This window comes from Coregonus lavaretus (assembly GCF_964263955.1).
Source record: "Coregonus lavaretus genome assembly, contig: HAP1_SCAFFOLD_1167, whole genome shotgun sequence".
Lineage (NCBI taxonomy): Eukaryota > Metazoa > Chordata > Actinopteri > Salmoniformes > Salmonidae > Coregonus > Coregonus lavaretus.
The window spans coordinates 5,175-149,353 of record NW_028162794.1 but is presented as its reverse complement, the minus strand read 5'-3'; the positions used below and the strand labels follow the sequence as shown (position 1 = coordinate 149,353).

General features: G+C 46.6%; 2 protein-coding genes across 3 annotated transcripts; both read right to left on the bottom strand.

Moving 5' to 3' along the window:
• Nucleotides 1-63,745: 63,745 nt before the first annotated feature.
• LOC311118835 (phosphatidylinositol-3,5-bisphosphate 3-phosphatase MTMR3-like) lies at nucleotides 63,746-93,338 on the bottom strand. Of its 2 annotated transcripts, XM_084193613.1 has the most exons (20): nucleotides 93,195-93,338; nucleotides 81,516-81,595; nucleotides 80,920-80,991; nucleotides 79,446-79,535; nucleotides 79,147-79,263; nucleotides 76,802-76,884; nucleotides 76,517-76,683; nucleotides 76,315-76,411; nucleotides 75,906-76,019; nucleotides 75,387-75,598; nucleotides 75,015-75,146; nucleotides 74,699-74,810; nucleotides 73,907-74,102; nucleotides 73,534-73,719; nucleotides 73,079-73,249; nucleotides 72,606-72,751; nucleotides 70,446-71,982; nucleotides 70,081-70,191; nucleotides 69,831-69,919; nucleotides 63,746-67,735 (listed from the first exon to the last, which is right to left on the bottom strand). In XM_084193613.1, the coding sequence occupies exons 3-20, from the start codon at nucleotides 80,920-80,922 to the stop codon at nucleotides 67,558-67,560; spliced, it is 3,741 nt and encodes a 1,246-aa protein (XP_084049739.1). In that variant the 5' UTR covers nucleotides 80,923-80,991; nucleotides 81,516-81,595; nucleotides 93,195-93,338; the 3' UTR covers nucleotides 63,746-67,557. The 2 variants fall into 2 exon arrangements, with proteins under 2 accessions (XP_084049739.1, XP_084049740.1); XM_084193614.1 differs by lacking the exon at nucleotides 69,831-69,919 and having other exon boundaries at nucleotides 67,576-67,735.
• Nucleotides 93,339-97,995: 4,657 nt separating this feature from the next.
• LOC311118836 (homeobox protein cut-like 2) lies at nucleotides 97,996-137,783 on the bottom strand (the record flags this gene model as incomplete). Its single annotated transcript, XM_084193615.1, has 19 exons — nucleotides 97,996-98,809; nucleotides 98,967-99,243; nucleotides 99,443-99,631; nucleotides 99,871-100,167; nucleotides 100,332-100,497; nucleotides 100,913-101,760; nucleotides 101,957-102,073; nucleotides 102,645-103,286; nucleotides 103,629-103,728; nucleotides 103,975-104,023; nucleotides 104,125-104,183; nucleotides 104,275-104,466; nucleotides 104,716-104,820; nucleotides 106,141-106,189; nucleotides 108,197-108,263; nucleotides 108,348-108,424; nucleotides 108,700-108,847; nucleotides 111,186-111,326; nucleotides 137,705-137,783. Coding segments are annotated over 19 exons (4,416 nt in total), but the record flags the coding sequence as incomplete, so codon positions are not given.
• Between the last annotated feature and the right edge of the window lie 6,396 nt (nucleotides 137,784-144,179).

Genomic DNA, 144,179 nt, shown 5'->3' with positions numbered 1-144,179 from the left:
TATCTCTACCCCTGTTACTCTGCCAGAATACATAGTCTCTCTACCCCTGTTCAATCTGCCAGAATACACCGTCTCTACCCCCATTCACTCTGCCAGAATACACAGTCTCTCTACCCCCTGTTCACTCTGCCAGAATACACCATCTCTACCCCCTGTTCACTCTGCCAGAATACACCGTCTCTACCCCCTGTTCACTCTGCCAGAATACACCGTCTCTCTACCCCCTGTTCACTCTTCCAGAATACACAGTCTCTAACCCCTGTTCACTCTGCCAGAATACACAGTCTCTACCCCCTGTTCACTCTGCCAGAATACACTGTCTCTACCCCATGTTCACTCTGCCAGAATACACCGTCTCTACCCCTGTTCACTCTGCCAGAATACACTGTCTCTCTACCCCATGTTCACTCTGCCAGAATACACTGTCTCTCTACCTCCTGTTCACTCTGCCAGAATACACTGTCTCTCTACCCCTTGTTCACTCTGCCAGAATACACCGTCTCTCTACCCCATGTTCACTCTGCCAGAATACACTGTCTCTACCCCTGTTCACTCTGCCAGAATACACTGTCTCTCTACCCCATGTTCACTCTGCCAGAATACACTGTCTCTCTATCTCCTGTTCACTCTGCCAGAATACACAGTCTCTCTACCCCTGTTCACTCTGCCAGAATACACTGTCTCTACCCCCTGTTCACTCTTCCAGAATACACTGTCTCTACCCCTGTTCACTCTGCCAGAATACACCGTCTACCCCCTGTTCATTCTGCCAGAATACACAGTCTCTACCCCATGTTCATTCTGTCAGAATACACCGTCTCTACCCCTGTTAATTCTGCCAGAATACACTGTCTCTACCCCCTGTTAACTCTGCCAGAATATACCATCTCTACCCCTGTTCACTCGGCTAGAATACACCGTCTCTACCCCTGTTCACTCTGCCAGAATACACCGGCTCTACCCCTGTTCACTCTGCCAGAATACACAGTCTCTACCCCTGTTCACTCTGCCAGAATACACCGTCTCTTTACCCCATGTTCACTCTGCCAGAATACATCGTCTCTAACCCTGTTCACTCTGCCAGAATACACAGTCTCTACCCCTGTTCACTCTGCCAGAATACACTGTCTCTACCCCTGTTCACTCTGCATGAATACACCGTCTCTAACCCTGTTCACTCTGCCAGAATACACTGTCTCTACCCCTGTTCACTCTGCCAGAATACACCGTCTCTCTACCCCATGTTCACTCTGCTAGAATACACTGTCTCTATCCCCTGTTCACTCTGCCAGAATACACCATCTCTACCCCCTTTTCACTCTGCCAGAATACACCGTCTCTCTACCCCTGTTCTCTCTGCCAGAATACACTGTCTCTACCCCCTGTTCACTCTGCCAGAATACACAGTCTCTAACCCCTGTTCACTCTGCCAGAATACACCGTCTCTACCCCCTGTTCACTCTGCCAGAATACACCGTCTACCCCCTGTTCATTCTGCCAGAATACACCGTCTCTACCCCTGTTCACTCTGCCAGAATACACCGTCCCTACCCCTGTTCACTCTGCCAGAATACACCGTCTCTCTACCCCTGTTCACTCTGCCAGAATACACAGTCTCTACCCCCTGTTCACTCTGCCAGAATACACCGTCTCTCTACCTCCTGTTCACTCTGCCAGAATACACCGTCTCTACCCCCTCTTCACTCTGCCAGAATACACCGTCTCTACCCCTGTTCATTCTGCCAGAATACACAGTATCTCTACCCCTGTTCTCTCTGCCAGAATACACTGTCTCTACCCCCTGTTCACTCTGCCAGAATCCACAGTCTCTACCCCCTGTTCACTCTGCCAGAATACACCGTCTCTACCCCCTGTTCACTCTGCCAGAATACACTGTCTACCCCCCGTTCACTCTGCCAGAATACACTGTCTCTACCCCCTGTTCACTCTGCCAGAATACACTGTCTCTACCCCTGTTCACTCTGCCAGAATACACTGTCTCTACCCCCTGTTCACTCTGCCAGAATACACCGTCTCTACCCCTGTTCACTCTGCCAGAATACACTGTCTCTACCCCCTGTTCACTCTGCCAGAATACACCGTCTCTACCCCTGTTCACTCTGCCAGAATACACCGTCTCAACTCCTGTTCACTCTGCCAGAATACACCGTCTCTACCCCGTTCACTCTGCCAGAATACACCGTCTCTACCCCTGTTCACTCTGCCAGAATACACCGTCTCTAACCCTGTTCACTCTGCCAGAATACACAGTCTCTACCCCTGCTCACTCTGCCAGAATACACCGTCTCTACCCCTGTTCACTCTGCCAGAATACACTATCTCTACCCCTGTTACTCTGCCAGAATACATAGTCTCTCTACCCCTGTTCACTCTGCCAGAATACACCGTCTCTACCCCCATTCACTCTGCCAGAATACACAGTCTCTCTACCCCCTGTTCACTCTGCCAGAATACACCATCTCTACCCCCTGTTCACTCTGCCAGAATACACCGTCTCTACCCCCTGTTCACTCTGCCAGAATACACCGTCTCTCTACCCCCTGTTCACTCTTCCAGAATACACAGTCTCTAACCCCTGTTCACTCTGCCAGAATACACAGTCTCTACCCCCTGTTCACTCTGCCAGAATACACTGTCTCTATCCCATGTTCACTCTGCCAGAATACACCGTCTCTACCCCTGTTCACTCTGCCAGAATACACTGTCTCTCTACCCCATGCTCACTCTGCCAGAATACACTGTCTCTCTACCTCCTGTTCACTCTGCCAGAATACACTGTCTCTCTACCCCTTGTTCACTCTGCCAGAATACACCGTCTCTCTACCCCATGTTCACTCTGCCAGAATACACTGTCTCTACCCCTGTTCACTCTGCCAGAATACACTGTCTCTCTACCCCATGTTCACTCTGCCAGAATACACTGTCTCTCTATCTCCTGTTCACTCTGCCAGAATACACAGTCTCTCTACCCCTGTTCACTCTGCCAGAATACACTGTCTCTACCCCCTGTTCACTCTTCCAGAATACACTGTCTCTACCCCTGTTCACTCTGCCAGAATACACCGTCTACCCCCTGTTCATTCTGCCAGAATACACAGTCTCTACCCCATGTTCATTCTGTCAGAATACACCGTCTCTACCCCTGTTAATTCTGCCAGAATACACTGTCTCTACCCCCTGTTAACTCTGCCAGAATATACCATCTCTACCCCTGTTCACTCGGCTAGAATACACCGTCTCTACCCCTGTTCACTCTGCCAGAATACACCGGCTCTACCCCTGTTCACTCTTCCAGAATACACAGTCTCTACCCCTGTTCACTCTGCCAGAATACACCGTCTCTTTACCCCATGTTCACTCTGCCAGAATACATCGTCTCTAACCCTGTTCACTCTGCCAGAATACACAGTCTCTACCCCTGTTCACTCTGCCAGAATACACTGTCTCTACCCCTGTTCACTCTGCATGAATACACCGTCTCTAACCCTGTTCACTCTGCCAGAATACACTGTCTCTACCCCTGTTCACTCTGCCAGAATACACCGTCTCTCTACCCCATGTTCACTCTGCTAGAATACACTGTCTCTATCCCCTGTTCACTCTGCCAGAATACACCATCTCTACCCCCTTTTCACTCTGCCAGAATACACCGTCTCTCTACCCCATGTTCACTCTGCTAGAATACACTGTCTCTACCCCCTGTTCACTCTGCCAGAATACACCATCTCTACCCCCTTTTCACTCTGCCAGAATACACCGTCTCTCTGCCCCATGTTCAGTCTGCCAGAATACACCGTCTCTACCCCTGTTCACTCTGCCAGAATACACAGTCTCTCTACCCCCTGTTCATTCTGCCAGAATACACCGTCTCTACCCCTGTTCACTCTGCCAGAATACACTGTCTCTACCCCCTGTTCACTCTGCCAGAATACACAGTCTTTCTACCCCTGTTCACTCTGCCAGAATACACCGTCGCTAACCCTGTTCACTCTGCCTGAATACACCGTCTCTACCCCTGTTCACTCTGCCAGAATACACCGTCTCTATCCATGTTCACTCTGCCAGTATACACCGTCTCTACCCCTGTTCACTCTGCCAGAATAAACCGTCTCTTTACCCCATGTTCACTCTGCCAGAATACACAGTCTCTCTACCCCCTGTTCACTCTGCCAGAATACACCGTCTCTACCCCTGTTCACTCTGCCAGAATACATCGTCTCTAACCCTGTTCACTCTGCCAGAATACACAGTCTCTACCCCTGTTCACTCTGCCAGAATACACTGTCTCTACCCCTGTTCACTCTGCATGAATACACCGTCTCTAACCCTGTTCACTCTGCCAGAATACACTGTCTCTACCCCTGTTCACTCTGCCAGAATACACTGTCTCTACCCCTGTTCACTCTGCCAGAATACACCGTCTCTACCCCTGTTCACTCTGCCAGAATACACTGTCTCTCTACCCGATGTTCACTCTGCTAGAATATACCGTCTCTACCCCCGTTCACTCTGCCAGAATACACAGTCTCTCTACCACCTGTTCACTCTGCCAGAATACACCGTCTCTATCCCTGTTCACTCTGCCAGAATACACTGTCTCTACCCCCTGTTCACTCTGCCAGAATACACCGTCTCTATCCCTGTTCACTCTGCCAGAATACATAGTCTCTCTACCCATGTTCACTCTGCCAGAATACACCGTCACTACCCCATTCACTCTGCCAGAATACACAGTCTCTCTACCCCCTGTTCACTCTGCCAGAATACACCATCTCTACCCCCTGTTCACTCTTCCAGAATACACTGTCTCTACCCCTGTTCACTCTGCCAGAATACACCGTCTACCCCCTGTTCATTCTGCCAGAATACACAGTCTCTACCCCATGTTCATTCTGTCAGAATACACCGTCTCTACCCCTGTTAATTCTGCCAGAATACACTGTCTCTACCCCCTGTTAACTCTGCCAGAATATACCATCTCTACCCCTGTTCACTCGGCTAGAATACACCGTCTCTACCCCTGTTCACTCTGCCAGAATACACCGGCTCTACCCCTGTTCACTCTGCCAGAATACACAGTCTCTACCCCTGTTCACTCTGCCAGAATACACCGTCTCTTTACCCCATGTTCACTCTGCCAGAATACATCGTCTCTAACCCTGTTCACTCTGCCAGAATACACAGTCTCTACCCCTGTTCACTCTGCCAGAATACACTGTCTCTACCCCTGTTCACTCTGCATGAATACACCGTCTCTAACCCTGTTCACTCTGCCAGAATACACTGTCTCTACCCCTGTTCACTCTGCCAGAATACACCGTCTCTCTACCCCATGTTCACTCTGCTAGAATACACTGTCTCTATCCCCTGTTCACTCTGCCAGAATACACCATCTCTACCCCCTTTTCACTCTGCCAGAATACACCGTCTCTCTACCCCATGTTCACTCTGCTAGAATACACTGTCTCTACCCCCTGTTCACTCTGCCAGAATACACCATCTCTACCCCCTTTTCACTCTGCCAGAATACACCGTCTCTCTACCCCATGTTCAGTCTGCCAGAATACACCGTCTCTACCCCTGTTCACTCTGCCAGAATACACAGTCTCTCTACCCCCTGTTCATTCTGCCAGAATACACCGTCTCTACCCCTGTTCACTCTGCCAGAATACACTGTCTCTACCCCCTGTTCACTCTGCCAGAATACACAGTCTTTCTACCCCTGTTCACTCTGCCAGAATACACAGTCTCTCTACCCCCTGTTCATTCTGCCAGAATACACCGTCGCTAACCCTGTTCACTCTGCCTAAATACACCGTCTCTACCCCTGTTCACTCTGCCAGAATACACCGTCTCTATCCATGTTCACTCTGCCAGTATACACCGTCTCTACCCCTGTTCACTCTGCCAGAATAAACCGTCTCTTTACCCCATGTTCACTCTGCCAGAATACACAGTCTCTCTACCCCCTGTTCACTCTGCCAGAATACACCGTCTCTACCCCTGTTCACTCTGCCAGAATACATCGTCTCTAACCCTGTTCACTCTGCCAGAATACACAGTCTCTACCCCTGTTCACTCTGCCAGAATACACTGTCTCTACCCCTGTTCACTCTGCATGAATACACCGTCTCTAACCCTGTTCACTCTGCCAGAATACACTGTCTCTACCCCTGTTCACTCTGCCAGAATACACTGTCTCTACCCCTGTTCACTCTGCCAGAATACACCGTCTCTACCCCTGTTCACTCTGCCAGAATACACTGTCTCTCTACCCGATGTTCACTCTGCTAGAATATACCGTCTCTACCCCCGTTCACTCTGCCAGAATACACAGTCTCTCTACCACCTGTTCACTCTGCCAGAATACACCGTCTCTATCCCTGTTCACTCTGCCAGAATACACTGTCTCTACCCCCTGTTCACTCTGCCAGAATACACCGTCTGTATCCCTGTTCACTCTGCCAGAATTCATAGTCTCTCTACCCATGTTCACTCTGCCAGAATACACCGTCTCTCTACCCCATGTTCACTCTGCTAGAATACACTGTCTCTACCCCCTGTTCACTCTGCCAGAATACACAGTCTCTACCCCCTTTTCACTCTGCCAGAATACACCGTCTCTCTACCCCATGTTCACTCTGCCAGAATACACCGTCTCTACCCCTGTTCACTCTGACAGAAAACACAGTCTCTCTACCCCCTGTTCATTCTGCCAGAATACACCGTCTCTACCCCTGTTCACTCTGCCAGAATACAGTGTCTCTACCCCCTGTTCACTCTGCCAGAATACAGAGTCTTTCTACCCCTGTTCACTCTGCCAGAATACACCGTCGCTAACCCTGTTCACTCTGCCAGAATACACCGTCTCTACCCCTGTTCACTCTGCCAGAATACACTATCTCTACCCCTGTTACTCTGCCAGAATACATAGTCTCTCTACCCCTGTTCACTCTGCCAGAATACACCGTCTCTACCCCATTCACTCTGCCAGAATACACAGTCTCTCTACCCCCTGTTCACTCTGCCAGAATACACCATCTCTACCCCCTGTTCACTCTGCCAGAATACACCGTCTCTACCCCCTGTTCACTCTGCCAGAATACACCGTCTCTCTACCCCCTGTTCACTCTGCCAGAATACACAGTCTCTACCCCCTGTTCACTCTGCCAGAATACACTGTCTCTCTACCCCATGTTCACTCTGCCAGAATACACCGTCTCTCTACCTCCTGTTCACTCTGCCAGAATACACCGTCTCTCTACCCCTTGTTCACTCTGCCAGAATACACCGTCTCTCTACCCCATGTTCACTCTGCCAGAATACACCGTCTCTACCCCTGTTCACTCTTCCAGAATACACTGTCTCTCTACCCCATGTTCACTCTGCCAGAATACACTGTGTCTCTATCTCCTGTTCACTCTGCCAGAATACACAGACTCTCTACCCCTGTTCACTCTGCCAGAATACACTGTCTCTACCCCCTGTTCACTCTTCCAGAATACACTGTCTCTCTACCCCATGTTCACTCTGCCAGAATACACTGTCTCTCTATCTCCTGTTCACTCTGCCAGAATACACAGTCTCTCTACCCCTGTTCACTCTGCCAGAATACACTGTCTCTACCCCCTGTTCACTCTTCCAGAATACACTGTCTCTACCCCTGTTCACTCTGCCAGAATACACCGTCTACCCCCTGTTCATTCTGCCAGAATACACAGTCTCTACCCCATGTTCATTCTGTCAGAATACACCGTCTCTACCCCTGTTAATTCTGCCAGAATACACTGTCTCTACCCCCTGTTAACTCTGCCAGAATATACCATCTCTACCCCTGTTCACTCGGCTAGAATACACAGTCTCTACCCCTGTTCACTCTGCCAGAATACACCGTCTCTTTACCCCATGTTCACTCTGCCAGAATACATCGTCTCTAACCCTGTTCACTCTGCCAGAATACACAGTCTCTACCCCTGTTCACTCTATCAGAATACACTGTCTCTACCCCTGTTCACTCTGCATGAATACACCGTCTCTAACCCTGTTCACTCTGCCAGAATACACTGTCTCTACCCCTGTTCACTCTGCCAGAATACACCGTCTCTCTACCCCATGTTCACTCTGCTAGAATACACTGTCTCTATCCCCTGTTCACTCTGCCAGAATACACCATCTCTACCCCCTTTTCACTCTGCCAGAATACACCGTCTCTCTACCCCATGTTCACTCTGCTAGAATACACTGTCTCTACCCCCTGTTCACTCTGCCAGAATACACCATCTCTACCCCCTTTTCACTCTGCCAGAATACACCGTCTCTCTACCCCATGTTCAGTCTGCCAGAATACACCGTCTCTACCCCTGTTCACTCTGCCAGAATACACAGTCTCTCTACCCCCTGTTCATTCTGCCAGAATACACCGTCTCTACCCCTGTTCACTCTGCCAGAATACACTGTCTCTACCCCCTGTTCACTCTGCCAGAATACACAGTCTTTCTACCCCTGTTCACTCTGCCAGAATACACCGTCGCTAACCCTGTTCACTCTGCCAGTATACACAGTCTCTACCCCTGTTCACTCTGCCAGAATAAACCGTCTCTTTACCCCATGTTCACTCTGCCAGAATACACAGTCTCTCTACCCCCTGTTCACTCTGCCAGAATACACCGTCTCTACCCCTGTTCACTCTGCCAGAATACATCGTCTCTAACCCTGTTCACTCTGCCAGAATACACAGTCTCTACCCCTGTTCACTCTGCCAGAATACACTGTCTCTACCCCTGTTCACTCTGCATGAATACACCGTCTCTAACCCTGTTCACTCTGCCAGAATACACTGTCTCTACCCCTGTTCACTCTGCCAGAATACACTGTCTCTACCCCTGTTCACTCTGCCAGAATACACCGTCTCTACCCCTGTTCACTCTGCCAGAATACACTGTCTCTCTACCCGATGTTCACTCTGCTAGAATATACCGTCTCTACCCCCGTTCACTCTGCCAGAATACACAGTCTCTCTACCACCTGTTCACTCTGCCAGAATACACCGTCTCTATCCCTGTTCACTCTGCCAGAATACACTGTCTCTACCCCCTGTTCACTCTGCCAGAATACACCGTCTCTATCCCTGTTCACTCTACCAGAATACATAGTCTCTCTACCCATGTTCACTCTGCCAGAATACACCGTCTCTCTACCCCATGTTCACTCTGCTAGAATACACTGTCTCTACCCCCTGTTCACTCTGCCAGAATACACAGTCTCTACCCCCTTTTCACTCTGCCAGAATACACCGTCTCTCTACCCCATGTTCACTCTGCCAGAATACACCGTCTCTACCCCTGTTCACTCTGACAGAAAACACAGTCTCTCTACCCCCTGTTCATTCTGCCAGAATACACCGTCTCTACCCCTGTTCACTCTGCCAGAATACAGTGTCTCTACCCCCTGTTCACTCTGCCAGAATACAGAGTCTTTCTACCCCTGTTCACTCTGCCAGAATACACCGTCGCTAACCCTGTTCACTCTGCCAGAATACACCGTCTCTACCCCTGTTCACTCTGCCAGAATACACTATCTCTACCCCTGTTACTCTGCCAGAATACATAGTCTCTCTACCCCTGTTCACTCTGCCAGAATACACTGTCTCTACCCCCTGTTCACTCTGCCAGAATACACAGTCTCTACCCCCTTTTCACTCTGCCAGAATACACCGTCTCTCTACCCCATGTTCACTCTGCCAGAATACACCGTCTCTACCCCTGTTCACTCTGACAGAAAACACAATCTCTCTACCCCCTGTTCATTCTGCCAGAATACACCGTCTCTACCCCTGTTCACTCTGCCAGAATACAGTGTCTCTACCCCCTGTTCACTCTGCCAGAATACAGAGTCTTTCTACCCCTGTTCACTCTGCCAGAATACACCGTCGCTAACCCTGTTCACTCTGCCAGAATACACCGTCTCTACCCCTGTTCACTCTGCCAGAATACATAGTCTCTCTACCCCTGTTCACTCTGCCAGAATACACCGTCTCTACCCCATTCACTCTGCCAGAATACACAGTCTCTCTACCCCCTGTTCACTCTGCCAGAATACACCATCTCTACCCCCTGTTCACTCTGCCAGAATACACCGTCTCTACCCCCTGTTCACTCTGCCAGAATACACCGTCTCTCTACCCCCTGTTCACTCTGCCAGAATACACAGTCTCTACCCCCTGTTCACTCTGCCAGAATACACTGTCTCTCTACCCCATGTTCACTCTGCCAGAATACACCGTCTCTCTACCTCCTGTTCACTCTGCCAGAATACACTGTCTCTCTACCCCTTGTTCATTCTGCCAGAATACACCGTCTCTCTACCCCATGTTCACTCTGCCAGAATACACTGTGTCTCTATCTCCTGTTCACTCTGCCAGAATACACAGACTCTCTACCCCTGTTCACTCTGCCAGAATACACTGTCTCTACCCCCTGTTCACTCTTCCAGAATACACTGTCTCTACCCCTGTTCACTCTGCCAGAATACACTGTCTACCCCCTGTTCATTCTGCCAGAATACACAGTCTCTACCCCATGTTCATTCTGCCAGAATACACCGTCTCTACCCCTGTTAATTCTGCCAGAATACACTGTCTCTACCCCCTGTTAGCTCTGCCAGAATATACCATCTCTACCCCCTTTTCACTCTGCCAGAATACACCGTCTCTCTACCCCATGTTCACTCTGCTAGAATACACTGTCTCTACCCCCTGTTCACTCTGCCAGAATACACCATCTCTACCCCCTTTTCACTCTGCCAGAATACACCGTCTCTCTACCCCATGTTCACTCTGCTAGAATACACTGTCTCTACCCCCTGTTCACTCTGCCAGAATACACCATCTCTACCCCCTTTTCACTCTGCCAGAATACACCGTCTCTCTACCCCATGTTCAGTCTGCCAGAATACACCGTCTCTACCCCTGTTCACTCTGCCAGAATACACAGTCTCTCTACCCCCTGTTCATTCTGCCAGAATACACCGTCTCTACCCCTGTTCACTCTGCCAGAATACACTGTCTCTACCCCCTGTTCACTCTGCCAGAATACACAGTCTTTCTACCCCTGTTCACTCTGCCAGAATACACCGTCGCTAACCCTGTTCACTCTGCCAGTATACACCGTCTCTACCCCTGTTCACTCTGCCAGAATAAACCGTCTCTTTACCCCATGTTCACTCTGCCAGAATACACAGTCTCTCTACCCCCTGTTCACTCTGCCAGAATACACCGTCTCTACCCCTGTTCACTCTGCCAGAATACATCGTCTCTAACCCTGTTCACTCTGCCAGAATACACAGTCTCTACCCCTGTTCACTCTGCCAGAATACACTGTCTCTACCCCTGTTCACTCTGCATGAATACACCGTCTCTAACCCTGTTCACTCTGCCAGAATACACTGTCTCTACCCCTGTTCACTCTGCCAGAATACACTGTCTCTACCCCTGTTCACTCTGCCAGAATACACCGTCTCTACCCCTGTTCACTCTGCCAGAATACACTGTCTCTCTACCCGATGTTCACTCTGCTAGAATATACCGTCTCTACCCCCGTTCACTCTGCCAGAATACACAGTCTCTCTACCACCTGTTCACTCTGCCAGAATACACCGTCTCTATCCCTGTTCACTCTGCCAGAATACACTGTCTCTACCCCCTGTTCACTCTGCCAGAATACACCGTCTCTATCCCTGTTCACTCTACCAGAATACATAGTCTCTCTACCCATGTTCACTCTGCCAGAATACAACGTCTCTCTACCCCATGTTCACTCTGCTAGAATACACTGTCTCTACCCCCTGTTCACTCTGCCAGAATACACAGTCTCTACCCCCTTTTCACTCTGCCAGAATACACCGTCTCTCTACCCCATGTTCACTCTGCCAGAATAAACCGTCTCTACCCCTGTTCACTCTGACAGAAAACACAGTCTCTCTACCCCCTGTTCATTCTGCCAGAATACACCGTCTCTACCCCTGTTCACTCTGCCAGAATACAGTGTCTCTACCCCCTGTTCACTCTGCCAGAATACAGAGTCTTTCTACCCCTGTTCACTCTGCCAGAATACACCGTCGCTAACCCTGTTCACTCTGCCAGAATACACCGTCTCTACCCCTGTTCACTCTGCCAGAATACACTATGTGGTCCACACGTGGTCCTCTGTAGCTCAGCTGGTAGAGCACGGCGCTTGTAACGCCAAGGTAGTGGGTTCGATCCCCGGGACCACCCATACACAAAAATGTATGCACGCATGACTGTAAGTCGCTTTGGATAAAAGCGTCTGCTAAATGGCATATTATTATTATTATTACTATCTCTACCCCTGTTACTCTGCCAGAATACATAGTCTCTCTACCCCTGTTCACTCTGCCAGAATACACTGTCTCTACCCCCTGTTCACTCTGCCAGAATACACAGTCTCTACCCCCTTTTCACTCTGCCAGAATACACCGTCTCTCTACCCCATGTTCACTCTGCCAGAATACACCGTCTCTACCCCTGTTCACTCTGACAGAAAACACAGTCTCTCTACCCCCTGTTCATTCTGCCAGAATACACCGTCTCTACCCCTGTTCACTCTGCCAGAATACAGTGTCTCTACCCCCTGTTCACTCTGCCAGAATACAGAGTCTTTCTACCCCTGTTCACTCTGCCAGAATACACCGTCGCTAACCCTGTTCACTCTGCCAGAATACACCGTCTCTACCCCTGTTCACTCTGCCAGAATACACTATCTCTACCCCTGTTACTCTGCCAGAATACATAGTCTCTCTACCCCTGTTCACTCTGCCAGAATACACCGTCTCTACCCCATTCACTCTGCCAGAATACACAGTCTCTCTACCCCCTGTTCACTCTGCCAGAATACACCATCTCTACCCCCTGTTCACTCTGCCAGAATACACCGTCTCTACCCCCTGTTCACTCTGCCAGAATACACCGTCTCTCTACCCCCTGTTCACTCTGCCAGAATACACAGTCTCTACCCCCTGTTCACTCTGCCAGAATACACTGTCTCTCTACCCCATGTTCACTCTGCCAGAATACACCGTCTCTCTACCTCCTGTTCACTCTGCCAGAATACACTGTCTCTCTACCCCTTGTTCACTCTGCCAGAATACACCGTCTCTCTACCCCATGTTCACTCTGCCAGAATACACCGTCTCTACCCCTGTTCACTCTTCCAGAATACACTGTCTCTCTACCCCATGTTCACTCTGCCAGAATACACTGTGTCTCTATCTCCTGTTCACTCTGCCAGAATACACAGACTCTCTACCCCTGTTCACTCTGCCAGAATACACTGTCTCTACCCCCTGTTCACTCTTCCAGAATACACTGTCTCTACCCCTGTTCACTCTGCCAGAATACACCGTCTACCCCCTGTTCATTCTGCCAGAATACACAGTCTCTACCCCATGTTCATTCTGCCAGAATACACCGTCTCTACCCCTGTTAATTCTGCCAGAATACAATGTCTCTACCCCCTGTTAGCTCTGCCAGAATATACCATCTCTACCCCTGTTCACTCGGCTAGAATACACCGTCTCTACCCCTGTTCACTCTGCCAGAATACACCGGCTCTACCCCTGTTCACTCTGCCAGAATACACAGTCTCTACCCCTGTTCACTCTGCCAGAATACACCGTCTCTCTACCCCATGTTCACTCTGCTAGAATACACTGTCTCTACCCCCTGTTCACTCTGCCAGAATACACCATCTCTACCCCCTTTTCACTCTGCCAGAATACACCGTCTCTCTACCCCATGTTCAGTCTGCCAGAATACACCGTCTCTACCCCTGTTCACTCTGCCAGAATACACAGTCTCTCTACCCCCTGTTCATTCTGCCAGAATACACCGTCTCTACCCCTGTTCACTCTGCCAGAATACACTGTCTCTACCCCCTGTTCACTCTGCCAGAATACACAGTCTTTCTACCCCTGTTCACTCTGCCAGAATACACCGTCGCTAACCCTGTTCACTCTGCATGAATACACCGTCTCTACCCCTGTTCACTCTGCCAGAATACACCGTCTCTATCCATGTTCACTCTGCCAGTATACACCGTCTCTACCCCTGTTCACTCTGCCAGAATAAACCGTCTCTCTACCCCATGTTCACTCTGCCAGAATACATAGTCTCTCTACCCCCTGTTCACTCTGACAGAATACACTGTCTCTACCCCTGTTCACTCTGCCAGAATACATCGTCTCTAACCCTGTTCACTCTGCCAGATTACACAGTCTATACCCCTGTTCACTCTGCCAGAATACACTGTCTCTACCCCTGTTCACTCTGCATGAATACACCGTCTCTAACCCTGTTCACTCTGCCAGAATACACAGTCTCTACCCCTGTTCACTCTGCCAGAATACACTGTCTCTACCCCTGTTCACTCTTCCAGAATACACCGTCTCTACCCCTGTTCACTCTGCCAGAATACACTGTCTCTCTACCCCATGTTCACTCTGCTAGAATATACCGTCTCTACCCCCGTTCACTCTGCCAGAATACACAGTCTCTCTACCCCCTGTTCACTCTGCCAGAATACACTGTCTCTACCCCCTGTTCACTCTGCCAGAATACACAGTCTCTACCCCCTTTTCACTCTGCCAGAATACACCGTCTCTCTACCCCATGTTCACTCTGCCAGAATACACCGTCTCTACCCCTGTTCACTCTGACAGAAAACACAGTCTCTCTACCCCCTGTTCATTCTGCCAGAATACACCGTCTCTACCCCTGTTCACTCTGCCAGAATACAGTGTCTCTACCCCCTGTTCACTCTGCCAGAATACAGAGTCTTTCTACCCCTGTTCACTCTGCCAGAATACACCGTCGCTAACCCTGTTCACTCTGCCAGAATACACCGTCTCTACCCCTGTTCACTCTGCCAGAATACACTATCTCTACCCCTGTTACTCTGCCAGAATACATAGTCTCTCTACCCCTGTTCACTCTGCCAGAATACACCGTCTCTACCCCATTCACTCTGCCAGAATACACAGTCTCTCTACCCCCTGTTCACTCTGCCAGAATACACCATCTCTACCCCCTGTTCACTCTGCCAGAATACACCGTCTCTACCCCCTGTTCACTCTGCCAGAATACACCGTCTCTCTACCCCCTGTTCACTCTGCCAGAATACACAGTCTCTACCCCCTGTTCACTCTGCCAGAATACACTGTCTCTCTACCCCATGTTCACTCTGCCAGAATACACCGTCTCTCTACCTCCTGTTCACTCTGCCAGAATACACTGTCTCTCTACCCCTTGTTCACTCTGCCAGAATACACCGTCTCTCTACCCCATGTTCACTCTGCCAGAATACACCGTCTCTACCCCTGTTCACTCTTCCAGAATACACTGTCTCTCTACCCCATGTTCACTCTGCCAGAATACACTGTGTCTCTATCTCCTGTTCACTCTGCCAGAATACACAGACTCTCTACCCCTGTTCACTCTGCCAGAATACACTGTCTCTACCCCCTGTTCACTCTTCCAGAATACACTGTCTCTACCCCTGTTCACTCTGCCAGAATACACCGTCTAACCCCTGTTCATTCTGCCAGAATACACAGTCTCTACCCCATGTTCATTCTGCCAGAATACACCGTCTCTACCCCTGTTAATTCTGCCAGAATACACTGTCTCTACCCCCTGTTAGCTCTGCCAGAATATACCATCTCTACCCCTGTTCACTCGGCTAGAATACACCGTCTCTACCCCTGTTCACTCTGCCAGAATACACCGGCTCTACCCCTGTTCACTCTGCCAGAATACACAGTCTCTACCCCTGTTCACTCTGCCAGAATACACCGTCTCTCTACCCCATGTTCACTCTGCTAGAATACACTGTCTCTACCCCCTGTTCACTCTGCCAGAATACACCATCTCTACCCCCTTTTCACTCTGCCAGAATACACCGTCTCTCTACCCCATGTTCAGTCTGCCAGAATACACCGTCTCTACCCCTGTTCACTCTGCCAGAATACACAGTCTCTCTACCCCCTGTTCATTCTGCCAGAATACACCGTCTCTACCCCTGTTCACTCTGCCAGAATACACTGTCTCTACCCCCTGTTCACTCTGCCAGAATACACAGTCTTTCTACCCCTGTTCACTCTGCCAGAATACACCGTCGCTAACCCTGTTCACTCTGCATGAATACACCGTCTCTACCCCTGTTCACTCTGCCAGAATACACCGTCTCTATCCATGTTCACTCTGCCAGTATACACCGTCTCTACCCCTGTTCACTCTGCCAGAATAAACCGTCTCTCTACCCCATGTTCACTCTGCCAGAATACATAGTCTCTCTACCCCCTGTTCACTCTGACAGAATACACTGTCTCTACCCCTGTTCACTCTGCCAGAATACATCGTCTCTAACCCTGTTCACTCTGCCAGATTACACAGTCTATACCCCTGTTCACTCTGCCAGAATACACTGTCTCTACCCCTGTTCACTCTGCATGAATACACCGTCTCTAACCCTGTTCACTCTGCCAGAATACACAGTCTCTACCCCTGTTCACTCTGCCAGAATACACTGTCTCTACCCCTGTTCACTCTGCCAGAATACACCGTCTCTACCCCTGTTCACTCTGCCAGAATACACTGTCTCTCTACCCCATGTTCACTCTGCTAGAATATACCGTCTCTACCCCCGTTCACTCTGCCAGAATACACAGTCTCTCTACCCCCTGTTCACTCTGCCAAATACACCGTCTCTATCCCTGTTCACTCTGCCAGAATACACTGTCTCTACCCCCTGTTCACTCTGCCAGAATACACCGTCTCTATCCCTGTTCACTCTGCCAGAATACATAGTCTCTCTACCCATGTTCACTCTGCCAGAATACACCGTCTCTCTACCCCATGTTCACTCTGCTAGAATACACTGTCTCTACCCCCTGTTCACTCTGCCAGAATACACAGTCTCTACCCCCTTTTCACTCTGCCAGAATACACCGTCTCTCTACCCCATGTTCACTCTGCCAGAATACACCGTCTCTACCCCTGTTCACTCTGACAGAAAACACAGTCTCTCTACCCCCTGTTCATTCTGCCAGAATACACCGTCTCTACCCCTGTTCACTCTGCCAGAATACACTGTCTCTACCCCCTGTTCACTCTGCCAGAATACAGAGTCTTTCTACCCCTGTTCACTCTGCCAGAATACATCGTCGCTAACCCTGTTCACTCTGCCAGAATACACCGTCTCTACCCCTGTTCACTCTGCCAGAATACACTGTCTCTATCCATGTTCACTCTGCCAGAATACACCGTCTCTACCCCTGTTCACTCTGCCAGAATAAACCGTCTCTCTACCCCATGTTCACTCTGCCAGAATACACCGTCTCTACCCCTGTTCACTCTGCCAGAATACTTCGTCTCTAACCCTGTTCACTCTGCCAGAATACACTGTCTCTATCCCTGTTCACTCTTCCAGAATACAAAGTCTCTCTACCCCCTGTTCACTCTGCCAGAATACACCGTCTCTACCCCGGTTCACTCTGCCAGAATATACCAATTCTACCCCCTGTTCACTCTGCCAGAGTACACCGTCTCTACCCCCTGTTCACTCTGCCAGAATACACCGTCTCTATCCCTGTTCACTCTGCCAGAATACATAGTCTCTCTACCCATGTTCACTCTGCCAGAATACACTGTCTCTACCCCTGTTCACTCTGCCAGAATACACAGTCTCTCTACTCCTGTTAACTCTGCCAGAATACACCGTCTCTACCCCATTCACTCTGACAGAATACACTGTCTCTACCCCCTGTTCGCTCTTCCAGAATACACAGTCTCTACCCCCTGTTCACTCTGCCAGAATACACAGTCTCTACCCCCTGTTCACTCTGCCAGAAAACACTGTCTCTACCCCATGTTCACTCTGCCAGAATACACCGTCTCTACCCCTGTTCACTCTGCCAGAATACACTGTCTCTCTACCCCATGTTCACTCTGCCAGAATACACCGTCTCTCTACCTCCTGTTCACTCTGCCAGAATACGCTGTCTCTCTACCCCTTGTTCACTCTGCCAGAATACACCGTCTCTCTACCCCATGTTCACTCTGCCAGAATACACAGTCTCTACCCCTGTTCACTCTGCCAGAATACACTGTCTCTCTACCCCATGTTCACTCTGCCAGAATACACTGTCTCTCTATCTCCTGTTCACTCTGCCAAAATACACAGTCTCTCTACCCCTGTTCACTCTGCCAGAATACACTGTCTCTACCCCCTATTCACTCTTCCAGAATACACTGTCTCTACCCCTGTTCACTCTGCCAGAATACACCGTCTACCCCCTGTTCATTCTGCCAGAATACACAGTCTCTACCCCCTGTTCATTCTGCCAGAATACACCGTCTCTACCCCTGTTCACTCTGCCAGAATACACTGTCTCTACCCCCTGTTCACTCTAACAGAATACACAGTCTTTCTACCCCTGTTCACTCTGCCAGAATACACCGTCGCTAACCCTGTTCACTCTGCCAGAATACACCGTCTCTACCCCTGTTCACTCTGCCAGAATACACCGTCTCTATCCATGTTCACTCTGCCAGAATACACCGTCTCTACCCCTGTTCACTCTGCCAGAATAAACCGTCTCTCTACCCCATGTTCACTCTGCCAGAATACACAATCTCTCTACCCCCTGTTCACTCTGCCAGAATACACCGTCTCTACCCCTGTTCACTCTGCCAAAATACACAGTCTCTACCCCTGTTCACTCTGCCAGAATACACTGTCTCTACCCCTGTTCACTCTGCCAGAATACACCGTCTCTACCCCTGTTCACTCTGCCAGAATACACTGTCTCTCTACCCCATGTTCACTCTGCTAGAATATACCGTCTCTACCCCCGTTCACTCTGCCAGAATACACAGTCTCTCTACCCCCTGTTCACTCTGCCAAATACACCGTCTCTATCCCTGTTCACTCTGCCAGAATACACTGTCTCTACCCCCTGTTCACTCTGCCAGAATACACCGTCTCTATCCCTGTTCACTCTGCCAGAATACATAGTCTCTCTACCCATGTTCACTCTGCCAGAATACACCGTCTCTCTACCCCATGTTCACTCTGCTAGAATACACTGTCTCTACCCCCTGTTCACTCTGCCAGAATACACAGTCTCTACCCCCTTTTCACTCTGCCAGAATACACCGTCTCTCTACCCCATGTTCACTCTGCCAGAATACACCGTCTCTACCCCTGTTCACTCTGACAGAAAACACAGTCTCTCTACCCCCTGTTCATTCTGCCAGAATACACCGTCTCTACCCCTGTTCACTCTGCCAGAATACACTGTCTCTACCCCCTGTTCACTCTGCCAGAATACAGAGTCTTTCTACCCCTGTTCACTCTGCCAGAATACATCGTCGCTAACCCTGTTCACTCTGCCAGAATACACCGTCTCTACCCCTGTTCACTCTGCCAGAATACACTGTCTCTATCCATGTTCACTCTGCCAGAATACACCGTCTCTACCCCTGTTCACTCTGCCAGAATAAACCGTCTCTCTACCCCATGTTCACTCTGCCAGAATACACCGTCTCTACCCCTGTTCACTCTGCCAGAATACTTCGTCTCTAACCCTGTTCACTCTGCCAGAATACACTGTCTCTATCCCTGTTCACTCTTCCAGAATACAAAGTCTCTCTACCCCCTGTTCACTCTGCCAGAATACACCGTCTCTACCCCGGTTCACTCTGCCAGAATATACCAATTCTACCCCCTGTTCACTCTGCCAGAGTACACCGTCTCTACCCCCTGTTCACTCTGCCAGAATACACCGTCTCTATCCCTGTTCACTCTGCCAGAATACATAGTCTCTCTACCCATGTTCACTCTGCCAGAATACACTGTCTCTACCCCTGTTCACTCTGCCAGAATACACAGTCTCTCTACTCCTGTTAACTCTGCCAGAATACACCGTCTCTACCCCATTCACTCTGACAGAATACACTGTCTCTACCCCCTGTTCGCTCTTCCAGAATACACAGTCTCTACCCCCTGTTCACTCTGCCAGAATACACAGTCTCTACCCCCTGTTCACTCTGCCAGAAAACACTGTCTCTACCCCATGTTCACTCTGCCAGAATACACCGTCTCTACCCCTGTTCACTCTGCCAGAATACACTGTCTCTCTACCCCATGTTCACTCTGCCAGAATACACCGTCTCTCTACCTCCTGTTCACTCTGCCAGAATACGCTGTCTCTCTACCCCTTGTTCACTCTGCCAGAATACACCGTCTCTCTACCCCATGTTCACTCTGCCAGAATACACAGTCTCTACCCCTGTTCACTCTGCCAGAATACACTGTCTCTCTACCCCATGTTCACTCTGCCAGAATACACTGTCTCTCTATCTCCTGTTCACTCTGCCAAAATACACAGTCTCTCTACCCCTGTTCACTCTGCCAGAATACACTGTCTCTACCCCCTATTCACTCTTCCAGAATACACTGTCTCTACCCCTGTTCACTCTGCCAGAATACACCGTCTACCCCCTGTTCATTCTGCCAGAATACACAGTCTCTACCCCCTGTTCATTCTGCCAGAATACACCGTCTCTACCCCTGTTCACTCTGCCAGAATACACTGTCTCTACCCCCTGTTCACTCTAACAGAATACACAGTCTTTCTACCCCTGTTCACTCTGCCAGAATACACCGTCGCTAACCCTGTTCACTCTGCCAGAATACACCGTCTCTACCCCTGTTCACTCTGCCAGAATACACCGTCTCCATCCATGTTCACTCTGCCAGAATACACCGTCTCTACCCCTGTTCACTCTGCCAGAATAAACCGTCTCTCTACCCCATGTTCACTCTGCCAGAATACACAATCTCTCTACCCCCTGTTCACTCTGCCAGAATACACCGTCTCTACCCCTGTTCACTCTGCCAAAATACATCGTCTCTAACCCTGTTCACTCTGCCAGAATACACCGTCTCTACCCCTGTTTACTCTGCATGAATACACCGTCTCTAACCCTGTTCACTCTGCCAGAATACACCGTCTCTACCCCTGTTCACTCTGCCAGAATACACTGTCTCTACCCCTGTTCACTCTGCCAGAATACACCGTCTCTACCCCTGTTCACTCTGCCAGAATATACTGTCTCTCTACCCCATGTTCACTCTACTAGAATATACCGTCTCTACCCCCGTTCACTCTGCCAGAATACACAGTCTCTCTACCCCCTGTTCACTCTGCCAGAATACACTGTCTCTACCCCCTGTTCACTCTGCCAGAATACACCGTCTCTATCCCTGTTCACTCTGCCAGAATACATAGTCTCTCTACCCATGTTCACTCTGCCAGAATACACTGTCTCTACCCCTGTTCACTCTGCCAGAATACAAAGTCTCTCTACCCCCTGTTCACTCTGCCAGAATACACCGTCTCTACCCCGGTTCACTCTGCCAGAATATACCAACTCTACCCCCTGTTCACTCTGCCAGAATACACCGTCTCTACCCCCTGTTCACTCTGCCAGAATACACCGTCTCTATCCCTGTTCACTCTGCCAGAATACATAGTCTCTCTACCCATGTTCACTCTGCCAGAATACACTGTCTCTACCCCTGTTCACTCTGCCAGAATACACAGTCTCTCTACCCCCTGTTCACTCTGCCAGAATACACCGTCTCTACGCCTGTTCACTCTGCCAGAATACACCATCTCTACCCCGTTCACTCTGACAGAATACACTGTCTCTACCCCCTGTTCACTCTGCCAGAATACACCGTCTCTACCGCGGTTCACTCTGTCAGAATACACCGTCTCTCTACCCCCTGTTCACTCTTCCAGAATACACAGTCTCTACCCCCTGTTCACTCTGCCAGAATACACAGTCTCTACCCCCTGTTCACTCTGCCAGAATACACTGTCTCTACCCCATGTTCACTCTGCCAGGATACACTGTCTCTACCCCTGTTCACTCTGCCAGTATACACTGTCTCTCTACCCCATGTTCACTCTGCCAGAATACACCGTCTCTCTACCTCCTGGTCACTCTGCCAGAATACACTGTCTCTCTACCCCTTGTTCACTCTGCCAGAATACACCGTCTCTCTACCCCATGTTCACTCTGCCAGAATACACCGTCTCTACCCCTGTTCACTCTACCAGAATACACTGTCTCTCTACCCCATGTTCACTCTGCCAGAATACACCGTCTCTCTATCTCCTGTTCACTCTGCCAGAATACCAAGTCTCTCTACCCCGTTTCACTCTGCCAGAATACACTATCTCTACCCCTGTTCACTCTGCCAGAATACACCGTCTACCCCCTGTTCATTCTGCCAGAATACACAGTCTCTACCCCATGTTCATTCTGTCAGAATACACCGTCTCTACCCCTGTTAATTCTGCCAGAATACACTGTCTCTACCCCCTGTTCACTCTGCCAGAATACACCGTCTCTACCCCCTGTTCATTCTGCCAGAATACACCGTCTCTACCCCTGTTCACTCTGCCAGAATACATAGTCTCTCTACCCCTGTTCACTCTGCCAGAATACACTGTCTCTACCCCCTGTTCACTCTGCCAGAATACACAGTCTCTCTACCCCTGTTCACTCTGCCAGAATACACCGTCCCTACCCCTGTTCACTCTGCCAGAATACACCATCTCTACCCCGTTCACTCTGACAGAATACACTGTCTCTACCCCCTGTTCACTCTGCCAGAATACACCGTCTCTACCGCGGTTCACTCTGTCAGAATACACCGTCTCTCTACCCCCTGTTCACTCTTCCAGAATACACAGTCTCTACCCCCTGTTCACTCTGCCAGAATACACAGTCTCTACCCCCTGTTCACTCTGCCAGAATACACTGTCTCTACCCCATGTTCACGCTGCCAGAATACACCGTCTCTACCCCTGTTAATTCTGCCAGAATACACTGTCTCTACCCCCTGTTCACTCTGCCAGAATACACTGTCTCTACCCCATGTTCACTCTGCCAGAATACACTGTCTCTACCCCTGTTCACTCTGCCAGTATACACTGTCTCTTTACCCCATGTTCACTCTGCCAGAATACACCGTCTCTCTACCTCCTGTTCACTCTGCCAGAATACACTGTCTCTCTACCCCTTGTTCACTCTGCCAGAATACACCGTCTCTCTACCCCATGTTCACTCTGCCAGAATACACCGTCTCTACCCCTGTTCACTCTACCAGAATACACTGTCTCTCTACCCCATGTTCACTCTGCCAGAATACACCGTCTCTCTATCTCCTGTTCACTCTGCCAGAATACCAAGTCTCTACCCCGTTTCACTCTGCCAGAATACACTGTCTCTACCCCCTGTTCACTCTTCCAGAATACACTATCTCTACCCCTGTTCACTCTGCCAGAATACACCGTCTACCCCCTGTTCATTCTGCCAGAATACACAGTCTCTACCCCATGTTCATTCTGCCAGAATACACCGTCTCTACCCCTGTTAATTCTGCCAGAATACACTGTCTCTACCCCCTGTTAACTCTGCCAGAATACACAGTCTCTACCCCCTGTTCACTCTGCCAGAATACACAGTCTCTAACCCCTGTTCATTCTGCCAGAATACACCGTCTCTACCTCTGTTCACTCTGCCAGAATACATAGTCTCTCTACCCTTGTTCACTCTGCCAGAATACACTGTCTCTACCCCCTGTTCACTCTGCCAGAATACACAGTCTCTCTACCCCCTGTTCACTCTGCCAGAATACACCGTCTCTACCCCTGTTCACTCTGCCAGAATACACCGTCTCTACCCCGTTCACTCTGACAGAATACACTGTCTCTACCCCCTGTTCACTCTGCCAGAATACACCGTCTCTACCGCAGTTCACTCTTTCAGAATAGACTGTCTCTCTACCCCCTGTTCACTCTTCCAGAATACACAGTCTCTACCCCCTGTTCACTCTGCCAGAATACACAGTCTCTACCCCCTGTTCACTCTGCCAGAATACACTGTCTCTACCCCATGTTCACTCTGCCAGAATACACCGTCTCTACCCCTGTTCACTCTGCCAGAATACACTGTCTCTCTACCCCTTGTTCACTCTGCCAGAATACACCGTCTCTCTACCCCATGTTCACTCTGCCAGAATACACCGTCTCTACCCCTGTTCACTCTGCCAGAATACACCGTCTCTCTATCTCCTGTTCACTCTGCCAGAATACCAAGTCTCTCTACCCCGTTTCACTCTGCGAGAATACACTGTCTCTACCCCCTGTTCACTCTTCCAGAATACACTATCTCTACCCCTGTTCACTCTGCCAGAATACACCGTCTACCCCCTGTTCATTCTGCCAGAATACACAGTCTCTACCCCATGTTCATTCTGCCAGAATACACCGTCTCTACCCCTGTTAATTCTTCCAGAATACACTGTCTCTACCCCCTGTTAACTCTGCCAGAATACACAGTCTCTACCCCCTGTTCACTCTGCCAGAATACACAGTCTCTACCCCCTGTTCACTCTGCCAGAATACACCGTCTCTACCCCCTGTTCACTCTGCCAGAATACACAGTCTCTACCCCCTGTTAACTCTGCCAGAATACACAGTCTCTACCCCCTATTCACTCTGCCAGAATACACAGTCTCTACCCCCTGTTCACTCTGCCAGAATACACCGTCTCTACCCCGTTCACTCTGCCAGAATACACCGTCTCTACCCCCTGTTCACTCTGCCAGAATACACAGTCTCTCTACCCCTGTTCACTCTGCCAGAATACACCGTCTCTACCCCTGTTCACTCTACCAGAATACACAGTCTCTACCCCCTGTTCACTCTGCCAGAATACACAGTCTCTACCCCCTGTTCACTCTGCCAGAATACACCGTCTCTCTACCTCCTGTTCACTCTGCCAGAATACACTGTCTCTCTATCCCTTGTTCACTCTGCCAGAATACACCGTCTCTACCCCGTTCACTCTGCCAGAATACACTGTCTCTACCCCATGTTCACTCTGCCAGAATACACCGTCTCTACCCCTGTTCTGTCTGCCAGAATACACTGTCTCTCTACCCCATGTTCACTCTGCCAGAATACACTGTCTCTCTACCCCTTGTTCACTCTGCCAGAATACACTGTCTCTCTATCTCCTGTACACTCTGCCAGAATACACTGTCTCTCTACCCCTTGTTCACTCTGCCAGAATACACCATCTCTCTACCCCATGTTCACTCTGCCAGAATACACTGTCTCTACCCCTGTTCACTCTGCCAGTATACACTGTCTCTACCCCTGTTCACTCTGCCAGTATACACTGTCTCTCTACCCCATGTTCACTCTGCCAGAATACACCGTCTCTCTACCTCCTGTTCACTCTGCCAGAATACACTGTCTCTCTACCCCATGTTCACTCTGCCAGAATACAACGTCTCTACCCCCTGTTCACTCTGCCAGAATACACCGTCTACACCCTGTTCATTCTGCCAGAATACACCGTCTCTACCCCTGTTCACTCTGCCAGAATACATAGTCTCTCTACCCCTGTTCACTCTGCCAGAATACACTGTCTCTACCCCCTGTTCACTCTGCCAGAATACACAGTCTCTCTACCCCCTGTTCACTCTGCCAGAATACACCGTCTCTACCCCTGTTCACTCTGCCAGAATACACCATCTCTACCCCGTTCACTCTGACAGAATACACTGTCTCTACCCCATGTTCATTCTGCCAGAATACACCGTCTCTCTACCTCCTGTTCACTCTGCCAGAATACACTGTCTCTCTACCCCTTGTTCACTCTGCCAGAATACACCGTCTCTCTACCTCCTGTTGACTCTGCCAGAATACACTGTCTCTCTATCCCTTGTTCACTCTGCCAGAATACACCGTCTCTACCCCGTTCACTCTGACAGAATACACTGTCTCTACCCCCTGTTCACTCTGCCAGAATACACCGTCTCTACCGCAGTTCACTCTGTCAGAATACACTGTCTCTCTACCCCCTGTTCACTCTTCCAGAATACACAGTCTCTACCCCCTGTTCACTCTGCCAGAATACACAGTCTCTACCCCCTGTTCACTCTGCCAGAATACACTGTCTCTACCCCATGTTCACTCTGCCAGAATACACCGTCTCTACCCCTGTTCTGTCTGCCAGAATACACTGTCTCTCTACCCCATGTTCACTCTGCCAGAATACACCGTCTCTCTACCTCCTGTTCACTCTGCCAGAATACACTGTCTCTCTACCCCATGTTCACTCTGCCAGAATACACCGTCTCTCTACCTCCTGGTCACTCTGCCAGAATACACTGTCTCTCTACCCCTTGTTCACTCTGCCAGAATACACCGTCTCTCTACCCCATGTTCACTCTGCCAGAATACACCGTCTCTACCCCTGTTCACTCTACCAGAATACACTGTCTCTCTACCCCATGTTCACTCTGCCAGAATACACCGTCTCTCTATCTCCTGTTCACTCTGCCAGAATACCAAGTCTCTCTACCCCGTTTCACTCTGCCAGAATACACTGTCTCTACCCCCTGTTCACTCTTCCAGAATACACTATCTCTACCCCTGTTCACTCTGCCAGAATACACCGTCTACCCCCTGTTCATTCTGCCAGAATACACAGTCTCTACCCCATGTTCATTCTGCCAGAATACACCGTCTCTACCCCTGTTAATTCTGCCAGAATACACTGTCTCTACCCCCTGTTAACTCTGCCAGAATACACAGTCTCTACCCCCTGTTCACTCTGCCAGAATACACAGTCTCTACCCCCTGTTCATTCTGCCAGAATACACCGTCTCTACCCCTGTTCACTCTGCCAGAATACATAGTCTCTCTACCCCTGTTCACTCTGCCAGAATACACTGTCTCTACCCCCTGTTCACTCTGCCAGAATACACAGTCTCTCTACCCCCTGTTCACTCTGCCAGAATACACCGTCCCTACCCCTGTTCACTCTGCCAGAATACACCATCTCTACCCCGTTCACTCTGACAGAATACACTGTCTCTACCCCCTGTTCACTCTGCCAGAATACACCGTCTCTACCGCGGTTCACTCTGTCAGAATACACCGTCTCTCTACCCCCTGTTCACTCTTCCAGAATACACAGTCTCTACCCCCTGTTCACTCTGCCAGAATACACAGTCTCTACCCCCTGTTCACTCTGCCAGAATACACTGTCTCTACCCCATGTTCACTCTGCCAGAATACACTGTCTCTACCCCTGTTCACTCTGCCAGTATACACTGTCTCTCTACCCCATGTTCACTCTGCCAGAATACACCGTCTCTCTACCTCCTGTTCACTCTGCCAGAATACACTGTCTCTCTACCCCTTGTTCACTCTGCCAGAATACACCGTCTCTCTACCCCATGTTCACTCTGCCAGAATACACCGTCTCTACCCCTGTTCACTCTACCAGAATACACTGTCTCTCTACCCCATGTTCACTCTGCCAGAATACACCGTCTCTCCATCTCCTGTTCACTCTGCCAGAATACCAAGTCTCTCTACCCCGTTTCACTCTGCCAGAATACACTGTCTCTACCCCCTGTTCACTCTTCCAGAATACACTATCTCTACCCCTGTTCACTCTGCCAGAATACACCGTCTACCCCCTGTTCATTCTGCCAGAATACACAGTCTCTACCCCATGTTCATTCTGCCAGAATACACCGTCTCTACCCCTGTTAATTCTGCCAGAATACACTGTCTCTACCCCCTGTTAACTCTGCCAGAATACACAGTCTCTACCCCCTGTTCACTCTGCCAGAATACACAGTCTCTAACCCCTGTTCATTCTGCCAGAATACACCGTCTCTACCTCTGTTCACTCTGCCAGAATACATAGTCTCTCTACCCTTGTTCACTCTGCCAGAATACACTGTCTCTACCCCCTGTTCACTCTGCCAGAATACACAGTCTCTCTACCCCCTGTTCACTCTGCCAGAATACACCGTCTCTACCCCTGTTCACTCTGCTAGAATACACCGTTTCTACCCCGTTCACTCTGACAGAATACACTGTCTCTACCCCCTGTTCACTCTGCCAGAATACACCGTCTCTACCGCAATTCACTCTTTCAGAATACACTGTCTCTCTACCCCCTGTTCACTCTTCCAGAATACACAGTCTCTACCCCCTGTTCACTCTGCCAGAATACACAGTCTCTACCCCCTGTTCACTCTGCCAGAATACACTGTCTCTACCCCATGTTCACTCTGCCAGAATACACTGTCTCTACCCCTGTTCACTCTGCCAGTATACACTGTCTCTCTACCCCATGTTCACTCTGCCAGAATACACCGTCTCTCTACCTCCTGTTCACTCTGCCAGAATACACTGTCTCTCTACCCCTTGTTCACTCTGCCAGAATACACTGTCTCTCTACCCCATGTTCACTCTGCCAGAATACACCGTCTCTACCCCTGTTCACTCTACCAGAATACACTGTCTCTCTACCCCATGTTCACTCTGCCAGAATACACCGTCTCTCTATCTCCTGTTCACTCTGCCAGAATACCAAGTCTCTCTACCCCGTTTCACTCTGCCAGAATACACTGTCTCTACCCCCTGTTCACTCTTCTAGAATACACTATCTCTACCCCTGTTCACTCTGCCAGAATACACCGTCTACCCCCTGTTCATTCTGCCAGAATACACAGTCTCTACCCCATGTTCATTCTGCCAGAATACACCGTCTCTACCCCTGTTAATTCTGCCAGAATACACTGTCTCTACCCCCTGTTAACTCTGCCAGAATACACAGTCTCTACCCCCTGTTCACTCTGCCAGAATACACAGTCTCTAACCCCTGTTCATTCTGCCAGAATACACCGTCTCTACCTCTGTTCACTCTGCCAGAATACATAGTCTCTCTACCCTTGTTCACTCTGCCAGAATACACTGTCTCTACCCCCTGTTCACTCTGCCAGAATACACAGTCTCTCTACCCCCTGTTCACTCTGCCAGAATACACCGTCTCTACCCCTGTTCACTCTGCCAGAATACACCGTCTCTACCCCGTTTACTCTGACAGAATACACTGTCTCTACCCCCTGTTCACTCTGCCAGAATACACCGTCTCTACCGCAGTTCACTCTTTCAGAATACACTGTCTCTCTACCCCCTGTTCACTCTTCCAGAATACACAGTCTCTACCCCCTGTTCACTCTGCCAGAATACACAGTCTCTACCCCCTGTTCACTCCGCCAGAATACACTGTCTCTACCCCATGTTCACTCTGCCAGAATACACCGTCTCTACCCCTGTTCACTCTGCCAGAATACACTGTCTCTCTACCCCTTGTTCACTCTGCCAGAATACACCGTCTCTCTACCCCATGTTCACTCTGCCAGAATACACCGTCTCTACCCCTGTTCACTCTGCCAGAATACACCGTCTCTCTATCTCCTGTTCACTCTGCCAGAATACCAAGTCTCTCTACCCCGTTTCACTCTGCCAGAATACACTGTCTCTACCCCCTGTTCACTCTTCCAGAATACACTATCTCTACCCCTGTTCACTCTGCCAGAATACACCGTCTACCCCCTGTTCATTCTGCCAGAATACACAGTCTCTACCCCATGTTCATTCTGCCAGAATACACCGTCTCTACCCCTGTTAATTCTTCCAGAATACACTGTCTCTACCCCCTGTTAACTCTGCCAGAATACACAGTCTCTACCCCCTGTTCACTCTGCCAGAATACACAGTCTCTACCCCCTGTTCACTCTGCCAGAATACACCGTCTCTACCCCCTGTTCACCCTGCCAGAATACACAGTCTCTACCCCCTGTTAACTCTGCCAGAATACACAGTCTCTACCCCCTATTCACTCTGCCAGAATACACAGTCTCTACCCCCTGTTCACTCTGCCAGAATACACCGTCTCTACCCCGTTCACTCTGCCAGAATACACCGTCTCTACCCCCTGTTCACTCTGTCAGAATACACAGTCTCTCTACCCCTGTTCACTCTGCCAGAATACACCGTCTCTACCCCTGTTCACTCTACCAGAATACACCGTCTCTACCCCCTGTTCACTCTGCCAGAATACACAGTCTCTACCCCCTGTTCACTCTGCCAGAATACACCGTCTCTCTACCTCCTGTTCACTCTGCCAGAATACACTGTCTCTCTATCCCTTGTTCACTCTGCCAGAATACACCGTCTCTACCCCGTTCACTCTGCCAGAATACACTGTCTCTACCCCATGTTCACTCTGCCAGAATACACCGTCTCTACCCCTGTTCTGTCTGCCAGAATACACTGTCTCTCTACCCCATGTTCACTCTGCCAGAATACACCGTCTCTCTACCTCCTGTTCACTCTGCCAGAATACAATGTCTATCTACCCCTTGTTCACTCTGCCAGAATACACTGTCTCTCTATTTCCTGTTCACTCTGCCAGAATACACTGTCTCTCTACCCCTTGTTCACTCTGCCAGAATACACCATCTCTCTACCCCATGTTCACTCTGCCAGAATACACTGTCTCTACCCCTGTTCACTCTGCCAGTATACACTGTCTCTACCCCTGTTCACTCTGCCAGTATACACTGTCTCTCTACCCCATGTTCACTCTGCCAGAATACACCGTCTCTCTACCTCCTGTTCACTCTGCCAGAATACACTGTCTCTCTACCCCATGTTCACTCTGCCAGAATACAACGTCTCTACCCCCTGTTCACTCTGCCAGAATACACCGTCTACACCCTGTTCATTCTGCCAGAATACACCGTCTCTACCCCTGTTCACTCTGCCAGAATACACAGTCTCTCTACCCCCTGTTCACTCTGCCAGAATACACCGTCTCTACCCCTGTTCACTCTGCCAGAATTCACCGTCTCTACCCCGTTCACTCTGACAGAATACACTGTCTCTACCCCCTGTTCACTCTGCCAGAATACACCGTCTCTACCGCAGTTCACTCTGTCAGAATACACTGTCTCTCTACCCCCTGTTCACTCTTCCAGAATACACAGTCTCTACCCCCTGTTCACTCTGCCAGAATACACAGTCTCTACCCCCTGTTCACTCTGCATGAATACACTGTCTCTACCCCATGTTCACTCTGCCAGAATACACCGTCTCTCTACCTCCTGTTCACTCTGCCAGAATACACTGTCTCTCTACCCCTTGTTCACTCTGCCAGAATACACCGTCTCTCTACCTCCTGTTCACTCTGCCAGAATACACTGTCTCTCTATCCCTTGTTCACTCTGCCAGAATACACCGTCTCTACCCCGTTCACTCTGACAGAATACACTGTCTCTACCCCCTGTTCACTCTGCCAGAATACACCGTCTCTACCGCAGTTCACTCTGTCAGAATACACTGTCTCTCTACCCCCTGTTCACTCTTCCAGAATACACAGTCTCTACCCCCTGTTCACTCTGCCAGAATACACAGTCTCTACCCCCTGTTCACTCTGCCAGAATACACTGTCTCTACCCCATGTTCACTCTGCCAGAATACACCGTCTCTACCCCTGTTCTGTCTGCCAGAATACACTGTCTCTCTACCCCATGTTCACTCTGCCAGAATACACCGTCTCTCTACCTCCTGTTCACTCTGCCAGAATACACTGTCTCTCTACCCCTTGTTCACTCTGCCAGAATACACCGTCTCTCTACCTCCTGTTCACTCTGCCAGAATACACTGTCTCTCTACCCCTTGTTCAGTCTGCCAGAATACACCGTCTCTCTACCCCATGTTCACTCTGCCAGAATACACTGTCTCTACCCCTGTTCACTCTGCCAGTATACACTGTCTCTACCCCTGTTCACTCTGCCAGTATACACTGTCTCTCTACCCCATGTTCACTCTGCCAGAATACACCGCCTCTCTACCTCCTGTTAACTCTGCCAGAATACACTGTCTCTCTACCCCATGTTCACTCTGCCAGAATACACCGTCTCTACCCCTGTTCACTCTGCCAGCATACACTGTCTCTCTACCCCATGTTCACTCTGCCAGAATACACCGTCTCTCTATCTCCTGTTCACTCTGCCAGAATACCAAGTCTCTCTACCCCGTTTCACTCTGCCAGAATACACTGTCTCTACCCCCTGTTCACTCTTCCAGAATACACTATCTCTACCCCTGTTCACTCTGCCAGAATACACCGTCTACCCCCTGTTCATTCTGCCAGAATACACAGTCTCTACCCCATGTTCATTCTGCCAGAATACACCGTCTCTACCCCTGTTAATTCTGCCAGAATACACTGTCTCTACCCCCTGTTAACTCTGCCAGAATACACAGTCTCTACCCCCTGTTCACTCTGCCAGAATACACAGTCTCTACCCCCTGTTCACTCTGCCAGAATACACCGTCTCTACCCCCTGTTCACTCTGCCAGAATACACAGTCTCTACCCCCTGTTAACTCTGCCAGAATACACAGTCTCTACCCCCTGTTCACTCTGCCAGAATACACAGTCTCTACCCCCTGTTCACTCTGCCAGAATACACTGTCTCTACCCCCTGTTCACTCTGCCAGAATACACAGTCTCTCTACCCCTGTTCACTCTGCCAGAATACACCGTCTCTACCCCTGTTCACTCTGCCAGAATACACCGTCTCTACCCCCTGTTCACTCTGCCAGAATACACCGTCTACACACTGTTCATTCTGCCAGAATACACCGTCTCTACCCCTGTTCACTCTGCCAGAATACATAGTCTCTCTACCCCTGTTCACTCTGCCAGAATACACTGTCTCTACCCCCTGTTCACTCTGCCAGAATACACAGTCTCTCTACCCCCTGTTCACTCTGCCAGAATACACCGTCTCTACCCCTGTTCACTCTGACAGAATACACCGTCTCTACCCCGTTCACTCTGACAGAATACACTGTCTCTACCCCCTGTTCACTCTGCCAGAATACACCGTCTCTACCGCAGTTCACTCTGTCAGAATAGACTGTCTCTCTACCCCCTGTTCACTCTTCCAGAATACACAGTCTCTACCCCCTGTTCACTCTGCCAGAATACACAGTCTCTACCCCCTGTTCACTCTGCCAGAATACACTGTCTCTACCCCATGTTCACTCTGCCAGAATACACTGTCTCTACCCCTGTTCACTCTGCCAGAATACACTGTCTCTCTACCCCATGTTCACTCTGCCAGAATACACCGTCTCTCTACCTCCTGTTCACTCTGCCAGAATACACTGTCTCTCTACCCCTTGTTCACTCTGCCAGAATACACCGTCTCTCTACCCCATGTTCACTCTGCCAGAATACACCGTCTCTACCCCTGTTCACTCTACCAGAATACACTGTCTCTCTACCCCATGTTCACTCTGCCAGAATACACCGTCTCTCTATCTCCTGTTCACTCTGCCAGAATACCAAGTCTCTCTACCCCGTTTCACTCTGCCAGAATACACTGTCTCTACCCCCTGTTCACTCTTCCAGAATACACTATCTCTACCCCTGTTCACTCTGCCAGAATACACCGTCTACCCCCTGTTCACTCTGCCAGAATACACCGTCTCTACCCCTGTTCACTCTGCCAGAATACACCGTCTCTACCCCGTTCACTCTGACAGAATACACTGTCTCTACCCCATGTTCATTCTGCCAGAATACACCCTCTCTACCTCCTGTTCACTCTGCCAGAATACACTGTCTCTCTACTCCTTGTTCACTCTGCCAGAATACACCGTCTCTCTACCTCCTGTTCACTCTGCCAGAATACACTGTCTCTCTATCCCTTGTTCACTCTGCCAGAATACACCGTCTCTACCCCGTTCACTCTGACAGAATACACTGTCTCTACCCCCTGTTCACTCTGCCAGAATACACCGTCTCTACCGCAGTTCACTCTGTCAGAATACACTGTCTCTCTACCCCCTGTTCACTCTTCCAGAATACACAGTCTCTACCCCCTGTTCACTCTGCCAGAATACACAGTCTCTACCCCCTGTTCACTCTGCCAGAATACACTGTCTCTACCCCATGTTCACTCTGCCAGAATACACCGTCTCTACCCCTGTTCTGTCTGCCAGAATACACTGTCTCTCTACCCCATGTTCACTCTGCCAGAATACACCGTCTCTCTACCTCCTGTTCACTCTGCCAGAATACACTGTCTCTCTACCCCATGTTCACTCTGCCAGAATACACCGTCTCTCTACCTCCTGGTCACTCTGCCAGAATACACTGTCTCTCTACCCCTTGTTCACTCTGCCAGAATACACCGTCTCTCTACCCCATGTTCACTCTGCCAGAATACACCGTCTCTACCCCTGTTCACTCTACCAGAATACACTGTCTCTCTACCCCATGTTCACTCTGCCAGAATACACCGTCTCTCTATCTCCTGTTCACTCTGCCAGAATACCAAGTCTCTCTACCCCGTTTCACTCTGCCAGAATACACTGTCTCTACCCCCTGTTCACTCTTCCAGAATACACTATCTCTACCCCTGTTCACTCTGCCAGAATACACCGTCTACCCCCTGTTCATTCTGCCAGAATACACAGTCTCTACCCCATGTTCATTCTGCCAGAATACACCGTCTCTACCCCTGTTAATTCTGCCAGAATACACTGTCTCTACCCCCTGTTAACTCTGCCAGAATACACAGTCTCTACCCCCTGTTCACTCTGCCAGAATACACAGTCTCTACCCCCTGTTCATTCTGCCAGAATACACCGTCTCTACCCCTGTTCACTCTGCCAGAATACATAGTCTCTCTACCCCTGTTCACTCTGCCAGAATACACTGTCTCTACCCCCTGTTCACTCTGCCAGAATACACAGTCTCTCTACCCCCTGTTCACTCTGCCAGAATACACCGTCCCTACCCCTGTTCACTCTGCCAGAATACACCATCTCTACCCCGTTCACTCTGACAGAATACACTGTCTCTACCCCCTGTTCACTCTGCCAGAATACACCGTCTCTACCGCGGTTCACTCTGTCAGAATACACCGTCTCTCTACCCCCTGTTCACTCTTCCAGAATACACAGTCTCTACCCCCTGTTCACTCTGCCAGAATACACAGTCTCTACCCCCTGTTCACTCTGCCAGAATACACTGTCTCTACCCCATGTTCACTCTGCCAGAATACACTGTCTCTACCCCTGTTCACTCTGCCAGTATACACTGTCTCTCTACCCCATGTTCACTCTGCCAGAATACACCGTCTCTCTACCTCCTGTTCACTATGCCAGAATACACTGTCTCTCTACCCCTTGTTCACTCTGCCAGAATACACCGTCTCTCTACCCCATGTTCACTCTGCCAGAATACACCGTCTCTACCCCTGTTCACTCTACCAGAATACACTGTCTCTCTACCCCATGTTCACTCTGCCAGAATACACCGTCTCTCTATCTCCTGTTCACTCTGCCAGAATACCAAGTCTCTCTACCCCGTTTCACTCTGCCAGAATACACTGTCTCTACCCCCTGTTCACTCTTCCAGAATACACTATCTCTACCCCTGTTCACTCTGCCAGAATACACCGTCTACCCCCTGTTCATTATGCCAGAATACACAGTCTCTACCCCATGTTCATTCTGCCAGAATACACCGTCTCTACCACTGTTAATTCTGCCAGAATACACTGTCTCTACCCCCTGTTAACTCTGCCAGAATACACAGTCTCTACCCCCTGTTCACTCTGCCAGAATACACAGTCTCTAACCCCTGTTCATTCTGCCAGAATACACCGTCTCTACCTCTGTTCACTCTGCCAGAATACATAGTCTCTCTACCCTTGTTCACTCTGCCAGAATACACTGTCTCTACCCCCTGTTCACTCTGCCAGAATACACAGTCTCTCTACCCCCTGTTCACTCTGCCAGAATACACCGTCTCTACCCCTGTTCACTCTGCCAGAATACACCGTCTCTACCCCGTTCACTCTGACAGAATACACTGTCTCTACCCCCTGTTCACTCTGCCAGAATACACCGTCTCTACCGCAGTTCACTCTTTCAGAATACACTGTCTCTCTACCCCCTGTTCACTCTTCCAGAATACACAGTCTCTACCCCCTGTTCACTCTGCCAGAATACACAGTCTCTACCCCCTGTTCACTCTGCCAGAATACACTGTCTCTACCCCATGTTCACTCTGCCAGAATACACCGTCTCTACCCCTGTTCACTCTGCCAGAATACACTGTCTCTCTACCCCTTGTTCACTCTGCCAGAATACACCGTCTCTCTACCCCATGTTCACTCTGCCAGAATACACCGTCTCTACCCCTGTTCACTCTGCCAGAATACACCGTCTCTCTATCTCCTGTTCACTCTGCCAGAATACCAAGTCTCTCTACCCCGTTTCACTCTGCCAGAATACACTGTCTCTACCCCCTGTTCACTCTTCCAGAATACACTATCTCTACCCCTGTTCACTCTGCCAGAATACACCGTCTACCCCCTGTTCATTCTGCCAGAATACACAGTCTCTACCCCATGTTCATTCTGCCAGAATACACCGTCTCTACCCCTGTTAATTCTTCCAGAATACACTGTCTCTACCCCCTGTTAACTCTGCCAGAATACACAGTCTCTACCCCCTGTTCACTCTGCCAGAATACACCGTCTCTACCCCCTGTTCACTCTGCCAGAATACACCGTCTCTACCCCCTGTTCACCCTGCCAGAATACACAGTCTCTACCCCCTGTTAACTCTGCCAGAATACACAGTCTCTACCCCCTATTCACTCTGCCAGAATACACAGTCTCTACCCCCTGTTCACTCTGCCAGAATACACCGTCTCTACCCCGTTCACTCTGCCAGAATACACCGTCTCTACCCCCTGTTCACTCTGCCAGAATACACAGTCTCTCTACCCCTGTTCACTCTGCCAGAATACACCGTCTCTACCCCTGTTCACTCTACCAGAATACACCGTCTCTACCCCCTGTTCACTCTGCCAGAATACACAGTCTCTACCCCCTGTTCACTCTGCCAGAATACACCGTCTCTCTACCTCCTGTTCACTCTGCCAGAATACACTGTCTCTCTATCCCTTGTTCACTCTGCCAGAATACACCGTCTCTACCCCGTTCACTCTGCCAGAATACACTGTCTCTACCCCATGTTCACTCTGCCAGAATACACCGTCTCTACCCCTGTTCTGTCTGCCAGAATACACTGTCTCTCTACCCCATGTTCACTCTGCCAGAATACACCGTCTCTCTACCTCCTGTTCACTCTGCCAGAATACACTGTCTCTCTACCCCTTGTTCACTCTGCCAGAATACACTGTCTCTCTATTTCCTGTTCACTCTGCCAGAATACACTGTCTCTCTACCCCTTGTTCACTCTGCCAGAATACACCATCTCTCTACCCCATGTTCACTCTGCCAGAATACACTGTCTCTACCCCTGTTCACTCTGCCAGTATACACTGTCTCTACCCCTGTTCACTCTGCCAGTATACACTGTCTCTCTACCCCATGTTCACTCTGCCAGAATACACCGTCTCTCTACCTCCTGTTCACTCTGCCAGAATACACTGTCTCTCTACCCCATGTTCACTCTGCCAGAATACAACGTCTCTACCCCCTGTTCACTCTGCCAGAATACACCGTCTACACCCTGTTCATTCTGCCAGAATACACCGTCTCTACCCCTGTTCACTCTGCCAGAATACATAGTCTCTCTACCCCTGTTCACTCTGCCAGAATACACTGTCTCTACCCCCTGTTCAGTCTGCCAGAATACACTATCTCTACCCCTGTTCACTCTGCCAGAATACACCGTCTACCCCCTGTTCATTCTGCCAGAATACACAGTCTCTACCCCATGTTCATTCTGCCAGAATACACCGTCTCTACCCCTGTTAATTCTGCCAGAATACACTGTCTCTACCCCCTGTTAACTCTGCCAGAATACACAGTCTCTACCCCCTGTTCACTCTGCCAGAATACACAGTCTCTACCCCCTGTTCACTCTGCCAGAATACACCGTCTCTACCCCCTGTTCACTCTGCCAGAATACACAGTCTCTACCCCCTGTTAACTCTGCCAGAATACACAGTCTCTACCCCCTGTTCACTCTGCCAGAATACACAGTCTCTACCCCCTGTTCACTCTGCCAGAATACACCGTCTCTACCCCGTTCACTCTGCCAGAATACACTGTCTCTACCCCCTGTTCACTCTGCCAGAATACACAGTCTCTCTACCCCTGTTCACTCTGCCAGAATACACCGTCTCTACCCCTGTTCACTCTGCCAGAATACACCGTCTCTACCCCCTGTTCACTCTGCCAGAATACACCGTCTACACACTGTTCATTCTGCCAGAATACACCGTCTCTACCCCTGTTCACTCTGCCAGAATACATAGTCTCTCTACCCCTGTTCACTCTGCCAGAATACACTGTCTCTACCCCCTGTTCACTCTGCCAGAATACACAGTCTCTCTACCCCCTGTTCACTCTGCCAGAATACACCGTCTCTACCCCTGTTCACTCTGACAGAATACACCGTCTCTACCCCGTTCACTCTGACAGAATACACTGTCTCTACCCCCTGTTCACTCTGCCAGAATACACCGTCTCTACCGCAGTTCACTCTGTCAGAATAGACTGTCTCTCTACCCCCTGTTCACTCTTCCAGAATACACAGTCTCTACCCCCTGTTCACTCTGCCAGAATACACAGTCTCTACCCCCTGTTCACTCTGCCAGAATACACTGTCTCTACCCCATGTTCACTCTGCCAGAATACACTGTCTCTACCCCTGTTCACTCTGCCAGAATACACTGTCTCTCTACCCCATGTTCACTCTGCCAGAATACACCGTCTCTCTACCTCCTGTTCACTCTGCCAGAATACACTGTCTCTCTACCCCTTGTTCACTCTGCCAGAATACACCGTCTCTCTACCCCATGTTCACTCTGCCAGAATACACCGTCTCTACCCCTGTTCACTCTACCAGAATACACTGTCTCTCTACCCCATGTTCACTCTGCCAGAATACACCGTCTCTCTATCTCCTGTTCACTCTGCCAGAATACCAAGTCTCTCTACCCCGTTTCACTCTGCCAGAATACACTGTCTCTACCCCCTGTTCACTCTTCCAGAATACACTATCTCTACCCCTGTTCACTCTGCCAGAATACACCGTCTACCCCCTGTTCACTCTGCCAGAATACACCGTCTCTACCCCTGTTCACTCTGCCAGAATACACCGTCTCTACCCCGTTCACTCTGACAGAATACACTGTCTCTACCCCATGTTCATTCTGCCAGAATACACCGTCTCTCTACCTCCTGTTCACTCTGCCAGAATACACTGTCTCTCTACTCCTTGTTCACTCTGCCAGAATACACCGTCTCTCTACCTCCTGTTCACTCTGCCAGAATACACTGTCTCTCTATCCCTTGTTCACTCTGCCAGAATACACCGTCTCTACCCCGTTCACTCTGACAGAATACACTGTCTCTACCCCCTGTTCACTCTGCCAGAATACACCGTCTCTACCGCAGTTCACTCTGTCAGAATACACTGTCTCTCTACCCCCTGTTCACTCTTCCAGAATACACAGTCTCTACCCCCTGTTCACTCTGCCAGAATACACAGTCTCTACCCCCTGTTCACTCTGCCAGAATACACTGTCTCTACCCCATGTTCACTCTGCCAGAATACACCGTCTCTACCCCTGTTCTGTCTGCCAGAATACACTGTCTCTCTACCCCATGTTCACTCTGCCAGAATACACCGTCTCTCTACCTCCTGTTCACTCTGCCAGAATACACTGTCTCTCTACCCCATGTTCACTCTGCCAGAATACACCGTCTCTCTACCTCCTGGTCACTCTGCCAGAATACACTGTCTCTCTACCCCTTGTTCACTCTGCCAGAATACACCGTCTCTCTACCCCATGTTCACTCTGCCAGAATACACCGTCTCTACCCCTGTTCACTCTACCAGAATACACTGTCTCTCTACCCCATGTTCACTCTGCCAGAATACACCGTCTCTCTATCTCCTGTTCACTCTGCCAGAATACCAAGTCTCTCTACCCCGTTTCACTCTGCCAGAATACACTGTCTCTACCCCCTGTTCACTCTTCCAGAATACACTATCTCTACCCCTGTTCACTCTGCCAGAATACACCGTCTACCCCCTGTTCATTCTGCCAGAATACACAGTCTCTACCCCATGTTCATTCTGCCAGAATACACCGTCTCTACCCCTGTTAATTCTGCCAGAATACACTGTCTCTACCCCCTGTTAACTCTGCCAGAATACACAGTCTCTACCCCCTGTTCACTCTGCCAGAATACACAGTCTCTACCCCCTGTTCATTCTGCCAGAATACACCGTCTCTACCCCTGTTCACTCTGCCAGAATACATAGTCTCTCTACCCCTGTTCACTCTGCCAGAATACACTGTCTCTACCCCCTGTTCACTCTGCCAGAATACACAGTCTCTCTACCCCCTGTTCACTCTGCCAGAATACACCGTCCCTACCCCTGTTCACTCTGCCAGAATACACCATCTCTACCCCGTTCACTCTGACAGAATACACTGTCTCTACCCCCTGTTCACTCTGCCAGAATACACCGTCTCTACCGCGGTTCACTCTGTCAGAATACACCGTCTCTCTACCCCCTGTTCACTCTTCCAGAATACACAGTCTCTACCCCCTGTTCACTCTGCCAGAATACACAGTCTCTACCCCCTGTTCACTCTGCCAGAATACACTGTCTCTACCCCATGTTCACTCTGCCAGAATACACTGTCTCTACCCCTGTTCACTCTGCCAGTATACACTGTCTCTCTACCCCATGTTCACTCTGCCAGAATACACCGTCTCTCTACCTCCTGTTCACTATGCCAGAATACACTGTCTCTCTACCCCTTGTTCACTCTGCCAGAATACACCGTCTCTCTACCCCATGTTCACTCTGCCAGAATACACCGTCTCTACCCCTGTTCACTCTACCAGAATACACTGTCTCTCTACCCCATGTTCACTCTGCCAGAATACACCGTCTCTCTATCTCCTGTTCACTCTGCCAGAATACCAAGTCTCTCTACCCCGTTTCACTCTGCCAGAATACACTGTCTCTACCCCCTGTTCACTCTTCCAGAATACACTATCTCTACCCCTGTTCACTCTGCCAGAATACACCGTCTACCCCCTGTTCATTCTGCCAGAATACACAGTCTCTACCCCATGTTCATTCTGCCAGAATACACCGTCTCTACCCCTGTTAATTCTGCCAGAATACACTGTCTCTACCCCCTGTTAACTCTGCCAGAATACACAGTCTCTACCCCCTGTTCACTCTGCCAGAATACACAGTCTCTAACCCCTGTTCATTCTGCCAGAATACACCGTCTCTACCTCTGTTCACTCTGCCAGAATACATAGTCTCTCTACCCTTGTTCACTCTGCCAGAATACACTGTCTCTACCCCCTGTTCACTCTGCCAGAATACACAGTCTCTCTACCCCCTGTTCACTCTGCCAGAATACACCGTCTCTACCCCTGTTCACTCTGCCAGAATACACCGTCTCTACCCCGTTCACTCTGACAGAATATACTGTCTCTACCCCCTGTTCACTCTGCCAGAATACACCGTCTCTACCGCAGTTCACTCTTTCAGAATACACTGTCTCTCTACCCCCTGTTCACTCTTCCAGAATACACAGTCTCTACCCCCTGTTCACTCTGCCAGAATACACAGTCTCTACCCCCTGTTCACTCTGCCAGAATACACTGTCTCTACCCCATGTTCACTCTGCCAGAATACACCGTCTCTACCCCTGTTCACTCTGCCAGAATACACTGTCTCTCTACCCCTTGTTCACTCTGCCAGAATACACCGTCTCTCTACCCCATGTTCACTCTGCCAGAATACACCGTCTCTACCCCTGTTCACTCTGCCAGAATACACCGTCTCTCTATCTCCTGTTCACTCTGCCAGAATACCAAGTCTCTCTACCCCGTTTCACTCTGCCAGAATACACTGTCTCTACCCCCTGTTCACTCTTCCAGAATACACTATCTCTACCCCTGTTCACTCTGCCAGAATACACCGTCTACCCCCTGTTCATTCTGCCAGAATACACAGTCTCTACCCCATGTTCATTCTGCCAGAATACACCGTCTCTACCCCTGTTAATTCTTCCAGAATACACTGTCTCTACCCCCTGTTAACTCTGCCAGAATACACAGTCTCTACCCCCTGTTCACTCTGCCAGAATACACAGTCTCTACCCCCTGTTCACTCTGCCAGAATACACCGTCTCTACCCCCTGTTCACCCTGCCAGAATACACAGTCTCTACCCCCTGTTAACTCTGCCAGAATACACAGTCTCTACCCCCTATTCACTCTGCCAGAATACACAGTCTCTACCCCCTGTTCACTCTGCCAGAATACACCGTCTCTACCCCGTTCACTCTGCCAGAATACACCGTCTCTACCCCCTGTTCACTCTGCCAGAATACACAGTCTCTCTACCCCTGTTCACTCTGCCAGAATACACCGTCTCTACCCCTGTTCACTCTACCAGAATACACCGTCTCTACCCCCTGTTCACTCTGCCAGAATACACAGTCTCTACCCCCTGTTCACTCTGCCAGAATACACCGTCTCTCTACCTCCTGTTCACTCTGCCAGAATACACTGTCTCTCTATCCCTTGTTCACTCTGCCAGAATACACCGTCTCTACCCCGTTCACTCTGCCAGAATACACTGTCTCTACCCCATGTTCACTCTGCCAGAATACACCGTCTCTACCCCTGTTCTGTCTGCCAGAATACACTGTCTCTCTACCCCATGTTCACTCTGCCAGAATACACCGTCTCTCTACCTCCTGTTCACTCTGCCAGAATACACTGTCTCTCTACCCCTTGTTCACTCTGCCAGAATACACTGTCTCTCTATTTCCTGTTCACTCTGCCAGAATACACTGTCTCTCTACCCCTTGTTCACTCTGCCAGAATACACCATCTCTCTACCCCATGTTCACTCTGCCAGAATACACTGTCTCTACCCCTGTTCACTCTGCCAGTATACACTGTCTCTACCCCTGTTCACTCTGCCAGTATACACTGTCTCTCTACCCCATGTTCACTCTGCCAGAATACACCGTCTCTCTACCTCCTGTTCACTCTGCCAGAATACACTGTCTCTCTACCCCATGTTCACTCTGCCAGAATACAACGTCTCTACCCCCTGTTCACTCTGCCAGAATACACCGTCTACACCCTGTTCATTCTGCCAGAATACACCGTCTCTACCCCTGTTCACTCTGCCAGAATACATAGTCTCTCTACCCCTGTTCACTCTGCCAGAATACACTGTCTCTACCCCCTGTTCAGTCTGCCAGAATACACAGTCTCTCTACCCCCTGTTCACTCTGCCAGAATACACCGTCTCTACCCCTGTTCACTCTGCCCGAATACACCGTCTCTACCCCGTTCACTCTGACAGAATACACTGTCTCTACCCCCTGTTCACTCTGCCAGAATACACCGTCTCTACCGCAGTTCACTCTTTCAGAATACACTGTCTCTCTACCCCCTGTTCACTCTTCCAGAATACACAGTCTCTACCCCCTGTTCACTCTGCCAGAATACACAGTCTCTACCCCCTGTTCACTCTGCCAGAATACACTGTCTCTACCCCATGTTCATTCTGCCAGAATACACCGTCTCTCTACCTCCTGTTCACTCTGCCAGAATACACTGTCTCTCTACCCCTTGTTCACTCTGCCAGAATACACCGTCTCTCTACCTCCTGTTCACTCTGCCAGAATACACTGTCTCTCTATCCCTTGTTCACTCTGCCAGAATACACCGTCTCTACCCCGTTCACTCTGACAGAATACACTGTCTCTACCCCCTGTTCACTCTGCCAGAATACACCGTCTCTACCGCAGTTCACTCTGTCAGAATACACTGTCTCTCTACCCCCTGTTCACTCTTCCAGAATACAGTCTCTACCCCCTGTTCACTCTGCCAGAATACACAGTCTCTACCCCCTGTTCACTCTGCCAGAATACACTGTCTCTACCCCATGTTCACTCTGCCAGAATACACCGTCTCTACCCCTGTTCTGTCTGCCAGAATACACTGTCTCTCTACCCCATGTTCACTCTGCCAGAATACACCGTCTCTCTACCTCCTGTTCACTCTGCCAGAATACACTGTCTCTCTACCCCTTGTTCACTCTGCCAGAATACACCGTCTCTCTACCTCCTGTTCACTCTGCCAGAATACACTGTCTCTCTACCCCTTGTTCAGTCTGCCAGAATACACCGTCTCTCTACCCCATGTTCACTCTGCCAGAATACACTGTCTCTACCCCTGTTCACTCTGCCAGTATACACTGTCTCTACCCCTGTTCACTCTGCCAGTATACACTGTCTCTCTACCCCATGTTCACTCTGCCAGAATACACCGCCTCTCTACCTCCTGTTCACTCTGCCAGAATACACTGTCTCTCTACCCCATGTTCACTCTGCCAGAATACACCGTCTCTACCCCTGTTCACTCTGCCAGCATACACTGTCTCTCTACCCCATGTTCACTCGGCCAGAATACACCGTCTCTCTATCTCCTGTTCACTCTGCCAGAATACCAAGTCTCTCTACCCCGTTTCACTCTGCCAGAATACACTGTCTCTACCCCCTGTTCACTCTTCCAGAATACACTATCTCTACCCCTGTTCACTCTGCCAGAATACACCGTCTACCCCCTGTTCATTCTGCCAGAATACACAGTCTCTACCCCATGTTCATTCTGCCAGAATACACCGTCTCTACCCCTGTTAATTCTGCCAGAATACACTGTCTCTACCCCCTGTTAACTCTGCCAGAATACACAGTCTCTACCCCCTGTTCACTCTGCCAGAATACACAGTCTCTACCCCCTGTTCACTCTGCCAGAATACACCGTCTCTACCCCCTGTTCACTCTGCCAGAATACACAGTCTCTACCCCCTGTTAACTCTGCCAGAATACACAGTCTCTACCCCCTGTTCACTCTGCCAGAATACACAGTCTCTACCCCCTGTTCACTCTGCCAGAATACACCGTCTCTACCCCGTTCACTCTGCCAGAATACACTGTCTCTACCCCCTGTTCACTCTGCCAGAATACACAGTCTCTCTACCCCTGTTCACTCTGCCAGAATACACCGTCTCTACCCCTGTTCACTCTGCCAGAATACACCGTCTCTACCCCCTGTTCACTCTGCCAGAATACACCGTCTACACACTGTTCATTCTGCCAGAATACACCGTCTCTACCCCTGTTCACTCTGCCAGAATACATAGTCTCTCTACCCCTGTTCACTCTGCCAGAATACACTGTCTCTACCCCCTGTTCACTCTGCCAGAATACACAGTCTCTCTACCCCCTGTTCACTCTGCCAGAATACACCGTCTCTACCCCTGTTCACTCTGACAGAATACACCGTCTCTACCCCGTTCACTCTGACAGAATACACTGTCTCTACCCCCTGTTCACTCTGCCAGAATACACCGTCTCTACCGCAGTTCACTCTGTCAGAATAGACTGTCTCTCTACCCCCTGTTCACTCTTCCAGAATACACAGTCTCTACCCCCTGTTCACTCTGCCAGAATACACTGTCTCTCTACCCCTTGTTCACTCTGCCAGAATACACCGTCTCTCTAGCCCATGTTCACTCTGCCAGAATACACCGTCTCTACCCCTGTTCACTCTGCCAGAATACACTGTCTCTCTACCCCATGTTCACTCTGCCAGAATACACCGTCTCTCTATCTCCTGTTCACTCTGCCAGAATACACAGTCTCTCTACCCCTGTTCACTCTGCCAGAATACACTGTCTCTACCCCCTGTTCACTCTTCCAGAATACACTGTCTCTACCCCTGTTCACTCTGCCAGAATACACCGTCTACCCCCTGTTCATTCTGCCAGAATACACAGGCTCTACCCCATGTTCATTCTGCCAGAATACACCGTCTCTACCCCTGTTAATTCTGCCAGAATACACTGTCTCTACCCCCTGTTAACTCTGCCAGAATACACAGTCTCTACCCCCTGTTCACTCTGCCAGAATACACAGTCTCTACCCCCTGTTCACTCTGCCAGAATACACAGTCTCTACCCCCTGTTCACTCTGCCAGAATACACAGTCTCTACCCCCTGTTAACTCTGCCAGAATACACAGTCTCTACCCCCTGTTCACTCTGCCAGAATACACAGTCTCTACCCCCTGTTCACTCTGCCAGAATACACTGTATCTACCCCCTGTTCACTCTGCCAGAATACACCGTCTCTACCCCTGTTCACTCTGACAGAATACACCGTCTCTTCCCCGTTCACTCTGACAAAATACACTGTCTCTACCCCCTGTTCACTCTGCCAGAATACACCGTCTCTACCGCAGTTCACTCTGTCAGAATACACTGTCTCTCTACCCCCTGTTCACTCTTCCAGAATACACAGTCTCTACCCCCTGTTCACTCTGCCAGAATAAACAGTCTCTACCCCCTGTTCACTCTGCCAGAATACACTGTCTCTACCCCATGTTCACTCTGCCAGAATACACCGTCTCTACCCCTGTTCACTCTGCCAGAATACACTGTCTCTCTACCCCATGTTCACTCTGCCAGAATACACCGTCTCTCTACCTCCTGTTCACTCTGCCAGAATACACTGTCTCTCTACCCCTTGTTCACTCTGCCAGAATACACCGTCTCTCTACCCCATGTTCACTCTGCCAGAATACACCGTCTCTACCCCTGTTCACTCTTCCAGAATACACTGTCTCTCTACCCCATGTTCACTCTGCCAGAATACACCGTCTCTCTATCTCCTGTTCACTCTGCCAGAATACACAGTCTCTCTACCCCTGTTCACTCTGCCAGAATACACTGTCTCTACCCCCTGTTCACTCTTCCAGAATACACTGTCTCTAGCCCTGTTCACTCTGCCAGAATACACCGTCTACCCCCTGTTCATTCTGCCAGAATACACAGGCTCTACCCCATGTTCATTCTGCCAGAATACACTGTCTCTACCCCTGTTAATTCTGCCAGAATACACTGTCTCTACCCCCTGTTAACTCTGCCAGAATACACAGTCTCTACCCCCTGTTCACTCTGCCAGAATACACAGTCTCTACCCCCTGTTCACTCTGCCAGAATACACAGTCTCTACCCCCTGTTCACTCTGCCAGAATACACAGTCTCTACCCCCTGTTCACTCTGCCAGAATACACAGTCTCTACCCCCTGTTCACTCTGCCAGAATACACAGTCTCTACCCCCTGTTAACTCTGCCAGAATACACAGTCTCTACCCCTGTTCACTCTGCCAGAATACACCGTCTCTACCCCTGTTCACTTTGCCAGAATACACCGTCTCTACCCCCTGTTCACTCTGCCAGAATACACAGTCTCTACCCCCTGTTCACTCTGCCAGAATACAACGTCTCTACCCCCTGTTCACTCTGCCAGAATACACCGTCTACACCCTGTTCATTCTGCCAGAATACACCGTCTCTACCCCTGTTCACTCTGCCAGAATACACAGTCTCTCTACCCCCTGTTCACTCTGCCAGAATACACCGTCTCTACCCCTGTTCACTCTGCCAGAATACACCGTCTCTACTCCTTTTCACTCTGCCAGAATACACCGTCTCTACCCCTGTTCACTCTGCCAGAAAACACTGTCTCTACCCCCTGTTCACTCTGCCAAATACACCGTCTACCCCCTGTTCACTCTGCCAGAATACACTGTCTCTCTACCCCTTGTTCACTCTGCCAGAATACACCGTCTCTCTATCCCATGTTCACTCTGCCAGAATACACCGTCTCTACCCCTGTTCACTCTTCCAGAATACACTGTCTCTCTACCCCATGTTCACTCTGCCAGAATACACCGTCTCTCTATCTCCTGTTCACTCTGCCAGAATACCCAGTCTCTCTACCCCTTTTCACTCTGCCAGAATACACTGTCTCTACCCCCTGTTCACTCTTCCAGAATACACTGTCTCTACCCCTGTTCACTCTGCCAGAATACACCGTCTACCCCCTGTTCATTCTGCCAGAATACACAGGCTCTACCCCATGTTCATTCTGCCAGAATACACTGTCTCTACCCCTGTTAATTCTGCCAGAATACACTGTCTCTACCCCCTGTTAACTCTGCCAGAATACACAGTCTCTACCCCCTGTTCACTCTGCCAGAATACACAGTCTCTACCCCCTGTTCACTCTGCCAGAATACACAGTCTCTACCCCCTGTTCACTCTGCCAGAATACACAGTCTCTACCCCCTGTTCACTCTGCCAGAATACACAGTCTTTACCCCCTGTTCACTCTGCCAGAATACACAGTCTCTACCCCCTGTTCACTCTGCCAGAATACACAGTCTCTACCCCCTGTTAACTCTGCCAGAATACACAGTCTCTACCCCCTGTTCACTCTGCCAGAATACACAGTCTCTACCCCCTTTTCACTCTGCCAGAATACACAGTATCTCTACCCCTGTTCACTCTGCCAGAATACACCGTCTCTACCCCTGTTCACTCTGCCAGAATACACCGTCTCTACCCCCTGTTCACTCTGCCAGAATACACAGTCTCTACCCCCTGTTCACTCTGCCAGAATACAACGTCTCTACCCCCTGTTCACTCTGCCAGAATACACCGTCTACACCCTGTTCATTCTGCCAGAATACACCGTCTCTACCCCTGTTCACTCTGCCAGAATACACAGTCTCTCTACCCCCTGTTCACTCTGCCAGAATACACCGTCTCTACCCCTGTTCACTCTGCCAGAATACACCGTCTCTACTCCTGTTCACTCTGCCAGAATACACCGTCTCTACCCCTGTTCACTCTGCCAGAAAACACTGTCTCTACCCCCTGTTCACTCTGCCAAATACACCGTCTACCCCCTGTTCACTCTGCCAGAATACACTGTCTCTACCCCTGTTCACTCTGCCAGAATACATAGTCGTTCTACCCCTGTTCACTCTGCCAGAATACACCGTCTCTACCCCTTTTCACTCTGCCAGAATACATTGTCTCTACCCCCTGTTCACTCTGCCAGAATACACTGTCTCTACCCCCTGTTGACTCTGCCAGAATACACCGTCTCTACCCCTGTTCACTCTGCCAGAATACACAGTCTCTACTCCTGTTCACTCTGCCAGAATACACCGTCTCTACCCCTGTTCACTCTGCCAGAATACACTGTCTCTACCCCCTGTTCACTCTGCCAGAATACACTGTCTCTCTACCCCTGTTCACTCTGCCAGAATAAACTGTCTCTCTACCCCCTGTTCACTCTGCCAGAATACACTCTCTCTACCCCCTGTTCACTCTGCCAGAATACACTCTCTCTACCCCCTGTTCACTCTGCCAGAATACACCGTCTCTCTACCCCCTGTTCATTCTGCCAGAATACACCGTCTCTCTACCCCCTGTTCATTCTGCCAGAATACACCGTCTCTCTACCCCCTGTTCATTCTGCCAGAATACACCGTCTCTCTACCCCCTGTTCATTCTGCCAGAATACACCGTCTCTCTACCCCCTGTTCATTCTGCCAGAATACACAGTCTCTCTACCCCCTGTTCACTCTGCCAGAATACACCGTCTCTACCCCTGTTCACTCTGCCAGAATACACCGTCTCTACTCCTGTTCACTCTGCCAGAATACACTGTCTCTACCCCTGTTCACTCTGCCAGAAAACACTGTCTCTACCCCCTGTTCACTCTGCCAAATACACCGTCTACCCCCTGTTCACTCTGCCAGAATACACTGTCTCTACCCCTGTTCACTCTGCCAGAATACATAGTCGTTCTACCCCTGTTCACTCTGCCAGAATACACCGTCTCTACCCCTTTTCACTCTGCCAGAATACATTGTCTCTACCCCCTGTTCACTCTGCCAGAATACACTGTCTCTACCCCATGTTCACTCTGCCAGAATACACCGTCTCTACCCCTGTTCACTCTGCCAGAATACACTGTCTCTCTACCCCATGTTCACTCTGCCAGAATACACCGTCTCTCTACCTCCTGTTCACTCTGCCAGAATACACTGTCTCTCTACCCCTTGTTCACTCTGCCAGAATACACCGTCTCTCTACCCCATGTTCACTCTGCCAGAATACACCGTCTCTACCCCTGTTCACTCTTCCAGAATACACTGTCTCTCTACCCCATGTTCACTCTGCCAGAATACACCGTCTCTCTATCTCCTGTTCACTCTGCCAGAATACACAGTCTCTCTACCCCTGTTCACTCTGCCAGAATACACTGTCTCTACCCCCTGTTCACTCTTCCAGAATACACTGTCTCTACCCCTGTTCACTCTGCCAGAATACACCGTCTACCCCCTGTTCATTCTGCCAGAATACACAGGCTCTACCCCATGTTCATTCTGCCAGAATACACTGTCTCTACCCCTGTTAATTCTGCCAGAATACACTGTCTCTACCCCCTGTTAACTCTGCCAGAATACACAGTCTCTACCCCCTGTTCACTCTGCCAGAATACACAGTCTCTACCCCCTGTTCACTCTGCCAGAATACACTGTCTCTACCCCTGTTCACTCTGCCAGAATACACAGTCTCTCTACCCCCTGTTCACTCTGCCAGAATACACCGTCTCTACCCCTGTTCACTCTGCCAGAATACACCGTCTCTACTCCTGTTCACTCTGCCAGAATACACCGTCTCTACCCCTGTTCACTCTGCCAGAAAACACTGTCTCTACCCCCTGTTCACTCTGCCAAATACACCGTCTACCCCCTGTTCACTCTGCCAGAATACACTGTCTCTACCCCTGTTCACTCTGCCAGAATACATAGTCGTTCTACCCCTGTTCACTCTGCCAGAATACACCGTCTCTACCCCTTTTCACTCTGCCAGAATACATTGTCTCTACCCCCTGTTCACTCTGCCAGAATACACTGTCTCTACCCCCTGTTGACTCTGCCAGAATACACCGTCTCTACCCCTGTTCACTCTGCCAGAATACACAGTCTCTACTCCTGTTCACTCTGCCAGAATACACCGTCTCTACCCCTGTTCACTCTGCCAGAATACACTGTCTCTACCCCCTGTTCACTCTGCCAGAATACACTGTCTCTCTACCCCTGTTCACTCTGCCAGAATACACTGTCTCTCTACCCCCTGTTCACTCTGTCAGAATACACTCTCTCTACCCCCTGTTCACTCTGCCAGAATACACTCTCTCTACCCCCTGTTCACTCTGCCAGAATACACCGTCTCTCTACCCCCTGTTCATTCTGCCAGAATACACCGTCTCTCTACCCCCTGTTCATTCTGCCAGAATACACCGTCTCTCTACCCCCTGTTCATTCTGCCAGAATACACCGTCTCTCTACCCCCTGTTCATTCTGCCAGAATACACCGTCTCTCTACCCCCTGTTCATTCTGCCAGAATACACAGTCTCTCTACCCCCTGTTCACTCTGCCAGAATACACCGTCTCTACCCCTGTTCACTCTGCCAGAATACACCGTCTCTACTCCTGTTCACTCTGCCAGAATACACCGTCTCTACCCCTGTTCACTCTGCCAGAAAACACTGTCTCTACCCCCTGTTCACTCTGCCAAATACACCGTCTACCCCCTGTTCACTCTGCCAGAATACACTGTCCCTACCCCCTGTTCACTCTGCCAGAATACACTGTCTCTCTACCCCTGTTCACTCTGCCAGAATACACTGTCTCTCTACCCCCTGTTCACTCTGCCAGAATACACTCTCTCTACCCCCTGTTCACTCTGCCAGAATACACTCTCTCTACCCCCTGTTCACTCTGCCAGAATACACCGTCTCTCTACCCCCTGTTCATTCTGCCAGAATACACCGTCTCTCTACCCCCTGTTCATTCTGCCAGAATACACCGTCTCTCTACCCCATGTTCACTCTGCCAGAATACACCGTCTCTCTACCTCCTGTTCACTCTGCCAGAATACACTGTCTCTCTACCCCTTGTTCACTCTGCCAGAATACACCGTCTCTCTACCCCATGTTCACTCTGCCAGAATACACCGTCTCTACCCCTGTTCACTCTTCCAGAATACACTGTCTCTCTACCCCATGTTCACTCTGCCAGAATACACCGTCTCTCTATCTCCTGTTCACTCTGCCAGAATACACAGTCTCTCTACCCCTGTTCACTCTGCCAGAATACACTGTCTCTACCCCCTGTTCACTCTTCCAGAATACACTGTCTCTACCCCTGTTCACTCTGCCAGAATACACCGTCTACCCCCTGTTCATTCTGCCAGAATACACAGGCTCTACCCCATGTTCATTCTGCCAGAATACACTGTCTCTACCCCTGTTAATTCTGCCAGAATACACTGTCTCTACCCCCTGTTAACTCTGCCAGAATACACAGTCTCTACCCCCTGTTCACTCTGCCAGAATACACAGTCTCTACCCCCTGTTCACTCTGCCAGAATACACTGTCTCTACCCCTGTTCACTCTGCCAGAATACACAGTCTCTCTACCCCCTGTTCACTCTGCCAGAATACACCGTCTCTACCCCTGTTCACTCTGCCAGAATACACCGTCTCTACTCCTGTTCACTCTGCCAGAATACACCGTCTCTACCCCTGTTCACTCTGCCAGAAAACACTGTCTCTACCCCCTGTTCACTCTGCCAAATACACCGTCTACCCCCTGTTCACTCTGCCAGAATACACTGTCTCTACCCCTGTTCACTCTGCCAGAATACATAGTCGTTCTACCCCTGTTCACTCTGCCAGAATACACCGTCTCTACCCCTTTTCACTCTGCCAGAATACATTGTCTCTACCCCCTGTTCACTCTGCCAGAATACACTGTCTCTACCCCCTGTTGACTCTGCCAGAATACACCGTCTCTACCCCTGTTCACTCTGCCAGAATACACAGTCTCTACTCCTGTTCACTCTGCCAGAATACACCGTCTCTACCCCTGTTCACTCTGCCAGAATACACTGTCTCTACCCCCTGTTCACTCTGCCAGAATACACTGTCTCTCTACCCCTGTTCACTCTGCCAGAATACACTGTCTCTCTACCCCCTGTTCACTCTGCCAGAATACACTCTCTCTACCCCCTGTTCACTCTGCCAGAATACACTCTCTCTACCCCCTGTTCACTCTGCCAGAATACACCGTCTCTCTACCCCCTGTTCATTCTGCCAGAATACACCGTCTCTCTACCCCCTGTTCATTCTGCCAGAATACACCGTCTCTCTACCCCCTGTTCATTCTGCCAGAATACACCGTCTCTCTACCCCCTGTTCATTCTGCCAGAATACACCGTCGCTCTACCCCCTGTTCATTCTGCCAGAATACACAGTCTCTCTACCCCCTGTTCACTCTGCCAGAATACACCGTCTCTACCCCTGTTCACTCTGCCAGAATACACCGTCTCTACTCCTGTTCACTCTGCCAGAATACACCGTCTCTACCCCTGTTCACACTGCCAGAAAACACTGTCTCTACCCCCTGTTCACTCTGCCAAATACACCGTCTACCCCCTGTTCACTCTGCCAGAATACACTGTCTCTACCCCTGTTCACTCTGCCAGAATACATAGTCGTTCTACCCCTGTTCACTCTGCCAGAATACACCGTCTCTACCCCTTTTCACTCTGCCAGAATACATTGTCTCTACCCCCTGTTCACTCTGCCAGAATACACTGTCTCTACCCCATGTTCACTCTGCCAGAATACACCGTCTCTACCCCTGTTCACTCTGCCAGAATACACTGTCTCTCTACCCCATGTTCACTCTGCCAGAATACACCGTCTCTCTACCTCCTGTTCACTCTGCCAGAATACACTGTCTCTCTACCCCTTGTTCACTCTGCCAGAATACACCGTCTCTCTACCCCATGTTCACTCTGCCAGAATACACCGTCTCTACCCCTGTTCACTCTTCCAGAATACACTGTCTCTCTACCCCATGTTCACTCTGCCAGAATACACCGTCTCTCTATCTCCTGTTCACTCTGCCAGAATACACAGTCTCTCTACCCCTGTTCACTCTGCCAGAATACACTGTCTCTACCCCCTGTTCACTCTTCCAGAATACACTGTCTCTAGCCCTGTTCACTCTGCCAGAATACACCGTCTACCCCCTGTTCATTCTGCCAGAATACACAGGCTCTACCCCATGTTCATTCTGCCAGAATACACTGTCTCTACCCCTGTTAATTCTGCCAGAATACACTGTCTCTACCCCCTGTTAACTCTGCCAGAATACACAGTCTCTACCCCCTGTTCACTCTGCCAGAATACACAGTCTCTACCCCCTGTTCACTCTGCCAGAATACACAGTCTCTACCCCCTGTTCACTCTGCCAGAATACACAGTCTCTACCCCCTGTTCACTCTGCCAGAATACACAGTCTCTACCCCCTGTTCACTCTGCCAGAATACACAGTCTCTACCCCCTGTTAACTCTGCCAGAATACACAGTCTCTACCCCTGTTCACTCTGCCAGAATACACCGTCTCTACCCCTGTTCACTTTGCCAGAATACACCGTCTCTACCCCCTGTTCACTCTGCCAGAATACACAGTCTCTACCCCCTGTTCACTCTGCCAGAATACAACGTCTCTACCCCCTGTTCACTCTGCCAGAATACACCGTCTACACCCTGTTCATTCTGCCAGAATACACCGTCTCTACCCCTGTTCACTCTGCCAGAATACACAGTCTCTCTACCCCCTGTTCACTCTGCCAGAATACACCGTCTCTACCCCTGTTCACTCTGCCAGAATACACCGTCTCTACTCCTGTTCACTCTGCCAGAATACACCGTCTCTACCCCTGTTCACTCTGCCAGAAAACACTGTCTCTACCCCCTGTTCACTCTGCCAAATACACCGTCTACCCCCTGTTCACTCTGCCAGAATACACTGTCTCTCTACCCCTTGTTCACTCTGCCAGAATACACCGTCTCTCTATCCCATGTTCACTCTGCCAGAATACACCGTCTCTACCCCTGTTCACTCTTCCAGAATACAACGTCTCTACCCCCTGTTCACTCTGCCAGAATACACCGTCTCTACCCCTGTTCACTCTTCCAGAATACAACGTCTCTACCCCCTGTTCACTCTGCCAGAATACACCGTCTACACCCTGTTCATTCTGCCAGAATACACCGTCTCTACCCCTGTTCACTCTGCCAGAATACACAGTCTCTCTACCCCCTGTTCACTCTGCCAGAATACACCGTCTCTACCCCTGTTCACTCTGCCAGAATACACCGTCTCTACTCCTGTTCACTCTGCCAGAATACACCGTCTCTACCCCTGTTCACTCTGCCAGAAAACACTGTCTCTACCCCCTGTTCACTCTGCCAAATACACCGTCTACCCCCTGTTCACTCTGCCAGAATACACTGTCTCTACCCCTGTTCACTCTGCCAGAATACATAGTCGTTCTACCCCTGTTCACTCTGCCAGAATACACCGTCTCTACCCCTTTTCACTCTGCCAGAATACATTGTCTCTACCCCCTGTTCACTCTGCCAGAATACACTGTCTCTACCCCCTGTTGACTCTGCCAGAATACACCGTCTCTACCCCTGTTCACTCTGCCAGAATACACAGTCTCTACTCCTGTTCACTCTGCCAGAATACACCGTCTCTACCCCTGTTCACTCTGCCAGAATACACTGTCTCTACCCCCTGTTCACTCTGCCAGAATACACTGTCTCTCTACCCCTGTTCACTCTGCCAGAATACACTGTCTCTCTACCCCCTGTTCACTCTGCCAGAATACACTCTCTCTACCCCCTGTTCACTCTGCCAGAATACACTCTCTCTACCCCCTGTTCACTCTGCCAGAATACACCGTCTCTCTACCCCCTGTTCATTCTGCCAGAATACACCGTCTCTCTACCCCCTGTTCATTCTGCCAGAATACACCGTCTCTCTACCCCCTGTTCATTCTGCCAGAATACACCGTCTCTCTACCCCCTGTTCATTCTGCTAGAATACACCGTCTCTCTACCCCCTGTTCATTCTGCCAGAATACACAGTCTCTCTACCCCCTGTTCACTCTGCCAGAATACACCGTCTCTACCCCTGTTCACTCTGCCAGAATACACCGTCTCTACTCCTGTTCACTCTGCCAGAATACACCGTCTCTACCCCTGTTCACTCTGCCAGAAAACACTGTCTCTACCCCCTGTTCACTCTGCCAAATACACCGTCTACCCCCTGTTCACTCTGCCAGAATACACTGTCTCTACCCCTGTTCACTCTGCCAGAATACATAGTCGTTCTACCCCTGTTCACTCTGCCAGAATACACCGTCTCTACCCCTTTTCACTCTGCCAGAATACATTGTCTCTACCCCCTGTTCACTCTGCCAGAATACACTGTCTCTACCCCCTGTTGACTCTGCCAGAATACACCGTCTCTACCCCTGTTCACTCTGCCAGAATACACAGTCTCTACTCCTGTTCACTCTGCCAGAATACACCGTCTCTACCCCTGTTCACTCTGCCAGAATACACTGTCTCTACCCCCTGTTCACTCTGCCAGAATACACTGTCTCTCTACCCCTGTTCACTCTGCCAGAATACACTGTCTCTCTACCCCCTGTTCACTCTGCCAGAATACACTCTCTCTACCCCCTGTTCACTCTGCCAGAATACACTCTCTCTACCCCCTGTTCACTCTGCCAGAATACACCGTCTCTCTACCCCCTGTTCATTCTATCAGAATACACCGTCTCTCTACCCCCTGTTCATTCTGCCAGAATACACCGTCTCTCTACCCCCTGTTCATTCTGCCAGAATACACCGTCTCTCTACCCCCTGTTCATTCTGCCAGAATACACCGTCTCTCTACCCCCTGTTCATTCTGCCAGAATACACTGTCTCTACTCCCTGTTCATTCTGCCAGAATACCTTGTCTTTCTACCCTGTGTTCACTCTGCCAGAATGTACTGTCTCTCTACCCCCTGTTGACTCTGCCAGAATACACAGTCTCTCTTTAATACAATCAATCCAATCAAATGTATTTATAAAGCCTTTTGTATACCAGCAGATGTCAAAAAGTGCTTATACAGAAACCCAGCCTAAAACCCCAAACAGCAAGCAATGCAGATGTAGAAGCACTGTCTCTCTACCTCCTGTTCACTCTGCCAGAATACCCTGTCTCTCTTTAATGAACTGTCTCTACACCCCCCCATACTACCTGCACATAGACCCTCTCCCTCTCTGTTCCTATACAAACCCTGACAGCTTCCCGACTTTACTGAAGCTAAGCCTCGTGACCCTCTGTTTATCTCCCCCGTCCACCAGAAACTATTGGGGAACTCTCTGCTGAAGCTGGAGGGTGATGACAGGCTTGACATCAACTGTACACTTCCCCTCACAGACCAGGTAATATAATGGCAAGCATAAAGTGGGCAACAGCAAACAAGCCATTGAGTGGTATGGGTAGATTTCTTTCTTCCCTGTGTTGTTCACATACAGTGCATTCATAAAGTATTCAGACCCCTTGACTTTTTCCACATTTTGTTATGTTACAGCCTTATTCTAAAATGGATTTAAAAAAAATAATCCTCATCAATCTACACATAATACCCCATAATTAGAAACGTTTGCACATTTATAAAACAATATATAAAAAACAGAAATGCCTTATTTACGTGAGTATTCAGACCCTTTGCCATGAGATTCGAAATTGAGATCAGCTGCATCCTGTTTCCATTGATCATCCTTGATATGTTTCTACAACTTGGGATCCACCTGTGGTGAATTCAATTGATTGGACATGATTTGGAAAGGCACACACCTATCTATATAAGGTCCCACAGTTGACAGTGCATGTCAGAGCAAAAACCAAGCCATGAGGTCAAAGGAATTGTCTGTTGAGCTCTGAGACAGGATTGTGTCGAGGCACAGATATGGGGAAGAGTTCTCCTGTAAGTCGCTCTGGATAAGAGCGTCTGCTAAATGACTAAAATGTAAATGTAAATGTACCAAAACATGTCTGCAGCATTGAAGGTCCCCAAGAACACAGTGGCCTTCATCATTCTTAAATGGAAGAAGTTTGGAACCACCAAGACTCTTCCTAGAGCTGGCCACCCGGCCAAACTGAGCAATCGGGGGAGAAGGGCCTTGGTCAGGGAGGTGACCAAGCACCCGATGGTCACTCTGACAGAGCTCCTCTGTGGAGATGTGAGAACCTTCCAGAAAGACAACTATCTCTGCAGCACTCCACCAATCAGGCCTTTATGGTAGAGTGGCCAGATGGAAGCCACTCCTCAGTAAAAGGCATATGACATCCCGCTTGGAGTTTTCCAAAAGGCACCTAAAGACTCTCAGACCATTAGAAAAAGGTTCTCTGGTCTGATTAAACCAAGATTGAACTATTTGGCCTAAATGCCAAGTGTCACATCTGGAGGAAACCTGGCACCATACCTACAGCGAAGCATGGTGGTGGCAGTATCATGCTGTGGGGATGTTTTTCAGCGGCAGGGACTTGGAGACTAGTCAGGATCGGAGCAAAGTACATAGAGATCTTTGATGAAAACCTGCTCCAGAGCGCTCAGGACCTCAGACTGGGGCGAAGGTTCACCTTCCAACAGGGACAATGACCCTAAGCACACAGCCAAGACAACGCAGAAGTGGCTTCGGGACAAGTCTCTGAATGTCCTTGAGAGGCCCAGCCAGAGCCCGAACTTGAACCCGATTGAACATCTCTGGAGAGACCTGAAAATAGCTGTGCAGCGACGCGCCACATGACAGAGCTTGAGAGGATCTGCAGAGAAGAATGGGAGAAACTCCCCAAATACAGGTGTGCCAAGCTTGTAGTGTCATACCCGAGAAGACTCGAGGCTGTAATCGCTGCCAAAGGTACTGAGTAAAGGGTCTGAATACTTATGTAAATGTGATGTTTTTTTTTTGTTTTTTTTATATATAAATTTGCAAAAATATCTAGCAACCTGTTTTTGCTTTGTCATTATGGGGTATTGTGTGTAGATTGATGAGGGGAAAACATTATTTAATCAATTTTAGAATAAGGCTGTAACGTAACAAAATGTGGAAAAAGTCAAGGGGTCTGAATACTTTCCGAATGCACTGTATATGCACTTAATGTAGTCCCACAGTGTACAGTACACAATCAGTGATGTGAGTGTGGTCTCTCCCCTCCTGCAGATAGTGTTAGTGGGCTCTGAGGAGGGTCTGTACGCCCTGAATGTGATCAAGAACTCCCTGACCCACATCCCTGGCCTGGGCTCCGTCTTCCAGATCCACATCATGAAGGAGCATGAAAAGCTGCTGATGATTGTTGGTGAGACAGCCGACTTGACTCCACCAGTGATAACAGCACATATACAATTTATTTGTCAGTCAGACTGAATTGAATGGAGGTGTAATGCCTGTGTTTGGCCTGTAGGGGATGAGAGGGCACTGTGTCTGGTGGAGATTAAAAAGGTGAAGCAGTCTCTTGCCCAGTCCCACCTGCCTGCCCAGTCTGAACTGGCACCATTTATCTTTGAGACAGTCAAGGGATGCCACCTCTTCTCTGCAGGCAGAGTAAGTCCAGTGGTTTTCAATGGTTTGGGGGCATTGTTTCAGTTGGTCATCCCTTGGCAGAATAAATGTTTATCCCTTATCATAGCTATGTGGCTGACGTTGTGGATTTTTCTGTCTACAGATAGATAATGGGCCTTGTATCTGTGCTGCAATGCCTAACAAGATTACAATTCTGCGTTACAATGACAATCTCAACAAGTTCTGCATTCGCAAGGTGAGTATCACAAATTATCAGATGGAAGGATAAACATAATTTTCTGGTTAGAGGACATTTAATTAACCCTCAAGACAGCTCACAGTGACTTGACATGCACCTCATTTATATTGAACTGTACCTGAAGAAAATCTGTTCCTCCTATCAGTGAATCAGTTGTATTCCCTCACTAGTCCCCTAACGTCCTCCTTCCTTCACCCCTCTGTCAGGAGATAGAGACTCTGGAGCCCTGCAGCTGCCTCCACCTGACCAGCTACAGCATCATCATTGGCACAAACAAGTTCTATGAGATTGAGATGAAGCAGTATGTTCTGGAGGGTTAGTGGGCTTTTTGGAGTCGTTTTTTGTTGTTGTTGCTGTACAGTTTCTCTCAGTAAACCAACTGGAACATGTGTACCAGAAAATGAAATGTTGCCAATCCAAAAGTGGTACATGTAAATTAGCCACTCTACTATTCACATTTTAAAGGTTGATGCCACTAAATCATTTCCATTTCCTCCTGTAGAGTTCCTGGATAAGAAGGACGTGTCTCTGGCCTCGGCAGTGTTTGCTTCCTCCTGCCACAGCTTCCCCATCTCCATAATGCAGGTCACCAGCACTCTGCAGGAGGAGGAGTACCTGCTCTGCTTCCATGGTGAGATCTGCCTTGACATTTGCAATTGCAATAAATGTATCTTAACATCTGTGATATTGTATTACCTGTTTTACAGTACATATTGGAAGAAATGTTTTGTGTTGTGTTTCCCACACACAACCTATGTACTGTATATTGCCCATGATTGTAAAACATTCCAAGGTACATTCATCTACACTATTGTTCTGTCACAGAGTTTGGAGTGTTTGTGGACGCATATGGACGAAGGAGCCGCACTGAAGAGATCAAATGGAGCCGTCTGCCCCTGGCCTTCGGTGTGTACAGAAAAGCTTTATCTTCATACAGTACATTTCTAATAAAGTGGTATGCGTTGTGGTGGATTTGATGTAATATTGTCATAACAACGTGCTACAAATGTGAATGTGTATGCCATGCCTTTTGTAATGTAAACCTTTCCCTCTCTATCTTGCACAGCTTACAGAGAGCCCTACCTGTTTGTGACATATTTTAACTCTTTGGATGTGATCGAGGTTCAGGGACATGCTGCACTTGGGTAAAGGAAAACGACTGAAACACGAACTCACACAATAAGAACTTGCATATGAAAAATGCATCAGTATTCGTCTGAGTATGCCACCACAATCAATAACACAAATTGAGAATAACACATAGTACAATAATAGAGAAATGATTTCCAATAATGTTCCCTGTCTGATGCAAATGGTTCTATTCATTCATTGTGCTAAATGGCAGATGTTATTGATTTATTTGTCCAGTAGGCCATTAAGCATGATGTTATTACTTCCTCTCAACTCACTGAATTGAATGTTGGGTACTGTATTTCCAGACTTAATCCTAACCCTGCCTCTCTATGTACCTGTGTGTAGCCCTCCAGTGCTAGCCCACCTGGACATCCCTAACCCCCGTTACCTGGGTCCAGCCATCTCTTCTGGGGCCATCTACCTGGCCTCCTCCTACCAGAACAAGCTACGGGTCATCTGCTGCAAGGGCAACCTGGTGAGGGAGTCTGGGGAGCTGCAGAGGACCGGCTCCAGCCGCGGGTGAGCTCTCCCTGTCATGTTCTAAACCCCAAACCTTTAGCTAATGGCCCTGAACTACTGTACCATCAACTACTTCTATGGTGAAGGGTAATACTTGCACATACAAGTAAACAAAGTAAACTCTAGAAACTAGATACACTGCGTCACAAGTCTAGTGCTAAATATTGGAAGGGTCTACAGTGCCACCTGCTGTTTTGAGTTTTCATTGCTGATACTTAGCAAAGCTTGGCAGCCAAATATATTTTAGCCATTGTTATTGTTTCAATTAAAGCCTAAATCTGTAGTCATGGTTTTATCGATCTGACTTTTGTCTGAGCTGAAACAACAGCTTATTTGTCTCCATACATTTGTCTTGTGCTGGTCTCTGCAGAAGCCCCAGTAAGAGAGGACCACCCACATACACAGAGCACATCTCCAAGCGTCTGGCCTCGGGCCCTAGCAGCCATGAGGGGCTTCACCGTGAGCCCAGCACACCACACCGCTACCGGGAGGGCCGAACCGAGTTCCGGCGGGACAAGTCCCCGGTGCGCCCCCTGGACAGAGAGAAGTCCCCAGGCCCCAGACTGGACAGCCGCAGAGATAGGTCCCCTGGGAGGTTTGACGACCGCCAACGTCTCCACACCGGCTCTGACCGCCGCACACAGCTCACCCCTGTCAACAAGGTACAGTTACACAGCCACACTAGGAATTATATCTCGATTACGTCGACTGCCCAATTTTCTAAATGATTGATTGATTGTGAAGCTGGTACACTCAATGGTGCAGTACTACATATGAGTAGAGTTGATCTTCTGTGACCGAGTCTCTATGGCTGTCTATCTCTGTATTTTAGGTGTGGGACCAGTCGTCTGTGTGAGTAACACAAGGAGAGGTTTAGGAGAGAGGAGCTGTGTGACCCTCTGTCCACTCTGCACATGGCTACGACCAACCAGAAAACCAAGTCATCCCTATCGCCTGTATATAGTGCAATCTGGATTCATTTGCCAACACACTGTTGCACTGGGGACATTTCCTTTGACAATCTTCTCCTTTCTGATATGTGTATTCATTGCTATGGTCCCATGGCAGATAGCTGTTCAACAGAGCAGCGTTTGCAGGGAAACCCTGTGGCTCTAATGGGTCGAGGCTATAATCTAAAATCAAAGTTGTAAATATTGTTCCAGTTTTTATAGATAAAAGGGAATAGTAGGCTGGTAAAGCCAAGTCTATATTTTTTAAGGACGTGTTTCTAATGATGTTGCAGGGAGAAATTGTTGCAGGGAGATAAATCTAATCTCATCATCCCAGTTACAATAGTGTACTTTTGCTTTTCTATGGATCAATCATCAATCATGCCAACATTTAATCACCCATGTACTGTACAAATCAAATGGGTTCCAAGAGGGCAATGCTCATGAGCTTTTCACTTTGCACTTGAGATTAAGGGCTCTATTCAATCCGCATCGCAGAAATACAGTTTTACAGCATGATTGAAATGTATATGCAATGTTCACGCTTTAGCGGAGACTGCATTCATGGTAAACGCTGCATGTCAGCGCAATCGGAAATTACCTTTACATTTCTATAGCGGAATCTGTAACGCTTCAGCTTTACAGACTGAATAGATCCCTTACTTTGAGCAGGATTCCAAATTCATTGTTTCTACATGAACAGTCTTCTTTTTGGATCAACTTTGTATGGTCCTCTTGACTAAATGGACTTTGATATCTAATTGCATATGATTGCTTAATAACAGTTGTCTTACCATACTAAATGGACAAAATAATGTTAGGCTACAAGTGTTCCTTGTGTTAAGTATACCTAAAATGGATAATAAGCTTTGTCTTTGATTTAAAACAGCAGGCAGTGGCGCTCGCTGACCATGCTCTCAGCTTGTTCTGGAGTCTGCTGCCTGCAGCTGCTTATTATGGTACAGATGTCCTGTTCTTACTTCGGTGCAGTGAACTATCTATGAAATCCAGTAATCGTCAGGGTTCGTCACTATTATCGCTTCTTTTTCAATTGATCAAAAAATATTACATTTGTCACATCAAAGAGCATGAGTAATTTAGAGCAGCAGTTGTTGCTTTTTTACCTTGATTTTTGGGCTGTGTTTTTCTGTCATGTATTCACATGAATTTGTATTCAATAAGTAAACATCGTTGCAAGACAACTAAAGGTTTTTCTTGATTTTTGTACATACATTAAAGATAATTGAGCAACCCCTCCAATGTGTCTAGATGTGTCCTTTTTTTGTACCATACATCTTGCATATCATTTTAGTTTTGCATGAGAATCTATTCCGGCTAGCAAATAACAGATGGAAATAGCCACTTTATTTTCCTTTCATTCTACATCAATGTAATGCTCTTTAAAGTAAATTCAACAAAACAAAATATTCATACTAAACAAAGGAGCACTTGTTACAAGAAACTGCTATGTCCTGTTACAGGAAACAGCTCAAAGTCTCCTTGGACCAAGGAGACATGAGAAGGTTGAAAGTGCTTTTTAAACATAAAGGTTAAAGGAGAAATACAAATCAAAAGCACATTAGTTATCCCTTTGTTACACAGGAGGTTGGTGGCACCTTAATTGGGGAGGACGGGCTCATGGTAATGGCTGGAGCGGAATAGTATCAAATACATGGTTTCCATGCGTTTGATGCCATTCCATTTGAGCTGTTCCGTCCATTATTATGAGCCGTCCTCCCCTCAGCAGCCTCCACTGCTTTAATAGAGACCTGTATTAGAACTGCGTGGCACCAGTCTCCCTCTGACATACACACACACACACACACAAACAAACACTTGCATTTACTCCGGATTCCTGGGCCATTGCAGGGATGCTACTTGATGGGCAGCTTCTTAAATCACGAGTGAAGAGAAATGAAAACGCAGCAGAAGTTCAAGATAACTCAAAACCCAAGTGGGCAAAGTGTAGGAAGGGATCCTCCAGACAGACAATAATGTGTAAATCCAACCCCTCCCACATACTCCCATCACATCCAGCTATGCCCCACAACAGCACCAAAACAAAAACAGGCTCATCCCTCATGGGAGTCCTTCTGTGGGTGACATAATACTGGATAGAACATCAGACTTTCATTTTCTGCTTTATTGTTTGATATATTTCTGTGGCAGTGTCTTGTTTGATAAACTGAAACGCTATGCAAAAAATTATTTTGTTTTTGCATTCATGGATTGTTAGCCAAGTTTGCTGCCCCTCATCATGCCTGTGATGGTGAAACTGCCCTACAGCCACTAGCCTCGACACGCCAGAGGGCGGCAGGGACACTGCTGGAAGCCAGAAGTAAATTAGTGTCTAAAGGAGCATTATTCTGGACCTAATTTAGCCCTCAATGTCAAACCTCAGTTTGGGAAATTATGACCAAAAAGACCTGCATGGCTTTGAGATCTAAAGCTATGGACTACTCAGCCCAGCCATTGAAATGTACACACTAGAAGCTATTCAGGGGGTCATTGAAAGAGATCAACAGTCCAAAGTTGTCTGCCCTCAGATGGTTTACAAGATGGCTGTCCAAACTATACATGGCCCTTTCGCACAGTCTGCTGATCAGAGTTTTGTGAATAATAACCAAATTTGCTGAAATCCTGTGATTCATTTGTGTACTGCTAGTACGACAAGTGTCACTATTGACGATTGGCAGTCTTGAAGGAGATCATTTTGGACATAGTCTAGGGTTGTATTTATACATTTAATGCTCCAATTGATAGCTTGTAAAACACAAAATCAATAATAACAAAAGGCCAATCTTGATGGTGAACATCTGAAAAGAAAATAACTACTATAAGCGCAGTGAGAATATCTCTGTGTGCACGTATGAGTGTGTGGAGCTCCTGTATGTGTGTATGGTAGAGGTAGTGTGTGCACGTAGTGTATATGAGTGGGGGTATAGTATAGGTTTATGTTGCTTGTTTTGGACCACCATTCTGTCAGTGCATAGGAATCTCACGGCCCTTAAGATCCACTACTGATAAACACTGATTATCCTGTGGCAATGGAATTGTCTAAATTTGAGACAATTCAAGAACAAAACATCAATAAATAATGAAAAGGTACTGATAGCAATAAATTGGAAAACCACTGCAGCATCAAAACAGGAACACCATGTCCTCGTAAAAAAAATAATAATCCTGTTTACAACAGGTTGCAAGTATAGTTTTTTCTGCAATCAACAAAAAGAAAAAGATAAATGAAAAAAAGGTTTTTGGTGACTAATTTAGTGAGCCACTATAAAAGGATTCTTCTATACAATCGTTTCTTAAATGCTATATACTTATGAATATATTATTTATTTTACAAAAATGTATCTTGAGAGGAGTATATTGAATGGCCCTTGGGCAGGGTAAGGTGTCTCTGAGGAGATGAAATAAGCGACTCTTCTCATTTCAGCTGGAGAAGACTGAGCTAACCAGCTAAGAGAAGAACACCCTCTAATGTCACTGGGATGTTCCACACAGACACAGTACTATACATTTCATCCCATTGTACTATCCAGCACTTCCTTGGTTTATATAGGACATTATACAATGGTGGTTATGAGGATGTTCCAAGGGAAAGATTGTGACGCATTTATGTCTCGCAATGAAACAGCACTAAAATATTAAGTTATGTTCAACGAATAGCAAGGGAGTTAGTAACTAACTAAGCAGTCAGTGTTGGGTAATTAATTCACCCATCCTGCAGATGAGGACACATTGGTAAATGACACAGGAGGAAACTGATACAGAAACACGACCGAAGCACATCCCTTAGTGACACCATGACAACCATTACAGCACTTCCTATTAAACCCTGATTGTGATGGATTGAACAACGTGATGTCATGTCCACTTCAGCGCCACCATGCTCCATGTGCCTGCTGGGTAAATTGGGGGGGGGTCATCCTAATTTGAAGTAATGTGCATGAAGGCAGAGTAAACAACTGCATTTTCACAGCCTTTCCTTGGCAGACAACCTTGAGCATATTTAGGTCTCTGATAATAAGTGACAATGCCAAGTTTCATTTATGCCGCGTTCAAAACAACTGGGAACTCGGGAAAAAACTAGCTCCGACTGGGAAAAACCTATTTGAACGGTCATCCAACTAGGAATTTCAACTCGTGAATTCGGGCCTCTTTCTAGAGCTCCGACTTTCTGACCTGAAGATCACTGACGTCATGATTTTACCTTGTATTGTTTTGAACGCGCCATTAGTTCAGAAGCTCTGTCATAATACCAGCTGTCAACATTATCTACACTCTGTCTGCTATTGGTGTGTGGCACTTATTCACACCAAGAGAGGGCAAAATGGAACCAGCTAGTAGAGGATTCATACTTTGATGCCATTCAAACGAACACTTATTAGATCTCAGTGACTCCCAAATCCCCTCCCTGCTTAGGGCAGAGTCCTTACTTCAGACACGTAACTCAAGTTGAAATTCTGCCCAAATTCATCCAGGTGTTCCCCAGAAGTCAATGGAAGGTCTTGCCATCACAGTCCAGCCCTATTCTGGACACTGGAAGCGGTTTCTGAAGCACTGGAGCTGTTTTTCATTTTGTCCGAGCTGTTTTTCATTCTGTCCCAAATCTCTCCACTGTCCAACAGGAAAAGTAACTAGGGGATGGATGATGGTACTACTCCTGTAAGAGAGAAATGTATGTGGGGTAAAAAACGCTTTTAAAAATGTTTCAGATGAACACAAGACCTCAAGAAGACTTTGCAGCATCATTCGGAGATGACCCTCTTGTGCCCCCCTGGACAGCAGGACCAGACAGGCCATCCTCGCTCTATCGCTGTCCCAGTCCAACACTACCTCGACGAACACTACCAGCAGTCCTCTGTGTGTTGTCACACACCCATCCTCCCCCCCGTCCATCTGTCCATTAATTCATTCCTGTGCATAACCACCATTCAAAGTGCTTAGCATCTAGCAAAAACACCTTGTTCACCGACCTCCACTACATCTGGCATTGTAGACCTATATACATGAAAATCCATATTTTGCAGCACACACATGTACATGGGACATTCTGCAGCTCCTGAGCTGGTCAGCAATGTGCCTGACTGTGTCAGTGGCTAGCTGGGTATTGGCTGGGGGGTCCGGCCTAGCCCCTCCCAGGGCCCTAGTTGGAGCTGTCTGTGATGGGTTCTTCCAGCTCCAGGTCCATGGGATTGGGAGCTGTATTGATCTGGAGGCTGCCGTAGCAGGTCTTACACACACGGGTGGGCTCAAACAGCTGCTGGCTTGGCACAGGGATCTTCTGGTCGCAGCAGCTGGCACAGAATACATTCCCACAGTTCCTACAGGGGGAGACATTGAGACAGCACAGGTTCAGTCTCCATCACAGAGGGGCTGTTTAATGGGTATAAGAGAAAAACCCATGCAGCAATTAAAAGTAAGACCCTTTGATTAATATGTAGGGCAAAATCTTTATACTCATCATAACTTGTAATACTGACACCCTGATAAGAAAACCTGACTGGCTGCACTTCATCAGGGAAATGCAACTTTTTAAAGTGGTCCCGAGTAAATATAAACCCACAAATCACCCTGGACCATCCAGGCTGGTCACATACAGTACTGTAGGTCTTAAAGGACTGAGTGGACTCCAGTAGCATGCTGGCTGGTGGGGTGCGATGCAGGGGGCAGCATGCTGTCAGGATGTGAAGGGCCTACAGTAGGTACAGTATGATGAGGTGCTATGGTGGTGTGTGGGGGGGGGGTCCATTGTCCCGTGGTTCTGTATGTTATCAGACTAGTGGCTCAACACTTAGGTCACTGATTAGACATTTCCAGGTGGAAGTATTGGTGAAATGCCTGAAAACCAAAACCTCCCCTATCGCCCACTCACTAATGCACCCCTTGCACTGCCATGAAAAACAGGTGTGTTGTTAATACATCTTTTCAGACAACTGCCAGCCACTCTCAGCTTCATGCTCATACCTTCCACATGACAAATGACCAGACAGGAGCTGGCCATCAGGGTCATGTGAGAACCATCTGAGAGTTTCTTAAGGAGAATGCTGCCAACATAAAGTGACTGAGTGGGTTGGTTTTACAGTAGGCAGGGGGTGGGTTAGTTTAGGATGAAGTCAACCAAAAAGGTGGAGCAATGCAGGATTAGAGGGAGGGGAGGTGAGAGGGGAGAGGGGGAGGGGGGACAGTGGAGCCGTATCTCACCAGGCCTCTTGGACAGGCTCCCTGTCACTGTGGAGGAGAGGAGGGTACAGAATGGAGCAACCATCAGAGAGAAGCCCAGACCAGACTCACACACTGCTCTCTCATCTAGTCTACACTGCTAATACAGACAACATATCTCCCTATCACACTCACTCAGACACTGTAGAAACCCTACTTTCCCAGTTCCATACATAAACACTAGACCTCTTTACATAGGCTACTCCCATTATGGCACGGATTCAAAAACTTTCCACAAGTTTCCTTCACTGTGGTCTTGACTGGATGATACCAGTAGCACAGAAAAGGTCTGTCTTGAATGGCCTTTATTTATGCTGCACATTCAAACAATCTTTAAATTACACTACATGTCTGCAATCAGCCCTACAGTGTAGCAAACGTCACAAATAACCCATATGCTAACATATTGCCAACAAGCTAATTGTCATGTAAGGCCTTTACAGCTGGGCTCAAAGCCAAGACACCTTGTAAAACTCCAGTTTGCATAACAGGGAAAAAACTAAATGAAGATGCTTTTTAGGCTACAATGTGGCATTGTGAGCATTCTGTTGGACCGGGACCAAAATGGTGCCGGTAAACTAGTTTGCTGACTATGGCTTAACCAAGATGATGATGATAGTAAACAACAAAGTGAAAAGCAGACAGCATATTGATATGCAGCTTTTGAAGCAGCATGGAAATCTAAATAGCAGTGGCAACATGTTGAAGCTGTCCCACATTGGCCCAGAGAACAGGGGAAGTAGAGAGGATAACAATATGAGGAAATGAGAAAACCAAAGAGGCAATGCAGAGACTACAGCACCTGCATGGCAGATCTGTCCAATTCATAAGCACATCCACAACATCCATGAAGAAAACTAAATATTTGTCTTCTCTCACAAAACGGTAATGATAGAATGACAATTTTCATTGTCATTTATCATTGATGCCTGCGCATAATAAGGCAAATCACATTACAACACCTGAATTACAGGCGATACATTTGCAAAGCAAAAAAAAGACCCAAACGAACAAAAGCAGGAAGCTCTGGGAAAGAAGAAACAAAACGAGTAGAAAACAAACTGAAATCAACAAGCTTGAACTGAGACAGTGTCTCCTTAGCTTAGTCTCATCACATCAGAAGTGATAGTAGTGTGTCTGAGGGCAGCCAGGGCCCAGTCAAAACCATAGCAAGGACAAGAGCCTGTGGTTGGTTACCTGCAGTGATGCTTCCTGGTGGCGAGCCAGAACCTACTCTCACACCCGTAGCACTGGGCTGCCAAGTGGTCCGGGTACCAGCGGGTCACCTGCAACAGGCAGCCAAACGGCAGTTCTCAGCTAGCATCTTAAGGTCAGCCAAACTTTATCTGTGAACTCCCAGTCTCTACAGCCACTATAGTCCATCATTCAACTTCCACCCCTCATACCTGTCCCCTATTGTAGCATCTCATTCAGCCAGGCAGCTTACCTCACTGTCATTCTTGTCCACCTGCTCCCAGCTAGCCTCTGAGAAGAGCTCTGTGCTGCAGCGTGACAGGCAGTTAGCGTCCAGGTTATACTCCGAGTCTGTCATTGAGGTCTGAGTGAGAGGGAATGAGACAACAGAAACACAGTATCTTTGTAATTTCACATCTGACTAAATATGAATAATTACGTGGTTCTCCCCTCAAATGTCTAGTTCCTGAAAGTTTCCTCTACTTCTCACAAATACTAAACATTTTCCTCAGCACTATCAGTCTGATCAAATCATTTTTGAAACTCCTCACTCAAATCAACTTAGTCACGGCTCTTAACTGCCAAGTCATCTCTCTGCAGGGTGAGGCCGAGTCTTACCACTTCGTCTCCCATGTCTCCGTTGATCCTGAGGGACGCTGCGTGGTGATGGCTCTCCAGGCGGCTCCACAGCTCCTGCACCTGCTTCTTCAGTGTCTCTACCTCCATCTGGTGGCCTGCCTCGATCTGCCTCAGCCGCTGCTGGATGGCATCCGTGTGTAGCGTCAGCCCGTCGTCGTCCAGGTGACTGCGGGCCGGCTGCTCGGGGCTGGGTGTGGCAGCGGGGCGCCCCAGTAGGGTGTGGAGGCAGCGGTGCTGGGAGCAGCTTCCCCGGCGGTGGTGGGTCAGGGAGCTGCAGGAGGCCAGGGACACCTGGCGGCTCAGTGGGGCCCGCTCCCCATTCACCTTGTGAGGGCCACTGCAGGGCTCCCCCTCCAAGCTCTCGCCATTACACAGACCATCCCTGCTGGGATCAGCACTCAAAGACTGGAAGGCACTGATGGAGGGCCGCTTGTGTCCTCCATTTGAAATCCTGGGTGCCCCCTGCTCTGGCTCTGCCTCCCCGTTCATTCTCCTGTGGCAGGGGGGTTGACTCCTGCCTTCAGTGCAGGGCTTGGGGCCTGGGCAGACGGGTACATGCACTGGGGCCTCTGGCCTGGTGCAGGCCTCTTCAGTCAGAGTCTCTGTTGAGCTCTCCATGAGGGAGGCCCCCTTGTCAACCTGCACCAGGACCTCATAGAGGTGTCTGCTGGACTTAGGCTCTGGTGGAAGGTGATTCTCAGCAGCCTCTGGTGTCATCTCTCCAAAGCCATTGGTCATAGTTCTAGGGGCAGCGGGGGCTGGCTGGGCTGGGCTGGGGGTGCTGGTGCTAGGGTTGTGGTCTGGCTCCTCCTGGGCAGTACAGTTCTCCAGAACCTGTTTCACCAGCTCCTCTTCCGGCTCCTCTACCGCCTCCTGCTCCTTTGGAAAGTCCGTGGGACTGGCTGGAGAGACACTAAACTCCTCCTCAGGTTCATCTGTGCCATTCTCTGGGTGATGCCCATTAGTGATAGTCTCAGCCCCATTGATGTTAGCTTGTTTATCAGTCTCAGCATCACTGGTGCTGACCTCTTTCTCTGTCCCTGTTCCATTAGCGTTAGCATCAATCAGAGTTTGAGCCACGGCAATAGGAGGAGCAGCAGCGTTAGCCTCTCTCTGAGCATCGGCACCAGCCTCCTCCTCCGTTGCTTCCTGGAGAATGTTCTCCATCTGTCCCTCTGCCACAGTCAGCTCAACGGAGAGCTCCATCTCTTCTCCTGCTGCTAACAACCCCTTGGAGGCTCTGTCTCTCAGCTCAGTCTGCCCTCCTTCAGGGCTGTCCTCCGGCTCAGAGTCGGCCGTGCCTGCCTGAGGCCCTGCTGCTCCAGGCTGGCCATTACCCCGCCCATCCTGAGCTCCCCCTCCGTCGGGCCCCACAGCGATGTTGAGCTCCAGAGAGCGCCGGTGGTCCTGCCACTTCTCATTCAGGTTTGGGTCACTGGAGCGCCGGTTGGGGGCAAGCGAGCTCCCCAGCTCACACGCGCTGGGCAAGTTATCGAAGGAACGGGTCTTCGGACGTCTTTCGAGGGAGGAAAGAGAGGAATTGAGTTGATTAGCACATGGAAAAAACAGCCTTTTATCCCATAACAATGGCTCTGTATCTTTGAGGCCTCATGATTGAAGTGGAGGCTGTGTTTATAATCAGGTAATCATATTAGAGTGTTCAGGATTAAGACATGAATGTCCACAAATGGAAAATACGGAGTGACGCATAGCTCAAGTGATTGAGAAGATGATGTAAGATTAGCGTTGTAATCAAATGTTACCCCCATAACCTATTGATCAAAGAAAAACTAAAAACAGACAGTTAATCTTGCACAGAAAATTAAATATGGAACGTATTCAGCACTGTTTTTGAAACACGTCCTCAACACAGTTATCGTCAATAACAAATTACCACAAAAATACCTTGCGGTATGTTGATGTTGTTGTAAACAGCCTCAACCTACTTATTTTTCTCTTTTCAAGACACTGACAAAGTCATGAGAGATGAAATAAGCAGAGGATAAAAACGCTTTGCATCTCCCAGACCAATCATTGTGTGAGTGAAAAGCAGTTACAGAGCGAGGTCCCTCTGGCTGTGGTGCCCTCAACCTGGGTCTATCTTACATCAGGGAGTAGGGAGCAGAGTGGCAGGCTCACCTGCCCATGGGAGTGTCCTCAGGGTTGGCGCCTGGCACAGGATAGGGTGCACACGACTCGTCAGAGGGCGTGGTGGGGGAGGAGCTGGGAAGGTATACTGCCGTCCACAGCATCAGGTTACGCACATGACACACTGGGTGGAGCACCTACAACAGACAAAACTTTAGATATAGGAATATACAGAGGGTTGTACATAAATATAAATATATGTGACAGACAAAATATTCACACTTGAGCAAGCAAGGCAAGAAAGTACAATGTCAACAAAGTGGCCACAAAAACAGTTTTAAATAGATAAGATGACATTGTTTGTGTCATAAATTAAGTTTAGGTCTAGGACCATGAACATTTTAAGTAAACAAATTTAAGTTATAGCACTCTTGAGCGTCCCCTAAAAGTCCCCCCCCCCCATTGTATTTAAGGCATGGAAGACTGTTCCAATATAAACGGGTGAGCAAACAGAGCAGACATACAGTCTCGGAGTGGGAGGAGTAGAGCATGTTCCTCAAGGCGCGGTTGGCTGGTCGCAGCAGTGACCACACGGAGCAGGTCCTCTCCCGAACCTGACGGTCCTCCCTCTCCTTCCCACTGTTGCACAGGAAGGTGCCAAACAAACAGGAGTAGGAGTGCTGCACCATCTTCACCTGCACAGAAACACACAAACATGCAGGAGCATGCTCACATCTCAGGTATGATCATGATAGTGAGATTAAAAAAGGCCATGCATCTCTGAGCCTCTCCAGGGTAATTACATTTCACGGTCTCACAGCCAGATAAAGATAGTAACTCACTCCAACAAAATTTGACTGTCATTCATCCTAATCCAAATATAAAAATGTGAGTTGCATCCAATTCTGTGATCTAATTCAGATTCCTGACTAAGTGAGTTTGATTCCATCATACTCAGGTCTATGGTCATCCTCCTCACCAGGAAGGCCTCATTGAACTCAAAGGAGCATGGGAACTGCCTTTGGAGCTGGTGAACACAGTCCAGCCACTGCAGGAAGACCGGGCAGCGCTCGTTCAGGTCCTCAGAGTTCTCCCCGTGGCCACAGCGGTCAGCAAACTTATGGCCAAAGTCCAGCCACTCAGTCTCCACCAGCACCTGGAAGCCCTGTAGAGAAATCATACCAACAGTAAGAGATACATTTCAGTCAAAATGGATGTTATACTTTAAGAGGGGCACATACGCATTTCTTCCAGCCATGTAAATGTGCCTCTATGTCTAATTATTAAATCAACCTAAAATGTTCCTATACACAACAATCAACAGGGCCCAATGATCGCCCCAGCCAGCCTACCTCAATGGTGCGGTAGTATGGGTCCAACAACAGCTTGGACAGGGCAGCGATCTGGGGCGTGCGGTCCCATCCGTCAGAGCAGTGCACCAGAACAGGTCTGTGGTCGCGGTCCACAGCGTTCACCACCAGCAGGGCAGCCTTCAGCAGCAGAGACAGGTGCTGCAGCCACTTGGTGCTCTCCAGAGCAGACAGCCAGCTGCAGAGGGAGAGAGATGGTTAAGCCATCTCCTGAATGCACAGCCTCACTGTAGTGTACATAAACTACTCACATACACTCAGTCACACCAAGCACTGACTTAAACACAACAGCTCATCTTAGATACAGACAAACCAAAGACCTCCTCTAAATGTGATGAGCAAAGAGGCTCTTATACAAACAATAAATAAAAACAGGGAGTTTTCAAGCTGTCCCAAATCAAAAATATGTATCTTTAATATGTCTGTTTCATTGAATTTGACCATAGTTATGAAAAGTGTTTACTATTATTGCGTCTGAGTACTTTCAACAATGTGCTCTTGGTTTAAGGGAGACATTGTGATTAAATTACAAATGGCAGAGTGGAATGTGGGAGTTCAGATGGAAAGAGATCCTTTAGCTGTGGGCTGGGCCAGGTTCCTAAACCAGAACCAGATGTGTTGGCAAGGCCAAAACACAGCTGGAGTTACTACAGTTACTGAGCCACCATGGCAACAAACTGGAGTGGAGTAGATGGTCTCTACTTGTGTAATTCATCTTGGATTGTGAGTCCAGTCGGAATGGACCTCCACTACAGTGGTAGAGGCACAACTCACTTCGCCGGGTCGGGCATCTGGGTGCAGAGGAAGCGCAGAGACTGGAAACTCTTGCGGATGGAGTGGATGTTGGCCATGCCCATGAACACCACCTCACAGTTGGGGTAGTACTCTGTATGGAGGAGGAGATGGTGAAAGTCAGTTTGTGGCAAAATAACATATCATTAATCCCAAAACAACTACTCTAGGGCAGAAAATAACAGTACAGATTGTGAGTTTGGACAGTTTTTCTGTTGACATTAAGTTGACAACCTGCTTCCATGCAAACCCATTGACAGTCTCCTGAATCCACTGGCCCAGAGAGGAGCCGTCTTACCTGGGCATTCACAGCCCCCTCCCTTGGCCCTGTTGGCCACAGCGGCTGCATATGACCTGGCATCCAGGATCAGCAGCTTTTGTGGCTGGATGGCCAGCGTCTCTACCTCCGAGCTGTTCGTCAGCGACGATTCTGACACACAAAGAGACACAACCTGAATTAAATCTCTACATAGGTTATGACAGTCAGTATTATCAAATAAAAGCAGTAATACATGTGATGGCCCCTCAGACAAGCCCTGACAGGCCCACATTGCACAAACAAGTGTCTGCAGCAAAGCCACACAAACAGATAGGAAGGTGCTGCTTCAGCACTCTGTGTGTATGGTATGGTGTGTGAGAATTTGTGCATGTTTGTGTGTTGTGGACTGACCGAAGTCAGTGTCCACGAGGTCATTGGCGCCGATGATTCCATTGGTTCCATTGATGTAGGATCCGTTTGCCAGGTGTTTGCAGGAGCTGCAGTCCACAGCACAGGCCCTGGCGATGGACTGGACCAGGTGCTCGTCGTCTGCATTCCTCCAGCCCCACCAACTGACCTCCGGCTGGCCGCAGCGGGCGATCACAGCCCCACTGCTCTGGTGCCTGGAAGAGAGGCATGGGACAGTCAGGTGACACGTAACAGAACAGACTGCACTGTGTGGGAAAACAACATGGAGCAACCCTGATCCATGTGGCCTCTGGAGTCAATAACACTATCAATAACAAGGTATCCTGTGAAAGGATTGGGTCCAAAAAACGTACATATGCAAAGATGGAACCCCCCTTACTCACGCAACACACCTCAGGGTGAAAGGAGTTGTCCTTGCTTTGCATTGTATTCGCAGACAACCTAACCCTGTTCTCTCTCACTGACTAACAACACTACACACAGACAGAGAGAAAGCCCCACCTGAACACAACGGCCGGGAACCTCTTCCAGGAGCGGAAGGCTGCCACGTTCTCCAGCTCCTTGTCTGTGATCCAGGCTGGCACCAGGAGCTGCTGCGGATAGCTGGAGCACAGCCTGGCAACACCAGGTGAGAGAGGAGCAGGGGTTAGAACAGGAGGGGGGCACAGGCTGAGTGATGCCTCTAAAAAGCCCCTATCCTCGGACACCTAATCGTGGACAAGGCCCTTATCTACAGGAGGCTCATCACCACTGGAGGACAACAGTACAACCAGCCTCTGTATCAGACACACAGAGCAGTGTGTGCAGCAGGATGACAGCAGACAGTTATCATGTCACTACCCTAGGAGGCCTGGTAATCAGATCAGCCCTGTAGGATGCAGGCTGTCAGGGGGCTGTTGGCTGCTCATACCGGAACTTGCTGTTGATGTCAGATATCCTCCAGGCGTTTTGAGTGTCAAAGCCCATCCTCTCCACCTCGTTCTTGAACCAAGAGGTCACATGCTCTCCTAACGGGGCACACAGGGACACAGAGGAGATGTGAGATGAGACAAGATGAAGGGAAGGACTTAGGTCTGTCAACACTGAGGACACCGGTGTCCCGGTCAGCGTACCTGGCCTGCACAGCTCCCCGTGCTGCTCCTTCTCCCCGGCGTACACATCCACACACCAGGCATGGAAGGGGAAGGAGAAGAGGTCCTCCAGGCAAGACGGAGGGCGGACCGCAGTGTTCAGCCGCTTCAGCCACTCCTGACACTGCTCTAAGGTGGAGAACTGACACCTGGGAGACAAGTAGCACAATCATACGTACTAGCTATAGGCCTAAACCAAGACATGAACATCAGCAAAAATGTTACTTGCAATATGCATGCATGTATTGTTTCAGTTGGTCCTCCTACCTGACGACCTTACAGTCCTTGCAGGTGACATGGAGCTGGAACATGTCACGACACTCCACAGTCTCTATGAGCTGCAGAGGGACCTGGTGAGAGAAGAAGTACACAGACACAGGAACTGAACAGTCACACTCTGTACCACAATCTCCAAACCAGCAGGCTGACATTTTCCACACACAAATAACCTAGCTTCAGGCTCTAGGCCTACATGTGCTCAACATTTGCACTAGGGGATATCCTAAAGAAAGACAGCAGAATTCACAAGCACATGCAGTAAATGCTTGTGCAATATTGCCACCAATAAAATGTCTAAATTCCAAGCCAGTTAGTAGGCTAGTTCATGTTTCATGTTAAGTGTGATAATGCCGATCATGCAAGGAGTGCTAAAGGCTACACTGCTGTCCCCATGTAAATCTGAGCACATACTGCACCTCGACACCTACGGCTGCAAATGTAAACTAGCTGCATTAGTTGTCAAATGGCATTTCCCAGGCAAAGGTTGTCATTTTCACATCTCCTCGAGCACTGCCTTCCGATTTGATGTTCTTCCCTCGTGTACTGATTCAGTATGTAAAACTGTTGGATCATAGTGCAGTAAATGTTCATCTGCAGCCCTATCATCTCACATTTACTGTCTATTAAACCCTCATCTGATCTTGGCAAATACCATCAAAACTATAGTATTATACTTAAAGGTCCAGTACGTAGCTTTGTGGGCAACTCGAGGCGTAAGTTTAGCTTTTGTGTCTTTTTACTTTCGGTTTTGTACACCAGCTTCAAACAATATATTTTTTGTTATTGAAAAAATCTATTTCACAGCGGTTTAGATCGTACAATCATTCTCAACACCCCTCAAACTCAACTCTGGACCTCGAAGCCAGTTCTACTGCTTTTTTTCTGCTTCCATTGTTCCCCTGTAATCAGGGACTGATTTAGACCTGAGAAATCAGGTGGGTGCAATTAATTATCAGGTAGATCAGAAAACCAGCAGGATCCGGACCTCGTAAGAGTTAAATACCCCTGCTCTACACTATACATTGCTTGTTTGGTCACAAACTGAAATTAGGCGAACATTATAGCATTTTTGCAAGCAGGTAATGGCAGAGCAAAGAGTTTCACCCAAAATCACATTTTCTGCTCTGCAGTGACTCAGAGGGGAGTGCAGCGAATGCTGTTTCACAATTCCAGCACGGTCCAATGCCATGCATAATGGACAGGCGGTCAGTGTTCAACGGGTTAACACACACACACAGTTGCCATGATGTCATCCACCCCAGCCCAGTCTGTGGGCAGGGCACCACACTGTGCATGCAGGGGCTGCTGGGTACTTACTGACACCTCACAACAACTGTCACTCTGTTGTTCAAAACAAAACAGGAGAGACAATAAAGAAAAGGGAAACAGAGTTAAAGCTGTGTCTGTGCTGCTGCCTGGCCACACATTCCTTACGCTCGCACATCCCGCGGCTCTGTTTTAATTCCTGCTCTCTAATCTACATCTGACCACACCATGAATTCCTTGGATGCTTGTTAACGGCCTGCCTCACTGCGCCAGCACTTTACCGTCCCATCCAAATGTGTGAAGAGAACACACTCTGTTGTTTCATGGAACATAGTGAGATTCAGTTCCAATATAACACGACTGACTGACGGCAGCAATGGAAAAAAAAATCTAATAGGTGAGCTAGCCGGTAAGAACTGGAACATTCTAACACACTGTTAGTGTGGAGGTGATTGAACAAAAACGTCCCTGTATACCTCAAAACATGCCGATCCAAAAGGAGAACCTGCACAACTGTACAGCAATGCTGTTTATCACTACGGTACTATACTACAGTACTACACCATCTCAGGATGGTGAGACGAAGTGAAGCAGTGTCATTTGTTTGAAATGGGGGGAATTTTCTGTACTAAGACCAGTGTAATGATGAGATGTCAATTTAAAAGAATAACTACACATTGGTAACATATGGTCTTTATATAGACAACATGGCAAAAGGGGGAGAGGGCGGAAGTGTTGTGCATCCCTGACGGGATCTTTGCAACCATGGCAACGGCGAGTGGAAAGAGAAAAGCAAACGACTGAGAATGCCCTCTCCAGACTGCCTGCCTGCCTTGTTACCACAACAGTAGTGGCACACTGTCACTGGACCCATCACACAGTCTCCATTCATAAAAAGTCAAGGTACACAGAGACTGGAGACAATAGGGTTTCACTTTACTGACCAGCTGTAGAGTTTCTTCAGACACTTAGGCACTGTCTGTGAAATTAAAGTGTGTGTTAGGCTGGGTGATAAACTGTGTGCTATCAAGTACCTAGCCTTCATTTAGTTAGTAGGCAGTACTTACGTTGACGATTGACTCTTTGAACTTGATGTGGAGGCGGTAGCTGGACATGGCGATGATGGCATCCTCCGCTCTCCCCACATACTTTGTGAACTCACCATGCAGCTCGGGAAAGGGCACCTGGCACCACAAGAGGGAAGTTATCAAAGGGCACAGAACCTTATCACTTGAAAAGGTGCCATATAAATACACACCTACGTACTGTAAATTACCATTACAAACACATTTAGAATGACTTTGCGATAACTGTACAGGCATGACTTGGCATTGTGCTAACCAGCTCCGACAACTAGTGTTCTCACCTGCAGGCTCTCCTCCTCCAGGACTGGGGGCTTCTTGGGGAAGATCTGATTGGCGTGGATAGATTCCATGCTCTGCGGACCCTCCTCCTCCTGCAGAACATATGTAGTTGATTATGTGGAATGTCCAGTGTCTTGTAAAATAACTCAATAGTCCACTACTATCCCCATTCACTGGTTACAATCACCTTCGACTGTAGCCATTCTCCAACCACTCCCACATTTAACCTAATCTGTTTTCATACCTCTAACAGTAACTTAATTGAATAGGCTTTCAAACAGCCACTGATGAAGCCAAATGTAATCAGAGGAGTGTTGATGCTAAAACCAACTATAAATAGTGAGGACACACGTGAGGAGCTCTTTGATGTTGCATACCAACTTCCCAATTTAAGATTAGCATATTTCAGAAACCCACAGAGGACATTTATTTGATGGTAATGTGAGGCATGAACACATAAGCAGTTAAATTGTTTTTATTCAGGGACTAAATTGGTGAAAAATGTTTAGACTGCCTTCTGAAACAGGGAGGGCTATAGCAGAAGGCTGTACTCTATGCTCTGTCCCGGTCTGTTTCAGCCACACCATGGGGCCCATGGGCGGTAAGGCTAGGACACTATAGGAGTCCAGTCTAGTGAGAGCATGATGGCAATACTGGCAGTGACAAAGAGAGATTAGGGTGGTCTGGTCCATAGACATTGCAGATAAAGGACAGGGCTGGGGCAGCAGGCTGCTGGCTCAGCACGACCATCCCACTAACTGATTGTGTCTGGGAGCCAAGCTGACACAGAGTGTCCTGTCCTGTCCGCATGGCTGGGGTAACACTTTGCAGGGGCCAGTCAGAGGGCAGGCACAGGAACGCATAACACACACGGTCAGACACACACACACAGGCAGAGACACACACACGGTCAGACACACACACACGGTCAGACACACACACACGGTCAGAGACACACATAAAATACATACACATCAGGGATTTAAGATCTGAAAGACACTCGCCCATCAGGCAAACCAGGAGTATTTTTTGGTTGACCGAAGATAAACACATAAAAAAAATAAAAAAAATGTATAACAATAAATCTCCTTCCCAATGGGGCAACCTCCACAAGCAGGCTCAACTTGCGCGACTGCTCAGGTCACTTGCCCCGAGTTATAGGGCAATCCTTAATTTCAATCCCCGCACACACACGTTTTCCGAGCAAGGTTTATGATTGACCAAGATGTAACTCATATCACATGCAGTGGTAATACTACTCCATATCACCATAACACTGAAAGGCTTCCAGTCAAAATAAAAGACTCCCTGCTGAAGCACTGTGTCCGATGCAACCGTCTAGCTACCAGTAAACACAGCTGATTTAAAAGGCTGAAAATCAATGGAGAGTTTCCGATTCTGCAGACAGCACACACACAGATCGCAGCTATTCTTCACAGGTAGATAGAAAACAGCCATGATGAGGATGCACTTTACCATGGCCCTTGTGAAGGAGTGTGGGTCACTGGACAAGGAACAGGCCTTCTTCACTGGACCCCAAATCTATGTCTGTAGAGAGTGGAAGAAGGGGAAATAAAGAGAAAGATGCTGCTAATGCTTTACTGCTTAATCTTACACAACAATCTCATTTGATTGCTCCATAAAACTGACTTCAGTAGGTTTATCTTATTGCAGAGGTTCACTTGTAAACAATCCCTCATTAACAGTGATCACATGGATGAGAGTAACACCCTGCAGTACCTGGATTTGGAGTGCAGGGCACATAAACAGTCATTCTGTGTCACATGTAGAAAATGAAATGCAGCCCTTATACAGACATTTTACATTTTAGTAATTTAGCAGACGGTCTTATCCAGAGCGACTTACAGTTAGTGAGTGCATAAATGTTTTTTCATACTGGTCCCCCTTGGGAATCGAACCCACAACCCTAGCGTTGCAAGCACCATGCTCTACCAACTGAGCTACACAGGACCAAGATGTTATTTTCAATAGGTTGTTATCACTTAAAAATGATAGGAAGCTAAACTAACTGAGTAGTGACTACTGTGATGTGCACCAGTTTTGCTACGTACCAAAGAGAACAAGCAACAGATGAGGTGCTATCCTGATGATCCTGTTTTGAAAATGTCAGTTAGAGTGAAGACATTGAATTCTGTAGGAAAAGAGAGAACATGAAACTAGTTATTATAAGGAATGAACAAATGGTTAATTTGCTAACTCTTCTAAACATCCCAAACAGCTTACTTTTCACTGGAACATTCAATCTACAATATACCTTTTCATTCCCTGGTAAATATAGCTGTGCTGATGGTTACAGTAGGCTGCAAGTGAGGTGAGAGACACCACTTAAAACACATTTATGGAATGGAAAGAAGCCATTTACGTAACATGGGTCTTGTCCAGTTGGGCCACAGTATACTATCCTCATCAATACTGATGGGGGGGAGGAGTGGGGAATTATAAAAATAAATAACAAAATCGATACAGCTAGTGCATTCGGAAAGTATTCAGACCCCTTCCTTTTTTCCACATTTTGTTATGTTACAGCCTTATTCTAAAAAATCCTCATCAATCTACACACAATACCCCATAATCAGGGCTCCCGAGTGGCGCAGCGGTCTAAGGCAGTGCATCTCAGTGCTTGAGGCGTCACTACAGACCCCCTGGTTCGATTCCAGGCTGTATCACAACCGGCCGTGATTGGGAGTCCCATTGGGCGGTGCGCAACTGGCCCAGCGTTGTCCGGGTTTGGCCGGTGTAGGCCAGTAACCAAAAATCTCCATTTAATTCATTTTAAATTCAGGCTATAAACGCAACAAAATGTGGAAAAAGTCAAGGAGCGTGAATACTTTCTGAAGACACTGTACATTTTGGGAGTTCAGACATAAAGGCTATTGTTAGAAAGATTAAGTTATCGTCTATTACAGTCAAATAATGTCTAAGCGTTTCGGTATCCATATGACCGATTCTGTTGGACCAAACCTCAAATGCAAATAGCGAGTTTAAATTGCTTTTTGTCAGAGGAAGAAGTTATTTTGTCTTTGCTGTGAGTGGAAGGGGCTTGGTGTCTATGCATGTGGGAAGGTGCACAGTGTACACAGCACAGAGGGAGATGAAACCAAAAAGACACAGAACGCTCATTAACAAAAGTATAATAATGTAAACCTCAATTTCTTCGATACAGGCATTTGGAACATTGCGCTAAAACATGAATTTGAATTAATTCGATATATCGCCCAGCACTATAACAGAGGCATTTTGCATTATTTTACCTTTACATTGCACCTTCATTGTCTCATCTCTGTTCAAGATTTGCAACCTGCCTGCCTGCATTAACAGTCCCACATATGCTTGTAAATGTCAGACCCTGCAGACTGAAACAGCACGATTCCTTTCTGAACTGTAGAATCTGAACCTACTAGATTGTGAACACCTAGGCACAGCCTAAAGGGACGTAATTCTGTCACCCGACTGAGGCGAGAGCTATGTTAGCAGTGCATGCTCCAGAGGCACCCTCCTCCTCACTGGCACTGACTGATAAAACGTATCTGTCACACACACACACACACACACACACACACACACACTGGTGCGTGGACACACCAACAGAGCATGTTGTTTATCTCAGCGGGCTCGTGACCCATGGCCTCGGCTCAGTCTGGCTCTGTGTGCAGAGTCACACAGGGCAGAGCTAAGCCCCTTAGCGCCTCAGTCCTGTCCTGTGACTACCATGCATCTGATCTGAACCTGCAGCACTCAAGCAAAGGCTTAAACCATAATCTCTCAAAGTGAATACTTCCCATCTCAGTGACATAAGGAGGATATGAGGAAATAGAGTCAGAGGATCTGTGTGACGTTATGGGGAAGAGTAAAGTTTGAGTAGTTGCATGTGCATGAGCTGGTCTCGAGAACCCAAGAAGGCTTACAACTTCCCCTTTATTGGGTTCTCAGCTGAACATATGGACCACAGCTCCATGTGAACTACAATCCCGATGCTCTGTTTTAATGTTTAGAAACGTTAATAATCCTCGCTTGCGATAGAGTATTGGAAACCTTTGGAACTTAACTTTCATACCAGAAAGAAATAACCTTCCAAATACAAAAGATACACTTACTGTGCGCAGTTTAACAATTTTGCTCCCGGCTGTTTTCACCGCCTCCAGCCGAGGTGGCAACAACACATCGTCTCTCACCTTGTGCTAGCATTTCCATTGGGCCATTCCATTCCACATTTCCAGCTGGATCGCATGTGTTTTTCTCAAAATAAATAAATATATACACTGCTCAAAAAAATAAAAGGAACACTTAAACAACACAATGTAACTCCAAGTCAATCACACTTCTGTGAAATCAAACTGATTAACAATAAATTTCACATGCTGTTGTGCAAATGGAATAGACAACAGGTAGAAATTATAGGCAATTAGCAAGACACCCCCAATAAAGGACTGGTTTTGCAGGTGGTGACCACAGACCACTTCTCAGTTCCTATGCTTCCTGGCTGATGTTTTGGTCACTTTTGAATGCTGGCGGTGCTTTCACTCTAGTGGTAGCATGAGACGGAGTCTACAACCCACACAAGTGGCTCAGGTAGTGCAGCTCATCCAGGATGGCACATCAATGCGAGCTGTGGCAAGAAGGTTTGCTGTGTCTGTCAGCGTAGTGTCCAGAGCATGGAGGCGCTACCAGGAGACAGGCCAGTACATCAGGAGATGTGGAGGAGGCCGTAGGAGGGCAACAACCCAGCAGCAGGACTGCTACCTCCGCCTTTGTGCAAGGCGGAGCATGAGGAGCACTGCCAGAGCCCTGCAAAATGACCTCCAGCAGGCCACAAATGTGCATGTGTCTGCTCAAACGGTCAGAAACAGACTCCATGAGGGTGGTATGAGGGCCCGACGTCCACAGGTGGGGGTTGTGCTTACAGCCCAACACCGTGCAGGACGTTTGGCATTTGCCAGAGAACACCAAGATTGGCAAATTCGCCACTGGCGCCCTGTGCTCTTCACAGATGAAAGCAGGTTCACACTGAGCACATGTGACAGACGTGACAGAGTCTGGAGACGCCGTGGAGAACGTTCTGCTTCCTGCAACATCCTCCAGCATGACCGGTTTGGCGGTGGGTCAGTCATGGTGTGGGGTGGCATTTCTTTGGGGGGCCGCACAGCCCTCCATGTGCTCGCCAGAGGTAGCCTGACTGCCATTAGGTACCGAGATGAGATCCTCAGACCCCTTGTGAGACCATATGCTGGTGCGGTTGGCCCTGGGTTCCTCCTAATGCAAGACAATGCTAGACCTCATGTGGCTGGAGTGTGTCAGCAGTTCCTGCAAGAGGAAGGCATTGATGCTATGGACTGGCCCGCCCGTTCCCCAGACCTGAATCCAATTGAGCACATCTGGGACATCATGTCTCGCTCCATCCACCAACGCCATGTTGCACCACAGACTGTCCAGGAGTTGGCGGATGCTTTAGTCCAGGTCTGGGAGGAGATCCCTCAGGAGACCATCCGCCACCTCATCAGGAGCATGCCCAGGCGTTGTATGGAGGTCATACAGGCACGTGGAGGCCACACACACTACTGAGCCTCATTTTGACTTGTTTTAAGGACATTACATCAAAGTTGGATCAGCCTGTAGTGTGGTTTTCCACTTTAATTTTGAGGGTGACTCCAAATCCAGACCTCCATGGGTTGATCAATTTGATTTACATTGATAATTTTTGTGTGATTTTGTTGTCAGCACATTCAACTATGTAAAGAAAAAAGTATTTAATAAGATTATTTAATTCATTCAGATCTAGGATGTGTTATTTTAGTGTTCCCTTTATTTTTTTGAGCAGTATATATATATATATATATATATATATATATATATATAGAGAGAGAGAGATAGATATATATATATATATATATATATATATACACACACAGTTGAAGTCAGAAGTTTACATACACTTAGGTTGGAGTCATTCAAACTCGTTTTTCAACCACTCCACAAATTTATTTTTAACAAACTATAGTTTTGGCATCTACTTTGTGCATGACAAGTAATTTTCCCAACAATTGTTTACAGACAGATTATTTCACTTATAATTCACTGTATCACAATTCCAGTGGGTCAGAAGTTTACATACACTAAGTTGACTGTGCCTTTAAACAGCATGGAAAATTCCAGAAAGTGATGTCATGGCTTTAGAAGCTTCTGATAGGCTAATTAACATTATTTGAGTCAATTGGAGGTGTACCTGTGGATGTATTTCAAGGCCTACCTTCAAACTCAGGCCTCTTTGCTTGACATCATGGCTAAATCAAAAGAAATCAGCTAAGACCTCCACAAGTCTGGTTCATCCTTGGGAGCAATTTCCAAACGCCTGAAGGTACCATGTTCATCTGTACAAACAATAGTACGCAAGTATAAACACCATGGGACCACGCAGCTGTCATACCGCATCAGGAAGGCGACACGTTCTGTCTCCTAGAGATGAACGTACTTTGGTGCGAAAAGTGCAAATCAATCCCAGAACAACAGCAAAGGACCTTGTGAAGATGCTGGAGGAAACGGGTACAAAAGTATCTATATCCACAGGAAAAACGAGTCCTATATCGACATAACCTGAAAAGCCGCTCAGCAAGGAAGAAGCCACTGCTCCAAAACTGCCATAAAAAAGCCAGACTACGGTTTGCAACTGCACATGGGGACAAAGATCGTACTTTTTGGAGAAATGTCCTCTGGTCTGATGAAACAAAAATAGAACTGTTTGGCCATAATGACCATCATTATGTTTGGAGGAAAAAGGGGGTGCTTGCAAACCAAAGAACACCATCCCAACCGTGAAGCACGGGGGTGGCAGCATCATGCTTTGGGGGTGCTTTGCTGCAGGAGGGACTGGTGCACTTCACAAAATAGATGGCATCATGAGTAAGGAAAATTATGTAGATATATTGAAGCAACATCGCAAGACATCAGTCAGGAAGTTAAAGCTTGGTCGCAAATGTCCTCCAAATGGACAATGACCCCAAGCATACTTCCAAAGTTGTGGCAAAATAGCTTAAGGACAACAACGTCAAGGTATTGGAGTGGCCATCACAAAGCCCTGACCTCAATCCTATAGAACATTTGTGGGCAGAACTGAAAAAGCGTGTGCGAGCAAGGAGGCCTACAAACCTGACTCAGTTACACCAGCTCTGTCAGGAGGAATGGGCCAAAATTCACCCAACTTATTGTGGGAAGCTTGTGGAAGGCTACCCAAAATGTTTGACCCAAGTTAAACAATTTAAAGGCAATGCTACTAAATACTAATTGAGTGCATGTAAACTTCTGACCCACTGGGAATGTGATGAAAGAAATAAAAGCTGAAATAAATAGTTCTCTATACTATTATTCTGACATTTCACATTCTTAAATAAAGTGTTGATCCTAACTGACCTAAGACAGGGAATTTTTACTAGGATTAAATGTCAGGAATTGTGAAAACCTGAGTTTAAATGTAATTGGCTATGGTGTATGTAAACTTCCGACTTCAACTGTATGTATATACAGTGGGGAGAACAAGTATTTGATACACTGCCGATTTTGCAGGTTTTCCTACTTACAAAGCATGTAGATGTCTGTAATTTTTATCATAGGTACACTTCAACTGTGAGAGACGGTATCTAAAACAAAAATCCAGAAAATCACATTGTATGATTTTTAAGTAATTAATTTGCATTTTATTGCATGACATAAGTATTTGATCACCTAGCAACCAGTAAGAATTCCGGCTCTCACAGACCTGTTAGTTTTTCTTTAAGAAGCCCTCCTGTTCTCCACTCATTAGCTGTATTAACTGCACCTGTTTGAACTCGTTACCTGTATAAAAGACACCTGTCCACACACTCAATCAAACAGACTCCAACATCTCCACAATGGCCAAGACCAGAGAGCTGTGTAAGTACATCAGGGATAAAATTGTAGACCTGCACAAGGCTGGGATGGGCTACAGGACAATAGGCAAGCAGCTTGGTGAGAAGGCAACAACTGTTGGCGCAATTATTAGAAAATGGAAAAAGTTCAAGATGACGGTCAATCACTCTCGGTTTGGGGCTCCATGCAAGATCTCACCTCGTGGGGCATCAATGATCATGAGGAAGGTGAGGGATCAGCCCAGAACTACACGGCAGGACCTGGTCAATGACCTGAAGAGAGCTGGGACCACAGTCTCAAAGAAAACCATTAGTAACACACTACGCCGTCATGGATTAAAATCCTGCAGCGCACGCAAGGTCCCCCTGCTCAAGCCAACGCATGTCCAGGCCCGTCTGAAGTTTGCCAATGACCATCTGGATGATCCAGAGGAGGAATGGGAGAAGGTCATGTGGTCTGATGAGACAAAAATAGAGCTTTTTGGTCTAAACTCCACTCACCGTGTTTGGAGGAAGAAGAAGGATGAGTACAACCCCAAGAACACCATCCCAACCGTGAAGCATGGAGGTGGAAACATCATTCTTTGGGGATGCTTTTCTGCAAAGGGGACAGGACGACTGCACCGTATTGAGGGGAGGATGGATGGGGCCATGTATCGCGAGATCTTGGCCAACAACCTCCTTCCCTCAGTAAGAGCATTGAAGATGGGTCGTGGCTGGGTCTTCCAGCATGACAACGACCCAAAACACACAGCCAGGGCAACTAAGGAGTGGCTCCGTAAGAAGCATCTCAAGGTCCTGGAGTGGCCTAGCCAGTCTCCAGACCTGAAACCAATAGAAAATCTTTGGAGGGAGCTGAAAGTCCGTATTGCCCAGCGACAGCCCTGAAACCTGAAGGATCTGGAGAAGGTCTGTATGGAGGAGTGGGCCAAAATCCCTTCTGCAGTGTGTGCAAACCTGGTCAAGACCTACAGGAAACGTATGATCTCTGTAATTGCAAAGAAAGGTTTCTGTACCAAATATTAAGTTCTGCTTTTCTGATGTATCAAATACTTATGTCATGCAATAAAATGCAAATTAATTACTTAAAAATCATACAATGTGATTTTCTGGATTTTTGTTTTAGATTCCGTCTCTCACAGTTGAAATGTACCTATGATAAAAATTACAGACCTCTACATGCTTCGTAAGTAGGAAAACCTGCAAAATCGGCAGTGTATCAAATACTTGTTCTCCCCACTGTATGTATATTCCCTCGCTAGTTTAAAGTTGAGTTCCAAATGTTTCCAAAACCATATCGCAAGCGAGGCATATTTACATTTAAACAGCGCATTTGGGCAGCATCTGGCCATTTCCCTCACAAGGAAAAAACGGACATTCTTTGACTCCATTGTAGTGTAAGGGAATTTGAGTCATGATAATGGCAAGAGCTAGTCTAGCTGTAATGCTCTGACACATAGGCCTGATATTATCAAAACAATTGACAGTCAAAGCCAATCTATCCAGCAGTGAATAAAAGATGTTACTCAAACTATTTATTGCTAGCTAAACTGAAAGAATATCCTGTGCCTGGCTTTAACTGTGTGAATCACCAACACTGATCAAGGACCAGTAAAGAAGAACTAGCCTATAACTTTCCCGATAATTTTACTAACGTAAAGTAAATGCCTTGACAATTCTTTGGTTTTTAAACAACGAATTGACTATGTCGGTTTAATTATTTGAATTCCATTTCATTCGTTTTTTTTGTGAGATCAATGCGCACATTGCACAGTTTCTCTAGAGATAAATTAGATCAAGCCCGGACTGTGTGATGTAGTAGGGAGTTGTCGTTTCCAACAGGCCAATATTCTACATAGTCTGGCACAGAAAACCTGGTAATTAATTACAATAACAATAATTCACTGCGCACCTACTAGTCCGGTCTGTGTTTCTTTTACTCCTGCTACGTAGAAGAGTCAGAAGAATGAGCGATCGAGAGGAGAGTAGTTGCTTCCCGAGGTATCTCTACCTGAAAATACATGATCTAAGTGACTGATAGTTGGTCATAAAAGTATGCCTTATTTACTTTGAAAAACTACTAAAATAGTGATTTTGTCAGACAGCATAGGCAGCAGCTCTATAGAGATGAGATGATGACTTGGAATGAAATAAAGTCATCAAATAAAACAAATGTAATATACACAACAAGTGAAATATTTTATTAAAGTAATGTGAATAAATGATGGTTAATAAGTGATAAGCATTAATGGGCAGTCACTACCATCATTGGAATTGTAGTTTTTTTTCTGTTTTGTTACAGCATTCAACCCACATAATGCATTTACTTTTTTTATTTTTTATTATAGAAACTGAAATCTGTGATAATTTTTTATAATTGAACCGAAACAGAACCGACCTCAAAAAGCACTCATCGCTCAGCACTAATAGAATATTTATCACCAGGGCTGTATTCATTACACCGATTTTGTTGCAAAAACCTTTTACGCCAAACGCTCTTCAACTTGACGTAAAAGCGGTTGGGTTCTTAAACAGAAGTTGTAGTTCATTTTAATTGTATGGTTTCCACATGTTGCCATTCAATTCTGAATAGTTTGGCACAAGCTGCACATCTAGCTATAAATTATTGATTATTCCGTGCTCTAAAGTGGAGTGAAGTCCGCTGGATAAAAAAATAAAAAAAGAGAGACACGACTGAACTACAACTTCCGTTTAAGAACAAACAGAACTCAACAGCGTTTGGAGTAAACGGTTTCTGTGTGCAAAACAACAGACGAAACGTTTTGCGACAGAATAGGAGTAATGAAAACACCCCTGGCATAATGTTAGCCAACTAGCTAGTAACCCATTCATAGACGCCAACTACCTTTAGCGTCTATTGATGATAGCATCTTCTGGCGGGGGGAGTTTTGTTAAGAGCTCTGGCGCTTGTTCTGAACGTTGAAACGCATAGCTTGCGGTACAGTTTTGGAAACATAAGGAACTAGGGCTAAGCAATATATCGAAATTATTTGATTAATTTGAATGTTTTTGCGCAATATTCCAAATGCCTGTATCGCAAGAATCGAGGTGTTCTTATTTTTCATTTTTATGAGCGTTTGTCCACTTCTTCTCATGTTGTCTTTTTGGTTTTGAAATAAGGTTGGCCACTTCATTTCAACATCTGAACAAAGTGGACAGGCTAGCATGCTGGTCAAACAGTTGGAGATAGAAAGAAAGGGTGTGTTCATAACAATTAAACTGTTGTGCCATGTTAGCTAGCAAATAGATCCAAGTTGGCTAAACTTGAAATATAAAGATATTACTCACTAGCAAGTGGGCTTGTGCTTGAGAGTGTTTATGAGACCTGTGTTCCTTTTCAATAATGCCTGCTACAAGAAGTTAGTCATTATTAGTGAATGTGCATTATGCATGGTTCTGGTTAAATTTGTAACAAAAATTGAATTTTCATAGACTGACTTGAAAGCCAGATTAGTGATTTTTGCAACAAAAAAAAGTAGGTTAAACTATTTAGATAAAATAATACAATTATTAGTGGGTCTTATGGTTGTGGAAGGCTTATATATATATATATATATATATATATATATATCTATCTATCTATCTATCTATCTTCGGGACCCCAAGGGGTGCACGTTTTGGTTTTTGCCCTAGCACTACACAGCTGATTCAAATAATCAATTAATCATCAAGCTTTGATAATTTGATTCAGTTGTGCAGTGTTAAGACAAAAACGTGCAGTCCTTGGGGTCGCGAGGACCGAGTTTGGGAAACGCTGGCGTAAGCGTAGCTGGGGAGGAAGTGTAGTTCGTCAACTGGATCTGTGTATGGATCTGTGCAAAAAAAAAGATAGTAAGTGTATATTTTTTATTTGAATGATTATTTCTCGCTATGTTTCAAAAACCATTTTGCAAAGCGATGATTATACATTTATAAATGTTAAAAGTGTGGGAATTGTAGTTTACACACAGCCAACCGTGGGCGAAGCCAACAGCTGAAAACCCTAGGAAAATTGTTTAAGAGCTAACTAGCTAGGTACACTATATATATAAAAAAGTATGTGGACACCCCTTCAAATGAGTGGATTCGGCTATTTCAGCCATACCCGTTGCTGAAAGGTGTATAAAAATCGAGCACACCGCCATGCAATCTCCATAGACAAACATTGGCAGTAGAATGGCCTTACTGAAGAGCTCAGTAACTTTCAACGTGGCACTGTCATAGGATGCCACCTTTCCAACAAGTCAGTGCGTCAAATTTCTGCCCTGCTAGAGCTGTCCCGGTCAAGTGCTGGTATTGTGAAGTGGAAACGTCCAGGAGCAACAACAGCTCAGCCGCGAAGTGGTAGGCCACAAGCTCACAGAATGGGACCCCTGAGTGCTGAAGCGCATAAAATTAGTCTGCCCTTGGTTGCAACACTCACTACAGAGTTCCAAACTGCATCATCAGCACAATAACTGTTTGTCGGGAGCTTCATGAAATGGGTTTCCATGGCCGAGCAGCCGCACACAAGCCTAAGATCACCATGCGCAATGCCAAGCATCGGCTGGAGTGGTGTAAAGTTCACCACCATTGGACTCTGGAGCAGTGGAAACGCATTCTCTGGAGTGATTAATCACGCTTGACCATCTGGCAGTCTGACAGACCAACTGTAAATTTGGTGGAGGGTAGGCCCCTTTGTTCCAGTGAAGGGAAATCTTAATGCTACAGCATACAATTACATTGTAGATGATTATGTGCTTCCAACTTTGTGGCAACAGTTTGGGGAAGGCCCTTTCCTGTTTCAGCATGACAATGCCCCCGTGCACAAAGCGAGGTCCATACAGAAATGGTTTGTTGAGATCGGTGTGGAAGAACTTGACTGGCCTACACAGAGCCCTGACCTCAACCCCATCAAACACCTTTGGGATGAATTGGAACGCCGACTGCATACCGGGCCTAATCATCCAACATCAGTGCCCGACCTCACTAATGCTCTTGTGGCTGAATGGAAGCAAGTCCCCGCAGCAATGTTCCAACATCTAGTGGAAAGCCTTCCCAGAAGAGTGGAGGCTGTTATAGCAGCAAAGGGGGGACCAACTCCATATTAATGCCCATGATCTTGCAATGAGATGTTCGACGAGCAGGTGTCGACATACTTTTGGTCATGTAGTGTATGTTAAAGGCCTATAAAGCGAAAGTGCAGTAGAAAAATAGCAATTTCAACAACTATTATTGGATAACTAGCAAACTCAAGGTTAATATTAGTTAGCGAGAATAATCATAAACGTATTATTTGCCAACTACGCTAACGTTAGTTTGCAGGCTGGTTAATTCTCTGAATATCCATTCTGTCAGTCACCGTTTCGACGCACATAACGCGGGCCCCATGTTAACTGTAAACAATTGCTACATACCATTTACCCGATTGGAGTTTACCTCGTTAACATGTAACGTTAGCTAGCTGGCTAACTTAGGTAGTTGCCGTATTTTCCTCTCTGATCCATCTTTTAACGTAGAACACAGTTTAACATTACGCCAGTTTACTAACTAGTAGCGTCGAGCTAGCCTACTACTAGTCCAGTCAATCGAAACAATACCTGGCTAGTTAGCAGCTAATGTTAGTTACGCTGTGAGAATGCTATTTTCTCGTTATGACTTTGACTGGTCAAAATAAATATTGCTGTTTGGGTACGACGTAGTTGTGCTTATTCTTCTCATAAAGTTACAGTTAGCTAGTCATCGTAGTCAAAGCTGGCCATTGCTAGCTCTGTGTGGAACTGTTTTTGTTGTTGTTATGAGATGGAGGGCGGACCCCAAAACAGAGGCCTCTGTCAAAACACACCGAAGCACGGAAACAACCTGCGGACTCACCAGGGAGAAAGCAATGAGAATAGAAACGCGAATGATCCAGTTGAAGATCCGTGCACTGGGTTTGCAATAAATTACACGTTAAGAAATAAATATGTCATATCCGAGGCCAGTTTCAATACGTCCCGTAGAAGAGTCGAGTCGCCATCGCTGTGAATCTCCAACCCAATAGTCTACGTGACGTGGTACGCAACGTAACCACGTTTATTTGGATGTGGGGGAGGGGTACGCAAACGAATCACGCGAACATGTAAACAAATAAATGCAAGATAAACGCTATCCGGGGTCACTGGGACGCCCATACCCTAAACCCTTACCTCTACACCTATCCTAACCTTAACTCTTACCTTCACGGTTTAACATTTAAACTTCAATGGGGTAACGTCAGTTGGGACGTCCCAAGGATACGATTGAGGCTTTTCCAATTCTACCATCTACTAAGCTTTACATACATTGTTAGTAGGCCTAAGCTTATACTAGGCCACCAGAGAGAATTTTAGAAAACCAGCCTTAACCTATTTTCCTATGCTTTTGTGCATGTTGACACCAATTTAGCATTGAGAAATGATCAAGCTGAAGCACTCATTTTGATTTGATTGATTTTAATATATCCATCAATAAATGATGCCAGAAATAATTACATTAAAATATTAATTATATTTTCCCTGTGTGTGTGTGTGTGTGTGTGTTCCAAAAACTGAAACCAATTTGTGAAGCCTTCAGTGGTAACAAAAAACACAACACACAGGATCGTATACAATAATGTATTGGATGATGGCTTCATACATATGTGAATCCAAGACACTTGGTATATTTCTGTCCATTCTTTAACAGCTTCCAATGCCTTGAAACATGAGATGAGATGTTAGCCTTTTGAGCACCTCATCTGTATTAACAGGTTTTAATGACATTTCTTTTGACATGAGAGGTGACGCCAGAGTTCATTTTGTTAAACAACATTTGGAATCCCTTTATGATCAAACACAAATCTCATAGTATGTTATTCAGTAAAACAATCACATTCTGAGAGAAGGTCTAAAACATGGGCAAGTATTCAACCATGTTACACCTTTTAGTGATGGAGGTCAATGACCATCAAATCACAATCTATCAAAAACAGCCAGAAAAATCAAGAGGCTTAATTGATATTGGATAAAAAGTCATTTCTAAATATCTGCTTTTTTTTTTGGGGGGGGGGGATTTGGGGTAGAAAATATTCAGAGGGACTTTGTTTAGTCTTGTTTTCATTCAATTCACCATCTTATTCACACAACCCGTCTTGTGAATACTACGAAGAGTAAATTCAGTCAGTTGAATATAATTTCACACAAGACTCTCTACAACAACATTTAACCAGTGGATCATGGGTAAAGGGTTACACCTCCACATTGTGTCTGTCACCAAAATTGCCAGTTGCAACATGCATGGTTTCACCAGTGTAAAAAGGGATAAGTGCTGATTCAATGTCAATGTTCCAGAACAATAATACAAAACAGTCTATTCCCTTAAGTGACCAGTATGAAATTGCATGCAAAATTCAAACAATTAAATTAGGTTTATGTGAATATGTAAAGGTCCATAAGGGTCCGTGTAAATCAATTCCATTTTCAGCCATTTATTTCTCAATTTTTCTGTGTAAGACGATGAGATCTAATAAAAGAAATGTTACTTCTAAGTACTCCCATACACAGTATCACTGATATAGAAAATTAGTTGTAAAAATAAAGGACAGTTTGTCATAGATTAATATAGGATATCCAGATTCCCCTATTTCATCCTTAGAGGTATATACAGTGTCATTCTGAAGTGTCAAGCACATACTGTATCTGCTCAGCAAGTATGGAAGAGTCAAATCTGTCATAAATGTGATGCTTTTGCCTCTACCTGTTTGCTTCACAAAAACCCTTCACAAAAACCACTAGATTAAGTGACCTAATTATGAACATGGTCATTGTACCAATGGATTACAAAATAGCCTGCCATTTCTCTCAAAAACAAACCACTAGATTTCCATGTGCATTCCCATAGTTAAAACTCCCATAATCCCATATAACATATGGCAGAACCATTCTGTCTACTGGTTACTTCTGTTATTATAGTCATAAATTAGTGTGTTGACCAGTGGTGAGAGCGACTGGTTCAGTAAAGCTTTAAGAAGCAAGACTACCCTGAGAGAAGGTCTAAAACATGGGCAAGCTTGCCAGACAAGAACTGGCTCATATGGGTTTGGTTAAAGGGATAGTTCCCCCAAATAACACAATTACATATTGATTTCCTTACCGTGTAAGCAGTCTACAGACAATATTTGACAGCAATCTATGCTTTGGTTTAGTGTCCCTACACAGTTTCAAAATGTGGCACAAATCCCATCCAAGTCCTGGTACCGATATTAGCATTTTTCGTACATCATGTCCAAATCATCCGAAAATATCTCAAATTGATTGTGAAGCTCAACAAAGTCACTTATAGTTTCAAGTTTTATTGTCACGTGCACAAGTACAGTGAAATTCATTTTCTTGCCTTTCTTGCACGCCTGCTTTTAGATGATTTGAACATGTTGTGCGAAAATGTTAATATCGGTAGCATGACTTGAATGGGATTTGTGCCACAAATACTAAAATGTTAGCATGTGGAAACAGTGCCAGGGAAATAAAACCAAAGCATTGATTGCTGTCATTCCTTGTCCATAGACTGCTTACAGGGTAAGGAAACAATGTCATTTTGTAATTTGGGTGAACTATCCCTTTAATAAATCTGTACACCATATTTCAATATAGTCAGCACATTTTGTTCAATAGCGTAAGATATCATTTTCAGTAAATGTGTAATATTTATATATCTATACATATACAATCCAAATCCTCTGCACTAGTAAGACAATGTTTACTACCAACTTCAACGATACAGTAAAGGCAAAGACTCACTTGTGGACACTAAAAGTTAGGATAATTTTCTTGAATCCTCACAATTATTTAAATCTAAGTGCTGTAAGTAGTTCATACAAGGTATTGAAGATCTAATACATTTGTTCAGAGTACAAAACAGAATGAAAATACAGAAGGATTATAACGAACTGCAAGCATGACAAAACTAATGTATTCAATACAGTAGTGGCCAACGGCAAGGATAATGAGACAATCAATTCCATTTTGTGTCATAGAACGTATTTTCTAACAGAATTCAATGTAGTCAAATGTTGGTCGTACTGTATCATGTTCTTTCCATCAGGATTAATTTCCATGCTTTCAGATTCTTATTCCAGTCAGATAGAGCCAAACAGAGGGACTTGTCAGTGCTCTATAGTGCATTATTTCTTTCTACAGTTTGTTTCCGCCACGTAATCAAATCAGAGTTGTTTGAATGACTCAAGACTGTGTTTGCCCACTGAGCTAAAGGCTAGGTGTTACACACAGAAGGCCTGAATCGGAGCTACAGTAAACATTACATTCTCGGGCCCCAATCTAACAGTCAATTTCTCTTATTTCAACTTAATAAGTAATGTGTTATCTCTGTGGAAGAACAAGATATACATGAATGCAGGAGGAACAACATGAGTCTCTGAGAGGACAGAATGAGGATGGAGAGGAAGGGAGTAGAGGATGAAGCATTTTGTCCTTTGTAATCCAAGAGCAGGGGTTCTTAATGTGGTCTTTAAAGAATGCTCATGTTTGCCTGTGACTCCTCACTAGAAGATTATCAGGTTCTATTGCTGTCTGAGACATAATTCAAACATATCTTAATCCATTTATTCAAAGGTTGGAAGGTCATGAGTGTGAATGATGGGAATGACCACGCAATCATCACATGATGTGCATCAACATAAACTGAGGTAACCAGGTGTGCATTGGCCCGTTAGTCTGAAACCAGTGATTTAGAGGACGAGAGAGGTCTGAAATAAATAATGTAAACTGTGCTCATGTGTAGTGAGTTTCACTTACTGCCTAGTACACAAGGGTCCAAAACTGTAAACCTCAATGATAAAAAATAAAAATACACTAAATAGATTCTACAGTTCCTTTCTTATATTTTGCAGATTTTTTTTGTTTTTCCACTCATTTTTGCTCAAGTATATCACAGGTGACTAACTATAGAGGATAACAGGGTCAGTTAAGTACCATGCTACATCTGGTTCAGAAGGCTATTGCAGACAATTCTACAACATGTACAACCACACTTTATACGTTTGTGTTACAAATGTTTCAAAACATACAACCAAGAACATACGAGATGTTGAATATTTAGAGTCTTAAAGGACTATCTCTCAGTCAGTAGTAGAATTTCACATTACTTGACTTAAACTGTCCTGTCTTACAGACAAAATCTGAAAAATTGCTATTCAAAAAGTAGCAAATTTGGTCAGCGTCTCTTTTTAAATAATTATAGTGCTTTTGATGGCTTAAGACAGCGGTCTTTTTTAATCTCACCCAGTGGCAATCTACAGAACTTCAGTGTACATTTCATGACACCATAGCTGCAAAAGTCTTTACGTCAGAGTCCATTAAGTAAAACAACAGCTAGTGCTGTTACATATATTTCAAAGTAGTATCCATTATCAAAAAACCTCAAACACATTTATAAATATTTTTTATTTTCTAAAAGTCCTCTAAGGGAATTTGTCTGTAAGAGTTAAGCTCTGGTTCCCCCTGTTTTCCTAAGAGGGGTATTTATTTAGTGTGATCAGACAGGGAGGACAGGCCTTGAGGAGCCAGGCTCCACTCCATGTGTTCCGGAAGCTTCTCTTTGATAGTCTCCCATGTGCGGTGTGAGTCAGCAGGACTGAGGAAATGTGGAGGGAGGGTGGGGCCTAAAATTCCCACTCCAGGGTCTCCTCCCGGTTAGCTGCTCTCTCCAGCCTATGGATGATGTTGTTGAGGTTGGCCATTTTCTCGGTGCGTCTCTGAACACTCCTGTTGGGCTTGGGGCTCTGGATGGGAGGCAGGGGGTTAGGGTCCAGGCTGTGGTTGGTGCTTGTGGTAGGTGGGTTGGGCAGGGATGGGGAGATGGGTGTAGAGGAAGACGGGACAGGGGACACAGACATCATGAGGCCGGGTGAGGAGGCAGCGGAGGGGGAGTTGAGGGAGACCTCCAGGCTTCTGCGGCAGGGCACCGATGATGCCTTGAAACTGACCGGGTCCACAGGAGACTTGCTGGAGTTGTCACCCTCATGCCTGGACTGACTGGCTCTCTGGGGGCCATCTAGGGAGAGCGCCCCGTGGAAGAGCCCCTGAGCCTGGCTACTCATCCCTTCTTCCTGCCTCAGGCTCTGAGGATAGTGTGGAGCCAGGTGGAGCTCTTGGCAGCCACCTATCAGGTCCTCATGCTCTGTTTTCAACTGAGGGAACTGGACGCCCATAGAGAAACACTGGATCTTAGACTGTCTGATGTAGCCGTCCCTCTCCTCCTCCTCTCCCTCGTCCTCCTGTTTGACATGAGGCAGTGGTGTGTTGGCGCTGAGGGGACGGATGGGGTGGGTGCGTCCAGAGGGGTGCAGCAGCCCCCTCTCATCCCCATCTGAGGTGGGGCTCTGTGTGGCCGAGGGAGAGTAGCTGTGGTGTTCTGCGTCCGTGTCGTTGTCCTGGAGACCCTCCATGAGGACCTCTCGTCGCATCCTGGACCTGCTTAGAAAAACACAACAATCAAATGAACAGTTAGAAGGAGTCATGTATTTCATTCATCCAAAACAAGCATCCAAGTATTCCGTTAGTAATTCCATGTACTGTATTGATCAAATGTAATTATTCTCTCTGGGGGTGGGGATCTGATGCCATGTCTGACCTGTAGTTGTGGAACCAGTTAATGACTGTATTGGTTTTGAGGTTGAGCTGGGAGGCCAGCATCTCGATGGTGTGCTGGGAGGGGTATGGCTCCAGGAGGTAGGCCTTCCTCAGAGCCTCCTTCTCCTCAGCCCCCAGCACCACCCTGGGCTTCTTCACCTGGCTGTAGGGACACAGGTCTATGGAGGCCAGGGCCGGGCTCACACACTCAGAGCGTGCGCTGGGAGAGTCACTATCTGAGCCGGTACTCAGCAGCCCATACCGCCGCTTCAGATAGGCTGGGAGGACAACACAGAGAGAGAAAGAGTTATAGAGAATTCAATGATGACGCATGGAATAACATGAATCAGTACATCACACAGTATAGCTGCTGTACATCCATCCATGGGTACATGAGCAGGTACAGTAAATACACATACTGCTAACATGCAAACCCTGATAACAGAACACCAGATAACATGCTGTAAATAGACCAACCTTTCTTCTCCATCTTCTTCATGTCCCTCAGCTTGTCCACATTGTGCGGGTCGTTGAGCCACAATTGCATGCGGACGAAAGGCTCCCTGCCTTTGAGGCTGAGTTTGTGCCAGGGCTTGGGCCTGGAGAGCAGGTCTGACACTGAGCCCTGGGTGAGGCCCAGTATACTCTCCCCAAACAGCCGCTGGCCTAGCGCACACACACAAACAACGGTGTAAACAACACACACCTTGACACACATTTCCCCAAACAGAGCACACAAAGTAGATATGTCTAAACACTGCTGACCTAGTGGACACATGACATAACTAAGACTCAGGGTTTTTCCTAGTCAGGTGGTCAGACAAAACCACAACACATATCAATAACTCACCACAACATAGACACTCATTTCTAAAACCCATATCCAGTGACACCAACAGACTCACCTAAGTTGTTGTCTGTTAGTACCTCCTTGACTTTCTTGGTGATAGCGTATGTGTCCAACTCTGGGTACATGGCCACCAGCTCCTGGATGCCCAGCGGGGTGTGGGGCTGGTGGAGGGACAGCAGACTGGGGGTGGACTTCCCTCCCTCTGGGCGGGGGGCCACTAGGCCCTCAGGCTGCTGGTTCTCCTTGCTGCTCTCCAGGGTCAGGCTGACAGGCTCCACCAGTGGGCTGGGGTGGCTCTCCTCTGGGCTGGGGGGCGGGGAGGGCGACGACTGGGCCGTCACTGGGCTTTTATCTATGGGCGGAAGTCAGAGGTCCATATCATCAGTTAGAGCAACAGATAAAGAAGCAAAGAGACCTTCTCTATTCAACTGATTTGACCATAACTTAAAAGTATACAAAGTATTACTTCTATAAAATAGATGTGTCCAAGTTGCAGTGTGATGTGGAGTGGCCCACCTTGAGAGAGGCTCTGGCTGGGGAGCTGGGTGAGTCCTTGTCCCAGCTGGTCCAGCAGCCACAGCTGCATGCGGATAAAGGGCTCCCTGCCTTTTTGGGTCAGCTTGCTCCAGGGTTTGGGCCGAGATAGCATGTCACTCACACTGCCCTGAGACAGACCCAGCACCTGGGGAGGACACCAGAAACAGCAAGTCAGCAAGTAAAATTGAGTAAACAGCTCAGTAAACAGGAGTAAATAGTAAAGAGCTATTTCTAATGTGAATATGAATCTCAAGTTGATAAAGACGAAAATCAGTTTGAGATGTAACAAAAGTGACTGGCACAACATCACCACATTACTATTTTAAGTGTTGCATATATACAACCACTAGAGGACGGTAGCACGCAATCTATAGAAATAAACACTTTTGCTCCCACGTGATCAAGAATGAACCATCTTTAATAATCTTTTACTTAAAAAGAAGCCTTGCTAATTACTTAGTTGTATGATGCTACAAGGCATAAAAGAGACATCCAAAACAATGGACAGACAAAACAAGGAAGTAAGGAAGTTAGGACAGCAAAGTAAAGTGAACAAACACCTTTTCACCAAAGATCCTCTGACAGATGCCATTCTTGGCCAGCTTCTCTTTGACCTGTCGGGTGAGTTCGATGGTGTCCACCTCGCGATACATGTACATCTCATACTGTTCGGGCGTCAGTGGCGGCACGGTGGGCTTCAGGGTGCGGGGGATGTATGATGGGTAGTAGGCCAGGCCACGGCCAGGGCCGGTCGACTCTCCGCTCACTGACACGTCTGACTCCACCTTCACCTCCACAGACTGCATCATCCCCGAGCCAGTGTCCTCCTCGGCCGCAGACGCCTCCTCACTGTTGGGCAGACTCTCTCCGTTCTCCAACTGGGGCCGGGGCAGAGCCGAGGGGCCCGAGGACGAGGAGGAGGACAGGGAGGGAGACACTGAGGTGAAGGGCCGAGAGCTGCTGCCCCCTACGCCGCCCACCATGCCTATGGGCCCCCGCTCCACGGACCAGTGCTGGTCGAAGTAAATCCCTGCCTCGCCGATCTCCGACTTGACTTTACGGATGATGTTCTGGACGAAGGCGGCGGGGGAGATGACACTGAGGGGGGTTTGGGGGCTGCTGACGGGGTTGGCCATGCACACGGTCACCGTGCCCCCCTCCTCCTGTTTGATGAAGGTGGGTAGGGGCAGGCCCTTGGAGGGCTCAGGGAGCCCCAGGCGCTTCACTTGGGACCCAGTGGTGGTGGCCGAGGCCCTGCTACAGACCTCCATCTCCATCAGGGCCTGCTGCTGCGCCTGCATCTCCCTCCTGGCCTGCTCCAGGATGTTCTTGATGGTGTCATCTGAGCTGCCGCCCGCCCCGTTAATGCTCCTGCCTGAGGGGCTGCCCAGGGATGACTTAATGTCACCTGCAGAGCGCATTACACACACACACACACCCCACACACAGTCACAACATACAACTCTATGAATACACACTCCACACCAACTTCAAAAACTTAAACTGCCATCAAAACAAATTGCTCTCAAAAGGTATACACCAAAATAATGCTAATCTAAATGTCACCTGACCTAGCACAGTTGAATAAAGAGTAGATGCATAACCTGTTCCAGACCCACCTCCTCTCTGGGACTGGATCTCCTTCTTGGCCTGCTCCAAGATATTCTTGATGGCGTCGTCTGACCCAGTTTCAGGAGTTCGGATGCGAGGAGTGATGCTCCCTGCCACAGAGAGGGTATCAGAGAGAGGAGGTGAGTGAGTGGGATGGCTGATCAGAGGGCAGTTCCAAGGCCTTGTTTTTGACTGTTAGATCAATGGCTGCCTTTGAGATCTTGGCATCTGAGGTTGCAGTATACGGCAAGCTCAACTTTAAAAAGCACTGAAATTTGGGGAGAAAACTAAGTTTAAAAGTAACACAACAAACATGGGAGAGGAAGCCATGAAGAAGTTTGAGGTGCGGGCCAAGGGGATTAAAAGGTTTAAACGCAGAGAAACTAAACCACCAGCCTTTCAAAAATAAAACACATGAGAGACCGAGTGGCCAACTCTGCTCTATCCCACAGCACTAATAAAATCCTCAAATAAAAATACTGCTACCGCAATACCTCTGAAGACAACCTTTAGTTTTCACCTATTAAACACTTTTAAATGAATGCCTGCAATTCTTTCAGTTTAGAAAGTGAGTTTTCATGGCTGGGCACTGTGATCCTGTCCAGTATTTCCTGACACACCCAGTGATCTGCTGTCATATCTGTGGTTTAGGATAACCACTGTCCAGTCCAGTCCACTCACCTCTCTGTCGGACCTGGATGGTCCTGAGGGCCAGGATGTTCTGTTCATCAGACAGGAACTGTTTCATCTTGATGAATGGCTCCTTGCCTTTCACTGTCAGCTTCCTCCAGGGCTTGGGCCGGGCCAGGATCTCACTGACCGAGCCCTGTGATAGGCCCAGCACGTAGTGACCAAACACACGCTGGCCAATGTTGTGCTTCAGCAGCTGCTCTTTGATCTGGAAGGCAATATCCGCTGTCTCCAACTGGTCATCATCGCCCGCGGTGGAGCTCCCACTCTCTGATTGGTCGCTGGGCAGGCCGGCCTCAATGCCCCCAGCCCCTGCAGGTCCCTGATTGGTTGACATTAGGGCGGCTTTGGCTGCGTACAGGGCGGTGGGGAAGGCCATGATGGGGCTGCCGGCTTCCTTCTTGAAGAGTGGGGAGCAGAGGAGCTGCTTGTGGAGGACGTGGTCCGCAGACAGCCTGCCCCCTGAGCAGGGGGACACAGAAAAGGGGCGGGGGAGGTCGTGGCTAGAGGAGGAGATGTCCATGGTGGGAGGACCAGGGCTGGCCGAGGTACGCTCATCCACCTGGGAGACTGAGGAGAAGGACCCTGTGGGCCTGCCCCCCTTCCTGCCTGACTCCTCCGATTGGTCCTCATCTGCAGACACAGTCACACTCAGTTTGGCAGCACTTTCACAGCCACTGGGGTTACAGCTGCATAGGACCAACACAGACACTACATGAAGTTTACATACACTGTGCAGACTCAGGTCTAAACACTACAAACAGCTTTCAAGAACTACAATTAGATGTCATAGACATAGGGCGCATTCGACATTCCATCTGACTTAGAAGGCGAGTCGAGACGGACTCACTGATCTACAAATCACCTTGCATCATAAATAACTACTGAATATGATTTGTATATCAGTCAGTCACAATGTACCCATGATACATCACGGTTTTGCTGCTTTCGAGGCCATAGACACTGTTGCCTCACCATTGTTGCGTAAGACTCTGGCCTTATCCATCAGGTATTTGTGAGAGGGAAGAAAGGCCTCTTTGTCCAGCAAAAGAGCCTCTGCAGCCTTGGCAGAGTTCTGGTGACACACACACACACAGGCTGTTCAATTCCGATGTATCAATTATAGTGGCTGTAGATATCCTTACAATGGATGACGCTCACTGAGACATTCAATGGCACTGCTGTACTTTTCCTTCCCTGACTGCAGTGGAACATTTAGAGGAAAACAAAAATCTGTTTTGTTAAGAAACAAACTACTTTGTTTTATACTGGGCTATGAACAACCAGGCAATACACAGCAGACCGTCAGTAAATATCTCACCTGGGACGAGCTACCATTCGCTGAGGCCAGCTTCATTACCTTCAGGATACTACAAGAGGAAAAAAAACACAGTAAGAATGTTATATTGTGTTCCTGTATATAAGATGGTGTAATACGATTAGTAGTCTCTTCTTAAGCACTGTGGGTCACCTGAGTTCTGTTTTAATCTCTTCATAGTCCATCTGGGATTGCAGTTTAGCTTCTAATCTCTGAAACAGTCAAAGAGAGGAAGCATATTTCACTAAACTCCACTAACAAGAAGGTACCTCTTGCCATTTGAGTGTGTGCAATAGGACATACCTCAATAGATTCTGTTTTATAGGCCAGCTGGCGTTCCAGCGATATGATCTGATTGGCTGAGATGTCCTGGACTTCCTGTAATGCGAACTGCAGTCTCTGTACGTTCTCCAACAGCCTGAGGATCTCTCGGTCTTTAGCAATCAGCTTAGCCTCCAACTTGGATGGCAACACATCGCCCTTCTCATCCCTCTCCTAAGTGGAAGAAAGAAAGACCAGGTGTGAGAGAGAAAGAAAGTCAAAGAGAGTAAAAGACACTGAAGGGTAAATTAATGGAAGGTGATCATCCCTTTTCAAAAAGACAAATATTCTGCCATCCAGAATTCACACACTTAAAAGATCCATGATGTGAAGCTTGACTTGACTCCCTGTCAATGAATTTGAAGGGGAATAAATCGAGGAACACATTGATCTGAAGAGGAAGTGGATGTGGTCTCGTCTTACCCCACTAGTGCCCTCTGGTGGATTATAGCTGCCTGGGGTGGTGCTCCGGGCACTGGCCAGCTGTTCCTTTAGCCTTTCCACCTGCCTCTGGGCCATCTCCGCTTTCTACAACCAAACATCACAGCATTACAACTCACACTACAAAACACTGACACAACCAATATGTCAGTCACTCAGCAGATATACAGATTAACTGGTCCTGAAGAGAACAGAAAGATAAATCTGAGGACAGACCCTCAGCAAAAAAAGAAATAGAGGAGGGGGTTGAGACAAGGCCCACCACTCCATTTTGCTGAGAAGACTGTTTAGTCAGCGCACTTTCTTCCCAAACTGTTTACCTGCTCTGTCACACTCTGGCTGCTAATTAATGATTCATATTGAGAACATTTATCTAAGAGCTGCTGGCGGAGAGAGAAAGTGCGCGCGAGAGAGAAGGTAGGATAGAGAGCGAATGACAGAGAGAGAGAGAGAGAAGGTAGGATAGAGAGCGAATGACAGAGAGAGAGAGAGAGAAGGTAGGATAGAGAGTGAATGACAGAGAGAGAAAGAGAGAGAGAAGGTAGGATAGAGAGCGAATGACAGAAAGAGAGCGAGAGAGAGAGAGAGAGAGAAGGTAGGGTAGAGAGCGAATGACAGAGAGAGAAAGAGAGAGAGAGAGAGAAGGTAGGGTAGAGAGCGAATTACAGAGAGAGAGAGAAGGTAGGATAGAGAGCGAATGACAGAGAGAGAAAGCGAGAGAGAGAGAGAAGGTAGGATAGAGAGCGAATGACAGAGAGAGAGAGAAGGTAGGATAGAGAGCGAATGACAGAGAGAGAAAGCGAGAGAGAGAGAGAAGGTAGGATAGAGAGCGAATGACAGAGAGAGAGAAAGGTAGGATAGAGAGCGAATGACAGAGAGAGAGAGAGCGAGAGAGAGAAGGTAGGATAGAGAGCGAATGACAGAGAGAGAGAGAAAGGTAGGATAGAGAGCGAATGACAGAGAGAGAGAGAGAGAAGGTAGGATAGAGAGCGAATGACAGAGAGAGAGAGAGAGAGAGAGAGAGAGAGAGAGAGAGAGAGAGGAAATAGAGGAAAATGATAGAGATAAGGAGAGAGAGAATAGAAATCACTAGGAAGGAAAGATAGCAATCAAGGCAATGAGGTAAGTAAGAGCCCCAGCGCATGGCACTCCGACATCAATAGCGCTCGGCAGTCTCTCCTGTCCTCTATTGAGTGTTGCCGTGGCGCCGTGGAGCACCCACAGACGGGGGCCAGGGTTTTCCGCCTCTAATCACAGGGGCTCAGGGAGGGGGAGGCAGGGGAGTGGGAGGCAGGGGGGACGGGGGCTGCAGGATGCAGGGTGTCTAATTAAACAGGAGGCTTGATTACCGTAATGAATGAGCATCTCAATCAGAGTGCTGCCTACAGGACGGCATGTCTCACTCACCTGGTTCGCCTTCTCAAGGTTGGTCATGATCACGCTGACCTCCTCCGCCCTGGAACACACACACAGAACCAGCCAGTGGGTTACTGAGGGGGCTATCTCATAGTCTAGCATGATTTATACACCCTCCTTGACCTCAATGTAGGGCAACACCCTTTTCTTACACGATTCACAGTAAATCACAGTCCTCACATAGCGCCCTACAATACAACCAAACCAGACAGAAATGGACTGCCTGTCTGCTCCCTACTCAGAGTTCTTTGGAGATTCCATTCCTACATGCCTCCATTCATCTAACAATCAGAGGAGTCTAATTTAAATAGCAGCTCAGCCAGATTATTCATGAGGTTTGTTTGAGGTTCAACTGTTTCTTTTTAGACACATGGGACTTGATTTTCAAAAGGTGGAGAAAAATGAATTAATGAGGATTGTGAGATTGATTAAAATATGCACATAGATTTCTGGAGTTTTTCAGGACAAAGAAATCCCTTTCCAATTCACTACATGTGTTTGTGAGAGCAAATCATAGATCTTGTTCACTATCAAACAAACTCTTTTCAAACCAACCATGTTCTTTCTCACCTCCGTCTGCCCCCACAGTCCCCTTCATCTCACTGCTGGTTATTATGGGCTTGCTTTAGGAAGATTAATGGCACAAACAACTTAACTCATCACCCATTCTGAATAGTCACAAAGCATTGCTTTCCAACATTTTGTGGGGTTAACAATAGTTAGAACCCCAAATTCAGGACCTTTAAAAGCCCCAATCAGCCAATATTTCTCCATATTAATTAGTAGTAGTGTTGCACTGGTGTAAAGTCCAAGACTCATAGGGCTCTGGGCAGTGTCCAGACCACGTCAATAAGCCTAGGATGGATGGGACCACATTGACAGAAAAAGGTAACAGGTGTCACATACAGATTTAATGAGCTTGTGCAGTATGGAAAAATGCTTTGTATTGATTACCTGTTCAGGTACTCAAATCAGCCAAAGTAGCCAAATGACCCTAATTATCAACATCAAGGAAAAAGTCAGTGAGAGTAAGAAGAGATAAAGTTGGCGTCACAGAGCCATGGGGATGAGTCCTGAGAGAGGGGTAGTGGTGATTATGGGCCAGGGGGTTGTGTCTTTAGTATTCCTATTAGACTACTACAGTCAGTTGAGGACAACTACCACTCATATGTCAACCCCTATAGGATGTATTCCTCATTACCTACTCACTAACTACAAACCCAGCCATTCACAAATGAAGCACAGGCCCTGTGGCCCGAACACCAACACACAACCATCCTTCCTCTCCCCTCACAGAGAGCTAAAGAGCTTTCACTGTGAACAGCTACTGAACATGAGAGGGGAGTCAAATGGAAAATGCTTTAAATCCAGCAGAATGGATGGCAGTGGGTCTGGAAACTCCTGTTCAATTCCACCATGGATTAAGCCTGGGAGAAAATCCATTAGCGCCGGCTCACTGTGCTCCGTTCGCAGCACAACCCAAACAAAGGAGTGTTTACTTTTAATGTCTATCGACATCCTTCATACAACTTCACATTCATTTCAACCGTTGAGCTGGATACATAGCGCTCACAGATCCAGGACATGGTAGAATGTTTTCTGGAGCAATCTTTAAATGGAGCCATTCTTCTTGAGGCCTGTCAAGGCAAGGCTCTGGCTGCCAGACAGAGGAGGCCAACACAGAGCTCTCCCATCCATAGACCTGCATTAGTCAGTGAGTCTCACCATGGTAACGTCCCAAATGGCTCCCTATTCCTTAATCAGGGATCATCAACTACATTCAGACTGGAAATGGGTACATTACAGTGGGGGAGTGACCATGTGTGGATTAGGGTAGAGACAGCATGGCTAAAGAGAGAAGGCTGAGCATAGTGGTGTATGTATAGGTGGGCTGAGTAGGGACATGCAGTAGTGTATATGGAGAGACCATGAGTAGAGTGAATGATGGCAATGAACATGTTAGAGAAGCAGCATAGAGGACAATATGGACATAGGCTGAGTTGGTTACTTGAACAGAGATAGAGTGGAGAAACAAGCAGGCTCTTACTTGTTGGCCTTCTCCTGGTCGTATTTACACCGCAGGTCCAGCAGGTCTGTCTGGGCTGTACTCAGAGCTAGAGAGATAAAGGAAGGGCATTAGTCATGATGTCCTTTCTCCTCACAGTGTCCAAAAAGGACCATCGGACAAAAATACTCACATGAATGCAGCACTTTGATCCTCTCCTCGGCTTCACCCAGTCTGTCGGCCAGAGTGGCATCTGTGTCTTCGACCTCCCTATGAGAGAGACACAATGTCTAAGATCTGCTAAATGACGTAAATGTAAATGTAATGACCAAACTTTCATAGACTCTCAGGAATACAGCACACAATACTGCATTGCATTCTGTTTCCACTTATTAGTTTAAGGTTTAAATGTGATTACATCCTGATCTATTTTCATTGTACAGTATGACGGGGTGAGGGCTGTTCTAATTTTTGTTTTGATTATACACATCATATCATGTTCACAGGGGTGTGAAGGAGGCGAGGACCAGGCCTGTGTTTCTCACCCCTCTGTCTGGCTCTGGATCTGGTGGTTCTGCTGAGGTGAGCCTGTGGCTCTGAAGGCCTGTTTGCTGTTGGGAGTCATCACGCAGGCTGTCCGGCTCGATGCCTCCCCAGCTCCTGAGACTGCTGCTGGGCCTTCTTCTGTGTCGTCTGTGGAGAAGAGCGGAGAAGAGAGGGAGAGGAGTACATATGAGAGCTGTGGTCATCTGAGGTGAGGGGCCACAGAGAGAGTGCATGGAACAGAGACATCCTTGTGTGCTGGGGTTGGAAAAGGTTCAGGGAACAGAACCGAAAAACGGAAAAGAAAGCCATTTTTCAAGGACCAGAATCAAAATCAGGAACGAAAGTGAGCTATACTGTTCCGGAACCGTTATTTTAAAAGCGTGGGAACCTGTTAATAACAGGGTTTTTTTACGTTGTGGGGATTTTTTTCCAGTCCCACAAAAGAAAAATGCAACAAAGCGCCTACGCAAATCCCTCACTCTGTCACACAGAAACGTATACCAGTGTCTGCCTGCCAGCTGAACATCTTTACCAGTGGGTGTGCGTGTGTAGGCTACTGTAGCCCACTGATGTTACAAGCGTGATTCAGAAATTAGGGAGAGATTTTTTATTAGAGAAGAAAGGATTATCTTTTTCAATGCTAGTTAAGGATACTACAGCTATCACGTTTCACATTGGATTTACAGTGCATTCGGAAAGTATTCAAACCCCTTGACTTTTTCCACATTTTGTTACGTTACAGCCTTATTCTAAAATTGATTAAAGTGTTTTTTTCCTCATCAATCTACACACAATACCCCATAATGACAAAGCAACAGGTTTTTAGACTGAAATCACATTTACATGTTTTCAGACACTTTACTCTGTACTTTGTTGAAGTCTTCTAGGTTATGACGCTACAAGCTTGGCACACCTGTATTTGGGGAGTTTCTCCCATTCTTCTCTGCATATCCTCTCAAGCTCTGTCAGGTTGCATGGGGAGCGTCGCTGCACAGCTATATTCAAGTCTCTCCAGTGATGTTTGATTGGGTTCAAGTCCAGGCTCTGGCTGGGCCACTAAAGGACATTCAGAGACTTGTCCTGAAGCCACTCCTGCGTTGTCTTGGCTGTGTGCTTAGGGTCATTGTCCTGTTGGAAGGTGAACCTTCGCCCCAGTCTGAGGTCCTGAGAGCTTTGGAGCAGGTTTTCATCAAGGATCTCTCTTTACTTTGCTTCGTTCATCTTTCCTTCAATCCTGACTAGTCTCCCAGTCCCTGCAGGTAAAACAAAATCCCCACAGCATGATGCTACCACCACCATGCGTCACCGTAGGGATGGTGCCAGGTTTCCTCCAGACGTGATGCTAGGCATTCAGGCCAAAGAGTTCAATCTTGGTTTCATCAGACCAGAGAATCTTGTTTCTCATGGTCTGAGGGTCCTTTAGGTGCCTTTTGGTAAAACTCCAAGCGGGCTGTCATGTGCCTTTTACTGAGGAGTGGCTTTCGTCTGGCCACTCTACCATAAAGGCCTGATTAGTGGAGTGCTGCAGAGAAGGTTGTCTTTCTGGAAGGATCTCTCATCTCCACAGAGGAACTCTGGAGCTCTGTCAGAGTAACCATCGGGTTCTCGGTCACCTCCCTGACCAAGGCCCTTCTCCCGATTGCTCAGTTTGGCCGGGCAGCCAGCTCTAGGAAGAGTCTTGGTGGTTCCAAACTTCTTCCATTTAAGAATGATGGAGGCCACTGTGTTCTTGAGGACCTTCAATGCTGCAGATAATTTTTGGTACCCTTCCCCAGATGTGTTTCAACACAATCCTGTCTCGGGGCTCTACGGACAGTTCCTTCTACCTCATGGCTTGGTTTTTGCTCTGACATGTACTGTCAACTGTGGGACCTTATATAGACAGGTGTGTGCCTTTCCAAATCATGTCCAATTAATTGAATTTACCACAGGTGGACTCCAATCAAGTTGTAGAAACATCTCAAGGATGATCAATGGAAACAGGATACACGTGAGCTCAATTTCGAGTCTCATAGCAAAGGGTCTGAATACTTATGTAAATGTAAGGTATTTCTGTTTTTTATTTTAATATATTTGAAAAAATATATAAAAACCTGTTTTCGCGTTGTCATATGGGGTATTGTGTGTAGATTGATGGGGAAAAAATGAATTTAATCAATTTTAGAATAAGGCTGTAACATAACAAAATGTGGGAAAAGGGAAGGGGTCTGAATACTTCCCGAATGCACTGTATTAACTACAAAAAGGTAAGATGTCGGAACAGTGGAACAAAACGACAAAAAAAATGTGTTCTGTTCAGAACTAAACAATTGCAAAGTAATTTCTGTTCAAACCCCTGCTTTTGTGGCTTAAAGTGTATTTGTGTAGATCAAAGTGACTTTCTTAGATGTTTTTCTCTGAGATTGAAATGTTTTAACAATTAAGCAGCAGTGAGCTGGGCCTGGCCCCGTTCTGGGGTGAGAGCTGTGAGGGCTGTGGCTCTGACCTGGCTTGTCAAGGCACTCCAGGTGTCTCCTCCAGTGCCTGCTGATCTCCCTGACCAGGGCCTCACTGTCTGGGGCCGAACTCTGCAGCTGCTGCAGCCTCTCCTCCAGGGTGTGTGTGGCCTCCAGCACGGGAGCTGGGTCTGAGAGCAAAAACACACAAGATATTTTTCTATGACCCATTCCACACAAAACAGCCACTCACAAATAATATTGAGAGATAATTCAAGAGCTTGTACATCTGAACATGATGTAAAAATGGCTTTGGATGCTGAAGTGGGTTACATTATTAGGAAAGTTAAAAGTTCAACACTTCAGTCAAGTGAATTTCATTGACCATCTATTTGATCAAATATAATGACATATCACAATTATGCTGTTGCTGCTGTCAAAATACTTATCCTATTATACAACTGATGTCAGGATGTTTAAAATGTAACTTTTTAAATAGCCTATATAAAAAAAGATATCTACTATCCCATATCCTGCATGAGACAGTACAGGACAGTACATCATATGCTCTCCTGCACAGCAGTATCAACAGTAGGAGACTGAGAATCCCACTGAGAAATTGTTCCCAAGAGTGTCTCTGGAATTCACTCAAATGAGATGCCTTTGAAAATCTCACAGGCTGGGCCTAATGACATGAATAGACTAAACTACTGAGATCAAATCCAATGGAGAGCATCACCTATAAATTCATTAAAAAGTAAGCAGCATAGATTTCAGTAGAATATGACACGCACTTTAGTCCCGAGTATACACCTAAACAAATCCAACAAAGTGTGGAAAAAAAGTCTGCTCCTGAAAAGAACAGAAAAAAAAGAAGCTGGATTCTTTAGCACAACAGAGGAGCTGCTTTGCAATGCATGTGCAGCAGCGCTGGGCCCATGGGGCCAACTAGGAGTCGGTTTCTCTGCTAACAAGTCTCCTCTGTATCATTTGATCATTTAAATTATTATGCCAGGAATTCTCAGGAGGCGGCTCGGCACTCCACATCACAGGGCTGTTTTTAATCTTCTCCTTCCCTTTCTTCCCCTCCCGAAAAGTTCAACAGCTCTGAGAGGGAGAGCTGCTCCTGTTGTGTACCTGCCTGCCGCACACCAAAGGAGGTGACTTCTAGTGCCAAAGCACAGAGAGAGGGGCTCAGGGGAGCCGTCTGACAAGGAGGAAGGGAGGATATAGAGACACATACACCAGCCCTTCAAAACTCCAAAAGAGGAGGGAAAATCGCTGCTTTTCTGCACAAACTTTTCTCCCACAGCTTTCATCCGTTCATCTTTCTGCTGCTGTGTGGATCACAATCGTATCCTTTTATAGCATGGGCACAGACTGAACTGACTTTTCAGAGAGCCTAACCACAGACGTTTACACTTCAACAGACACCACTGAGACTAGACAGCCAAGTCTAAACAGGCCACAAAAACACAACAGTCACACGCACAAACACTTATCAGAGACGCACAAGTTTAAATAAGCAATTTACTGAAAGACTTCCATAGCCACTTGACATATCTGAAGTTTCATCAGAAACACTTGGTCAGAGATAATTGATTGAACTATTTTTCCCCAGGACCGTTTACAGTCAAATGAGCCTCCTGTGTGTCTGTGTTCACTGTTACACCAACACTGGAGATATTGCATCAGTCACATGGGACATCACACTTAAGAGAAGAGCTCTTCTTAGACAAACAGGATGACTTAAAACAGTGCTCTTCACATCAACCCACTGTCATAGAAATCCCTTTATCAGCCTCTTTCCATATATCCTTTTAACTTTCCATTATCAAAGTGCAGAGATTACGGTAAGGGATCTCTCACACGTGGACAAGCAGGGATTATCGATCAGTGGCTAAGTCAAATTTAAAGTGAAGGTAGATACACTACATGACCAAAAGTTTGTGGACACCTGCACGTCGAACATCTCATTCCAAAATCATGGGCATTAATATGGAGTTGGTCCCCCCTTTGCTGCTATAACAGCCTCCACTCTTCTGGGAAGGCTTTCCACTAGATGTTGGAACATAGCTGTGGGGACTTGCTTCCATTCAGCCACAAGAGCATTTGTGAGGTCGGGTACTGATGTTGGGCGATTAGGCCTGGCTTGCAGTTGGCGTTCCAATTCATCCCAAAGGTGTTCGATGGGGTTGAGGTCAGGGCTCTGTGCAGGCCAGTCAAGTTCTTCCACACCGATCTCAACAAACGATTTCTGTATGGACCTCGCTTTGTGCATGGGGGCATTGTCATGCTGAAACAGGAAAGGGCCTTCCCCAAACTGTTGCCACAAAGTTGGAAGCACAGAATCATCAAGATTTCCCTTCACTGGAACTATGGGGCCTAGCCCAAACCATGAAAAACAACCCCAGACTATTATTCCTCCTCCACCAAAATGTACAGTTGGCACTATGCATTCGGGCAGGTAGCGTTCTCCTGGCATCCGCCAAACCCAGATTTGTCTGTCGGACTGCCAGATGGTGAAGTGTGATTCATCACTCCAGAGCACGCGTTTCCACTGCTCCAGAGTCCAATGGCGGCGAGCTTTACACCACTCTTAGGCTTGTGTGCGGCTGCTCGGCCATGGAAACCCATTTCATGAAGCTCCCTATGAACAGTTATTGTGCTGACCACTCCACAGCACTCTAATGCAACACAGGAGCAGCTTCAGTAGCAGGTTCATCCTGTCTAAACCACTGAGAGGTTTAGGCAGTCATTTTTACCCACAGCCATGAGGCTTTTTAATGAGTGTAGGGCTGACCCCAATTAGTCGACTGGACGATTGTTTAATCATTAGGCTGTTGATTGTTTTAGTCGAGCAGTATATATGTGCCCATCTCAGTGAATTCATCCATTGCAAAGGCCTAAACTAAAAGCCAATTTATGCTTGATCCGAAAATGTGGTCGGAGGCTCCATATGGAGGGTGTGAGGCAATTGCGGAGCCTCCAGAGGCATGCAGAGGCAAAATCGAGCTCTGTACCGCATCACCATGCACCTCCCAAATTTTGTAACAATGATGAGGGCTCTGTATAGCTCTGCATTGACATGATTGGTTGATGGTAGGTGGGGGTGGTACATCCTGTATAAACACAAACTCACTTCCTTGACAACAGCTCTGCACTGCTCCGTGAAGCGCAAGAAGTATGAATGCCCTGACTTCTGCTGAGGCCATATCACCGTAAATGCTGCATGGCCAATGCAGATGTCAGATTGACCATGCACCTAGATGCAGAATGCACTTCTCTCTCCAGAATGCGCTCTCTCCCGTCAATTTGTGCACATTCATTGTTTCATAACTTCATTGTGTGAATTGTTTGCGCTTGATTGTTAGTGTATATCAATTCCCCATTACATATATCACCAGTAGTACATTTACCGTTAATTCCTATAATTTCTAATCTACAATGTTTGTTACTTTGGTCACGGTAATTATTTTAATGCATTCAATATTAGTATTCCAGTCTTCCCGTTCTCATTGTCTGAGTGGACACATTGTTTACAGAGTGCACAACCTGTGCTACACTTGTGAGAAACAAGTTTTGGTTTATTAGTTTTGTCAATTTAGTCATTGTCTTTTGTTTGGAGCGCTCCTGTCAATGTTGAGTAAGGACGCGCACGCATAGATGTAGGCCTATAGGCTCCCTGAAAAATCTTTCCAGCTCTCTCCCTTTAGATAACCACTCAGCATGAAAGCGAAAAATGCCATGCTCTGATCCAGTGGAAACGTCATAAAATAGGCCCACCTGATTACTTCTTATCAGTGCTTGACATGGACTGAAATAGGTTCCGGTACTCATGTTGGGTGCTGCTACTGTTTATAATTAGGTGCAGGAGCTCCACAATACTTTTGAGCTAATATTCTATAAGATGAACAGAAGCTCAAGCAGTAGAACATTTGAGGTGCCGGTACTCAGCTCCGCTTCTAATCCCTTGCGCAAATAGCCTACAGCGGAGCTCACCGGCGGGTAAACTGAGGGCCCAGAATATTTTATACAATGTTAGAAGTTCGCTAGCGCAAGCTTCGGGGCTGGATCCAACTTAATAGTTGATACAATGTTTCAAATTCGTTGCAGACAGGCCATGTGTAGCTAATGTGATTTATAGGATATTTATTTTTATCAGGATATTTTCTACCTGCAGGCTGCAATGTTTTTATTTGTTGGCTTTATGTAGGCTATTTTTACATAGTTGGCAATGGCAATAGAAGTTACTTTTTAGGTTTGTATAGTTTTCATTTAGATTTGGATAGAATTTTGATTAACCACATGACAATGATTGAGATGTGAAGACATTATTATAAATTAAATTAAACTGTTTCCCGAAAATGTGCATATGAAAACCATAACTGGCACGCAGATCGGTAGACATGTTAAGATACATTGGCATTCAACATGAGAAATGTTGCTAACTCCTCGTGTAGCCTATTACCGTCTTCTTCGGGAGAGTAATGGTAGAATCTGCGAAAGCCAGCAGGAGCGGGAGGAGAATAGTTGGGTCAGGTTAAGGTTTTTTTCTTCTGGTTATCTGGATCTCTGGCACCCTGGTGAGGCATTTGTCTTATTTCATCAAACCGTAAACTAGCTCAATGCATATAGTTGATTTTATTAAAACACATAGGGTGTGTCTATATATGGAAAAATATATACGGTGACAGCCCTAAATGAGTGTAATTGATTAACTGTTTTATGAGGTCTTTCTATTGGAAAATGTTGTTGCGTGTTTCCCCCCAGAGTAGGATAGAAAACAGCACTTGAATCAGACTATTCTTTTAGGGATACTATGGTTTCTGCATGTGCCTTTATGTGTCTTAATATGTTTTTTCTTCTTCTTCTTCTTATTTTTATCATGGGTTGGTTATTGTTGGTTGTCCTGTCATTGTAAGTCATTAATGATGCATGCTGTGATAAAAAACTATTTCCCAAGTTGGGATTAATAAAGTAATACTCTACTCTACTCTCTGATGTTGCTTGCAGAGGCAGTTTGGAACTCAGGTAGTGAGTGTTGCAATCGAGGACAGACGATTTTTACGGGCTTCAGCGGTCCTGTTCTGTGAGCTTGTGTGGCCTACCACTTCGCGGCTGAGCCATTGTTGCTCCTAGACGTTTCCACTTCACAATAACAGCACTTACAGTTGACCCGGGCAGCTCTAGCAGGGCAGACATTTGACGAACTGACTTGTTGGAAAGGTGGCATCCTATGATGGTGCCACGTTGAAAGTCACTGAGCTCTTCAGTAAGGCCATTCTACTGCCAATGTTTGTCTATGGACATTGCATGGCTGTGTGCTATATTTTATACACCTGTCAGCAACGGGTGTGGCTGAAATAGCCGAATCCACTAATTTGAAGGGGTGTCCACATACTTTTGTATATATAGTGTATATGGTAGATCTGTATACAAAATTAACCCAGTCAAAGAGGATAGCAGCAGGGGTAACTCTCAGAGGGGCCAGTGTGTAGCTCTGAAAGATGGGTAATAATTTGTGGCAGAGTCAAAGAAGACTGCTGATAACTAAAGAGAACTGGGCTACTAATTGAAGTTGCTAATATGCAGTGCTGGATATTCTTTTAAGAGCAAATCTCTAACTGTAAATCTTTACTATAAAAGGAATATTGAATACTTGAATGGAATTTTACACTATCCTGCCATTATACCTAGAATGACTTAATCCCAATCATGAAGTGAACCATGACTGACCCACCATTATGTACAGAAGTCAGTCATATCGTTATCTATGCAAATACAGTTCATTTTGTAATTCAGCCCTTATCTTAATGATGGCTGATTGGACGTCTGCCCTGAGGTCATGATAACAGATAGCATAACAGCACCTCATTGAGGGTCATAAATCATAGCACATTAATACATCATGTTCTCCAGTGAAGTATGATTCATTACCACATGAATCACAGTGACTCTGAGATGGTGGGGATGAACAGAATGTTATGAGGAGGAGGAGGTTCAGAGGTCATTCCGGACACACACACACCTGCTGTCCTCACAGTATACCAGCAAAGTTGGCATTCAGGATCCTGGAATCATTTGAACTTAAACACAGTTCTTTAAAAAGTTCTACCTGGTTTGGTGTTATTGTGTAAGCTATCATAGAAATCTATGTGTGTGTGGTCTCATGATCTACATTGTTTACACTGTAAGCTGAGTTTGCATCAGTGTTACAGATGAGATAATGAGCTTCCATGGCTGGTTCCTAGCAGCCGCTGGTCTGGTATTACTCTGCTACTGCTCATCCCACAGCAGGGGGCAGCTCTTTGACAGCCCAGGGTAAACAGGCCAGGGCTAGCCTGGTCAACCACAGATCTGTTTGTGCTGGATAGCTAACTCCTATGGAGTTGGATATACACTACCGTTCAAAAGTTTGGGGTCACTTAGAAATGTCCTTGTTTTCCATGAAAACATACATGAAATGACTTTGAATAGGAAATATAGCAAAATGCATAGGAAATGTAGTCATTGATAAGGTTTGAAATAATTATTTTTAATATAAATAATAATTGTGTCCTTCAAACTTTGCTTTCGTCAAAGAATCCTCCATTTGCAGCAATTACAGCCTTGCAGACCTTTGGCATTCTAGTTGTCAATTTGTTGAGGTAATCTAAAGAGATTTCACCCCATGCTTCCTAAAGCACCTCCCACAAGTTGGATTGGCATGATGGGCACTTCTTACGTACCATACGGTCAAGCTGCTCCCACAACAGCTCAATAGGGTTGAGATCCGGTGACTGTGCTGGCCACTCCATTATAGACAGAATACCAGCTGACTGCTTCTTCCCTAAATAGTTATTGCATAGTTTGGAGCTGTGCTTTGGGTCATTGTCCTGTTGTAGGAGGAAATTGGCTCCAATCAAGCACCGTCCACAGGGTATGGCATGGCGTTGCAAAATGGAGTGATAGCCTTCCTTCATCAAGATCCCTTTTACCCTGTACAAATCTTCCACTTTACCACCACCAAAGCACCCCCAGACAATCACATTGCCTCCACCATGCTTGACAGATGGCATCAAGCACTCCTCCAGCATCTTTTCATTTGGTCTGCGTCTCACAAATGTTCTTCTTTGTGATCTGAACACCTCAAACTTCGATTCGTCTGTCCATAACACTTTTTTCCAATCTTCCTCTGTCCAGTGTCTGTGTTCTTTTGCCCATCTTAATCTTTTATTTTTATTGGCCAGTCTGAGATATGGCTTTTTCTTTGCAACTCTGCCTAGAAGGTCAGCATCCCGGAGTCGCCTCTTCACTGTTGACGTTGAGACAGGTGTTTTGCGGGTACTATTTAATGAAGCTGCCAGTTGAGGACCTGTGAGGCGTCTGTTTCTCAAACTAGACACTCTAATGTATTTGTCCTCTTGCTCAGTTGTGCACCGGGGCCTCCCACTCCTCTTTCTATTCTGGTTAGAGCCAGTTTGCGCTGTTCTGTGAAGGGAGTAGTACACAGCGTTGTACGAGATCTTCAGTTTCTTGGCAATTTCTCGCGTGGAATAGCCTTCATTTCTCAGAACAAGAATAGACTGACGAGTTTCAGAAGAAAGTTATTTGTTTCTGGCCATTTTGATTCTGTAATCGAACCCACAATTGCTAATGCTCCAGATACTCAACTAGTCTCAAGAAGGCCAGTTTTATTGTTTCTTTAATCAGTACGACAGTTTTCAGCTGTGCTAACATAATTGCAAAAGGGTTTTCTAATGATCAATTAGCCTTTTAAAATGATAAACTTGGATTAGCAAACACAATGTGCCATTGGAACACAGAACTGATGGTTGCTGATAATGGGCCTCTGTACGCCTATGTATGTGTTCCATTAAAAATCAGCAGTTTCCAGCTACAATAGCCATTTACAACATTAACAATGTCTACACTGTATTTCTGATCAATTTGATGTTATTTTAATGGACAAGAAAATAGCTTTTCTTTCGAAAAGAAGGACATTTCTAAGTGACCCCAAACTTTTGAACAGTAGTGTAGACCAGACTAGGCCAGGGTCCACTGTGTTTCTGTCCACATAGAGACTGTGTCTGGTGGGACAATGGGACAGACAGGTCCCAAACGTGTGTATGGGTGGGCGGTGGTGGTGAGTGGGAGTGGACGAGGGTGGCGTGAGCCAAGACAAGCAGGTGTGTTGGGGCGGTCCATCTTGGCCCTGTCAGCAATACACCATCATTAGGCGGTGTGGGCTCAGCGTGGTGCACCACTACGTCTCCCTGGGCCCTGTGTAATTACGCTCTGACATAATTAACCCAGCAAGCCCATTAGCCAAGCATTGGCTGGCTGGAGAGAGGAAAAAAAACTATAATTATTTGTTGTGCGCGTGTTAATGAGGCCAGCTGTGTTCCCATCATACAACACGAACAAATTAATTTATAAGGCTGTGCTTCAAGGTTTTTTTATTTTCATTCAAAACAGTCTTGTTTTTTGTTTTGTTTTTTCTCTATGAGTGGTCTTCAAGGTCCAAAAACATTATTTCCTGCTGTTGCAAAAAACTGTAACACTGTAAATGAAGAGTGTATTGTCATGGACCGAAACTAGGTTGACTGATCTGTTAGTCCTTTGTTCAACCTTCAAAGACAAAGTGCACCATCAAAATGGCTACCTTTGAAAAAGGTTAGCTTTTCTTAATTAAATCAAAAGTAACAAAAAATTATACTTATAGAGTATGGGAGTCTGCATCCAAAGCAGCCGTGTGGGGACACTTTTATTGACTAAAGTCTAATAGTCTTTACAAAGTAATCTATTCTTTTAACAACTGCAAACCTTCCACTCACAAGGTACAATTATTTAATATCTATCCTTGTTTCAACATAGATTATATTGATTTTTGTAGCTACAATAAAACCATTTAACAAAATATTAACTTTGACAACCTATATAAAAATACAAAAATCTACAGTAAAAACAATAGGTTTCTGTGCTGTCTTTTCAGTAATACGCACTTGATATTCAGAGAACAGAACAAGAGAGAGTGAAGGAGTGAAAGATAAAGAAACAGAAAGAGAGCGAGAGAGAAAGTAATGGTGAAAGAATAGTCTTTCACTGACAGACAAGCTGAAAGAGACACTCTTTAACATGCTCTGCTGTATGTGTTCCACACATGCCTTTGTCTGGCAGACTGAAGGACATAGATGGCATTACATCAATAACCAGCGTCTCTACAACAATGTCAAAAGACGCTCTTAGAAATATACATAAACAAAAAACTAACCGTACCACTTTAATTGGTAGAGTTAGCATTCATATTTTCTTTTTTCATTACAAAACCAATAAGCAATAACAAAATAACTGTTAAGTGAACAATCACAAAAAATTATGAAAAAACACAAAAACTGAAGTCATGTAGACTTCAGAGCTTGAGTGTCAGTCGTACCATTATATACACACACTATACATACAAAAGTATGTGGACACCCCTTCAAAATAGTGGATTAGACTATTTCAGCCACACCCGTTGCAGACAGTCATATAAAATCGAGCACACAGCCATGCAATCTCCATAGACAAACATCGGCAGTAGAATGGCCTTACTGAAGACCTCAGTGACTTTCAACGTAGCACCATCATAGGATGCCACCTTTCCAACAAGTCAGTTCGTCAAATTTCTGCCCTGCTAGAGCTGCCCGGGTCAACTGTAAGTGCTGTTATTGTGAAGTGGAAACGTCTAGGAGCAACAACAGCTCAGCCACATAGTGGTTGGCCACACAAGCTCACAGAACAGGACCGCCGAGTGCTGAAGCATGTAGCGCGTAAAAATCGTCTGTCCGCGATTGCAACACTTACTACCGAGTTCCAAACTACCTCTAGAAGCAACGCCAGCACAAGAACTGTTCGTTGGGAGCTTCATGAAATGGGTTTCCATGGCCAAGCAGTTGCACACAAGCCTAAGATCACCATGCACAATGCCAAGCGTTGGCTGGAGTGGTGTAAAGCTCACCGCCATTGAACGCTACCTGCCCGAATGCATAGTGCCAACTGTAAAGTTTGGTGGAGGAGGAATAATGGTCTGGGGCTGTTTTTCATGGTTCTGGCTAGGCCCCTTAGTTCCAGTGAAGGGACATCTTAATGATACAGCATACAATGACATTCTAGATGATTATGTGCTTCCAACTTTGTGGCAAAAGTTTTGGGAAGGCCCTTTCCTGTTTCAGTATGATAATGCCCCCGTGCACAAAGCGAGGTCCATACAGAAACCCCATCGAACACCTTTGGGATGAATTGGAACACCGACTGCGAGCCAGGCCTCATCGCCCAACATCAGTGCTCGACCTCACTAATGCTCTTGTGGCTGAATGGAAGCAAGTCCCCGCAGCAACGTTCCAACATCTAGTGGAAAGCCGTCCCAGAAGAGTGGAGGCTGTTATAGCAGCAAAGGGGGGACCAACTCCATATTAATGCCAATGATTTTGGAATGAGATGTTCGACGAGCAGGTGTCCACATACCTTTGGTCATGCAGTGTATATGTCTCTCGCCGAACACACACTCACATGCCCACCCACACTTCCTCTCTGTTCTGAGCACACACTCTGCCGGTCCCTCTGGGGTCTCCTGCTCTACGGGGATCCATTGGAGAGGCCCAGCTCTTTTATGAACATAATGCATTATTAAGCACCTCAAACATCTCCTGGGCCTTTGTTTATTACTGCTCTTATTAATCACTTGTGCATAATCTCGTCCTGCCCAAAGGAGCTTTCATTTTCGATACCGCCACAAACACAGCACACACACATAGCTCTCCGAGTTCCCTCATCTTCTGATGGAATGTACTCAGCAGCACAGTTATTATAAAAATCCCCTCAATACCTTACAGGCCTCCATAAGCCTCTCTCTCTCAGGTGTCTGCCAATGTATATATATATAGAGAGATACAAGGGGAAAGTAATATTATTTTAATAGAATAGGGTCAACTCACAGCGGTCAATAACACTCTATTCTTACAACCATGGAGCCAAAGGAAATAAGTAACGGACTTCAATATGTACTACACTTACAATCTCGCAGGCCAAGGAGTCTTCAATACAAGAATGTTCATTATGCAATGAAGTCACAATGCCATGATGGAATTTGTGTACCTGGTCCTTGAACCTGTACCGTGCAGTAGTATTTTGTCACCACTAGCTTGCACTGTTGCCCCAATGTTTCAGCTGATGCAGATCTCTGCGCTGCCTAGGGCCCAACAAACATTCAACACACACACACACACACACACACACACACACACGAGTGCATTCAGATCAGCACCTTCACACAAAGTAAGTGAGCTCCCTGATCAGATGAAGGGTACTGTGTTATTCAGGAGAGATGGAGCGAGAGCGAGAGAGAGAGAGGGATGGGTGATCCTGAGGGAGGAGTGTGAGTAAAGAGAGGGGAGGAGGCAGAGCAAACACCTGGAGCGCCAGTCTCAGGGCTACGCTCCTGGCGACAGGGCCAAGCTCCTCCTCTCACAGCGACAGCTACAAACAGCAAGGTTCAAACGCCGCCTCAGAGTCATAGACACTCACACAGGGGGGAGAGTGAGGGATAGAGATGAGGAGAGATGAGGGAGAGATGAGGAGAGATGAGGGAGAGATGAGGAGAGACCAGGAGAGATGAGGAGAGACCAGGAGAGATGAGGAGAGACCAAGAGAGATGAGTAGAGATGAGGGAGAGACCAGGAGAGATGAGGAGAGACCAGGAGAGATGAGGAGAGACCAGGAGAGACCAGGAGAGATCAGGAGAGATGAGGAGAGACCAGGAGAGATGAGGAGAGACCAGGAGAGATGAGGAGAGACCAGGAGAGATGAGGGGAGATCAGGAGACCAAGAGAGATGAGGAAAGATCAGGAGAGATGAGGAGAGACCATGAGAGATAAGGAGAGACCAAGAGAGATGAGGAGAGACCAGGAGAGATGAGGAGAGACCAGGAGAGATGAGGGGAGATCAGGAGAGATGAGGAGACCAAGAGAGATGAGGAAAGATCAGGAGAGATGAGGAGAGACCATGAGAGATAAGGAGAGACCAAGAGAGATGAGGAGAGACCAGGAGAGATGAGCAGAGACCAGGAGAGATGAGCAGAGACCAGGAGAGATGAGGAGAGACCAGGAGAGTGAGAGAGAGATGAGGAGAGACCAGGAGAGATGAGGAAAGACCAGGAGAGATGAGGAGAGACCAAGAGAGATGAGGAAAGACCAGGAGAGATGAGGAGAGACCAAGAGAGATGAGGAGAGATCAGGAGAGATGAGGAGAGAGGTGTAGCTCTAGAGAGCCAATGCAGTCATGGAAACTGTCACTGTTTTTAGAGGCATAATCCTCTAAAACAAAGGCATGTGATGCTCTATATCAGAAATTGTGTAATAGAATTATTGTCAACCTAAAATATTGTTATATTATCATAAATATAGTTCATATGGGTTTTCAACAAATTTCCTGTAGAAATAGCCTCTAAAATATATGTAAACACACAATAAATGTCAAAAATACACTAGTGAAGCTGAGTCCAGACACATTACAACTATAATGATAGCTATCTTGTTTAGCAGCTGGGAATTTATACTCTTGCTGACTTTACAGTAAAAACAAAAGCCAAATCATAACAAAATATGAAGAATGAGCCATTAGTATAGAGGATTTCTGTTGACATCAGCCGAAAGAGCAGTGATGTGTATGTTAGTGTCTGTATGTCTGCCCGTGAGTATGTCTGCCCATGAGTATGTGTGTGTATGTGTGTGTAAGTGTATGTGTATGTGTATGTGTATGTGTGTGTGTGTGTGTGTGTGCATGGGAGAGAGAGAGGAAGTAGAGAGAGAGATTGGTGACACACACAGTGTATAGCATTTCCTCTGTCTATAACATTCATATGAATTGTGAAATTGAAAACAGCATCATAACATGTGTCATGTGTTTCTAACATTATTCAACTGACACATCATCGGCACCCATTCCAATAACTGATTGGTTATTGTGGATAACTGATACCTGACACCAAATGTCACTGCTAACTGGATACAACAGGTCACATATTGAGTTACTGCCCTTGTCCCCTCCCCGGCTCTCCTCTTGCATTCATTAACTCTGCTGTCGGCCGCTCTGATTGGACCAATGGCCTGTGAGTGTCAGCAGACCGACCAGCATGGAAGGATCCTCAATTGAAATAAGAGGCAGAAGAAAAAAATGCCTGGCAATGAATAGTAATAACGGCATTAAGATTAACGAGCACGGCGTGTAAAGAATAATTGCGTCTGTCAGAAGATAAAAAATAGATGAGCTGGAGCGTTTGTTTGGAGACTGGTGGGAAAGCAGCACAGTGTTGTGTTTATAGGGGAGGAGGGGGATAAAGTGGGGGACCACAGCCAACTGACTATCCTCTGATGTACCTGGAGCAATCCATTCTGGGAAGAGGGGGTGACCTTGGACAGGCCAGTGAGATGCACAATGATAAACAGGCGTTGGATACCGCAGGCCCACCTCACAGTCACAGATGGCATATTCTGTGAGGGGGCCGATACACAAATACCCAACTCTTTGTTGTGACTCCTGTTTGGAATCAGATAGAAGGAAAAAAAGATAAAAATATCTGAAGGATAATAATTAACAGATTTGGAGACTTTTAGCAATTAGCAGTTAACGACAATTATTGGTATGGCATTAAGGGATTAGAGTTTTTGCTTTTACTGCAATGCAATAAAATAATAACTCCAATAATAACTCCTTCTGTGTAGTAAGCCCAGGAGAAATCATCCATACACACACCTGCAGTGACACACAGTATGACAGCTAAGACTAGAGACTACAGTGAGGGAAAGTCACCCAGATGCTAATGCTAGCGCAGGTCCAGGTAAAATCAGATGGAGATGAGTGTCTGGATTTGCTAATCCAAGGCCACCTGATGTAACCAGAGAAGCCCACTCATTTAGCTTTGTGCTACGATGACAAGGCTCAACCCCCAACCCGGGCAATCAAAGAGAACTGATTGGTGGGAATGGATGTCCACTTCAATGTCTTATATGTTTACAAATTACATCACATTGGTCAAATGAACAGAAAATAGGAACTGATTAGAAAGTGAATATGCATGCATGTGTGTGTGTGTGTGTGTGTGTGTGTGTGTGTGTGTGTGCACGCTTGTGTGTGAGAGTAAAAGTAAATGTTGCATTTTTTAAATCTTCAAGCCTAATCCTAGCTACAAGGGTTCCGATACAGTTTAACCGCCACATGGTTTATGAGTACTCTTTCTTGTCAATGCCTGTGTTGTTAAAGAGATTATGTCCTCGTTCCCTTACATTACCACTGTTGGTTCAGTCTGCGCTTGATAGAAAATGTGTTTATGACAAAATGTAGCCCCTAAAACCCTCCCGGGTCCTCCATTAAGCCCTTGATACGTGCAAGTATAGGTCAGGAAATCAAACTGAATACATCTTCAAAGACAGCCATTTCTTATCAAGAAAATAACTCAATTCAAAGTGTGTGGTGCAATATCAAGCAGGAGACTTCAATGAAAAATGGAGACCTTTAAAAGTAAGTCGCTATTTCTCTGACACCCACTTTTATCTTGTATTCATTGAATCTGTAAACAGCATTCTCTACTCTTGCCACGAGTGTTCCTCTGATCTAGCTGGAGATTGGACTGCGTTTTCCTCTCGTCTCCTGCAACAAAGAGCAATACTGTATAGTTTGCCCTGGCACCAAACAACAACAGAATAATCACAGTCTCTCTCCCCCTCCTCCTCTCCCTCACTTCCCCTGCTGGCCACATCAGGCCTGAGCTCCACACTAAGACAAGCTACAGTTGGCTTTTAATTGGCCCTCTGCAATCAACAGCCTATCCCCACAAGGATCGGCTCTCCTCAGCAATGCAACTCTCAAGGACCAACACTCAGGTTTTGAAGTGGCCCAACACAGAGTCTTGGAAACCACAGAGAGCACAGGCTCTAAAACATAGATAAAAGCTACAGGCTGTCTTATGATGTTACAGGATGTTTATATATCTAGGATATCTATGGCAAGAAAACTTTCACTTTGTATTTTAACTAGGGCTGTCAAACAATTAAAATATTGAATCAAGTTAATGGCATTAGTTAATCGCGTTTAATCACAATTTTAGAATTTGCTCAAATTTGGCCCTAAATAAACCATTTACCATTTAAAAAGCAGTGCATTAAATTATAGGCATAGCATGTTTTGATTGTAAGGGAAAGAAACACTAAATAATCTGTATCAGAATGTTTTTAAAGGCATTTTATCCATAAATAACACAAAAAGTTACTGTAACACACAGCTGTTAATGCTCCCAATGTTTAAGTAGGCCTACTCACTCTTATCAATGTTCCTGAAGTTTAACACCTGTGCACACACACACACACACACACACACTCACACTCACTCAAGTACTGTTAGGGTTCAGACACAGCAGTAGTGGTTGCTGGTCGAGAGTACCTAGCACCTCTGAACGTCATTTGCGAACCGCATGTAGAGTCGAGTAAAAATGAAGCCAGGTGGTCCCTAAAACACAGCGCGCTGAACGATCGGCAGACGAACAAAGCAAAAGTGTGTGGTGTAATATTAAGCAGGAGACTTCAATGAAAAATGGAGACCTTGACAATAATAATAATAACCAATAATGAAATCATTACAATCAGTAAGCTCTTCGAGCATTGTGTGTGTGTGTGTGTGTGTGAGAGAGAGTCTGTGTCTGAAAACTAGCCATCAAATTCTTGCTTCCTCTGTCCTTGTTTCCTCCACTCCTTGCCTCTCCTTGAAAGTGCATTGGAGCCCGAGAGGAGGAACCTTCAGTCCTCTCCCCCAATGTGCTTTGAGAGGGAGGTGAGGAATGGAGGAAACAAGGGGAGAATCTCAATTGTATTTCCTTGATTCCTCACATCCTCTCTCTCTCCTAGCCTCCTTCAAAAAACCCATTGGATAAGAAGGTGAGAGGGGAGGGACCTCTGACCTTCTCATCCAATGGGTTTTGAGCAGGAGACGAGGAGAGAGAACGCAACGAATCAAGGAAATGCTATTGAGATTCTCCCAAGGACAAAGGAAGCAAGTATTTGACAGCTATTATCATTTTTAGACAGTGCCAGACTGACTGACTGACTGAGCTCCCATAATACCCATGGCCTGTCCAGAAACAACCCCTAGCCCTTCAACATCTTCTCTGTCAACCTTGTCCAATTGTCTGGAAGAGGTTAAGTCTTGGATGCAGAACAACTTCCTACAACTCAACAGCAGAAAGACATAGGCAATGCTGATAGGCACCCCTCAGCAGATCACCAACTCCTGCATCATCCGCCCTACCATCATGCCCCTCTCTCCTCAGTCATCACCAACTTGGGTGTGAAATTCGACTCAGCACTCCTTCAATGCTCACATTAGTCACGTCTGTATAACATTATTATTACACCTGAAGAACATCTCCTGCCTAAGACCCTCTCTCACAATTTCTGATGCAGAAAACCTTATCCATGCATTCGTTTCTCCAGAATTGATTATGGGAATGCAGTACTTGGGGGCCTGCCTACAAACTCAATTAATAAATTACAGCTCATTCAAAACAATGCTTCAAGGATTCTGACACAAACAAAAAAGTCTGCCCACATCATCCACATCCTTGCTGACCTCCATTGGCTACCTGTTCCTCAAATAATTTACTTAAAAATTCTCCTCCTGGTCTACAAAGCCCTAAATGGCATTGGACCTGCCTACCTGCCAGATCTACTCTCCCCCTATGAACCTCCACGCACCCTACGGTCAAGCCATGACAAACTGCTTCATGCACCCAGGACCCGGCTCTGAACAATGGGGGACCGTGCCTTTTCCTGCCACGCACCACACCTTTGGAACTCCCTTCCTGACAGGACTGTTCAGACTGTTGGGGCTTTTTTCCTTCTATTATGAACTTTGAGTTAATTCATGTATAATGAAAAGCGCTTTACAAATGTAATAAATTATTATTATTATTATTGCCCAGAGTCTAGACACTTGTGGAGACCTGAGAAGGATTGATGGATGGTGACATGGTGAGAGCTCTATCTATCTAACCCTCTGATAGGCTTTGTGAAATGTTGGCGGTATTGCTTACACCTGTCCAATCCTCTCAGATCTACACAAGTGTCTAGGGGTAGGAGCTAGGGGTTGTTTCTGGACAGGAGCCCATAACGCTTTGGGTGTGTGGTGGACCTACAGCACGACACTTTAGGTATGGGTTGGATGTTTCATTCCATTACTATACACACACAGATTAGCACAGGTGTAAGCTGGACACACCCACGGCACACTATCAGGCTGATCAGACAGTTCTGGGTAGCTGGAGAGCTGCTGTAAACAGTGAAATTATATATTTACAGTGCCTTGCAAAAGTATTAATCCCCCTTGGCGTTTTTCCTATTTTGTTGCATTACAACCTGTAATTTAAATGGATTTTTATTAGAATTTCATGTAATGGACATACACAAAATAGTCCAAATTGGTGAAGTGAAATGAAAAAAATAATTTGTTTCAAATCATTCTAAAAAATAAATTACGGAAAAGTGGTGCATGCATATGTATTCACCCCCTTTGCTATGAAGCCCCTAAATAAGATCTGGTGCAACCAATTACCTTCAGAAGTCACATAATTAGTTAAATAAAGTCCACCTGTGTGCAATCTAAGTGTCACATGATCTCAGTATATATACACCTGTTCTGAAAGGCCCCAGAGTCTGCAACACCACTAAGCAAGGGAAACCACCAAGCAAGCAAGGCACCATGAAGACCAAGGAGCTCTCCAAACAGGTCAGGGACAAAGTTGTGGAGAAGTACAGATCATATCAGAAACTTGGAACATCCCACGGAGCACCATTAAAAACATTATTGAAAAATTGAAAGAATATGGCACCACAACAAACCTGCCAAGAGAGGGCCGCCCACCAAAACTCACGGACCAGGCAAGGAGGGCATTAATCAGAGAGGCAACAAAGAGACCAAAGATAACCCTGCAGGAGCTGCAAAGCTCCACAGCGATTGGAGTATCTGTCCATAGGACTACTTTAAGCCGTACACTCCACAGAACTGGGATTTACGGAAGAGTGGCCAGAAAAAAAGCCATTGCTTAAAGAAAAAACTACGTTTGGTGTTTAAAGGCATTTGGGAGACTCCCCAAACATATGGAAGAAGGCCAGCTGCTAGCTAGCTAAAATCGTCCCTTTCCTAAATTAGCCATGGATGGAGATAGGGATTTGGACTTACTGGCCAATGATTATAACATTGATTCTGATCTAACCATAAATTCATACATTCTGCCCCTGGCCTGAGAGGATGGAAGTTTTATTTTAATTTTTTACCCCTTTTTCTCCCCAATTTCGTGATATCCAATTGGTAACTGTAAGTCGCTCTGGATAAGAGCGTCTGCTAAATGACTAAATTGTAAAATGTAGTTACAGTCTTGTCCTATCGCTGCAACTCCGGTACGGACTCGGGAGAGGCGAAGGTCGAGAGCCATGCATCCTCCGAAACACGACCCTGCCAAGCTGCACTGCTTCTTGACACACTGCTCGCTTAACCCGGAAGCCAGCCGCACCAATGTGTCGGAGGAAACTCTGTACAACTGGCGACCAAAGTCAGCGTGCATGGTACATGGCCCCGTCCATCGTCCCTTTGATGCGGTGAAGTTGTCCTGTCCCCTTAGCAGAAAAACACCCCTAAAGCATAATGTTTCCACCTCCATGTTTGACGGTGGGGATGGTGTTCTTGGGGTCATAGGCAGCATTCCTCCTCCACCAAACACGGCGAGTTGAGTTGATGCCAAAGATCTCAATTTTGGTCTCATCTGACCACAACACTTTCACCCAGTTCTCCTTTGAATCATTTAGATGTTCATTGGCACACTTCAGACGGGCCTGTATATGGGCTTTCTTGAGCAGGGGGACCTTGCGGGCGCTGCAGGATTTCAGTCCTTCACGGCGTAGTGTGTTACCAATTGTTTTCTTGGTGACTATGGTCCCAGCTGCCTTGAGATCATTGACAAGATCCTCCCGTGTAGTTCTGGGCTGATTCCTCACCGTTCTCATGATCATTGCAACACCACGAGGTGAGATCTTGCATGGAGCCCCGGGCCGAGGGAGATTGACAGTTCTTTTGTGTTTCTTCCATTTGCGAATAATCGCACCAACTGTTGTCACCTTCTCACCAAGCTGCTTGGTGATGGTCTTGTAGCCCATTCCAGCCTTGTGTAGGTCTACAATCTTGTCCCTGACATCCTTGGAGAGCTCTTTGGTCTTGACCACGGTTGAGAGTTTGGAATCTGATTGATTGATTGCTTCTGTGGACAGGTGTCTTTTATACAGGTAACAAGCTGAGATTAGGAGCACTCCCTTTAAGAGTGTGCTCCTAATCTCAGTTCGTTACCTGTATAAAAGACACCTGGGAGCCAGAAATCTTTCTGATTGAGAGGGGGTCAAATACTTATTTCCCTCATTAAAATGCAAATCAATTTATAACATTTTTGACATGCGTTTTTCTGGATTTTGTTGTTGTTATTCTGTCTCACTGTTCAAATAAACCTACCATTAAAATTATAGACTGATCATGTCTTTGTCAGTGGGCAAACGTACAAAATCAGCAGGGGATCAAATACTTAATTCCCTCACTGTAGCTTATGTTGATTGGACTAAATAGTTTAAAATATATTTTAGTTGTCACTGTATTAGACTAAGCATAGGTGATTAGATGATGTTGAAATGTTGAAGTTGGAGTGCTGGAATAGTGGAGGCAGAGCCTGTTTTCTTTGCGACTTGCGGTAACTTTCTGTAGTTCTAAATCAATAGTTGTTTAGTAGTCCGAAAATGTTGGAAATGTTAACTTGCTTGACCATGCTGTAGGTCATTTAACTGTTTGGTACATGCAGTATGTTTTGTTTTGGTATATGCAGTATGTTGCTCTCCGGTTTTGTGATGAAACAAAGGTGTGTTTGAATTTATTCTGCCACTGTGTCTTCTTATTGTCTCGGCCTTAGGCTTATATATCACGGTGTCAAGGCATATGAACTAACAGGTTATAGAGCAAACAAAGCAATTATCACAACACATAAGCTACAGGACTGTTTTGCTAGCACAGACTGGAACATGTTCCGGGATTCTTCAGATAGCATTGAGGAGTACACCACATCAGTCACTGGCTTCATCAATAAGTGCATCGATGACGTTGTCCCCACAGTGACCATACGTACATACCCCAACCAGAAGCCATGGATTACAGGCAACATCCGCACTGAGCTAAAGGGTAGAGCTGCCGCTTTCAAGGAGCAGGACTCTAACCCGGACGCTTATAAGAAATCCCGCTATGCCCTCAGACGAACCATCAAACAGGCAAAGAGTCAATACAGGATTAAGATTGAATCGTACTACGCCGGCTCTGATGCTCGTCGGATTTGGCAGGGCTTGAAAACTATTTCAGACTACAAAGGGAAGCACAGCCACGAGCTGCCCAGTGACACAAGCCTACCAGACGCTCTCCGTAGCCGATGTGAGTAAGACTTTTAAGCAGGTCAACATTCACAAGGCCGCAGGGCCAGACGAATTACCAGGACGTGTACTCCTAGTATGTGCTGACCAACTGGCAAGTGTCTTCACCAACATTTTCACATGTCCCTGACTGAGTCTGTAATACCAACATGTTTCAAGCAGACCACTATAATCCCCGTGCCCAAGGACACTAAAATAACCTGCCTAAATGACTACCGACCCATAGCACTGACGTCTGTAGCCATGAAGTGCTTTGAAAGGCTGGTCATGGCTCACATCAACACCATTATCCCAGAAACCCTAGACCCACTCAAATTTGCATACCGCCCCAACAGATCCACAGATGATGCAATCTCTATTGCACTCCACACTGCCCTTTCCCACCTGGATAAGAGGAACACCTACGTGAGAATACTATTCATCGACTACAGCTCAGCGTTCAACACCATAGTGCCCTCAAAGCTCATCACTAAGCTAAGGATCCTGGGACTAAACAACTCCCTCTGCAACTGGATCCTGGACTTCCTGACAGGCTGCCCACAGGTGGTAAGTGTAGGTAACAACACATCTGCCACGCTGATCCTCAACACGGGGGCCCCTCAGGGGTGCGTGCTCAGTCCCCTCCTGTACTCCCTGTTCACCCATGACTGCATGGCCAGGCACGACTCCAACACCATCATTAAGTTTTCCGACGACACAACAGTGGTAGGCCTGATCACCGACAACGATGAGAAAGCCTATAGGGGGGAGGTCAGAGACCTGGCCGTGTGGTGCCAGGATAACAACCTCTCCCTCACCGTGACCAAGACAAAGGAGATGATTGTGGACTACAGGAAAAAAAAGAGGACTGAGCATGCCCCCATTCTCATCGACGGGGCTGTAGTGGAACAGGTTGAGGGCTTCAAGTTCCTTGGTGTCCACATCACCAACGAACTATCATGGTCCAAACACACCAAGACAGTCGTAAAGAGGGCACGACAAAGCCTATTCCCCCTCAGGAGACTGAAAAGATTTGGCATGGGTCCTCAGATCCTCAAAAAGTTCTACAGCTGCACCATCGAGAGCATCCTGACTGGTTGTATCGCTGTCTGGTATGGCAACAGCTCGGCCTCCGACCGCAAGGCACTACAGAGGGTAGTGCGTACGGCCCAGTACATCACTGGGGCCAAGCTTCCTGTCATCCAGGACCTCTATACCACGCGGTGTCAGAGGAAGGCCCTCAAAATTGTCAAAGAATCCAGCCACCCTAGTCATAGACTGTTCTCTCTGCTACCGCACGGCAAGCGGTACCGGAGCGCCAAGTCTAGTTCCAAAAGGCTTCTCAACAGCTTCTACCCCCAAGCCATAAGACTCCTGAACAGCTAATCATGGCTACCCGGACTATTTGCACCCCCACCCCATCTTTTTACGCTGCTGCTACTCTGTTAATTATTTATGCATAGTCGCTTTAACTCTACCCACATGTATATATTACCTCAACTAGCCGGTGCCCCCGCACATTGACTCTGCACCGGTACCCCCCTGTATATACCCTCCCTACTGTTATTTTATTTTACTTCTGCTCTTTTTTTCTCAATACTTTTTTGTTGTTGTTTTATTTTACTTTTTTATTAAGAAAAAAATGCATTGTTGGTTAAGGGCTGTAAGTAAGCATTTCACGGTAATGTCTACACCTGTTGTGTTCGGTGCATGTGGCAAATAAAATGTGATTTGATTTGATAGGTTGTAATATAGCATTTCTTTCCTGGCTTGGCTTCCCCAGTGATTTTACCCATACACCGCTACTTTAATAGATTCATAGAATAGTTAGAAGGGTGAACTCCTACTTTGAAAGGACAGGAAGTGTTGGCTTTGCGTAATGATTCTTTTGGTTGGCTAGCTAGCTAACGCTAGCAGAAACTAGCTAGCTACTTCTGTACAAATTTGCTATTACAGTGGGGAGAACAAGTATTTGATACACTGCCGATTTTGCAGGTTTTCCTACTTACAAAGCATGTAGAGGTCTGTAATTTTTATCATATGTACACTTCAACTGTGAGAGACAGAATCTAAAACAAAAATCCAGAAAATCACATTGTATGATTTTTAAGTAATTCATTTGCATTTTATTGCATGACATACGTATTTGATCACCTACCAACCAGTAAGAATTCCGGCTCTCACAGACCTGTTAGTTTTTCTTTAAGAAGCCCTCCTGTTCTCCACTCATTACCTGTATTAACTGCACCTGTTTGAACTCGTTACCTGTATAAAAGACACCAGTCCACACACTCAATCAAACAGACTCCAACCTCTCCACAATGGCCAAGACCAGAGAGCTGTGTAAGGACATCAGGGATAAAATTGTAGACCTGCACAAGGCTGGGATGGGCTACAGGACAATAGGCAAGCAGCTTGGTGAGAAGGCAACAACTGTTGGCACAATTATTAGAAAATGGAAGAAGTTCAAGATGACGGTCAATCACCCTCGGTCTGGGGCTCCATGCAAGATCTCACCTCGTGGGGCATCAATGATCATGAGGAAGGTGAGGGATCAGCCCAGAACTACACGGCAGGACCTGGTCAATGACCTGAAGAGAGCTGGGACCACAGTCTCAAAGAAAATCATTAGTAACACACTACGCCGTCATGGATTAAAATCCTGCAGCGCACGCAAGGTCCCCCTGTTCAAGCCAGCGCATGTCCAGGCCCGTCTGAAGTTTGCCAATGACCATCTGGATGATCCAGAGGAGGAATGGGAGAAGGTCATGTTGTCTGATGAGACAAAAATAGAGCTTTTTGGTCTACAACCCCAAGAACACCATCCCAACCGAGGTGGAAACAACATTCTTTGGGGATGCTTTTCTGCAAAGGGGACACCGTATTGAGGGGAGGATGGATGGGGCCATGTATCGCGAGATCTTGGCCAACAACCTCCTTCCCTCAGTAAGAGCATTGAAGATAGGTCGTGGCTGGGTCTTCCAGCATGACAACGACCCAAAACACACAGCCAGGGCAACTAAGGAGTGGCTCCGTAAGAAGCATCTCAAGGTCCTGGAGTGGCCTAGCCAGTCTCCAGACCTGAACCCAATAGAAAATCTTTGGAGGGAGCTGAAAGTCCGTATTGCCCAGCGACAGCCCTGAAACCTGAAGGATCTGGAGAAGGTCTGTATGGAGGAGTGGACCAAAATCCCTGCTGCAGTGTGTGCAAACCTGGTCAAGACCTACAGGAAACGTATGATCTCTGTAATTGCAAACAAAGGTTTCTGTACCAAATATTAAGTTCTGCTTTTCTGATGTATCAAATACTTATGTCATGCAATAAAATGCAAATTAATTACTTAAAAATCATACAATGTGATTTTCTGGATTTTTTTTTTTGATTCCGTCTCTCACAGTTGAAGTGTACATATGATAAAAATTACAGACCTCTACATGCTTTGTAAGTAGGAAAACCTGCAAAATCGGCAGTGTATCAAATACTTGTTCTCCCCACTGTATCTAAAGAAACGCCTGGGAATGTTTTTACGGTTGAACTTTCTGTAAGTTTTCCTTCAAAATTGTTGCTCAAAGCTGCACGCACAGTGCACCACAATAGGCACAGACAGTGCTACTGAGACCCAGTGCACACATGCACTTAAATGGGTACATGCGGTGCAGAAATGGAGATGCGATTTTACACAATATTTTTTTTTACGACATACAAACTGTAACGCGTTATTAATGCGTTAACTTTGACAGCCCTAATTTTCTCATGTCTCATGTAGAACGTTGGCCCATAGACAGTACAGTATGAAGATAGGCAGAAACTGCTTCTTCAATAAAAATCCCTGATCATGGCGACATTGGCTAACTAAACTCATGCACAGAAACACATCATCGCGTCTAACTAATGATGTATATAAACCCTGGAATGGTTTTGCTATGTATTGGCCATTGATAGGCTTTGAAGCCACCGGTTGGCCATATTGGCACTCCCCAGTAGGAGTAGTCCTCCATAGGAATGAATGAAATTCTACAGTATTTCAATTAAATGTTTCAAGGACAAAATTACATGAATTTAAGTATTTATTGTTGTAGTGGGGACAGTATCATTAGTAATAAAAAAATAAAAAGACTTTAGGGAAAATGTATTCATAATTTGTTAAATTTTTTATTTGCATGTTTAGCTCACATAATATAATTTAAAAGTATGCGTTAAGGTGTCTGTAATAGAATAAACGTGGCAGAAACTAATGTAGACATTAATAAATGCATTCCTATAGCTTCCAAAATATTGTGTGCCAAGATGGAGGGAGACCCATGGGGCGGCGCACAATTGGCCCAGCGTCGTCCAGGGTAGGGGAGGAAATGGCCGGCAGGGGATGTAGCTCAGTTGGTAGAGCATGGCGTTTGCAACGCCAGGGTTGTGGGTTCGATAAAATAATGTATGTGCTAACTGTAAGTCGCTCTGGATAAGAGCGTCTGCTAAATGACTAAAATATCAATGTAAATGAGGTGCGGCGGATTTAACACAGCAGCCCCTATTGGTTTTCTAGTGTACTGTGCCTTGCAAAAGTATTCATCCCCCTTGGCGTTTTTCTTATTTTGTTGCATTACAACCTGTAATTTAAATGGGTTTTTATTTGGATTTCATGTAATGGACATACACAAAATAGTCAAAATTGGTGATGTGAAAAAATAACTTGTTTCAAAAAATTCAAAAAATTAATAATGGAAAAGTGGTGTGTGCATATAATATCTGGTGCAACCAATTACCTTCAGAAGTCACATAATTAGTTAAATAAAGTCCACCTGTGTGCAATCTAAGTGTCACATGATCTGTCACATGATCTCAGTATATATACACCTGTTCTGAAAGGCCCCAGAGTCTGCAACACCACTAAGCAAGGGGCACCACCAAGCAAGCAGCACCATGAAGACCAAGGAGATCTCCAAACAGGTCAGGGACAAAGTTGTGGAGAAGTACAGATCAGTGTTGGGTTATAAAAAAATATCTGAAACTTTGAACATCCCACAGAGCACCATTAAATTCATTATTAAAAAATTGAAAGAATATGCCACAACAACAAACCTGCCAAGAGAGGGCCGCCCACCAAAACTCACGGACCAGGCAAGGAGGGCATTAATCAGAGAGGCAACAAAGAGACCAAAGATAACCCTGAAGGAGCTGCAAAGCTCCACAGCGGAGATTGGAGTATCTGTCCATAGGACCACATTAAGCCGTACACTCCACCGAGCTGGGCTTTACGGAAGAGTGGCCAGAAAACAGCCATTGCTTAAAGAAAAAAATAAGCAAACATGTTTGGTGTTCGCCAAAAGGCATGTGGGAGACTCCCCAAACATATGGTCAGATGAGACTAAAATTGAGCTTTTTGGCCATCAAGGAAAACGCTCTGTTCTGCACGCTCAAGTTTTGTTGTTTGTTTCACAATAAAAAATATTTTGCATCTTCAAAGTGATAGGCATGTTGTGTAAATCAAAGGATACAAACCCCCCAAAAATCATTTTAAATTCCAGGTTGTAAGGCAACAAAATAGTAAAAATGCCAAGGGGGGTGAATACTTTCGCAAGCCACTGTATATAAATCATTAGGTCTAACGGTCGTCTCGCGCAGAACTGCGCATGTGCAGGCCGTCAAATCAAAGGCACTCCTTCGATAGAAAGTTGTTTTTGACGAAAATGAAAACGTGTCAGTTTGTCACATGTTCAACTACTTAAGACATTGGCTTGAATCTAGGTTGTGCCTTTATATTGAGAAAATGAACAACTAAGGAATAATTTTTCACTTCTCTCATTGACTTCTCAAACCCCAAACCCTGGCCTGGTCTGCTTTGTCTGTTTCGCAAGCGTTCCCGGATGTCTTGCGATGTTGCGCCTCTGGGTTTAGAAACTCTGTGGTTGACCTAATGATGCTGACTTGGGCTTGGTGTGTAGTTGATCTGGCTGGGGAGAGTGATCCCCTATGGGAGGGTTGTTACATGAGTAATGTTGTGTGTTGTCTGTGCCTGTGACTGTGTTGTGATGTGATGTGATGTAATGTGTGGCTCTGTTCCAGGTGGGAGACTCACCTGGGGCTTCGATAAGCTGCTTGTAGATTCCCAGGAATGCAGACTCTGCCTCCTTACTGCGCTTGTTCAGAGCAACCACCTAAAGAGAACAGGACAGGACACAGCCGTCAGGGTGACACTCAGGCATCAATACTACACCTGTACTGAATGGACATTTATTGACCCATACACACAGTCAATTTACATTTAAATGCATTCTACACTGTTTTGACATTTGAAGTAAACAGCCAGCATATAAATTAATTCTGCAAATGAGACAGACAGAAACAAAGCAACAATGATCCATCTGTAGAAGTTAATCACAATGCCAGTACATCCTCAACATGTCGTTCTGATGGGGTTTGTGTCGCTGAATTATGTGAACAAGGTTCTGAGGTAATACTGCAAGCTGATATTTGGCCTCTTAAATCCCAACGCTGCAGTGTGTAGTGAAGTGACATTTGGCCTGTTGAAACGCAGGTGCTGGTGTGCTCTATGAGGCATGTCAGAGTCTGTGACCTCCATCACACCGGCACCCAGCCCCTCCTGCTATTCTCCACTCCACGGGTGATGCAAACCAATTAACAATTCATTACGAGGGACAAAGAAGGGAATTAGGCACCACCTGGCCCCTTGGAGAGGGCACCTGCCCCGGTGGATATATGGGTTACAGTCCTCACAGCTCCTATAATACACCAGCAGCTCTGTTGTCAGAGGAAGTCATTGGCTGAAAGTCTTACAGATGTAGGATCTTAATTTGATCACTCTTTTGTTTCTGAGAGGAAGGAAATGCAAACTTGTAGTGTGTTTGAGTTTTAAAAAGGCTTCTAAAGTTTCCACTTAGAAATGTCAGACTTGATTTTCCCTAACGAAAAATGTAATCAACCCCTACAAAAATGTTGATTAATTACAATACACATAATAATTCACATTGCTGCAGTATTAGCAACTCTCTGAAATATTACATCAGATCAGCCATGTCCACTCCAAATGTCCCTCCAGTCCAAGAGCATTCTGAAAGCTAATTACTTCCATCTATTGTCTATAGAATTACTGTCAGTGTTGATTATAGTTTTGATCTGATCAGACACAATGACTTCTATTGAATGGGCCAAGTGTATGGTTACGTCTGAGACGTTCTTTATTGGTCTATCTTCAGTTCAACAATATTATTGTAGAACAAGGACTGAAAACACTTATGAGAATGGTGGAGAAACTGTTTAGAGAGGCTTATAAATAACAACTGTGGAAAACAGAGAGACAAAGAGCCCTTGATTTACTGGAAATGGCTTGTGTTCTCCCTGGAGAGGCATAACGACAGCATCATGTTTAAAGAAATATGAAAAGATCAAGCAAATCCCTCCCACTCAGAGCTGCGAGCTGGAGTTCATGGAAAATGGAAAGGCTGGAGGCCAATCAATACAGATGTAATAGTCTCTCTCTCTCTCTCTCTCTCTCTCTCTCTCTCTCTCTCTCTCTCTCTCTCTCTCTCTCTCTCTCTCTCTCTCTCTCTCTCTCTCTCTCTCTCTCTCTCTCTCTCTCTCTCTCTCTCTCTCTCTCTCTCTCTCTCTCTCTCTCTCTCTCTCTCTCTCTCTCTCTCTCTCTCTCTCTCTCTCTCTCTCTCTCTCTCTCTCTCTCTCTCTCTCTCTCTCTCTCTCTCTCTCTCTCTCTCTACAGTGGGGAGAACATGTATTTGATACACTGCCGATTTTGCAGGTTTTACTACTTACAAAGCATGTAGTCTGTAATTTTTATCATAGGTACACTTCAACTGTGAGAGACGGAATCTAAAACAAAAATCCAGAAAATCACATTGTATGATTTTTAAGTAGTTAATTTATATTTTATTGCATGACATAAGTATTTGATCACCTACCAACCAGTAAGAATTCCGGCTCTCACAGACCTGTTAGTTTTTCTTTAAGAAGCCCTCCTGTTCTCCACTCATTACCTGTATTAACTGCACCTGTTTGAACTCGTTACCTGTATAAAAGACACCTGTCCACACACTCAATCAAACAGACTCCAACCTCTCCACAATGGCCAAGACCAGAGAGCTGTGTAAGGATATCAGGGATAAAATTGTAAACCTTCACAAGGCTGGGATGTGCTACAGGACAATAGGCAAGCAGCTTGGTGAGAAGGCAACATCTGTTGGCGCAATTATTAGAAAATGGAAGAAGTTCAAGATGACGGTCAATCACCCTTCGTCTGGGGCTCCATGCAAGATCTCACCTCGTGGGGCATCAATGATCATGAGGAAGGTGAGGGATCAGCCCAGAACTACACGGCAGGACCTGGTCAATGACCTGAAGAGAGCTGGGACCACAGTCTCAAAGAAAACCATTAGTAACACACTACGCCATCATGGATTAAAATCCTGCAGCGCACGCAAGGTCCCCCTGCTCAAGCCAGCGCATGTCCAGGCCCGTCTGAAGTTTGCCAATGACCATCTGGATGATCCAGAGGAGGAATGGGAGAAGGTAATGTGGTCTGATGAGACAAAAATAGAGCATTTTGGTCTAAACTCCACTCGCCGTGTTTGGAGGAAGAAGAAGGATGAGTACAACCCCAAGAACACCATCCCAACCGTGAAGCATGGAGGTGGAAACATCATTCTTTGGGGATGCTTTTCTACAAAGGGGACAGGACGACTGCACTGTATTGAGGGGAGGGTGGATGGGGCCATGTATCGCGAGATCTTGGCCAACAACCTCCTTCCCTCAGTAAGAGCATTGAAGATGGGTCGTGGCTGGGTCTTCTAGCATGACAACGACCCGAAACACACAGCCAGGGCAACTAAGGAGTGGCTCCGTAAGAAGCATCTCAAGGTCCTGGAGTGGCCTAGCCAGTCTCCAGACCTGAAACCAATAGAAAATCTTTGGAGGGAGCTGAAAGTACGTATTGCCCAGCGACAGCCCCGAAACCTGAAGGATCTGGAGAAGGTCTGTATGGAGGAGTGGGCCAAAATCCCTGCTGCAGTGTGTGCAAACCTGGTCAAGACCTACAGGAAACGTATGATCTCTGTAATTGCAAACAAAGGTTTCTGTACCAAATATTAAGTTCTGCTTTTCGGACGTATCAAATACTTATGTCATGCAATAAAATGCAAATTAATTACTTAAAAATCATACAATGTGATTATCTGGATTTCTGTTTTAGATTCCGTCTCTCACAGTTGAAGTGTACCTATGATAAAAATTACAGACCTCTACATGCTTTGTAAGTAGGAAAACCTTCAAAATCGGCAGTGTATCAAATACTTGTTCTCCCCACTGTGTATATATATATATATATATATATATATATATATATATATATATATATATATATATATATATATATATATAGGCTACTAGCCAGCTGTTTCTGAATGTCAAAAGCCCTTTCAGCCTCCCTGTCTATGAGATGCATTAACAAACAAGGCTACTGTCCCATTGTGAATGATGCCATGGTGAGCTCATTCTCTGTCAACTGTGTCAATGCATTGATGAATCCCTATAATGCTCCAATGTGACCATGAACAAAGCCCAGTGTTCCAAAAGTACTTCCAATGCACAGCCCAACACAACAACACTGACTTCATTATCATCCTCCTCATCTTCAGTAAGCAGGGTGTGAACTCACCAGGATCTGTTTAAGACTGACACCACTGTCCCTGTCCTGTCCTGGCTTCCTCTCTAAAGCATACATCAAACAGGGCCCTGAACTGCATATGTAAAAAGCACAGGACCTGTGAATGCAACTGGCTCCATTTTCCTGGCCCTTCATCATCCTTTAACGAGAGAACACAGAGATTACCTCCACAATCACACCATTAACCTGTCTGCAGCTGCTAGAGGAGACATCAATCACACGCCTGATGCCTCCTCACGTTAGCACACACGTTATGCGTAACCCTCTCCCCTTACGCACGCTGCCACCACCATCATCAAAGCACCTCAGAGATGTGGTGTATAATGTCGTCTGATTTGAGGGACTCTTCCACTCATTTAGCAGACGCTCTTATCCAGAGCGAATTACAGAAGCTATTAGGGTTAAGTGCCTTGCTCACGGGCAAGTCGACCGATTTTTCACCTACTCAGCTTGGGGATTCGGACCAGCGACCTTTCAGTTACTCTTAGCCACTAGGCTACCTGCCGCCTACAGTATGGAGAGGTATAACATAGATAATGTATGTTTCAGTATGTATAGTAGTAAAAAAACAATTTAATCAATTTTAGAATAAGGCTGTAACGTAACAAAATGTGGAAAAAGGGAAGGGGTCTGAATACTTTCCGAATGCACTGTATTCTATGTTAGTCAGTTTGGCCGTAAAAGGATAGAATATGGCTTCTCCGGGAGGGATGTGATGAAGGTTAACTTTACAAGCAGTAAACAAACACCCAGTGCAGACAGAGAGTGCGAGAGTGAGAAAGCAAGAGAGAGTGAAAGCGAGAGACAGAGCGAGAAAGCAAGAGAGAAAGCAAGAGAGAGAGAGAGACACTACGGAAAAAGAATGAACAGCGCATCAGAAATCAGCTCAATGTAATTGAAGAATCCATAGACTCTAACCATTTCTGGGAAAATTGGAAAACACTAAACAAACAACAACACGAAGAGTTATCTATCCAAAACGGAGATGTATGGATAAACCACTTCTCCAATCTTTTTGGCCCTATAACAAAGAACAAACAGCCAAAACATATTCATGATCAAATACAAATCTTAGAATCAACTATTAAAGACTACCAGAAGGGGCCTCCCGAGTGGCACAGCGGTCTAAGGCACTGCATTGCAGTGCTTGAGGCATCACTACAGACCTGGGTTCGATCCCAGGCTGTGTTACAGCCGGCTGTGACCGGGAGACCCACAATTGGCCCAGCATCGTCCGGGTTAGGGGAGGGTTTGGCCGGCCGGGATTTCCTTGTCCCATCGCGCTCTAGCGACTCCTTGTGGCGGGCCGGGCGCCTGCAAGCTGACTTCGGTCGCCAGCTGGACGGTGTTTCCTCCGACACATTGGTGCGGCTGGCTTCCGGGTTAAGCGAGCAGTGTGTCAAGAAGCAATGCGGCTTGGCAGGGTCGTGTTTCGGAGGACGCATGGCTCTCGACCTTCGCCTCTCCGAGTCTGTAGGGGAGTTGCAGCGATAGGACAAGACTGTAACTACCAATTGGGGAGAAAAAGGGGTAAAAGTACAAAAATAAAAAAAGACTACCAGAACCCACTGGATTCTCCAATTACATTGAATGAACTACAGGACAAAATACTAACCCCAACCCAAAAAGGTCTGTGTTGTTGATGGTATCCTAAATTAAATGATACTTAAACTTTTTAACATAGCTCTGGCATCTTCCCCAATATTTGGAACCAAGGACTGATCACCCCAATCCACAAAAGTGGAGACAAATTTGACCCCAATAACTCCTGTGGGATATGCGTCAACAGCAACCTTGGGAAAATCCTCTGCATTATCATTAAAAGCAGACTCATACATTTCCTCAGTGAAAACAATGTACTGAGCAAATGTCAAATAGACTTTTTACCAAATTACCGTACGACAGACCACGTATTCACCATGCACACCCAAATTGACAAACAAACAAACCAAAACAAAGGCAAAGTCTTCTCATGCTTTGTTGATTTCAAAAAAGCTTTTGACTCAATTTGGCATGAGGGTCTGCTATACAAATTGATGGAAAGTTGTGTTGGGGGAAAAACATATGACATTATAAAATCCATGTACACAACCAACAAGTGTGCGGTTAAAATTGGCACACAAAAAAAACATTTCTTTCCACAGGGCCATGGGGTGAGACAGCAGCTTAAGCCCCACCATCTTCAACATATATATCCACGAATTGGCGAGGGCACTAGAACAGTCTGCAGCACCCGGCCTCACCCTACTAGAATCTGAAGTCAAATGTCTACTGTTTGCTGATGATCTGGTGCTTCTGTCCACAACCAAGGAGGGCTACAGCACCACCTAGATCTTCTGCACAGATTCTGTCAGACCTGGGCCCTGACAGTAAATCTCAGTAAGACAAAAATAATGGTGTTCCAAAAAAGGTCCAGTTGCCAGGACCACAAATACAAATTCCATGTAGACACCGTTGCCCTAGAGCACACAAAAAACTATACATACCTCGGCCTAAACATCAGCGCCACAGGTAACTTCGGCAAAGCTGTGAACGATCTGAGAGACAAGGCATGAAGGGCCTTCTATGCCATCAAAAGGAACATAAAATTCAACATTCCAATTAGGATCTGGCTAAAAAATACTGGTCTGGGGTCCGCTCACCAACCAAGAATTCACAAAATGGGACAAACACCAAATTGAGACTCTGCATTCAGAATTCTGCAAAAATATCATCAGTGTACAACGTAAAATACCAAATAATGCATGCAGAGCAGAATTAGGCCAATACCTGCTAATGATCAAAATCCAGAAAAGAGCCATTAAATTCTACAACCACCTAAAAGGAAGCGATTCCCAAACCTTCCATAACAAAGCTGTCA

Coding starts and splice junctions, on each gene's coding strand:
- LOC311118835 (XM_084193613.1), bottom strand. Junction 75,147..75,386: donor CCTCGTGGACACTGACTTCG/GTCAGTCCACAA, acceptor TTTGTGTGTCAG/AATCGTCGCTGACGAACAGC. Junction 74,811..75,014: donor AGGGGGCTGTGAATGCCCAG/GTAAGACGGCTC, acceptor TCCTCCATACAG/AGTACTACCCCAACTGTGAG.